Here is a 123020-nt window from a genome sequence, read left to right on the forward strand (position 1 = left end):
CTGCATGGAGGAATGGGCCAAAATACCAGCAACAGTGTGTGAAAACCTTGTGAAGACTTACAGAAAACGTTTGACCTCTGTCATTGCCAACAAAGGGTATATAACAAAGTATTGAGATTAACTTTTGTTATTGACCAAATACTTATTTTCCACCATAATTTGCAAATAAATTCATAAAAAATCCTACAATGTGATTTTCTGGATTTTTTTTCTAATTTTGTCTGTTATAGTTGAAGTGTACCTATGATGAAAATTACAGGCCTCTCATCTTTTAAAGTGGGAGAACTTGCACAATTAGTGGCTGACTAAATACTTTTTTTGCCCCACTGTACATAGTACTTCTCTACATATCATGCAAAAAATTATAATCCAAGTACCACCACCCGTTGCTGTTTATTATTTTTTACTCTTCACTTGGCCCTAATACCCTTCTGTAACATTGCTTCCGTTATAACCATAGATTTTCATGCTTAAAGTTTTGCTGTGTGTACATGTAATGTGTGTGTGTTTGGGACAGTGAATTGACATGTAAATGAAAAAGGGAATGTCTTTGGTCCGACACCTCACATACATGACTAGTAGTAGCATTGTGTTCCTGTAATTCATTGGCTAAAGTAAGGTCTGAAATAGAAATACGACTACAAAGAGACCCCTCAACACCCCTAACACAACTTGTACAGTTTCATATCCATTTTTGTATTTTAATTCATTTATTTTAATAATAATAATTCTACTTTTCATATTTAAAAAAAGTTACAACATGGGTGGTATTCCCATGAGAACGGCATTATTATCTCAAAAATACACACTTGCCAAAGAAGTGCGTGCAGTGCTTCAGGCAGAGAAAGACAGACAAAACATAGCGAGAGTTTGCAACTAAAGAAAATGCCTTAACATCTCATTGTAAATTCAGAAATCACTTTTGGTCAAAAGACTAAGACTGCATTTTTGTTTGTGTGTGTGTGGGGGGGGACAACCACCAAAAGAAAAACAACTGAAAACGATGCTTACAGTTCACTGGAATTACTTCACATATACTGTGTATGAGAAACAATACATTCTATAATTTCAGCGTGACTGGATGATTCTGGATAAAGTGTCAGTAATTGCTGATGACATTGAGAATTTATTCAGATGTTAATACATCCTAGTTTTTTTTTCTCTGCACTATCACAGCTGTTGCTGTTCTCCATAATTACACAGAGACACAAATGGATCAGCTGCAAGATTTGTGCAAGTGAGAAAATCACCGGTATATAGAAACACACGGTATGATCAAGGTGGTGGTCTACATTCAATGCAAATATATTTAGTCCATCCATGTACTTATTATTACTGTGCTCATTTCTGGAACAGCAGGTTTGTGCCCATAAGATGCAGAGGTTTAGAGGACAGAATATAGGTATGAATTTTAAAAAAGTAACTCAACAGCTACCGTTTATATTTACAACCAATAAACTCAAGTTAAATAATCCTCATACAAATCCAAAACACATTTGACATAAAATAAACAAACAAAAACCAAATCTAAGCTGACAACTAGCATCTGACCTGCAGGAGCCCTCTGAATGGAAAGCGATAAAAACAAATATACAGACAACCTCTACAACAACAACAACAACAACAACTCAAATGAAACCATGAGCAGTCCATTCTACCACTAGCTGCATATATATTTCAGTGATTAGTTCTGCGCTCTGTCTTAGTGCAGTGTACTGCCAGGTCTATGTTTTGGGCAGGTTTTAAAAAAAAAGTATATATTAAGAAATGATTTAGTTAGGAGCCATTGGTAAACTTGAATCCTAGAATGTAAAAAATATATATAAATAAAAGAGGGTGTCAAGTGGGATGAGGTTAAATAACGTGGGTGATGGCATAGCCTTTTAGGTTTGCTTTGTTTTCAGATTTTTCCCCTTCAATTTTATTTGACTTCTTCAATATAAAAACAGAGCAGGTTTGCAAAGTGGCTATTACTCATTGGTCTATTAGTATATTGAGTCTTCAGTATAATAAACACATTTGCTTTGAGTTGCTGAGACAACGTTTCAACATCGGGGCACTACAAGGTCACTGTTAAACATCCGTTTCAATTAGTACAGATGGCCTCCGTAATTCCATAACAGATTTGCCTCCTACAACCTTTCAACTCTCCCTTATTAAGTCCGCATCCCCATCTAACTTCACCTATTCGATCTCCCATTACCCTCTCTGTCCCGTTTTCCGCTACCTGTCCTTTCTCCTCCAATCCCCCTCTCGATTGTTCACCTTCAATAACCTCAAACCTGGCCCCCCTGGCTGATGTAATACTCAGCCTCCCGTCTTCTGACGGGTAAGGGTTGCCGTGGAGACTCCGCTCCGCCGGTGTGGGGATGGTGGCGGCCTCGGAGGGAGGTGTGGTTGCTGTGGTGATGGTGGGCGGGGGGAGCCGAAGGGGGGTCGCGGAGGGACGGGGGAACATCGGAGGCTTTGATGGGGATGATCCGGGTGTCCATGACCTCACAATCCACCTGCATCATCATCTCATGGGATTTGTTATATAAACTCTCTGTGGGAGGGCGAGAGAAAGAAAGAGTGCAATGTAAAAAAAGAGAGACACTGACAGGAATATGGGGAGAGGAGAGTGTACAATAGATAGCCTTTATTTGTCTAACTAAATAACAAAAAATGTGTTTGGGGCAGTGCATTGGGGCTATAATTATGCATAATTCTAAACCGCTGATAGTTCCAACTAGATATCAAGAAAAACAAAGTCACCGTTGACAGACATAGCCGGCATCACCAGGGACATTTTGGGCCGTGTGGTCTTGTTGTGGCTGATGGCAGGCAACAGCAGGTGATCCTACAAACAGAAAGTATGTTCAGAAATGTCAGGACATGTTTGTTTTGCATTTTTTCGAATGACACCCATCGTCCGTTTTTATTCACACTCGGTTTCACTTCCCTAGAGGTTTGGCGTCGCTGTTCCGTCTTACCCGTCTGAAGGAGACCACGTAGAAGGTGTCCTCACGCCGGTCGATGGCGTCCATGAAGTCACTGTAGCTGATCTCGGGACCGGCAGGGAACACTTGTATCTGACTGTGAGAGACAGAAGGGAAGTTAGGCCAAGACAAATAGCATTTATTTAAAAATAATAATAATTTAAATGGTCGGACTCATTCCAGCAGTGTTTTTCCTCAGTTGATGCAAATGCCACACATGGTTTAGTATGGTACAAGTGAACATGCAAAAGTCAACGAATCACTTAGAAATTGAAGCATGAACACCCATTGTTGACTACTGGGAAATGTGACCTACGACGGTTACCTCTCGATGGAACGATGGGCCGGTATGGGAAGATATCTGGAGAAGTTTGTCTTCCTTAGCTGTGCTTTCTGTAGAAAAGGGAAGGGAAACAACGATGATGAATGTGTGCACCCAAACAATACCAATGAACACCGACTCGAACAGCTAGGTCGTTCAACACAACATGAGTACTCACCTGCGCATGTGAACTTGAAAAACTAAGAAAATATGATCTGATGCAGAAATACTAAGAAAGTAAATGAAACCCCACCTGCGCGATTTTAGCTTTTTTCACCATCTTTGGCTTCCCTCCAGACTTCTTCCTGTCGATCTGGTGCCTGTGAACCCATCCTCTCAGCTCATCCGCCAGCCTGAAAGAGGACGTGCTACAGTCAAGATGAGTGCACAGATAATGTACTAACAACACATACAGTGGGATCTATGAGGATATTATACCCCGCCCCCCTTTCAACACAGATATACGAGAACACAGGTGCACTGTAAATAGTAGCAATATCATATTTGCATAAATGTGGTGGGTGGGAGAGAAAGAGAGAGAAAGAGAAAAAGAGAGACTCCTGAGTTGCGACCATAGCAGCACCGCTGACCTGAGGGACTCGGAACGGTTGAACTGCCTGCAGTCATTGGAGGTGAAATAGCGGTCGATGTCCTGCAGGACCAAATCCTTCACGTCACTGAACACGTCACTCAGGTTCCTGAAAACAGCCAAACACGTAATGCAGATTGAAACAACAACTTCGAACAGATTCAACATCCTTCTGAAAGCCTAAATCAGCATATCACTACTATTCTATGGAAAACTAGTGCGTTCAAGGGCACAAGTCCTTAAAGGGCCGTAAACATGAAGTAAACACCTAACAGGCAAGTAGTATGTGGACATCGTTCATTTTATGACAGCCTGTTACTTACTTCCAAGATCAGACCAGTATGACTGCATTCTAGATTATTAGACTGCATGAAAATCTTCTGCTCAGCTCAAACACTGTCTTGTTCTCAATGGGCGTTCTACTTGGCCATGTTTGCAAAGCCTCATCAATTAAAACCTTTGGTAGATGCATGATTGGCTGTACGACCCACATGGGCAGCAGTCGCAGATGGCTGTGAAAAGGTCATAATGAACAGGCTCACCATCATGGAAATGCAGAAGGAACTATGAATTGGACTTCATTACCCACCTAAACTGGTATGAATCGGTGGATTCCCTCTCCACTTCTCCTCCCTTCCACCCATCCTCTCCTGCCTCCTCCTCCTCCTCCTCAGGATCCATCCTTTCCTCCACTCTGCTGTGTTCCTGAGCCATCTCAAACTCCAGGAGACGTCTTCCTGCGTGAGGCACCACCTCTTCGTGTAGTCCTGTCTCCAGCTTCCTGTCTGTGATACTGGAGGAAAACATTCTGTCAAAATCAAACATTAAATCATGGAGTTACGCACATGACTCTTTAAAACAAAGGATTTGTTTTGGCCAATTTGCAATTGTTAACACTTAATTGAATGGCAGTGACTATGAACAGTGACTTTTACCTGACAGAGCCGAAACTGAAAGTCATGAACAGTAGCACTGCCATGACGCAGACGGCCCTCTTATTGTTACCAGACTCACTGCCCTGGAACATAGAGAGAGGAGAGTTAAAGCACAGTGTACACAAGCAAGTACAAACACGTATCCTCAATCACATCTTTGAATGTATCTAGTCATTGCTTAAACAGACAAATCTTAACCACATTCTTAAAACTTTCATTTAGAAAGATGAATTGAAAGCAATGCAGTCCATTAGGGAAATCCATCTCTGGCTCAGTAATGTAATCGCCTAACACATTTGCTTAAAGCCGCGATTATGTCACTTTTCGGTCGACCCCGACCAAATTCACATAGAAATGTGAGTTATAGATCTGTCATTCATATAGAAAGCAAGTCTAAGAAATATTAATTTTCACAAAGTCTTCTGCCTCAGTTTGTATGATGGGAATTTGCATATACTCCAGAATGTTATGAAGAGTGATCAGATGAATTACAATTAATTGCAAAGTCTCTCTTTGCCATGCAAATGAACGGAATCCCCGCAAAATGTTTCCACTGCATTTCAGTCCTGCCACAAAAGGACCAGCTGACATGATGTCAGTGATTCTCTCACATAGGTGTGAGTGTTGACGAGGACAGGGCTGGAGATCACTCTGTCATGCTGATTGAGTTCGAATAACAGACTGGAAGCTTCAAAAGGAGGGTGGTGCTTGGAATCATTGTTCTTCCTCTGTCAACCATGTATACCTGCAAGGAAACATGTACCGTCATCATTGCTTTGCACAAAAAGAGCTTCACAGGCAAGGATATGGCTGCCAGTAAGATTGCACCTAAATCAACCATTATCGGATCATCAAGAACTTCAAGGAGAGCAGTTCAAATGCTGTGTAGAAGGCTTCAGGGCGCCCAAGAAAGTCCAGCAAGCGCCAGGACCGTCTCACCAGTACAGAGCTTGCTCAGGATTGGCAGCAGGCAGGTGTGAGTGCATCTGCATGCACAATGAGGTGAAGACTTTTGGAGGATGGCCTGGTGTCAAGAAGGGTAGCAAAGAAGCCACTTCTCTCCAGGAAAAACATCAGGGACAGACGGATATTCTGCAAAAGGTACAGGGGTTGGACTGCTGAGGACTGGGGTAAAGTCATTTTCTCTGATGAATCCCCTTTCCGATTGATTGGGGCATCCGGAAAAAAGCTTGTCCGGAGAAGACAAGGTGAGCGCTACCATCAGTCCTGTGTCATACCAACAGTAAAGCATCCTGAGATCATTTATGTGTGGGGTTGCTTCTCAGCCAAGGGAGTGGGCTCACTCACAATTTTGCCTAAGAACACAGCCATGAATAAAGAATGGTACCAACACATCCTCCGAGAGCAACTTCTCCCAACCATCCAGGAACAGTTTGGTGATGAGCAATGCCTTTTCCAGCATGATGGAGCACCTTGACATTAGGCAAAAGTGATAACTAAGTGATATTGACATTGATATTTTGGGTCCATGGCTAGGAAACTCCCCAGACCTTAATCCCATTGAGAACTTGTGGTCAATCCTCAAGAGGCGCGTGAACAAACAAAAACCCACAAATTCTGACAAATTCCAAGCATTGATTATGCAAGAATGGGCTGCCAACAGTCAGGATGTAGCCCAGAAGTTAATTGACAGCATGCCAGGGTGGATTGCAGAGGTCTTGAAAAAGAAGGGTCAACACTGCAAATATTGACTCTTTGCATCAACTTCATGTAATTGTCAAAAAAAGCCTGACACTTATGAAATGCTTATAATTATGATTCAGTATTCCATAGTAACATCTGACAAAAATATCTAAAGACACTGAAGCAGCAAACTTTGTGGAAATTCATATTTGTGTCATTCTCAAAACTTTTGGCCACGATTGTACACCAGCTTCAAACAGCTGGAAATACAATATGTTTGGTTAAAGGCCTAAAATGAACTTTTTGGTCCACCAGCCACTGTGGCAGGTAGATGGGAAAGAAAAAAATAAAACAGCCACTCAGATTTTTTTTACCGGGCTAAATATTTTCCCTCCATAATTACAGCAAAAAAATTGTCAAATAAAAACAGAATAGATGACCATGATTTGTAATGTTTCTAAAACAATGTATTAGTAAAAAGTAATGTGGTGTATTGCTCCATTTCATTTAAATGTATTCAAAATATCAGAAGATACCATTTTCAGATGCGCCTATGGGGCCACTTGAGTCGTGTCACGTAAGTCTGTGTGTGAGATTTGGGATCTGGCCAGGGCATCTCTTCACTATCAGTTGAAGCAGCAGACTCAAACTAATGTTGAAAAACAACCTAGCTTGTGAACAAAATAAAAAAATAAAAATAGCCAAGAAACACAAAGACAAAGTCTCCGTTTGTAGACTTTAGAGAAATTTAGACCAACTTCTATACACAGCGCCTCCACAAATGAATCAGCACTTCATTCAGAGCGCACAGCTCTCCTGCCAGGCAGTGTTGCTGCGTGAGGTGGGATATAGGATTTGTATTTCTTTGTTTGATTAGCAGCTTTGAAACAAAACAGCAGAAACACTCTGAAAACAGCTACTGTAGCATTTTTCTACAATAAATTGCAACTAGCACGTGCTCATACTTGACTTCTGACAATTTTTTTTATTTGGAAATGTAATGCTCGCACTGTAGAGCCCTGCATATCTTCCCTCCCACTCCACCCTCCCACCCCGTACCTCTTTCCCGACAAGCCTCTCCCTCAGGGCCTGGTTCTCCCTGCGAAGGCGCTCGTTCTCCTGCTGCGCCTCCCTCAGCTGGCCCTCCAGGTTCTGCAGGTACTCTTTCTTCTTCTTGCGTGACTGGCACGCCGACTCCCGGTTCTTGATCATCCTCTGCTGCCTCTTCATCACCTTCATCTGTGACACGGCCGGAGGGGAGAACACATGAAAGTGAATTATGGCAGAAATTGTTAACAGCAGCTGATTGCACAGCGTATGATTCGACAGTGAAGACAGAGTGAAAGAGACTCAATCCTACTCACTGACTGACTGACATGTGACTGACAGACACTCACATCAATGCCATTGCTCCCTGGCAGAGAGGACGCTGGGACTACGGGTTTGCTGGGGAATGGGGCTGTGGGGCTATGGCCGTGAGGCATGATGGGAGAGACAGGCTCCATTTTGACGATGGCTGGAGTGGACCCCAGACAGACAGACTGGGAAAGCACCACTACGGGAGGAAAGGAATGGGACATCACTTAGCTATTACATAACCATGCCATTACATAATAAATTATCTTACCAGACAGACACACTAAAATCCAGAATCCGGGTAGTAAAAAAAAAAAAAAAGACTGATATATAAATAGTTTCTCTCTCTTCTTTTTACCCCCTTTTCCTCCCCAACGGACTCGGGAGGCGAAGGTCGAGTCATGCGTCCTCCGAAACATGACCCGCCAAACTGCGCTTCTTAACACCAACCCGCTTAACCTGGAAGCAAACACTGTTCACCTGACGACCGAGGTCACCCTGCAGGCGCCCAGCCCGCCACAAGGAGTCGCTAGAGCACGATGAGTGAAATAAACAACCCCCGGCCAAACATTCCCCTAACCCGGACAACGCTGGGCCAATTGTGCGCCGCCCTATGGGACTCCCGAACACGGCTGGTTGTGATACAGCCCGGGATCGAACCCGGGTCTTTAGTGACACCTCTCAGACCGCTGCGCACTCGAGAGGCCCCTATAAATAGATTTCTAATCAACAACCGTTGCAGGAATATACATTGACAGGCATTGTGTCGATTTGAGTAAGCCTGGAAAAAGGTAATGTGTGAAAAATGGTCAGTCTGGTCCCAGGACTCACCAGGCCTGCTCTGGTCCATGCTAGGCAGGCTGTGCAGTATGAGGGCCTTGGCTGGACTGGGAGACTGGGGGACGGGGAGAGCCGATAAACACACAGGCCTGGGCTGGATGGGAGGCTTACTGCTCAGGATGGTACTGGCTTTGATGGTTGCCGCAGTGGGGTGGACTGGAGGGAGGGTGTGTAGAGAAAACAATGTGACAGAGAGCATGAACGTGTGAGAGTTAAAACCCCTCCCACGCACTATAAATGTCTAAGTACATTTGCATCAAAAGTACATGAAATACGAAGTCTGCTCTCTTGTGGCTGAAGTCTTTCCTGTGCAGCACGAACACCTACAGTATAGCTGACATCACTGTAGCAACACACACCTGTGGCAAGTGCGTCGATGCCATTGTTGACTGCTGTCTGGTGTTGCTGTGGCTGTGGGAGCAAATGGGACTGTGGCTGGGCCTGTGGCGCGGAGGCCACCGTGACTTCACATGTGCCAAGTGGTGGCGACAGCACATCTCCAAACATATAAGGAGGTGTGGGCGGGTTCTCCCCTTTCACTGTGATCTGAATGGTAGAAAGACAGAGATGTGGAAGACATTAAAACATTTTTTTTAAAGGCTTCACACCTTTGTTGCACATTGGTTAGCTTTGACATATTCTGACTAGGCTAACTAGTTCAGAGACTCTGAGACACAGTCATGCATCAATGTTGCATAAGGGGCCTTTAGTAGTGTGATGTGGAAGTTGATCTCTGTCTGGACTGACCTGTGTGTCTGGGAGTGACGTCAGGGAGCAGTCTGAGGCCAGCGAGGAGGCAGGGGAGGGAGGCTCCGCCTTCACCCGGAACACTGGAACAGCACACACAAATTATTCAAAAAGACACAGTGAATATTTCACATTCAAGGATAAAAAGACACACACACGTAAGCAATAGCCAAAGAGGAACTTACACATGTCCACTGGCAAAGGCTGCGTTATCGTCATTTTATCTTTCAATATGGGACTGTCCCCTTAAGAGTGAGAGGAAGGCAGAGAGACAGCGGGGAGGGAGGGAGCACGGTTATGCAAGTACACTACAACTGACGCTGAGCTACAATGACACCTTATTGATAAATTGAAGTGGTAGTGCATTAGAGAAGTATTGATGTTCACATAATTACATTTCCACTTATAGTTTGAGGTCAAACGGTCCAAATGTCTACTGTACATAACTCCTGCTTTAGCCTAGTACATGTTTGATCTTTAAAATAACATGGAGAAATCCTCAGGCCCATATCATTCATCTTATTATTTTGCTTTGTGGGCCTTCTATAACAGTAATAACATGTCTACTACCACAACTAATACTTTGAAAAGGAAAACCTATTTTTATGCTTACTGACATGTTTTATTCATCTCTGCACCTGTGAGAAGGTTGTCATCCAGGTGTCTCCACGGCGACGTGGGATTGTCGGGATCAAGAGTCAGCACGAGATCGTTGTCAAACTGCGAGGAAGCGAAGCACAGAATTAGGCCATTGTCTGGATTAGTCAGTAGGTCGACAGGGGGCACGCAATCGGTTTTGCCCAACAGACAATCAGCCCCATTATGGACCGGCCCATCTCAGGTTCACTCAAGTTACCTTATTTAACGTTGGCATCACACACTGAACTATCACCACTGCTAGTTAGTGTTTAACGCTGCCTGGCTGATATATACGGATACTGCTCTCATAGAGCAAGAATGAGCAGATTGTCGCACTATTGCACACTATTTTATTTAAACTTTATTTTACCAGGCAGGTCAATTAAGAACAAATTCTTATTTACAATGACGGCCCGGCAACCCTGAATGGACTGAGATGCTTGCATCAGATAGGCTTAGTCTTATGTGGTCCAAATCTTAATTTGAGATACACTTGTGTAACAGACTTAATCACAAATCAAGTCCGTGGGAGATTTGAACCTCTGAATTACCTGTGTTGTTGGATCTCATATGTGGACCATATTGTTAAAGCAGATATGGAGGTAACAGTGGTGGTTACCTCATATTACTAACAAACAAGACATTTCCAATGGTTGATTGTAGGGATGTAGATTGGAATCGGCCCCATGTTGAGTACACAGGGAATGAGGTCTAAATCATTGAAAGAGCGATTAGCGTCGGTCATAGGTTTGGATTAACTTCAATGTGGTGATACAACATGTGCAGTACAGTGGCCAGAAAATAGAGTCAGGGTCTGTGAGCAGAAACTCTCTTTGTCCTTACCGATGTTTCATATTTCGGCCGTCTCGTGTACTCCCCATCCTCTCCCTCCTCCATGCTCTCGCACTGGTACAGACAGGCATCTGGGACAGACCGACAGACCAATTAGTTAGTACTGTAGGAACATAATAATTTACCGACACGCTCAAGTCCAGTTTGCTTGAGTGTCAGTTGCTATAGCGTTCGTAAAGCCTTCACATTGTCCCACAGCGACCTCTCGTCCGCCACGGTTCCCAGTGCCTTATTTGGTTTGACACGGGCTTGAAACACACGACTCTGACCTTTGAGCTAAAACAAGAAGAGGGATCTACTAGTAAATAAATGGTGGTTGTGATCATAAACACAACACCTAAAATAAGCTCCAGGTTTGATGCTTTTATACACCCATTTTAAAGGAAAAACAGGTTTCAGTCACAGGAGTCCAGTTTGGGTCTTCTGGCTTTACAAAGAGGGGGAAATCTAAGCAGTGGAGGGGAAGCTGGCTTAAAATAAATGAGGAGTTCAGCCCTGAGGTGACCCTACTCTGTGCTGAGAATTGTTCCCCATTACTGTTGAATTTCAATTAGCAAAGGGATAGCAAAAGTCTTAGCTACTCATCATAATAGTAAACCCCATTAACTAGAGGGCCAATTTATGAAATCAAATTGTAGTTCAAGCCTACATTATTGTGGGGTGTTTTTTGTCTTGAAAGAACGCTGAAAGAATACTAAGTAGGCTATCCTTTACAACTATAAAACGTTTTCCAAAACTGGTTTTGATTCATACTACAGACCTGTTTAAATTCTGTCTATCATAAAGAGTAAATGTAAAAGTTCAATCAGGTTCAGCAATCACAGGAAGTTAAAGTGCTCACAGTTGACTGATTGCATGAGACAACCAAAGTCTTGAGCATACAAACTTGAGCATACAAAAGCAATGACCAGGGAGTCAGTAAAAGGGGAAGTTATCTAAAATACAGTGCCCTACAATGAAAACCAGAAAGATGCAAATGCTACTGATTTAAGAAAAAGACAGATGCTCAGATATTCCAGACCACCAGATGTCCCATAAAGCTAGCTATGTTTTCAGTCTTTGGGTAGGCTAAGCCCTATGGTTGTTTCACATATTGCATACAGTTGTAATTCAGGTATTTGGGCCTGATGGTATTTTCAGCTAGACTGTATCTTATGGAAAACGAATGCAGAGCGCAAGTTTTTCTCGCACTAATACTAAACTAGCTAAAGCCCCATCTCATCTGTGCATTCACATGTCCGGCTGGCTGTCCAGTGTACAAGTATAACGTTAGCTAGTCGTTGACACAGCCACGAAAGAAACCAAATCACCCCCCAACTGCGTATCATTCTACCACCAACTTTCATATTTGGGAATTTGTTCCCTTTGTCAACCTGTTAAGGGTAGGGTGAGTAAAGGGAATATGCATAATCAATTTCACGCGTTCGTGATCAGCTGAAAGTCGCGTTAGCTAGCCACAGTAGCAGATCATTTTAGATACGTAGCTAGCTAACGCATCCATGCTGCCCAGGTGGTAAACATACATTACAGTAACGTTACCATTTATGTACCTTACCCCAATCTTCGCTTGTCAGAAGGTTATCAGCGAAGAAACGACTATCCAAATCAGATAGTAAATCCGTAGTCATAGCCACACAGCCAAATGCGTTTGTTGGGGGGGGTGTAATCACTGATAAATTATATCAAACAAAAAAGATAAATCCGCGAAAACGATTTTACAGCGAATGATGCTCAATTTGCGATTGGGTCCATCGAAACATTAGATTTTGTATTTATTTTATTTCATAATATCCATTCGGTCCACAGCACCATCTCGCATATGATTACATCCAGACACGGAAACGACATTTCCGGCAAAAGCCCGTCCCATTTTCAATGCAGGATCCAATCAGAGCAACGATTTGTTAGATAGATTTTTCAATCGACCTGTCCAGTAATAGTATTACTATTTACAAAGCGTAAACAGTTGTGGGTGGTCAGAAATCAGATGTTTAAAGGTGATTCCGCCCACTCACGCATCAGAATTTTAAGAGACATTAAAAATATCAAATACTAGACATGTAATTAGGCATTCCTATCAAATGGACTGGTGATAAAAAAAATCAACTGTCAAAGAATAAGGAACATTTTCTTTGCTCAGGTGATGTATGAAAATAAATGAAAATCTAGCTACAACAGCTAGATAGCCTCCCTGAAATAAATTAAATTGTTTAATCACTTTAATTAAGTATCAAATCAAAATCTCATTGTATTCATCAAATGCTAGGCGTAGACTAACAGTGAAACGCTTATACTAACAGTGAAACGCCCTTCCCAACAATGCAGAGCGAGAGAAAATAAGAGAAATAATAGAACATTTATAATACAAGTAATAATACATACACAATGAGTAATGATAACGTGGCTATATACAGGGTGTACCAGTACGGAGTCGATATGCAGGAGTACGAAGTAATTGAGGTAGTTATGTAAAAGTTGACAATGAATGTACAACTATGAATAAAGTGACAGTTGACTAAAAAAAGTTAGTGCACAAAGGGTCAATGCAGATAGCTGATTCAAATAATCAAAGCTTGATGATTAGTTGGTTATTTGAATCAGCTATATAGTGCGAGGGCAAAAACGAAAACGTACACCCAGGTGGGTGTTGTTGTTTGGCGCCCTCCACTGTATGAAGTAGACTAAGTATGTCCAACATGTCTGAACCGTCTCCGGTACGGTATATCTGCACAAAACTAGTATAAAGCATTTATTTCGCTACTACTGTCATCATTCTAATAGCATTGTTTGGAAAGTCACTCTGCAGGGGTCCCACCTGGTTCAAATCTGTACTCACGAGGATGTAATTAAACACTGTCTCAACTTCAAGATAGGCTCAGCCCTATTGTGAGTGGCTTCTTATTTCCCAATCAATCAACAAAAAGAAGGCATTTTTAAATGAGCATGAAATGCAATAAGACACACAGTATATAACAGGTTTATGTGAAAAGACGTGTCAATGTCCTCTCATTGAAGCATAATGAAACATTTTGGATATCCACTATCAAATGTTATCATAATGTTGAGTCTATGGTATGATGCTGCCCATTAGTCACCATAATGTCAATGTCTTAGTCATGACCACACAGACTCACGCAGTCTTGGTCTGGTTTAAACAGGGAACAGAGGAAAAGGGAAGGAGGGGTTACTATCACGTATACAGATTAACTCTGCAGTGTTAAGAGTTTTGGTGAAAGATGTGGAGCTATTTCAAGCCTTTGTTGTTTTTTCTAACTATTCCCCTCACCTCTAGTGCAACAGCTACAGGTACAGGTACAGTGAACATTTAGTTATTTGTTCTTTGCATTGATTGAGTACTACACCGACCACACTTTCTTTCTATCCAAGACAAAATGAACAAAACATAAAAAGAGGAAGTATACACTGGGAAACGTAGTGTATTAGAATAATATTTTATTTCCTATATTGATTTGAGATTCTACTTCATGTACAGTGCCTTCAGAAAGTATTCATACCCTTGACTTAATTCCATATTTGTTGTGCTACCACCTGAATAACAAATTGATTCAATTGTATTTTTCTCACCAGTCTACACACAATACCCAATAATGACAAAGTGAAAACTTTTTTTTATGGAAATGTATAGAAAGTGATATACAGAAATATCTCACTTACATAAATATTTACACCCCTGAGTCAATACTTTGTAGAAGCACTTTTGGCAGCGATCACAGCTGTGTCTTTCTGGGTAAGTCCCTAAGAGCTTTCCACCCCAGGATTGTGCAACATATGCCCATTATTATAAAAAAAATTCTTCAAGCTCTGTCAAATTGGTTGTTGATCATTGCAAGACAACCATTTTCAGGTCTTGCCATATATTTTCAAGTAGATTTAAGTCAAAACCTGGCCACTATTGTCCTGCTGAAAGGTGAATTCATCTCCCAATGTCTAGTGGAAAGCAGACTGAACCAGGTTTTCCTGTAGGATTTTGCCTGTGCTTATCTCCATTCCGTTTCTTTTTTATCCTTACAAGCATACCCATAACAGGATGCAGCCACCACTATCCTTGAAAATATGGAGAGTGGTACTCAGTAATGCATTGTATTGAATTCAGTGGAGGGGAGGACAGCTCATAATAATGTATAGAACAGAGGAAATAAAATAAAATACAATTGTATTAGTCAAATGCGCCGAATACAACAGGTGTAGACCTTACAGTGAAATGCTTACTTTCAAGCCCCTAACCAACAATGCAGTTAAAAAAAATAAGAATAAGAAATAAAAGTAACAAGTAATTAAAGAGCAGCAGTAAAATAACAATAGCGAGACTATATACAGGGGGATACCGGTACAGAGTCAATGTGCAGGGGCACCGGTTAGTCGAGGTAATATGTACATGTAAGTAGAGTTATTAAAGTGACTATGTATAGATGATAACAACAGAGCGTAGCAGCGGTGTAAAAGGAGGGGGGACAATGCAAATAGTCTGGGTAGCCATTTGATTAGATGTTCAGGAGTCTTATGGCTTGGGGGTAGAAGATGTTTAGAAGCCTTTTGGACCTAGACCTGGCGCTCCGGTACCAGGCAGTGATGCAACCAGTCAGCTTGCTCTCGATGGTGCAGCTGTAGAACATTTTGAGGATCTGAGGACCCATGCCAAATCTTTTCAGTCTCCTGAGGGGGAATAGGTGTTGTCGTGCCCTCTTCACGACTGTCTTGGTGTGCTTGGACCATGTTCGTTTTTTGGTGATGTGGACACCAAGGAACTTGAAGCTCTCGACCCACTCCACTACAGCCCTGTCGATGAGAATGGGGGCGTGCTCGGTCCTCTTTTTCCTGTAGTCCACAACCATCTCCTTTGTCTTGATTACGTTGAGGGAGAGGTTGTTGTCCTGGCACCCCACGGCCAAGTCTCTGACCTCCTCCCTATAAGCTGTCTCGTCGTTGTCGGTGATCAGGCTGTTGTTGATACTGTTGTGTCATCTGCAAACTTAATGATGGTGTGCAGTCAGCCTGGTCATGCAGTCATGAGTGAACAGGAAGTACAGGACGGGACTGAGCACGCACCCCTGAGGGGCCCCTGTGTTGAGGATCAGCGTGGCGTATGTGTTGTTACCTACCCTCACCACCTGGGGGCAGCCCGTCAGGAAGTCCAGGATCCGGTTGCAGAGGGAGGTGTTTCCATCCTCAGTTTTCTCCTAACACAGCCATTAAACTCTGTAACTGTTTTAAAGTCACCATTGGCTAATGGGGAAATCCCTAAGCGGTTTCCTTCCTCTTCGGGCAACTGAGATAGGAAGGACACCTGTATCTTTGTAGTGACTGGGTGTATTGATACACCATCCAAAGTGTAATTAATAATCATCAAAGGGATATTTTTTTATCTACCAATAGGTCAAATCAAATGTTATTTTTCACGTGCCGAATACAGTTGAAACAGTTGTAGACCTTACTGTGAAATGCTTACTTACAAGCCCTTAACCAACAATCCAGTTCAAGAAATAGAGTTAAGAAAATATTTACTAAATAAAGTAAAAAATAACACAATAAAATAAGAATAACGTGGCAATATACAGGGGATACCAGTACACAGTCAATGTGCGGGGGTACAGGTTAGTCGAGGTAATTTGTACATGAAGGTAGGGGTAAAGTGACTATGCATAGATAATAAACAGCGAGTAGCAGCAGTGTAAAAACAAGGGGGAGTGTCAATGTAAATAGTCCGGGTGGCCATTTGAGTAATCGTTCAGCAGTCTTATGGCTTGGGGGTAGAACCTGTTAAGGAGCCTTTTGGACCTAGACTTGGCGCTCCGGTACCGCTTGCCTTGTGGTAGCAGAGAGAACAGTCTTTGACTTGGGTGACTGGAGTCTTTGACAGTTTTTTTGGCTTTCCTCTGACACCGCCTAGTATATAGGTCCTGGATGACAGGGCCGTACGCACTACCCTCTGTAGCGCCTTTTGGTCGGATGCCGAGCAGTTGCCATACCAGGCGGTGATGCAACCGGTCAGGATGCTCTCGATGGTGCAGCTGTAGAACTTTTTGAGGATCTGGGGACCCATGCCAAATCTTTTCAGTCTCCTGAGGGGGAAAAGGTGTTGTCGTGCCTGCTTCATGACTGTCTTGGTGTGTTTGGACCATGATAGTTTGTTGGTGATGTGGACACCATGGAGCTTGAAACTTTCGACCCGCTCCACTACAACCCCGTCAACGACTCCAGTCACCCAATCATAGATGCCCTTCTATGTGAGGTATTGGAAAACCTCCCTGGTCTTTGTGGTTGAATCTGTGTTTGAAATGCACTGCTCGGCTGAGGGACCTTACAGATAATTGTATGTGTGGGGTACAGAGATGAGGTAGTCATTCAAAAATCATGTTAAATACTATTATTGCACACAGAGTGAGTCCATGCAACTTATTATGGGACTTGTTAAGCAAATGTAGACTCCTGAACTTATTTAGGCTTGCCATAACAAAGGGGTTGAATATTTATTGACTCAAGACATTTCAGCTTTTAATTTTTAATTTGTTTTTAACATTTCGAAAAACACAATTCCACTTTGACATTATGGGGTTTTGTGTCTAGGCAAGGGACAACAATCTCAATTTAATCTATTTGAAATTCAATCCATTTTGTCAACACCTTGACAGTAACATTTTCCAAACAATAACACCATTAATACTAGTGTTTGTTTGAATGGTTTTGCCTTGAAAAACCCCCCACACGTTAGCTTCCTTAAAGTGGGCTAATTTTATTCCCACTCTAAGGATATGCCATGTTCCCATTAGATAAAGAGGAATAGTGGATCACACAGGAAGCAGGAAAGAAATGGACTCAGGAAGATATGAGTGACACACAGCCTTGCATGCAATGGTAGACAAACAGTTATATTCTTCTACATACAGCCACTGTAGAAGTAGACTGCACTCAGATGATTCCATAGGCTTGGGACAAGTCAGGCTCTCAGAAAACACCCCTGATCCAACACACTACCCCACATTTTTTCTTGGATTAAATTAGCTGTGACACAAAGCAGACATGCTCAGAAGTCTATATCTATATTTCCCACAATATCAGTTTGTCCAGTTTATTCTAGTTAGTGTAAACCTACTTCACACTTGTTATTTCTTCACTCAGTGAGAAGAGTCTCAGTGCCTGAGGAGCATCGCCTGTACCTGGCCTGCAGTGGCACTGTTGACTTACAGTGGCGACACCAGGTCAACAGGATCATAGTCACCAAACAAGGCCAGTCGGTTACTTACACGAACCAACAGAAATATGACCTCCAGCCTGATGGATCTCTGGTTATTAAAGAGCTGGAGCCATCCGACTCTGGGGACTACCACTGCAACGACCAGCTAGTGGCAGACGTGGAGGTACTGAAAGGTATGAATGACAGGTACAGTGTGAAATGTAACACTTGTCTGACCACCACTCTAGAATAACAACAACAACAAAAAAAAATCTATAAATATATTGGTTGCTGTCCTTGATGATGTGAGCTGAAAATGTACCACTGACTGGGCGATGAAGAATGGTTCAACCGATGATCAATTTCAAGTGGTCAACCACCAGTGAAACTGCTCTGTCATTGGAGTGATCTATTTTTAAGAAAATTAGCTGAAACACACTTATTTTTGTGACCAACTTGTGTTATTTATTTGTATAAATTTTTTTTGTGAGGGGTTCAGATCACAGACAGGAATTAATATTCACAAAGTGTATAAATATAAAGAAATGAAAAGTAGTCGAAAACAAATAAAATGAGCATTATTTGTCTTGTCAGTCCCATCTCCCAACTCCCTCCCACTTCTTAGTAGGTGCGACCCATTCCTATTCCCCTATCTCCCTCCCTCCCTCGCTCCCTCCCTTCCTCGCTCATGATGTAGACATACTGTATCTATGCATAAAACAAAACATCATGGGTAACTCATCTTATGTTTGTAAAGTTGTTTGTGGGACCAAGGCACACATGAATAGAATCAGCCTGCATACATCAATATTCTATACAGATATTCAAAATACAATGGATAAGTTCAAACATGATTGCATTACGTTAACTCACAATAAGCTTTTGACCTTATCAACTGCTCTATTGAATGTACTGTCTCTAAGGTTGTTTCCTTGTCGCTGTTCATACGAGCTGTGAGGAGCTCTAGTGAAAGAACATCAAGGAAGTTTTGTACCCATTGAGTTATGCTGAGCTTATGTGGAGGCTTCCATCTGGTCACTAATAGTATTTTGGCCGCAGTCAGTCCAGACAAACACTCGTTTCTGGGGTACTGTGCCTCGAGTCAGTGAAGATTCATCGTTTGAAAATAATAGCAACATTTAATTTTTTCTAATTTTATTTCACCTTCATTTAACCAAGTAGGCAAGTTGAGAACAAGTTCTCATTTACAACAGCAACCTGGCCAATATAAAGCAAAGCAGTGAGACAAAAAACAACACAGGGATAAACAAAAGTACAGCCAATAACACAATAGAAAAATCTATATACAGTGTGTGCAAATGGAATAAGGATGTAAGGCAATAAATAGGCCATAGTAGCGAAGTAATTACAATTGAGCAAATTAACACTGGAGTGATCGATGTGCAGATGATGATGTGCAAGTAGAAATACTGGTGTGCAAAAGAGCAAAAAAAGTAAATAAAAACAATATGGGGATGAGGTAGGTAGTTGGATGGGCTATTTACAGATGGGCTGTGTACAGCTGCAGCGATTGGTAAGATAGCTGATGCTTAAAGTTAGTGAGGGAGATATAAGTCTCCAACTTCAGCGATTTTTGCAATTCGTTCCAGTCATTGGCAGCAGAGAACTATAAGGAAAGGCGGCCAAAGGAGGTGTTGGCTTTGGGGATGACCAGTGAGATATACCTGCTGTAGCGCGTGCTACGGGTCGGTGTTGTTATGGTGACCAGTGAGCTGAGATAAGGCGGAGCTTTACCTAGCAAAGACTTATAGATGACCTGGAGCCAGTGGGTCTGGCGACGAATATGTAACGAGGGCCAGCCAACGAGAGCATACAGGTCGCAGTGGTGGGTGGTATATGGGGCTTTGGTGACAAAACGGATGGCACTGTGATAGACTGCATCCAGTTTGCTGAGTAGAGTGTTGGAGGCTATTTTGTAAATGACATCGCCGAAGTCGAGGATCGGTAGGATAGTCAGTTTTACGAGGGTATGTTTGGCAGCGTGAGTGAAAGAGGCTTTGTTGTGATATAGGAAGCCGATTCTAGATTTAATTTTGGATTGGAGATGCTTAATATGAGTCTGGAAGGAGAGTTTACAGTCTAGCCAGACACCTAGGTATTTGTAGTTGTCCACATATTCTAAGTCAGAACCGTCCAGAGTAGTGATGCTAGTCAGGTGGGCGGGTGCGTGCAGCGATCGGTTGAAGAGCGTGCATTTAGTTTTACTTGCATTTAAGAGCAGTTGGAGGCCATGGAAGGAGAGTTGTATGGCATTGAAGCTCGTTTGGAGGTTAGTTAACACAGTGTCCAAAGAAGGGCCAGATGTATACAGAATGGTGTCGTCTGCGTAGAGGTGGATCAAGGAATCACCCGCAGCAAGAGCGACATCATTGATATATACAGAGAAAAGAGTCGGCCCGAGAATTGAACCCTGTGGTACCCCCATGGAGACTGCCAGTGGTCTGGACAACAGGCCCTCCGATTTGACACACTGAACTCTATATGAGAAGTAGTTGGTGAACCAGGCGAGGCAGTCATTTGAGAAACCTAGGCTGTGTTGTCTGCCGATAAGAATACGTGATTGTCGAAAGCCTTGGCTAGGTCGATGAAGACGGCTGCACAGTACTGTCTTTTATCGATGGCGGTTATGATATCGTTTAGTACCTTGAGCGTGGCTGAGGTGCACCCGTGACCAGCTCGGAAACCAGATTGCACAGCGGAGAAGGTACGGTGGGATTTGAAATGGTCAGTGTTCTGTTTGTTTACGTGGCTTTTGAAGACTTTAGAAAGGCAGAGCAGGATGGATATAGGTCTGTAACAGTTTGGGTCTAGAGTGCCACCCCTTTGAAGAAGGGGATGACCGCGCAGCTTTCCAATCTTTAGGAATCTCAGACGATACGAAAGAGAGGTTGAACAGACTAGTAATAGCGGTTCCAACAATTGTCTAGCCCAGCTGATATGTACGAGTCTAGGTTTTTCAGCTCTTTCAGAACATCTGCTATCTGGATTTGGGTGAAGGAAAAGCTGGGGAGGCTTGGGCAAGTAGCCGTGGGGGGTGCGGAGTGTTTGGCCGGGGTTGGGGTAGCCAGGAGGAAAGCATGGCCAGGTGTAGAGAAATGCTTATTGAAGCTAGCACAGGTAATTATATAACAGCAAGGGCTATACACTGCAACAGGCATAAGACCTAGTCACATGGCAATAGACTAAACAACCTATTGGACTTGTACACATGAAACTCAGGCAAATGTGCTCAAACATTACAGTAATGTTGAAATGTACACATAATATAAATACAATGAGCATGAATGAGTGATATATATAGAACTGAAAATAGCCTAGCACCAAAAATTAAGAATGCTAATAAACGGCTAATCGCTAGCAATCATGCCTAAATGATCATGCATTCCAATACAATATGCTAACGGTAGTGCTAGCGCGAGCCAACAAACCAGCTGAACACATGGTACTTTTACACAAAAGTCCACACAACTTATGTATTTGGCGTGACCTTGACCAATAAAACACTAACAAAAGTGGGGGTCCTCTGAATGGGAGTCTAAGCTGCCGACCGGAACTATCCAGAAGGGATGGCTAGAATCAGCCGACTGAAACTGGCCGTTTTAACAGATATTGTTCTAGACTCTTTTCCAATCTGTATTTTGTTTGTAGTCTTTAAGGTCTGTATTCCATATCGTAACTATTCCCACTGGTTTATGGAGGACTTCTAGTAGTTTTTTATATATAGATTGAATACAAAACCTCCACTTGTGTTCTGGTTACATACAAACTCAGTGAGTGGATGGAAAGGCTCCATAAGTGCGCATAGTGGTTCTTAACGGCAAAGAATGTAAAATACAAATAAATGACGAATCAGTTAAATTATACATATTTTTTAGGTCATGAAAGGATAATAACCCTTCATCATTCATCAAAGCATATAACTTTAAGTTGGGTAAAGCTATACCCCCAAAAACGTTGGGTTTCTGGAGTGTATATATTTGATTTCTGGGCCGTTTCTTTTTCCATATAAAATGTAAGACTGAATTTTGAATCTTATCTCAGTACTAACAAAGTGTGCTAACAATAAATTGAGTCTAGGCAAGACATTCATTTTGACTATCAAAATTCGACCTGATAAAGTTAATGTTAGATTAAACCATCTGTCGAGATCTGCTGTAATTGCAGTTGTGACTTTGTAGTTCTTCTAAACATTTTTAATTGAAACATCAATCCCCAGGTATTTAAAATGGGTCACAATTGGTATCTTCGATTCTATTATCGAGGTTGAACATTGCTTTGTTAAGTGGGAACAGAAACATAGTCTATTTTGTTCATCTAATGAGCATATTACTATCATTGTCAAAGACATTTTCACATCTTGTTACCAATATTTAATACAATAAATATCTTCCCACAGGCAAAAACTTTGCGGTTTCTGCTGGACGAGCCCTATTGCTTCCCTGTATAGTATCTAACAAAGCCAAGTGGAGGTGGTTCTTCAGGAAAGATAGTCATGCGAAACGAGAACCCATCTTGACTCTGTTCAAGAATGGGACCATGAAAAAGGAGAGAAAGGACCCCCAGAAAAGGTTTTCCTGTGATGAAGATGGTTCCCTGCAGATCCTCAATCTGCAGCCAGGGGACTCTGGAGAGTACCTGTGTAATGGAGAAAAGGCAGCCAAAGTAACGGTGTTGACAGGTAGAGCTTTCCAAGTAGCATTTTTTTTCTCCTGTTTTTCCCTTATAGCTACACTGTATCTAGCTACACTGTCCATGTATTTTCCTTTGACAGTATCATAAAGCATTTAATAAAAAGATCAGGCTCAAAAATCCTCTTGAACACTTGCTGGGAAAACCAGTAAGAGGAAGCTTTGGGGAAGCTTCAGAGGCCACTACAATGCCATTCCCTTAACTTAAAACGTCATGCATAACTTTTTTTTTTGCAAACCCAGATCATCTCAACATCCAGAGTACCACTGCTCTTATGCAAACAGGTAACACAAAGCAACACTTTGCAGTTCTTGAAAGTATGAAAATTACACCAAAGTCCAGGGTTTTAACTGTGAGCTGTAAAAGTAAATTCCATGACTAATATTCTTCACCTATTTTCAGATGTTGTTGGGAGAGAGAACTGGGAGACACGCCCTATAAATGGTAGGTTGTCCACGAAAGTTCAGACACAAACCTCGGGAGGCAACGGTCGAGTCATGTGTCCTCTGAAACATGACCCATCAAACCGTGCTTCTTAACACCCGCTCGCTTAACCCGGAAGCCAGCCGCACCAATGTGTCGGGAAGAAACACCGTTCAACTGACGACTGAGGTCAGCCTGCAGGCGCCCACTACAAGGAGTCGCTAGAGCGCGATGAGCCAAGTAAAGCCCCCCCAGCCAAACATTCCCCTAACCCAGATGACGCTGGGCCAATTGTGCTCCGCTCTATGGGACTCCCGATCACACACGGTTGCGATACAGCCTGGGATCGAACCCGAGTCCGTAGTGACACCTCTAGCACTGCGATGCAGTGCCTTAGATCGCTGCACCACTCGGGAGGCCCCTCTATGGACAATTCCTTCGACCTCATGGCGTGGTTTTTGTTCTGACATGCACTGTCAACTGTGGGACCTTATATAGACAGGTAGGGGCCTTTCCAAATCGTGTCGAATCAATTGGATTTACCACAGGTGGACTCCAATCAAGTTGTAGAAACATCTCAAGGGTGATCAATGGAAACAGGACGCACCTGAGCTGAATTTCGAGTCTCTTAGCAAAGGGTCTGAATACTTATGTAAATAATGTATTTCTGTTTCGTATTTTTTATAAATTAGCAAACATTTCGACACCTGTTTTCACTTTGTTATTATGGGGTATTGTGTGTAGATTGCTGCAGATTTTTTTTATTTCATCCATTTTAGAAAAAGGCTGTAAAGTTAACAAAATGTGGAAAAAAGTCAAGCGATCTGAATACTTTCCGAAGGCCCTGAACATTTATGTGTTGTAATATGTCACCCACCCAACTTTGTGTTTACTGTTAGCGACCCTCCATGCTGTGTGCTCGCTTCAGAGGGCATGAACTGGGCTTTCATCCTGTTATCAGGTGACATTTTCACAAATCAAATTGTGCTTCATGTTTTTGTCTATTAGTTGTGACGATAATAGCTGTCATTGGACTATGCCTCGTGGTGCTTCTGGCTGGTCTGCTGTGCAATTTGCTGAAAGGAAGACTGAGAAAAAGAAGAAAGAAATGCAGTACAGGTTTTTAAAAATCCTCTAAATTATATTGTTCTTAATAAATGTTTTTTTTTTTTTACAAATGTGACATACTTACTGTATTCCCTATAGTGACAGGACACAAGCAGGAAGGAACTGAACTCCAGACTAGGTGCTTGTCAAATCTAGGTAAAGAACACTGTCTAATTGTTTGCTGACAGAAAGGTCCATCTAATAGGGTTTGTGTAAAATGTGTAAAACAAGTATTGCTATCATTGAAAACAAGTAATTTTTTAAATATTTTGTGTTATAGGGTCTGATATCACACAAAGTGATGGGGAAGAAGTGAGTACAAATGAATATCACTCATTAAAAACTTTGCTAAAATGTCAATTTAAATATTTGTATGTTTCCGTGTGTGTCTCAGAGCCCTTCTCATGTGGAAGACACTGAGGTTCAGTATGCATCTCTGGGTCGGCAGAACTGGAGGGAAAGATTGAAGGTACATGGAGACCAGAATCACGTCATCTATTCCACTGTGGTCACTGCTAGACCAGCATTCCAGGGTTTGGAGAGAATAACACATTGATTTGACTGATTGACTCCTTTACAAAACAGTTTGTTTTTTACCTCTTTGTATTACAGTACGAGTACATTTTACAAAGGTTGCTCTTTAATCCTGTAATAAATGTATTTGAGTCTTTCAAGATACTATTCTTTTATCCAACTAATTCTATATCCTGTTGGCTTAAAACAATTATATTGAGATTCTTTGGACAAAAAAAACAATTATTACATTACCTTTTTCAACATTTACAGAAACACTCATACATGCACAAATCAAAATACAATCCTATTTCCATCAAGAACAGATATTTAAAGAACAATGTCAGCAGATGCACCATACGCCTGAATGAACGCATTGGGCCACTGTTGCATAGATAACATCTCCCTTAGCCAATCCTGGCACTCCCTAAGGGCCTTACCAGTGTGCTTCATACTGGCATAGTGCAGACTCACTTCCTTATGAAATATATATGTCAGTGTTAGTGATTAAATATTGACTTCATGCCATCCAAACCTCTCAGGCATAGATTTACAGTTAGACAAGTTTTAGTCCTAACGATTCTGACTAACAGAAGTACTTTTACCTTGAGACTTGAATTCCTGTTCACACAGGTGCTACACAAATATGTTGTTGTACCTGAAAGAGGAAACAATTCATAGAGGCAATCGGCAGTTCAAACAATAACAAATGGGTTATCCCACCATTGTTTTAGTAAATAGCTGACCAATGGGGCTGAAGAAATAGAACCACTCTCAAATTCATAGACAGCGCTATTGATGCAAGGACTGACCATCCATGAGATCAAAATGATATCTTTAATCATGTTGTAATGATCTTGGGTGAATAAGCGCGGATATTGACTACAATGTTTTGAGAATATAAAAACAAGATTAGGATTGGGGTTATAATTGGGGTTTTGATCGGGTAAGACAGTTCAACTAAGCTCATGAAGTATTTATAAGTTATATTGTTCAAGAATCAATGGGTATATATAATTACTTGAAGTCAAAAACATTATTTGTAACAACTGCAGATTTGCAAAAGATAAACTTTTATTTTGTAATGTCCCTTTAAGTAAACTATTTACAAGTCTTATGCGTTTACATTCCCTTCTGTTTTTGCTGCTTCCATTCAACCATAACAATAATGGGGATGATCAAGATTTGTTCAACATAGACTGACCAGGTGAAAGCTACTGTGGGAAGCATTGGGGTCAACATGGGCCAGCATCCCAGTGGAATGCTACCGACACCTTGTAGATTCCACGTCTCAAAGAATTGAGGCTGTTCTGAGGGCAAAAGGGGATGCAAGTCATTATTAGGAAGGTGTTCCTAATGTTATGTACAATCAGTGTACTTTTACCATACATCATCTTGTTTATCCAGTCACTGCAACAGAAAGTGAAAGTAAGAATTACAGTTCACAGCACAGTCTATGTATAGGTGAAAGTACAAGAACATACGCCTTCGTGTCGGATCACACACAGGAAGGATTTTTCTGCTCTCTGTGAAGTCTTCTTACCGTAAATGTTTTCGAGATTTCTAACTCTCACCATGCCAAATGTAAATCTCATCTTGGAGGCTCTGTCTGCTGTCTCAGGTTGCAACGTGGAATCAGCCACCGCGGGAACACTTTCACTAACCCCACAGGACTTTGTCAATGTGGTCGCACTAAAGGAGTTCTACGTACAAGAGGGCCTTCTAGAGTTGGAGTACCCAAGTTTGGGGACATTGTCTTTAAAAGGTGCCTTAGCTTTACCTGATGCCCCATCCGCCGCATCCATTCCACAAACCACTGTTTCTGTGAACGTGAATGAGTTCCTTGATTCTCGGTATGACTACGACTTTACAAATGTTAAGGATGGTGAAGCAGTGTTTACTCGGGGAAAGGAGCAGTACGTCCGACCCTGTGGCTGGAACCGCATTGCCCTGAAGGTGTTGAACAAATACAGGGATGGAGATGGATGGTTGGGGACCGGAGACGAGGCCTGGCCAGTGTCCTACCACGGACCTGCTATGGACGGATCCCAGGGCATCATCAGGAATGATGGAGATGGAGATGGTGCTACTGTCGGAAGAGGAGTGTACTCAACACCGGACATTAACGTAGCTGAGAAGTTCTCCAAGAGGTTTACGTCCAAAGTAGATAACAAAACCTACAAGGTGGTGCTACAGAATAGGATCAACCACCAGAAAAGGCAACAGTGTCGGAGAGAGAGTTACTGGCTGGTTTATGTGCCTGAGGGATCATCTCCTGTTCAAGAGAGAGCTATTGTGGAGAACTCCATCCGTCCTTATGGTCTGCTGCTTAAGGAAGTGTTGTAATCAAGGCAGACAATGTTTGATAGATAAGTAAATAGGTTTGCCTTAATCATACTCAGCTAAAGTAACTCAACTAAGTAACAAGGTTCATTTGTTATAGTCATAGGATTAGCATACGATTGCTTGAGATTTTTGCAGTGTGAATGTAGCCTTTAGCTGATAGGCTACTAATATGGATGTGTTCAAAGGTAATACAATGACTTGAAATAAGTGTGCATTGTTTATTTACATTGTACTTTATTTCCAGTGACCCGCCTCATCTAACCACATAGTTTAAACCAGTTGTTTTGGGAAAAGAGTGCTTTCGAAGTACTTATAACTCCAAAATGTTAGTTTGGACAACGCAGAAAAAGACTTCACTATTGAAAAGCTGTTGTCACAGCATCAATACAGCAACAATATACTACCCTGCCACCTAGTGGTACTCTTATGATATTTAATTCCAATTATTGACTTCCAATTTGGATTTTTTTTTAAATGTAATCAATTTTAGAATAAGGATGTAACCTAACAAAATGTGGAAAAAGTCAAGGGGTCTGAATACTTTCCCGGAGGCACTGTATATGAACAATTAGCCTGCTAGTTTGTTGGTGTCTCTTTCAGTAATCTACATGAAGATATGCTTAGTGATTTGAAAATGCATTAATAAATGGTTTATTCACATTAAACTACTGTTTGTTAGTTTAATATATATAATATATGTATAAAACAATGCTTTGTTTTTTTGCATTGATTAAAAAGAAGTGCAAACTTTCCTCTATAAATGTAGCCTTTGTAAATCTAGGGCAACAAGCCAAGGATTTGCAGCAAGCTCACCTGACCGGAAACAGAGTCCAAAGACACAGAGGGCGCCAAACAAGGCCGAGACTGGGGACAACACAGGCCAGGAGTGTCCAACATGACACCACCTCCCTCTCTGCCACTTCTGCGTCTGGAACACAAACCACACCATGGTTACCACACACTGCTGCCCAGCCCAGAGCTTGGAGAGCTGTGGGAGCTGAGCAGAAACAGAAACCTTGAACAGAATTGATGACGAGTAGCCTTTGTACCCTGACAGTCAAACACTGATTATGAAGTGCTTACTCTTGACTTGGCCCCTAATGATAAACAGGAAACAAAACAAACCTAAAAAGCAGACCAAGCTTTGTCCGATATGTAAACCAATATTAGGAGTTGCACCCCAGTTTTAGGAAGTGTATATTCTATTAGTCAGTTTGTCGTTCTGTGCGAGAAAGCAATAGCCTATATTCAAAACAGACTCTGGGACAGTTGTGGGACGATAGATCCTGAATTCATACAACCAGTAGGCCTATTCTACATCCCCAAAAATATCTAAAGCAATAAGGCTCATGCAACAGATCAGAATGCTTAGCTTAAAATGTTGATAAACTATTATTTCTTTGTACTATAAGCACAGCAATACGGACAAGGCAGTAGGCTACTGTGTGAATGTTCGTTCCATAATGCGATTAGCGGGAAAACACCATTATGCAAGCCAGCAAGCCACTACACAACACAACACTAAACAATACATTAACTGCACTAAAACAGTGACAAACAGTTCCCACAAACTGTTAGGGCCTACATAAAGATGTCCCAACAGCAGTACCTTACCACTGCTACACCTGGCTATCAACGAAGCCTTGTCTGGCAGCGAAGCAGTTCATCCAGCCTTTTTTTTAAACATAGCTGATATGGCTGACTTGTTTAAACAAATGTTGTTTCTATTGACAATTGAGATGTACAATCTATGGCATTAGGGAACGACGAGCGGAGAAGAGGCAATCCGTAATTTTGATTTAGACATTAATGAGTGAGCTAGGACGGACGTTGTCAATATAGTTATTTGTTCAGCACTTTTGAAATGTACAGCGACAGATTTCAGAACATGGGCTGTTCTTACAGAATTCTCCCTGTACACCAAGTCAGAACCATAGGATAAATAATGTGGGCATATAAGCAGACAATGAAAGCTCTTACAATATTCGATGATTACATTTCTCTTAAACAGGCTATAGGCTACATGTGCCAAGTCAGAACAATAGGTGAAATTAAGAGGGGAAAGGGGACCAAATTATTAGCATGAGGCACATGGGCGACTAACAGTTTACTACACAACATACACTTAGTATTACTTTTTTAGCTGTAGTATATATATATTTCCCTGGCATATTACATAATTTACGCAGAGGCATACAAGACATTGTTTGACTCACCTTGTTGTGCTGTGCTTACTTCCTTCCAAACCACTCATTGTTGAATTTGTGATTTCCAACTTGTGAAATGTTTATGTCCAATAGCCGATGAGCACCGATACATTTTATCTATAATTTCTCTTCATTATTTCTCTTCATATGACAAGGATTGAAAAGGATTTGCCAGTAGATTGCCGACTTGATTCACGATAATGACTGCTTAGATTTTGAAAGGAGGATGTTGACATGATCAGTCCAATCAAAGCTACTGTACGAATAACAAGATTTGACATAATGTTATTTGTGTCCAATGACCTTGAGCCTTCTTAGATGGGCACTTCTAATGTAACTCCATGGCAGCACCCAAAGGGCTAGAATTTTTGAGGTCTCCCCTTGGACTTCGCGGTGACTTAGTGTCCCCATGAGTGACAGAACACTGAGCCAATCAAGGCTTAACACTCCATATTTTCTGCTGGCTTGCCCCACCACCACAGAAAGCACTGAGCTAGACTGAAACACCTGCATTTTGGAGCTGCCTTACTAAGGAAAACACAAAAGAGACTATGTTTGTATGTGGCTTTATTAACTCAATGATATACATTTTATGCAAAAAATGTGGGGCTCAAAACAGGTGCACCTGCCCTGAATGACGGGTCGCCACTGGGTATATGGTAATTGATTTGTGTAAAATGTGTGCATTCTCCCAACAAGTATTGCTATCATTGAAAACAATAATAAAATAAAAAAAACTATTATACGGTCTGATATCACACAAAGTGATGGGGAAGAGGTGAGTACAAATGAATATCCCTCAATGAAATATTTGTATGTTTCCGTGTGTGTCTCAGAGCCCTTCTCATGTGGAAGACACTGAGGTTCAGTATGCATCTCTGGGTCAGCAGAACTGGAGGGAAAGATCGAAGGTACATGGAGACCAGCATCACGTCATCTATTCCACTGTGGTCACTGCTAGACCAGCATTCCAGGGTTTGGAGAGAATAACACATTGATTTGACTGATTGACTCCTTAACAAAACAGTTAGTTTTTTAACCTCTTTGTATTACAGTACGAGTACATTTTACAAAGGTTGCTCTTTAATCCTATAATAAATGTATTTGAGTCTTTCAAGATACTATTCTTTTATCCAACTAATTCTATATCCTGTTGGCTTAAAACAATTATATTGAGATTCTTTGGATTAAAAAAACTATTATTACATTACCTTTTTCAACATTTACAGAAACACTCATACATGCACAAATCAAAATACAATCCTATTTCCATCAAGAACAGATATTTAAAGAACAATGTCAGCAGATGCACCATACGCCTGAATGAACGCATTGGGCCACTGTTGCATAGATAACATCTCCCTGGGCCAATCCTGGCACTCCCTAAGCATTGGGGCGGGCCTTACCAGTGTGCTTCATACTGGCATCGTGCAGACTCACTTCCTTATGAAATATATATATGTCAGTGTTAGTGATTAAATATTGACTTCATGCCATCCAAACCTCTCAGGCATAGATTTACAGTTAGACAAGTTTTAGTCCTAATGATTCTGACTAACAGAAGTACTTTTACCTTGAGACTTGAATTCCTGTTCACACAGGTGCTACACAAATATGTTGTTGTACCTGAAAGAGGAAACAATTCATAGAGGCAATCGGCAGTTCAAACAATAACAAATGGGTTATCCCGCCATTGTTTTAGTAAATAGCTGACCAATGGGGCTGAAGAAATAGAACCACTCTCAAATTCATAGACAGTGCTATTGATGCAAGGACTGACCATCCATGAGATCAAAATTATATCTTTAATCATGTTGTAATGATCTTGGGTGAATAAGCGCGGCTATTGACTACAATGTTTTGAGAATATAAAAACAAGATTAGGATTGGGATTATAATTGGGGTTTTGATTGGGTAAAACAGTTCAACTAAGCTCATGAAGTTTTTATAAGTTATATTGTTCAAGAATCAATGGGTATATATAATTACTTGAAGTCAAAAACATTTATGTAACAACTGCAGATTTGCAAAAGATAAACTTTTATTTTGTAATGTCCCTTTAAGTAAACTATTTACAAGTCTTATGCGTTTACATTCCCTTCTGTTTTTGCTGCTTCCATTCAACCATAACAATAATGGGGAAGATCAAGATTTGTTCACTATATCTACAACGAGTACACAAAACATTATAACACCTGCTCTTTCCATGCCATAATCTGACCAGGTGAATCCAGGTGAACACTATGAGCCCTTATTGCGGTCACCTGTTAAATCCACTTCAATCAGTGTATATGAAGGGGAAGAGACAGGTTAAAGAAGGACTTCTAAGCCTTGAGACAATTGAGACATGGATTGTGTATGTGTGCCGTTCAGAATGTGAATGGACAGGACAAAATATTTAACTGCCTTTGAACGGGTTATGGCAGTGGGTGCCAGACGCACCGGTTTGTGTCAAGAACTGAGACTCTGCTGGGTGTTTCACGCTCAATAGTTTCCTGTGTGTATCAGGAATAGTCTACCACCCAAAGGACATCTACCAACTTGACACAACTGTGGGAAGCATTGGAGTCAACATGGGCCAGCATCCCAGTGGAAGGCTACCGACACCTTGTAGATTCCACATCCCAACGAATTGAAGCTGTTCTGAGGGCAAAAGGGGATGGAAGTCATTATTAGGAATGTGTTCCTAATGTTATGTACAATCAGTGTACTTTTACCATACACCATCTTGTTTATCCAGTCACTGCAACAGAAAGTGAAAGTAGGAATTACATTTCACAGCACAGTCTATGTATAGGTGAAAGTACAAGAACAGACGCCTTCGTGTCGGATCACACACAGGAAGGATTTTTCTGCTCTCTGTAAAGTCTTCTTACCGTAAATGTTTTCGAGATTTCTAACTCTCACCATGCCAAATGTAAATCTCATCTTGGAGGCTCTGTCTGCTGTCTCAGGTTGCAACGTGGAATCAGCCACCGCGGGAACACTTTCACTAACCCCACAGGACTTTGTCAATGTGGTCGCACTAAAGGAGTTCTACGTACAAGAGGGCCTTCTAGAGTTGGAGTACCCAAGTTTGGGGACATTGTCTTTAAAAGGTGCCTTAGCTTTACCTGATGCCCCATCCGCCGCATCCATTCCACAAACCACTGTTTCTGTGAACGTGAATGAGTTCCTTGATTCTCGGTATGACTACGACTTTACAAATGTTAAGGATGGTGAAGCAGTGTTTACTCGGGGAAAGGAGCAGTACGTCCGACCCTGTGGCTGGAACCGCATTGCCCTGAAGGTGTTGAACAAATACAGGGATGGAGATGGATGGTTGGGGACCGGAGACGAGGCCTGGCCAGTGTCCTACCACGGACCTGCTATGGACGGATCCCAGGGCATCATCAGGAATGATGGAGATGGTGCTACTGTCGGAAGAGGAGTGTACTCAACACCGGACATTAACGTAGCTGAGAAGTTCTCCAAGAGGTTTACGTCCAAAGTAGATAACAAAACCTACAAGGTGGTGCTACAGAATAGGATCAACCCCCAGAAAAGGCAACAGTGTCGGAGAGAGAGTTACTGGCTGGTTTATGTGCCTGAGGGATCATCTCCTGTTCAAGAGAGAGCTATTGTGGAGAACTCCATCCGTCCTTATGGTCTGCTGCTTAAGGAAGTGTTGTAATCAAGGCAGACAATGTTTGATAGATAAGTAAATAGGTTTGCCTTAATCATACTCAGTATGATCAGAAAATGAAGAGATGTAACATCAGATCAATACAATTCTAAATCAACTAAGTAACAAGGTTCATTTGTTATAGTCATAGGATTAGCATACGATTGCTTGAGATTTTTGCAGTGTGAATGTAGCCTTTAGCTGATAGGCTACTAATATGGATGTGTTCAAAGGTAATACAATGACTTGAAATAAGTGTGCATTGTTTATTTACATTGTACTTTATTTCCAGTGACCCGCCTCATCTAACCACATAGTTTAAACCAGTTGTTTTGGGAAAAGAGTGCTTTCGAAGTACTTATAACTCCAAAATGTTAGTTTGGACAACGCAGAAAAAGACTTCACTATTGAAAAGCTGTTGTTACAGCATCAATACAGCAACAATATACTACCCTGCCACCTAGTGGTACTCTCATGATATTTAATTCCAATTATTAACTTCCAATTTGGATTTTTTTAAAATGTAATCAATTTTAGAATAAGGATGTAACCTAACAAAATGTGGAAAAAGTCAAGGGGTCTGAATACTTTCCCGGAGGCACTGTATATGAACAATTAGCCTGCTAGTTTGTTGGTGTCTCTTTCAGTAATCTACATGAAGATGTGCTTAGTGATTTGAAAATGCATTAATAAATGGTTTATTCACATTAAACTACTGTTTGTTAGTTTAATATATATAATATATGTATAAAACAATGCTTTGTTTTTTTGCATTGATTAAAAAGAAGTGCAAACTTTCCTCTATAAATGTAGCCTTTGTAAATCTAGGGCAACAAGCCAAGGATTTGCAGCAAGCTCACCTGACCGGAAACAGAGTCCAAAGACACAGAGGGCGCCAAACAAGGCCGAGACTGGGGACAACATGACACCACCTCCCTCTCTGCCACTTCTGCGTCTGGAACACAAACCACACCATGGTTACCACACACTGCTGACAGGCCCAGAGCTTGGAGAGCTGTGGGAGGAGAGCTGAGCAGAAACAGAAACCTTGAACAGAATTGATGACGATTAGCCTATGTACCCTGACAGTCAACCACTGATTATGAAGAAGTGCTTACTCTTTACCTGGCCCCTAATGATAAACAGGAAACACAACAAACCTAAAAAGCAGACCAAGCATTGTCTGATATGTTAACCAATATTAGGAGTTGCACCCCAGTTTTAGGAAGTGTATATTCTATTGGTCAGTTTGTCGTTCTGTGTGAGAAAGCAATAGCCTATCTTCAAAACAGACTCTGGGACAGTTGTGGGACGATAGATCCTGAATTCATACAACCAGTAGGCCTATGCTACATCCCCAAAAATATCTAAAGCAATAAGGCTCATGCAACAGATCAGAATGCTTAGCTTAAAATGTTGATAAACTATTATTTCTTTGCACTATAACACAGCAATGCGGACAAGGCAGTAGGCTACTGTTTTAAATATTCGTTCCATAATGCGATTAGCGGGTTAACACCATTATGCAAGCCAGCAAAGCCACTACACAACACAACACAACACTAAACAATACATTAACTGCACTATAACAGTGACAAACAGTTCTCACAAACTGTTAGGGCCTACATAAAGCTGTCCCAACAGCAGTACCAACACCTTACCACTTCTACACCTGGCTATCAACGGAGCCTTCTCTGGCAGCAAAACAGCTCATTCAGCCTTTTTTTAAAACATAGCTATTATGGCTGACTTGTTTAAACACATGTGGTTTCTACTGTCAATTGAGATGTACAATCTATGGCATACGGGAACGACGAGCGGAGAAGAGGAAATCCGTAATATCGATTAAGACATTAATGAGTGAGCTAGGACGGACGTTGTCAATATAGTTATTTGTTCAGCACTTTTGAAATGTACAAAGACAGAATTCAGAACATGGGCTGTACTTACAGTATGCTCCCTGTACACCAAATCATAACCATAGGATAAATAATGGGGGCATATAAGCAGACAATGAAAGCTCTACAAATATTCGATGATTACATATTCGATGATTACAGAGACGTTTTATTTCTCTATTTGTTAGGTCAGGGTGTGATGTGGGGTGGGCATTCTATGTTTTGTTTTCTATGTTTCTTTATTTCTATGTTTTGGCCGGGTATGGTTCTCAATCAGGGACAGCTGTCTATCGTTGTCTCTGATTGGGAATCATACTTAGGTAGCCATTTTTCCATCCTTGCAGTATGGGTAGTTACCTTTGTTTGTGGCACTAAAGCCCTGTAAGCTTCACGGTTGTTTCTTCGTTTGTTGGCTTCATTAAAAAAAAAAATGTTTTAAGGAATATGTACGCTCACCACGCTGTGCTTTGGTCCACTTATTCCTTCCAGGAAGACGGCCGGGACACAGACAATGAAAGCTCTTACAATATTCGATTATTACATTTCTCTTAAACAGGCTATAGGCTACATGTGCCAAGTCAGAACAGTAGGTGAAATTAAGAGGGGAAAGGGGACCAAATTATTAGCATGAGGCACATGGGCTACTAACAGTTTACTACACAACATACACTTAGTATTACTTTTTTAGCTGTAGTATATATATATTTCCCTGGCATATTACATCATTTACGCAGAGGCATACAAGACATTTTTGGACTCACCTTGTTGTGCTGTGCTTACTTCCTTCCAAACCACTCATTTTTGAATTTGTGATTTCCAACTTGTGAAATGTTTATGTCCAATAGCCGATGAGCACCGATACGTTTTATCTATAATTTCTCTTCATTATTTCTCTTCATATGACAAGGTTGAAAAGGATTTGCCAGTCGATTGTCGACTTGATTCATGATAATGACTGCTAAGATTTTGAAAGGAGGATGTTGACATGATCAGTCCAATCAAAGCTACTGTACGTATAATGTGATTTGACATAATATTTTCTTTGGTCAATAACCTTGAGCCTCTTTAGATGGGCACTTCTAATGTAACTCCATGGCAGCACCCAAAGGGCTAGAATTTTCGAGGTCTCCCCTTAGACTTCGCGGTGATTTAGTGTCCCCATGAGTGACAGAACACTGAGCCAATCACGGCGAAACACTCCATATTTTTTGCTGGCTTTCCCCGCCACCACAGAAAGCACTGAGCTATGCTGAAACATCTGCATTTTGGAGCTGCCTTACCCAGGAAAACAAAAAAGAGACCATGTTTGTATGCGGCTTTATTAACTCAATGATATATATTTTTGGGCTAAAAAGACTCAAAACAGGTGCACCTGCCCTGAATGACTGCGGTACTTATGGACCTGAGAGAGACCACCACATTTGTTGTGCAAAAGCTGAGCTGCGATTTTGAGACAATGTAGCTTGCAGTGTGTGGCTGGTTGTTTGCTGCGAAGTTCCCCGTCCTTAAAATGAAATTAATCTCTAATTAGTAGGCAGGACTCCCCCTCCAGGTTTCGTTTCTGGTAACTCAGCTGACGCTCCAGAGGCTTGTACTACTTTGCTTGCTGCCACTGCTCCATCACAACTTTCTAGGACACAGCCTACTGGCAGTTTGTTGCAAGTTCGAGGAGTCAACCTACTCAACCTACTTACAATGAAAATGTATGGCATATACCGGTAAGCGACACACATGTATTTATTTTAATTAGCAAATGATTTAAACAGTTCTTAGAGTCAAATGGATATTTTTTTTTTGTATCTGCCCAGATAAAATGCTTGTTTCCTATTGTATTCACTGTGCATCACTAGGCTAAGCGCTCACATCGGGCAACTAATTTAAACGAGTAGATAGATGTACGCATTTCTTGGTGGATGACATCATGTATGGACAAGTTTGTTTACTAAATTAGATGCATGGCGTGCATTAGGAACGCAATATTCTTAAATTTCGTTTTCAGAGAAGGGCACACAGCCAGCCGCTTTAACGAAAGTCAATAGAAACCTAACTGGTTTGGAGAAACGAAACTGATTTATTGCCTTTGACAAAATCTTTATATTTTAAAGCAATAATATCAATTAGTGTCAGATATGCTAGTGATGTTGTTTCAAACTTTTAAATTATTTGAGATCATTTTGCTGTATATGAAAGTAAAACAAATTGTATTATTTTTCTATATTTATGACTTTGGTTTGACAACAGTTTTTACATTTTATTTTTTATTTCACCTTTATTTAACCAGATTAGCTAGTTGAGAACACGTTCTCATTTACAACTGCAACCTGGCCAAGATAAAGCAAAGCAGTGCGACACAAACAACACAGAGTTACTCATGGAATAAACAAGCGTACAGTCAATAACATAATGGAAAAAAGTCTATATAGAGTGTGTGCAAATGGCGTGAGGAGGTAAGGCAATAAATAGGCCATAGTAGCGGAGTAATTACAATTTAGCAAATTAACACTGGAGTGATAGATGAGCAGATGATGATGTGCAAGTAGAAATACTGGTGTGCAAAAGAGCAGAAAAGTAAATAAAACAATATCGGGATGAGGTAGGTAGGTTGGGTGGGCTATTTACAGGTGGGCTATGTACAGCTGCAGCGATCGGTTACCTGCTCAGATAGCTGATGTTTAAAGTTGGTGAGGGAAACAGCAATTCGTTCCAGTCATTGGCAGCAGAACAGGAAGGAAAGGTGGCCAAAGGAGGTGTTGGCTTTGTGGATGACCAGTGAGATATACCTGCTGGAGTGCGTGCTACGGGTGGGTGTTATCAAAATTTTAAAAAATCTAATCAAATCAAATTTTATTTGTCACATACACATGGTTAGCAGATGTTAATGCGAGTGTAGCGAAATGCTTGTGCTTCTAGTTCCAACAATGCAGTAATAACCAACAAGTAATCTAACTAACAATTCCAAAACTACTGTCTTATACACAGTGTAAGGGGATAAAGAATATGTACATAAAGATATATGGATGAGTGATGGTACAGAGCAGCATAGGCAAGATACAGTAGATGGTATCGAGTACAGTATATATATATATGAGTTGAGTATGTAAACAAAGTGGCATAGTTAAAGTGGCTAGTGATACATGTATTACATAAGGATGCAGTAGATGATATAGAGTACAGTATATACGTATACATATGAGATGAATAATGTAGGGTATGTTAACATTATATTAGGTAGCATTGTTTAAAGTGGCTAGTGATATATTTTACATCATTTCCCATCAATTCCCATTATTAAAGTGGCTGGAGTTGAGTCAGTGTGTTGGCAGCAGCCACTCAATGTTAGTGGTGGCTGTTTAACAGTCTGATGGCCTTGAGATAGAAGCTGTTTTTCAGTCTCTCGGTCCCAGCTTTGATGCACCTATACTGACCTCGCCTTCTGGATGATAGCGGGGTGAACAGGCAGTGGCTCGGGTGGTTGTTGTCCTTGATGATCTTTATGGCCTTCCTGTGACATCGGGTGGTGTAGGTGTCCTGGAGGGCAGGTAGTTTGCCCCCGGTGATGCGTTGTGCAGACCTCACTACCCTCTGGAGAGCCTTACGGTTGTGGGCGGAGCAGTTGCCGTACCAGGCGGTGATACAGCCCGCCAGGATGCTCTCAATTGTGCATCTGTAGAAGTTTGTGAGTGCTTTTGGTGACAAGCCACATTTCTTCAGCCTCCTGAGGTTGAAGAGGCGCTGCTGCGCCTTCTTCACGATGCTGTCTGTGTGAGTGGACCAATTCAGTTTGTCTGTGATGTGTATGCCGAGGAACTTAAAACTTGCTACCCTCTCCACTACTGTTCCATCGATGTGGATAGGGGGGTGTTCCCTCTGCTGTTTCCTGAAGTCCACAATCATCTCCTTAGTTTTGTTGACGTTGAGTGTGAGGTTATTTTCCTGACACCACACTCCGAGGGCCCTCACCTCCTCCCTGTAGGCCGTCTCGTCGTTGTTGGTAATCAAGCCTACCACTGTTGTGTCGTCCGCAAACTTGATGATTGAGTTGGAGGCGTGCGTGGCCACGCAGTCGTGGGTGAACAGGGAGTACAGGAGAGGGCTCAGAACGCACCCTTGTGGGGCCCCAGTGTTGAGGATCAGCGGGGTGGAGATGTTGTTGCCTACCCTCACCACCTGGGGGCGGCCCGTCAGGAAGTCCAGTACCCAGTTGCACAGGGCGGGGTCGAGACCCAGGGTCTCGAGCTTGATGACGAGCTTGGAGGGTACTATGGTGTTGAATGCCGAGATGTAGTCGATGAACAGCATTCTCACATAGGTATTCCTCTTGTCCAGATGGGTTAGGACAGTGTGCAGTGTGGTTGAGATTGCATCGTCTGTGGACCTATTTGGGCGGTAAGCAAATTGGAGTGGGTCTAGGGTGTCAGGTAGGGTGTATGGTGATATGGTCCTTGACTAGTCTCTCAAAGCACTTCATGATGACGGAAGTGAGTGCTACGGGGCGGTAGTCGTTTAGCTCAGTTACCTTAGCTTTCTTGGGAACAGGAACAATGGTGGCCCTCTTGAAGCATGTGGGAACAGCAGACTGGTATAGGGATTGATTGAATATGTCCGTAAACACACCGGCCAGCTGGTCTGCGCATGCTCTGAGGGCGCCGCTGGGGATGCCGTTTGGGCCTGCAGCCTTGCGAGGGTTAACACGTTTAAATGTTTTACTCACCTCGGCTGCAGTGAAGGAGAGTCTGCATGTTTTCGATGCAGGCCGTGTCAGTAGCACTGTATTGTCCTCAAAGCGGGCAAAAAAGTTATTTAGTCTGCCTGGGAGCAAGACATCCTGGTCCGTGACTGGGCTGGTTTTCTTCTTGTAGTCCGTGATTGACTGTAGACCCTGCCACATAATGTACCTCTTGTGTCTGAGCCGTTGAATTGAGATTCTACTTTGTCTCTATACTGACGCTTAGCTTGTTTGATAGCCTTGCGGAGGGAATAGCTGCACTGTTTGTATTCGGTCATGTTACCAGTCACCTTGCCCTGATTAAAAGCAGTGGTTCGCGCTTTCAGTTTCACGCGAATGCTGCCATCAATCCACGGTTTCTGGTTAGGGAATGTTTTAATCGTTGCTATGGGAATGACATCTTCAACGCACGTTCTAATGAACTCGCACACCGAATCAGCATATTCGTCAATGTTGTTATCTGACGCAATACGAAACATATCCCAGTCCACGTGATGGAAGCAGTCTTGGAGTGTGGAATCAGCTTGGTCGGACCAGCGTTGGACAGACCTCAGCGTGGGAGCTTCTTGTTTTAGTTTCTGTCTGTAGGCAGGGATGAGAAAAATGGAGTCGTGGTCAGCTTTTCCGAAAGGAGGGCGGGGCAGGGCCTTATATGCGTCGCGGAAGTTAGAATAACAATGATCCAATGTTTTTCCAGCCCTGGTTGCGCAATCGATATGTTGATACAATTTAGGGAGTCTTGTTTTCAGATTAGCCTTGTTAAAATCCCCAGTTACAATGAATGCAGCCTCAGGATGTATGGATTCCAGTTTGCAAAGAGTCAAATAAAGTTTGTTAAGAGCCATCGATGTGTCTGCTTGGGAGGGAATATATACGGCTGTGATTATACTCTAAGAGAATTCTCTTGGTAGATAATGCGGTCGACATTTTATTGTGAGGAATTCTAAATCAGGTGAACAGAATGATTTGAGTTCCTGTATTTTCTGTGATCACACCACGTCTCGTTAGCCATAAGGCATACGCCCCCGCCCCTCTTCTTACCAGAAAGATGTTTGTTTCTGTCGGCGCGATGCGTGGAGAAACCCGCTGGCTGCACTGCCTCCGATAGCGTCTCTCCAGTGAGCCATGTTTCCGTGATCCAGTCTCTGATGTCCCTCTGGAATGCTACCCTTGCTCGGATTTCATCAACCTTGTTGTCAAGAGACTGGACATTGGCGAGAAGAATGCTAGGGAGTGGTGCACGATGTGCCCGTCTCCGGAGTCTGACCAGAAGACCGCCTCGTTTCCCTCTTTTACGGAGTCGTTTTTTTGGGTCGCCGGCTGGGATCCATTCCGTTGTCCTGGTTGAAAGGCAGAACACAGGATCCGCTTCACGAAAATCATATTCTTGGTTGTACTGATGGTGAGTTGACGCTGATCTTATATTCAGTAATTCTTCTCGACTGTATGTAATGAAACCTAAGATGACCTGGGGTACTAATGTAAGAAATAACACGTAAAAAAAAAAAAAAAACTGCATAGGATAACATCTAGGAACACGAAGCGAGGCGGCCATCTCTGTCGGCGCCATGGCAACCAGATCGTGACCAGTGAGCTGAGATAAGGCGGAGCTTTACCTAGCAAAGACTTATAGATGACCTGGAGCCAGTGGGTCTGACGACTATGTAGCGAGGGACATTATGCTTTGCATCAATAGCATATATATATACACACACATATGCTTTCCTCTTATCCTGCTTCTTCTTCCTTTTCTTTTTTTAGACTTTTCATACATCTTCATTGTCTGTGGATTGTCGGCTATGTTGGTGAGTATAAATGAACTCTATCCACAATTAAACTGGATGGTTCAAGCCCTGAATACTGATTGGCTGAAAGCCGTGGTACATCAGAACATATACCATGGGTATGACAACATGTAATTTTACTGCTCTAATTACATTGGTAACCAGTTTATAATAGCAATAAGGCACCTCGGGGTTGGTGGTATATTGCCAATATACCATTTTATTATTTACTTTTTTTAACCTTTATTTAACTAGGCAAGTCAGTTAAGAACAAATTCTTATTTTCAATGATGGCCTAGGAACAGTGGGTTAACTGCCTGTTCAGGGGCAGAATGACAGATTTGTACCTTGTCAGCTTGGGGATTTGAACTTGCAACCTTTCAGTTACTAGTCCAACGCTCTAAACACTAGGCTACCCTGCCGCCCCAATGGCGAAGGGCTGTATTCAGACACTCCGCGTTGCGTCATGCATAAGAACAGCCCTTAGCCGTAGTATATTGGCCATATACCACACCCTGTGTTCATGTTCTAATTGCTTAATTAGAACATGAACATTGGAAAATCATGGATTTGTAGTTTTTTTTGCCAATCATTGGTTCCAACTCTCTCCTACAGCCTCCTCCCCCCTGCATTCCATTCCTGTCTCCATCTCTTGCAAAGTGGGAAGCCAAGCCATCCTTCCCTGCAAGTGGAAGTCCCAGCTAGACAAAATCCCAGTTTGCCATGTCCAGTGGCAGACACCTGATGAGACAGTGTTTGAACAGATGGGGGCGCAACGGTGGCAGGCAACCGAGTTTGAGGGGCGGGTGGAGGTACCTGAGGAAAAGCTGTGGGAGGGAGACTGCTCTCTGATCTTGCATGACGTGCAGTTTGGGGATGTGGGGCTTTACGAGAGCTTCATGGTGGTTGACAGGGCACGTAATAAGAGACGGGTGTTCATCCAGAGTGTCCAGCTCTCAGTCCATGGTAAGGGTAGAACTATCTTTACTACAAGGCGGGGCTATAAGGCCAGGTGAAAGTGATCAGAAGTTAACTTTATGGCTCTGCACCTCATTTAGACCACCTGAAAAGTGCAGAAGTGACCTTTTCAGATTGGTCCAGCATTCCACTTTCCTCACAATCTCTTACCTCATTTCTTCTGTAATTCTCTCCAGACCACACGTCTGAGGAGTCCTTGAGGGTGGGTGAAACCCTGGATCTGAAGCTCCACACTCCCCAGGCCAAGAAAGTGGTCTTCCAGGGGAGGAACAGCACAGAGATGACGGTCCTGTGGATGAGGGGTGAAGAGGAGGTCAACAGTGGTCGTCTTAAGGAGGTCGAAGGGTTTGTGGTCCTCAAAGGGTTGAAGATAGACGACTGTGGGACATATACCGTGTTGGATTCCCACGGACTGCTGGTTAGCACGGTTCATCTTACAGTGGAAGGTAACATACCTGAGCCATGGTGGCAACAGATCGCCCTCTCTGGGTATACTTATGAAGAACTTGGTTAATAATATAAGTAATGTTTGGGGTTTCTAACTACTACATTTTTTCTCCCTTAGCATATCAGGTTGATGAAACTCAAAAATTCCATGAGATCCAGGGCAAACAAGAACCTATCGGTAAGACACAGAGGTTAGAATGCAGTTCATTCAAGATACTTATTGTGCAAGGAAAGAATACCAAATTGATGACACTGCAGAGTGATGGACAGGTCTGAACAAGTTGTTTCAATCTTCTCTCTCCAGGTAAATCAACATATAACAGGTCCTCCTCTCTGTGTATGTTATTTGTCCTGCTGTTCAGTCCCCTGATTCAACATCTCCTCTAGCAACGATCTGCCATGTAAGCAAGGTTTAAACCTATTTGGATGGTTTCCCAGACCGTCTGCAATAAAACAAATTACACCCAAAGCCAGAGTGCTTAGGGTGCTTTCCCCTGTGAAAACAGTGAAATTCAAGAAAAGATAAATAAATAATGCAAAAAAGATGTTGGTTGTTGTCTGGCCAATGTGTTCCCAGGGAATCTAATACAATTATAAAACATAAAGATTGAGCCAGTTTCCAGGACCAGATTAACCCTATTCCTAATGGGCTAAATAGTGAGCTCAATAGAGAATATCCATTGAAACTGCTTTCTAGGCCAGGACTAGACTTAATCTGTGTCAAGAAAATAAAATCCCATTATTCAGTGTGATGCCACTCCCTGCTACTGTCAGTAGTGTAGGTCTATAGCTTACTGGCCATATATTATACAGTTTGGGTCATTCCTTTTCTGTAACAAATTAGACTGTCCTGTCAATTGTCAGTCTCTATATTTAAATACACATTTTAATTTCTGGAAGTTAAGTAGACTTAGTTTTGTTTGTTAATTTTACATCATTAATTGCAGACCTGCCAACCCTGTCCAGCTTTTTAGAGTACCAGACGCGAACGGCAAATTGGAGATTCAAGGGTTTGCTTTCCCCCTGCACGCTCGTGCGCGCACCGTTTGTGTGTCTGATCGCAATTATAGAATTGTACCAAATCAAGTCTTTATTAGGCTGGAATACTTCTTGACAGCATTCCATTTACACATATGGTAAAAGACACTAACAATATATAATTAGAAAGAACGCACAAAGGGCCTTTATTCTTTGAGTTTTTATTTATTTTTACATTCTATAAAACAAATAAGTTGTTTATTTAGGGAGAAAATGTACAGACGTCTTATCCACGATTAAACTCGAATGATAAGAACAAATGTTTGAAGCAGAGCATCAGTCTCAAACATGTTAACCATAATAAAAACGACAAAGCTATGATAGGAAACAGTGGATGAGAACAAATCTTTTGGAGATTAAAATCATTTCCTAGACAGATTTGCCTGGTAGCTAGCAGATTTAGCTTTACGCATCAGGGTAGACTTCTCGTGGCAAACAGTTCCTCTGGCAGTCACTGAAACCTTCTTGACACCGAGGGAGCTTTTTGTGACGTGGATCATAATTACAGTTAGTCTATCAGATTGCGTGATCCTCGTAATGTTACGTGGAAAATAGAACTAATGGGACGCAGAATGAAATGTATATCACACTCGCACAAATGTGGCCGGTTGTTTTTCGTATTTGCATTTCATTTCTTTCACTAGCAAATGTGAGTGAACTGCTGGCACTTTAGAGCCCACTGAATGTCTATCTTATGTTCGCTAACATTAGTTTGAAACAATGAGTGATTCCACAACACACGGAGTCGAAAAGGGATTTGTCAATGTGTTCACGTACAGCTGACAGTCGGCAAAATCAGCATCACAACAAACAGGAGTGGCAGACACGGGATATCTACCTCGAATAATGATGTATTAATCTCCATGCCCGTTGACACAAACGCCGTACATGTCTGTGTTGCAGCTCGACAATCGGGATGTTAGATTTACTCAGCGGATGTATGTAAAAAAATAATAAACCAGGCCCTATTCATTTCTGCCAACTTTTATCTCTGATCTCGTCCGCGCGTACATGGACAGAAAATTGCGTAGTTGGTACGCAAAATGCGGGCATGTTTGCAAGTCTGTTATTGATATGAAAACCTGAGCTCATGTTTAGTTTGGAAGTTCAGAGATTTTGATTATTACGCACTACTCATAATAGTAATATATTATACAATTGAATGAAAATGTGATTGTTGTTCAATTTTATTACAGCAATGTAGTCTTTAATGTATATTAAATAAACCACTGAATGATTTACAGCCTTGTGATTATATTAAACGTAGATTATAACATATTGGAATTACTTCATTTACAGTGCCACTATAGTGTATGTATGTGTGTGTGTGTGTGTATGTATATATATATATATATATATATATATATATATATATATATATATATATATATATATATATATTACATTACTGAACAAAAATATAAATGCAACAATTTCAAAGATATTACTGAGTTACAGTTCATAAGGAAATCAGTCAATTTAAATACATTCATTAGGCCCTCATCTATGGATTTCACATGATTGGGAATACATACATGCATCTGTTGGTCAAAGATACCTTTAAAAAAAATGGTAGGGGCACGGATTAGAAAACCAGTCAGTATCTGGTGTGACCACCATTTGCATCATGCTGCGCTTATCTCCTTCGCATAGTTAATCAGGCTGTTGATTGTGCCCTGTGGAATGTTGTCCCACTCCTCTTCAATGGCTGTGCGAAGTTGCTGGATATTGGCGGGAACTGGAACAAGCTGTCGTATACATCAATCCAGAGCATCCAAAACATGCTCAATGGGTGACATGTCTGGTGAGGATGCTGAGGTTCACTGGCATGACAGTGGACCTCAGGATCTCATCACGGTATCTCTGTGCATTCAAATTGCCATCGATAAAATGCAATTGTGTTCGTTGTCCATAGCTAATGCCTGCCCATACTATAACCCCACAGCCACCATGGGGCACTCTGTTCACAAAGCTGACAACAGCAAACTGCTCACCCACACAACGCCATACAAGCGGTCTGCAGTTGAGGCTCCTTGGACGTTCTGCCAAATTCTCAAAAACAACTTTGGAGGCGGCTTATGGTAGAGAAATTAACATTAAATTCTCTGGCAACAGCTCTGGTGGATATTCCTACAGTCAGTATGCCCATTGCACGCTCCTGCAAAACTTGAGACATCTGTGGCATTGTGTTGTGACAACTGCACATTTTAGTGCAGCCTTTGATTGTCCCATCACAAGGTGCACACACCTGTGTAAGGATCATGCTGTTTATTCAGCTTCTTGGCAAAGGAGAAATACTCACTAACAGGGATACAAGTAAATTTGAGCACAACATTTGAGAAAAAAGCGTTTTGTGCGTATGGTAAATTAATAGATTTTTTTTATTTCAGCTCATGAAACTTGGGACCAACACTTTACATGTAGCGTTTATATTTTTGTTCAGTGTACATGTATGAGAACACAGAACAAGGGCCTGGGAGATACCACTCTTTTCCTTTTCACACTGAACTTCAATGATACCTCTACCTCTTGCTCCTCCCTCTCACAATCATAAGACTGTGGGTGTGACTGTGAATCCAAAGACTGGATTCTACCTGGGAAAGTAATTGATCAGTTATGTGCTAGGGAGAAATGAATACCAGCACCAACTTGAGGGCCTGAGTTGTGCAGCCCTGTCTGGAAAAGACCATCTACTATATTTCTTCTTACAGCCTTTGATTTCTGTGATCTCTCCTGTCAATCCATATAACCACTGAACCTTCCCATATCCCATTTCTGTCTCTTCATCCCCCTATCCCCTCCCTGAAAGAAAAGAACCCAGCACCCATGATAAAAAAGTAGCAGTTTCACACAAGGCCTTACCTATTGACATTGATACAATGTCAAATCACAAACAACAGGATCCCACGTGCAATACGCTGTCCTTAATCAGTGGAGCGATGCCACAAGCAAAGGGATATACTCTTCTACTTGTTTCCAATCAGGCCATGTCTGATTTTGAGCATCTTCATTTAATCCATCACATCCCCAGTCTCTACCCTTGGAAGTGTCCAGTTAGAAGTTGGGCTTGTGTTTCTTGACCTCGACCATGAGGTGGTGCAGGTTGATGAGCTCCGAGCGCACGGCCAGGCTGCGGAAGGTGGGCTGGGACAGCACCTTGTGGAAGCCATGGTAGTACTGGATGAGCTGGGTGAGTGCCCCCTGGAGGATAGGAGGACAGGAGTAGAACATCTCAAGTTGAATGAAAAGCTTCGGAAGGAAAAATGAACTCGTAACAGCCCATGGCTCATAGTTGATACATCTTAAAATAAAAAATATTTATGTCAATTTAAGGGACCCCTTTTGGCTCAAGAGCACCCCTTGAGGCAAAACTTCTGCATACTCTTAACTACATACTGTACATCAATATTCATTGTTTAGATGAAATGCATCTGTTAGAAAAGCATAGAGGAAGGCAGTATCTGAATGATACCAGTGCCGTTCTTGAAGTTGGTGAAGGATCTCATGACATCCTGACTCAGAGCTTCCACAGACTGTTTCCATGTGCTGGAAAACCCCCTGATTAGCTGGGTGATTTGGGCTGAGAGAGAAGAAAGAAAAAGAGGGTTTGAGAAAGGGGGGAGGGGGAGAGGGGGCGAAGAAGAGAACAATATGAGTTTAGGGATGGGAGGTAGGTGAGAGCGGATGCAAGAAGAGAGGGGAAGAAGTGTTTGAAAATGTGTGGGAGAAATGCAAGACAATCGTTAGGGTAAAAAGTCAAACCACGAGAGATGTCACAGGAGAGTAGAAACAAACGGTCCAAACAGTAGCTGTAAATAAAGAACAAGTCAGGACAGGAAGAAAGTAGGAGAAAGAAGGTTACAGTGAAAAAGACAAGGGCACATTCTGAAAACAATTAAATTATCAAAAGGTCTGAATATTTTCTCCCTACTCACCTTCATCATTCTTCAGTCTATCCAGCTGGCCTTTCTCTATCAACGCCTCGCTCGCCTTCACAAACGCTATCATGCCACCAAAGGGGGAGGACAGAATCTCCTCAATAAACTCCTGATGAAAGGAAAAAGAAAGATGGGAATGTTTCATTTGATTAGTAAACCCTGATTATCTGTGAATCTGGCACACATGACAAAACTACATTTCCCAGAATCCCTGTGCATTTTTACCTGGCTCCTGGCCTGGAGGAGCAGCTGGAAGCCCTCAACCTCTTTACTGTCATCGGCTGCCCTCTCCTATGACATAGAGAGGAAAACAGCATGACATCTTCTAATTCTGTATATACAGAAGACTTAGCCTAGCGGTTAAGAGCGTTGGGCCAGTAACCAAAAGGTACCTTGTTCGAATCCCGGCGCCGACTAGGTGAAACATGACAGCACATAACCATAATTGCTCCTGTAAGTCGCTTTGGATAAGAGCGTCTACTAAATGACTTAAATGTAAATAACTGAACAAGGGAGTCATTTCAGGTGGGTAATAAGTTAATCGTTCATGTTTATGTTTTACACTGGTTATTCTCACCATGAGGACATTGAGCATCATGTCGTAGTTGTTGATGAGGAAGATGAGCTGGTCCCTGCGTGAAGGGAATTCTGCAGCCATCTTCAGGACAAAGTTCTCCACTTCAACCTGAAAATACCAGTGGTAGCTATATCAATCACACAAAACACTATTTCAAATGTTCATGCTAATTGTAGGATCCCCACTATTTATACTATTTTACTGTTTTTATTGTTGTTTAGTTGTGCACCTGCAGTTGACCAAGGAGGGTGTGGGTTCGCTCGCTGGTGAATGTCTGGTTAATGCTAACAATGGCAGAAGAGAACTCTGCGTATCTACGTGTGATCTGAAACATGAACACAACTGGTGTCAACAACTGTCTGGTATTATTAGACACTGATACATGAAATACGTCAAAAACGTGTCTGTGTTCATACATAGTGTGGTCTGGTGTCCAACACGCCCAGTTTCTGGGGGTCCGTGTTGCGGATGCTCTGAATGTTCATCTCCAGGATGAGCTCAAACCTGGGCCACAGCAGCTCCAGCACTGCCTCCCAGTACCTGGCACCGCATGGAGAAACAAATACATAATAGACCTATGAAAATGTGCATCAAGGATCGATGCACGAGTTAAGATGTGTTTTCTTTTAACCTCTCTAGGGTATGTGGGACACTACCGTCCCACCTGGCCAACATCCGGTGAAAAAACAGAAATACTCATAATAAAAATTCATAAAGCATACAAGTGTTATACATCGGCTTAAAGATAACCTTCTTGTTAATCCAACCGTTGTGTCAGATTTCAAAAAGGCTTTACGGCAAAAGCATACCATGCGATTATCTGAGGACAGCGCCCAGCACACAAAACATTAAAAAGTTACCAGCCAAGTAGAGAAGTAACAAAAGTCAGAAATAGCAATAAAAGTAATCACTTACCTTTGATCATCTTCATATGGTTGCACTCACAAGACTCCAAGTTACACAATAAATTTTCATTTTGTTCAATAAAGTCCCTCTTTATATCCAAAAACCTCCGTTTTGTTGGCACGTTTTGTTCAGTAATCCATTGGCTCAAAGGCAGTCACAACAGGCAGACGAAAAATCCCAAAAGTATCAGTAAAGTTCTTAGAAACATGTTTTTAGTCATAATAATCTATTATATTTCAACCGGACAATAGCTTCGTCAATATCAAAGAAAAACAAGAAAGGCGCTTTCTCGGTCGCGCACAGAAACAGCTCTGGGACTTACCAGGGTCCACTCACTCAGTGGTCTTACTCCCTCATTTTTGGAATACAAGCCTGAAACCATTTCTAAAGACTGTTGACATCTAGTGGAAGCCATAGAAAGTGCAATCTGAGCCCTAAGTCATTGGATACTGTATAGGCAGTCAATGGATAACTACAAACATTTAAAAAATCCCACTTCCTGGATGGATTTTTCTCAGGTTTTCACCTGCCATATCAGTTATATTATACTCAGACATTATTTTAACAGTTGTGGGAACTTTAGAGTGTTTTTTATCCAAATCCACCAATTATATGCATATCCTAGCTTCTGGGCCTGAGTAACAGGCAGTTTACTTTGGGCACGCTTTTCATCCGGAGGTGAAAATAGTGCCCCCTACCCTAGTGAGGTTGTTTTCTTTGAACAAATCTGTACCAAATACATTGACATGAATATTTGATTTTCATATCAGGAATGACCTCTCATCAACAACATGTTTTCACCCACAGGGCTGCCGCTGACTGGATGTTTTTTGTTTGTCGCACCATTCTCGGCAAACCCTAGATAGACACTGTTGTGCGTGAGAAGCCCAGGAGGGTGTCATGGAGTATTTGCACAGAGATTGTTACTGACTTGTCCAGGGCTGGGATGGCCCTCTTGGTTGTGATGGCTCTGAAACGCAGGATGATGTGGATACACAGAAACACAGCGATGCTGTCGTAGCAATCCGATACATAGGTGGACATTCTCTTCTGCAGGGGAAAGGAGGGAGGGAGGATGGATGGAAGGAAAGGAGGGAGGGAGAGAGAGGTGGGTATAGGCATGATAGAGAAAGAGTCATATCATAATTAGAGACCATCATTTTCCAAAAAGAAGGACTCCACTGTTACCTGCTGGGTTATGCCTTTACCATTTTTTTTTACAGCAATGTATGAGAAGTATTATCGTACCAGGAACAAGCTGAGTGTCTTTCTCATGACGCTGTTGAAGAGGTCCAGCGCAGAGTTTCCAGCCACCATGAAGAAGTCAGACAGGAAGAGGAACTCTCGACAGCCATTGTCCAAGAGGGCGTAGTGCTGACTGCGGAACAGCGTCTCATAGGGATACTGAGAGAGGAGGAAGAAGGTTAGTTGGGTGACTTGATAATCACATGAATGTTAATATTATAACTGCCTCTGTACATTCCTCTGAGATGAGTGTGGTGACAAGGAGGTAGTACAGCTTAACGATATCTACACGTTTACAGTTGGCTTGGTGTCTTGCCTCACAACCGTACACTCTGCATGTTCAAATAGATTTCAAAGTAGTACCTAACGTCTTATAATAAGGTAGGGTAATTTAATTCAAAATGTCTGTTACACTTGTGCGGTAGTATATGGTATAGCTTGGGTGGTCTGATTTAGGTTGTACAACACTGCCAGTGGCCTCACCCTGCAGTCCCCTCTCTGGGCAGTGTGGGGGATAAGGATGGGCCCCTCCAGCTCGGCAGGGCTCAGCACGGCCCCCCGCTGGCCCAGGGTGAAGATGGTGTTCCTGCTCTTCAGGGAGGGCTTGGAGAAGAAACCTTTCTTGGCCGTGTCTTCCACTCCCATCAGGTCATCTTTGTCTGCCACCTCCTCATACTTGTCAACAGAAAGAGACAAAGAAAGATATTACGAGAACAGTATTAAATATGATCTGCTAATTCACTGATTTGATAATCAAACACCGTTGAAATTGTTGTACCATCAAACACAACATAGCCCCCCCCTACTGTAAATTATAGTGACATTTTGAAACAGGATTATTTTCCAGAACAATTTAAAGTAACAACCTGAATTAAGTTATATTGAGCCTATAAACCAAGAGACGTCTTTTTTTACTCCTTTTCTCCTTCAGACTTTGACATTGCTCATTCTGATATTTCTTAATATCTTTATTTTATTTTGGGGGATTTGTGTGTATTGTTAGGAATTGCTGCACTGTTGGAGTTAGAAACATAATCATTTCGCTGCACCTGCAATAACATCTGCAAAATAGGTAGGCACGACCAATAACATTTGTTTTGATTTAGCACCTTGTCATTCACTCACCTGTACTTTGAGCAGCCTGCCGCTGTAGGACTTGAAGTAGCTGTAATAGATCTTACTCATGGTGTCCACGTACACATCCCTGATCTCCTTAGCTACTGTCCTTTCATTTGCCAAGAGGAACTGATAGAAAAAGCTAAAGTACGAAGAAAAAAAGTTTGATTTTTGTAGATACATGATTGTGGTGGTGCTTTTTAGTCTGTTTTACAGTATCCAAACATGTGGATGGTTTTGAAACAAGGAATCAGCCCGTTATTACCTGTACTTAAGGAGAGTGTTCTGGGGGATTTGATAGTTGGTCATGGGCTTTCTGAAGGAATAAATCTTCTGCAGGATAAATTCTCTGATCTTTGTGACAGCCTGTGGAACAAAATAAGACCATTTTATACACAATACCTTTGCTCAATTACCTTCCACACGATTATTCCTCACTTATTTCTCCTTCTCCTATCCCATTCTCTCTCTCTCTTCCTCTGTGTATTTTCACCTTGATTTTGAGGTGGTCCACGATGTCCTGGATGTCAGAGCAGGCCAAAGTCTCCCTGAAGCTGAGCTCTTTGGCAAAATTGATCTTGTTGTTGAGCTCATGGAGCTGCTCAAGGAACTCCTGCTCCGTAACCGGGCTATCCACGATTACCCTGCAGTCGGACAGAATGTCGGGAACAATTATTAGAATACATGCTTCCCCATAGGACCACTTACAACATCATAGAGACTCTGTCAAGTAAATTTCTCATAACAGAAATCAATATGACATGTGCTCCCTAACCTCTTTCTATCCATATCTATCAGATTACAAATCTGCATACAACACAAACACACACGCCCTTACTGGATCATAGCTCCGGGCACCACCAGCTCATCCACCAGTTGGCTGAGGTGGCTGTGTACGGCCTGCCTGTTCTTCAGCCGCACGCTCATGCTGACCGACTGCTGCTGCAGAGTCTGGATCTCACTGCTGATGGACGAGAGGTCACTCTGGAAGCCGCTCAGCATGCCCTCCATTCGCTGAAGAAAGAGAGAGGGGAGGATAGAGAGGGGGGGGGGCGAGAGAGAGGGGAGGAAAGAGATTTATCATTGGCTTCATTGTATATTTTTACATAGAAAATTGTAAAAGCATTCTTTCAGACCCTGCACATGCAAAAATGAGGATCCATTTAGAATGGACTTATGAAGCCACTTGATACTTTTGATTGAGGGCATCATCCACTCACCTCCAGTATGGAGTCACAGGCTGTGATCTGGTTGTGCAGAGAGGCAATGTTCTGGCTTTCCTTGATATCTGACACAAACTTGGTCAAGGATTACCTATCAGGTTGAACTACTGAAGCTATCAGGAATTACCATAAATAATGCACTAATTCTTTCACACAACCATTCAAAACATTAATACATGAATGGATACAGTCTTTGATGGAAGCTTGTTCAATTCGTTGGAGTTCACCTTCCACCTGTTTAGAGTAATGCCTGAGGTCAACACCCTGAAAGAAACAGAGATTCAGATGAAAGGAAGCCATCAGTTGCAGGAATGTAGCCTTATATACAATATATAAAATGAAAACTAACAGGAAATAAAATTTAAACTGTAAATGTGTTGATGTTTAGGGACATGCATAGTGCAGCCATGGTATCATGGTCTTACCGTTTTCAGTGCCTCCTTCACCAAGTCATCTTCCAGATTAGCTTGTATGTGAACTGGGGGGGGGGGGGGGGTAGCTAGTTTAATCCCCATAAAGGTTGGTTCTTACATTTATCCAAAACACTGAACTAATTAGCTAAATTACTATTTGGTTATGAACCAATTTGACCTTATGATAGGACCAATACTTAATTCAAAAGACAATATTGCTGAAGGACTTACTATCCACTTCATCCAAGATGAACTCGTCTGTGGTCAAGTCCAAGTCCCCCAGGGTGAGAGGGGCCATGGCATCTGTGTCAGGCTGCATCTGTTGCAGAATGACAGTAAGTCAACATAGCTTTGGTGTACTATGTAAAAGAAGATATAACAATTAAATTAGTTAGCTAACTGACTCCATTCATGGGAGTAAAGAATTGCAGGTTTTAGACAGGTGCTTTTTATGTTCCCACCTCTGAGGCCTGGCCCCAAAAAAGTATCGGGCTCTGACCTACTCTGATTTGGGGCCAGAGGGGACTTCTGAGGTGTGAGTCACCTTAGCAGGGACCATGCTAGTTGTGGTGCAGGAACAACGCAATCGACCAGAGCTTTTAACTTGCTAACAAGCAATCAGTGACTCTGGCTAGCTAGCCTTGCATCTGATACAAACACAACAATAAGGCAAAACGACAACAAATACTAAAGTTAATCTAAATCATCTGAAATATAGCTAAATCAGAGATGGATAACGGTAGCTAGATTCCATAGCTAGACAGATCAGATGGCCAGGATGTAGGAAGATCAAGCTAGCTGGCTAACTAACGTTAAATTATACTGGTGTTGTCGATGTAAAGAAAACAGAGAGCAGAACACAGAGAGCAACAGAAGTCAGAACATTCAAGTTATCATAAATATATCTGCTATTCCAGAAACATTATCGAACGTCACCTCATCTTGTAAATATGACATGACATTCGCCGTCGAGTTGCCAGCTATGTTTACATCGAACACAGCTATAGTCACTGCTCCCTCCACCATAGCCTGAAAATAATTTTTAAAATTGACACAAACGTAGTGTGCTATTTCCTAATGTCCCCGGGATACCTGAGTAAAAACGATTAGAAAATATCATTTTGAAATCTGTTTAAAATAAATGTATGCATATGTTGAACACAATTACTATACAAATATAGACTGTTTTAAATGTAATTTATATTGTATTAATTTGTATATTGTTTAAAAAGCTATTTAATGTCGGTTCATGTTCCTAGACGAACAAGTTATTCCGACGTAATCACTTCCTCAGGGAACTCGCGAAACGAAGTCAAAAGCCATCGCGAGAGTCTCGGAATTTCCTCTTTGAACGGAACCTGCTTCCAAGATGGTAAGTGCCGAATTGGGTTACCAAAATTATTGTCAATATCTGCATTCATCGTCACTGTTAGGGACATTCTGAAAATAGGACAACTATGATACTATTGCTATCATTGTGTTTGAGAACTTTTATCCTTTATTTATCATATTGAAGTTGCATAGATTGACTCAAATGTTCAGCTAACTCCCTATGCTGAAATACCTATTTCGCGCCGACACTACGCTGCAGGGAAGTACAGCTTTTGTCAATATAGGCTTTGTGTTTTCTTAATAGGTTGTTGTAAACCTCCGTTTCACATACTTTGGGCTGGTGGTTGTTATTATAAGCTATACTGTTTTTAACCGTCCATGGTAAGCTGGTCTCATTGCTGCTAACGTTAACTCGGTAGCATTAGACAACGTCAGTCCTCGTCACTACGGTAGCAAGCTGACCAGGTGGCGACTGATATTTAAATTCAAGATTTTGAAACTAGGTGTTAATTCACGGCCTTAGTTGTGGAAATACAAATTGTTAGTACAGTCACACTGTTTGCTGGCTGGCAAGAAAGGCCACTGCCAGGCCTCATGAGGCAACGATGTAGCTAACTTGCTAACGTTACATAGCTAAGTGAATCGCTATTGACCCTGTTTTGTCTTTTCTCTGCAGTCTCTGGTCATTCCTGAGAAGTTCCAGCACATTCTTCGTGTTCTCAACACGAACATTGATGGTAGGAGGAAGATTGCCTTCGCCATCACAGCCATCAAGGTAGCTATGCTTGTTAAGAATGACTTTCTCAGGGCTATGTAGAGATGACTACACAGTTGGCTAATGTGGGACTAAGACCTACAGTAAAGGTTCATGTATATTTCCTTCACAGGGTGTTGGCAGGCGATATGCCCATGTTGTCCTGAGGAAGGCTGATATCGACCTCAGCAAGAGGGCTGGAGAACTTACTGATGATGAGGTGAGAGGACTGTATGGGGCAGTTGTGGACATATCATTTACCTAAACATGAAAGCTGGATGCATCATAGGCTGTGTTTAGACCGGAAGCCCAACCTTGATGATTTTTTTCAGTGGTCTTTTGACCAATCACATCATATTTTTCAGAGCTGACCTGATTGGTCAAAAGATCGGTTAGCAAACAAAGGTCAGAATTTAACTGCCTGTATAAACTCAGCCAGAGGAGCTGAGGCCGGAATTCAAATAAATCACAGGGTGTTGGATTTTAATCCTGGCCTTACACTCCTTTCATGGATCTCCTTGCGTCACTCAATGAGTCATCTGTGAACTCTGCCTGCATTACATCTGAGTGGATGTATTTGTCCACAGGTTGAGAGGGTGGTAACAATTATGCAGAATCCTCGCCAATACAAAATCCCTGACTGGTTTCTCAACAGACAGAAGGACGTAAAGGATGGCAAGTACAGCCAGGTACGTAACTGCAGCAGACTTGAGATGTCTGACTTCTTTCCAAAATTGGAACTAAACTACTTGAGCTTGTGTTGCCGTCACATTGATATTGGCTAGTTAAAGTAACCCTTTGTCTTCGTGGCGCAGTTAATCCAAATTAAGTCATATTTCTGAAAGCTAAATGTACAATTGTGTCCCAATAATCCAACCGTACAATGATCTTTGTATGTTTATAGGTCCTTGCTAATGGTCTGGACAACAAGCTGAGAGAGGATCTTGAGAGGTTGAAGAAGATAAGGGCTCACCGTGGACTCAGGCACTTCTGGGGGTAAGCGCTTTTCTGATGCAGCTATATTGCATGGCTGTTTTCTGTATTTTAATTACTAAATATTTTATGGGCAAATCCCAATGCTCCGCCAAAGGCCTGTTTCCAGATGCATACTGCTTAGTTCTGGGTTGTTTTGAAGGCACATGAAAACGAGTTTGTTGGCTGAGTTCAATTCCTGTATTTGGACAGTAGTTTCCTAACATTTTGTGCATACTGGACTAAAGCACTTTCACTAGAGAATAGGCTTTGAATATGTTCTATGTAAAAGCTGATCCTAAACTATGCTTAGCTTGATCTCTGTACTGCTGTGTATCAAGGAGACATTTAAGCAACTTATTTTGTAGTCAATTGCAGTAACTCTGTAGCACAAGTTCCTTAAGTGATTGTAAGCATACCAATTATGATATAATGGTCAGCACATTTGTCAACATCTGCTGTCGGTGTGATCAAATAATTTTGTCCTATGACGACTACTAAATTCCATTAGGATGGGATTTGTCTTACATGTTGACATTCTGGATACATTTAATGACTTTTTCCTGCCCCTATTTCAGTCTGCGTGTGCGTGGCCAGCACACGAAGACCACCGGTCGTCGTGGTCGCACTGTTGGTGTGTCCAAGAAGAAGTAAAGTCTCCCTGCTCCCCATGTGTCAATAAATGCACAGTTCATATTTGATTGTTTGCTCATCTCTTCATACTGAGTTGTTTTGGTGCGGTTGTTGCGTAGTCTACTCAGATCAGGGCCTCGAGTTCAGCAGCACTTTAGGCTTTCTTTGCTCCCATGTAGGTAGTTGTAACTTATTGGCCAGAGATTTCACTCACCCGGGCTGCATTCTTTAGGGAAAGGTTGTGGTAATGTCATTAAAGAAATTTGTGACTCCTTATTTTACCATGTCAGATAAATTGACATGTCTCTAAATGTCCCGCAATGTTGTGCCCAAGTCTGAATGGATCTCTTAAGAGGGGACTGAACGAGCACTGTAAACAGACAATTCCAGGATTTGAAAGGGTGTGTACAGCGCCAGCTGTGCCACCAGAGACTCTGGGTTCGCGCCCAGGCTCTGTCGTAACCGGCCGCGACTGGGAGGTCCGTGGGGCGACGCACAATTGGCCTAGCATCCGGGTTAGGGAGGGGACTCCTGTGGCGGGCCGGGCGCAGTGCGCGCTAACCAGGGTTGCCAGGTGCATGGTGTTTCCTCTGACACATTGGTGCGCCTGGCTTCCGGGTTGGATGCGCGCCGTGTTAAGAAGCAGTGCTAAGAAGCAGTGCGGCTTGGTTGGGTTGTGTATCGGACGCGTGACTTTCAACCTTTGTCTCTCCCGAGCCCATACGGGAGTTGTAGCATTGAGACAAGATAGTAGCTACTAAAAACAATTGGATACCTCGAAATTGGGGAGAAACCAGGGTAAACTTTAAAGTGTACTATACCTGTTCATATACATTGTGGTATGATTTTGAAGAATTGGTCATGAGTCCTAGGAGGAGCTCAAGTTCAGTTACTATTAAAATTACAGGTTGCATGTAGAAAAGCGTGCTACACTGTTCACCCTCAACATGCAACCAAGTTTCATTGACTCAATCCTGTGACACCACAGTACCAATGCAATCATTGTGCTGACTTGATCTAAGGCTGAAACATCAAGAGTGATTGCAATATATAAACTGAGTAAAAGTGCTAAGTGTGATATTGCTTTAATTGTACAAAGACAACCCATGCCAGAAGAACAAAGTGCATCAATCAGGTAAGTCTTGATAACTTGAAAGTTATTTAACTAGCCCTATGGTCGTAATATAAGGATACAGTTACTACTTGACATTAAATTTCCATATAGAAAGGTCTTGATGCTATATTGCAGTATTCTTGCATAACAATCCATCCTTCATGACCTCTAGTCATCCCAAGTCTCAAGGTTAATCTTACAATGAAAAATCACACGGTTCTGAAATGTATCAGCCGTTTTGGTGCAATGCCAAGCATCAATACTTAAGGCCGGACTACGTATGTTGTCTGGTGTGTGCCAGTCCAAGTCAACCCTTCTATCAACAATGAATCAGATCTGCTTTGTAGGAATTCTAAACTTTACACTTGTTTGATTTGAAGCTACGGAAAACAGAATGTTGAGCCCGGCAATTTAAGGAATGTTCCCAATGACTACCTTCGAAGCAGCTACACACAGCACACAACTCTTAGTCTCTGACACATGGTCAGAGGGAGTGATAAAGGCTGAAGAGGGGGGGCTCCTCACACCTCTTTGGGTTGTGGGGACTTTGGCTGTGATGGTTGAAGCTGTTGGTCCTTGGTGGGGGCATAGTAGAGCTCCAGAGGCTTTCTGACCTTCCAGTACTTCTCATTTACCAGCTCCAGAGTCAGGGAGCCGTTGAGAGTCTGAGGTAGAACAAAAGAAACGTGAGCCAGAGGTACAAGTCAAAGCAATGGATGCGGATGAAAGTATAATAGGAGATAAAAAGGACAGATGAGGGGTGCATTTAAATTAATTCACTGATAATAGCTCCCACCACCCTGAAAAAAGATGACTGATAAGCTTGTGTACTCACAGAGAACTGGCCCCCTGATGTGGGAATGTAGATGGTGTATTGTTTCTCACTGATATTCTTCAGGCTGGCCCCTTCTGCTGCTGCGTCCCCTCCTTTAGCACCCCCCTCTTTCTCTGTCCCTGCATCTGATTGGCTGTCTCTTTGTCTGTCCTCCAGAGCGATACGTAGAGCCAGGTACTTAGACAGGTGGTCCACTGTTGCATTGGCTGTGGTCTTCACATACCTGAGAGGAATGGGTGTCAATAAAAACCAAAGACCGTTCAAGAATACATTCCGAATTGAAATTTCCATCATTTGAGAAGTGAAACAACACCTCCCCACAGAACCCTCACCTGGTCTGGCTGTAGTCCTGTGTGTTAACCAGCAGGGGATGTGGGCGGAACACCAGCTCAATCTCGGAGCCGGGGCTCTCTTTGTGGCGGCGGACTGGTGGCGCGGGGCTGCCCCCATCCACCTCCGGGACCGACCCGTCCGATTCTCTGGGCCGCTTGGGGTTCCGGGTGTGCCCGGCCTCAGGGGGGGGGTGGCTCGGGGTGAGGAGCACATGGGAGGGAGCGGAATCGTGGGAGAGATGTGACCGTGTGTCTCCGTTGTCCTCGCCACCACTGAAGGTTGTGTTGTCACTCTCCTGCGCTGGTTTGCGCACTCGCTGGGCTCTAGGGGATCATGGGTGAGCAGAGTGCGAGAGGCCATTTTACACTTCCAATACTCAAAGGAGGGACTTTCCCTGACTTGTGCAGTGCTGTTCGTTTGTCTACATACTAGGTCTGACAACTCTCCTGATTCCAAGAATCTTTCCGCTGGGATTTCACCCTACTCCCCATCCCTTCTCATCCTACCTGTGAAGTGCCTGCATGCGTAGCCCCTCCTCGATGCTGGAGCTGAGTATCCGATTGTTGTGCTGTTGGTTGAGTCTCTCCAGCGCCCGGTCCTGGTGGGCCTCGTACTCGTCCCGGCTGGGGTAGATCTTTGAGATGAGGGCGTCGAAGTTGGAGTCACGGCGCAATGAGCGTCTCGACACCAGCTTCTTTCGGCACGTGGGGCATTCCTTGTTCCTGAGGAGAGGAATGAGAGAGAGTTAAAGATAAGCTTTAATTTTATAACCTTTTAATATGGAGGTTCTCTTCAGATTTAAACTGGCGCACACTCCGAGTAGAGAGAATGAAGGGTCATCCTCAAATCGTCACAGCTGTGTGTGTGTCCCTCACCCTGATCGGAGTGCAGTGACGATGCAGTCGGAGCAGAAGCGGTGCAGGCACTCCTTGGTGGTCATGGTGTTCTTCAGCATGTCCAGACAGATGGGGCACATCAGCTCACTGTGGAGGCTCCTGGGGGACACTGCTATCTCTGTGCTGTCCATGATTGCCTCCTACAGGCAGGGAGGGGAATGTGTCAGGCAATACAGGTAACTATGGGTCATCTATGTCCTTCAAGGGTCAGCTTTAACCTGATTGGCCATGGCCTGGTTTCAAGTGCACAAAAAAAGCATCCTTCCTTTCCATGGAAATTTCACAAGTAGGTGAGATCAATGATTCCACTGTTCCTCACACCAATGTTTGTTAACTGAGAAACTATAAAAAGGATCGAACTGTTTTTGTGAATGCAATACAATGCTGTTATATCACTTCTCACCTAGATGCATTTAAGTATTTCCATGTGGAACGTGATTCATTACCTGTGGGCTCCTGTGCAGCTCATACAAGCTCAGCTCCCACGTCTTACTGGGGTTTTGGATGTTGACTGGAGTCACCATTTTCTGTTTTAAAAACCCCTATCTATAGAAACGCATGCAAGATGACGAGAAATGTTACACACATTACATTTAGTTTTAGGTAATTAGGCCTACATAGACTGATGTGAGAAGATCTGTGTATAGGTTAGATTGCAGTCGATTGCATTACAACTGAGCAACCCAGTTTGACAGCTGTTGAGACAAGTCTTTGGGCGCACAGGTGGTAATAGTAATAATTATGCAGTAAAAACACAACAAGGGAAGATGTTTTGGGATAGCTAGCTAGTTGTTCTAAAGACAGTGACATGTCAAAGCAACGCAGTTGCAAACATAGGTACATCTCATTACACTCTCCTTGACATTTCATGCATATTGACGTCTTCCTTTGTTGTATCGTAACTAGCGAACTACTTTTCTAAACTTATTTTTTTTCACAATGATATACATCATTGAGCAAACTGTCAGACTCCGGTAGAATCGTAATGTCACACTATTGTCATGCTATCCGTGTAGCTAGCGTACCAAAAAAAGGTGACTTGCTGTCGAGCTAGTTAGTGGGACTAGCTACCCTAGCTAGTTGCTACTTACCAAGGAATTTGAAGGACAGCTGGCCGGTGTAGCTAGGCTAGCAGCACTAACGTTAGCTAGCTTGCTATGGACTAGATTGTAACGAGAGACTTTCAAGCTCGCACCACTATGACCACCTCTGTGACGGGGTTATTTTCCGTCACGATGTATTTTTGAGGGGGTGATACTATCGCTATATTCCATCCAGAATGACAATCATTAATCAAAGACGACAGGTTTGGAATCTCTCTGTAGCCATCTTTCTCACTTTTCGCCGGATATGTGGAGAAGCAACTTCGATTTCCCTTGCAAATAGCTGTCTGATAGCTACCCCTGGTGGTTATTTGGGATAATGCACGCACAAATACTGTTCCAAAGACCGTTCTCTTGAATGGCACGGTACATGTCTTACCTTTTCCATTCTAAGAAACATTTATACACTTTTAAATAAGTCTGTCTTTCAAATGCACTTGGATATCATGGGGGAGAGCGAGAGAAAGGAAGGGAGATGTCAAGACAGATAGGGCTGACTGATTAGTTAAATGTTTGTCTTTTTGTATCTTTAAATGTTTTTATTTATTTAACTAGGCAAGTCAGTTAAGAACAAATTCTTATTTACAATGACAGCCTACAATGACTGCATTGTTCAGGGGCAGAACAACAGAGTTTTACCTTGTCAGATCGGGATTCAATCCAGCAACCTTTCGGTTACTGGCCCAACACGCTAACCACTAGGCTACCTGCCGCCCCAGGTTGACTGATTGACAGTTATAACACTCATGTAAACTGAATATACATTGTCACAACTGACTTCTCACAAATTATGTCATTATAACCAGTGTTCGTATGTCAAATAATACATAACATTGTTATGAGGCTTTTCTCAGACCTAAAGACTGAAATGCTTTATTCATGTCTATGGTCCTGATACTTCTCTGTGAATAGATTGTCACATGCACCAAATACAGCAGGTGTAGAGTGAAATGGAAACTCTTACTTATCTTAACCAACAATGCAGGTTTTGTTTTCAAAGTAAGTAAGAAAAATGTGCTAAATAAACTAAAGGAAACATAGTAACACATTCAAAATAACAATAAAGAGACATTATACAAGCGTTCCCAGTACCAAATCAATGTGCTGGGGTACGGGGTAGTTGAGGTAATTTATGTAATATGTACATGTAGGTAGGTGTAAAATAACTATGCATAGATAATAAACAGTAGCAACAGTGTGTGTAAAGTGTGAAGGAATATGAATGTGTGTGTGTGGCGTCTTTAAGCATGTGCGAGTGTCAGAGTAGTATGAGTGGGTGTGTGGTTAGAGTCCAGTGAGTACATCCTGTGCAAGAGTCAGTGCAAAAAAATGATAAAATGATAACAATAAGAAAAGGGGGTCAATGCAAATAGTCTGTGTAGCCATTTGATTAACTGTTCAGCAGGCTTATGGCTTGGGGGTATAAGCTGTCATTAAGGAGCCTCCAGTACCGCTTGTCGTGAGATAGCAGGGTGTTTTCTCTTAAGAGAATGTGTTTCTTGTTAAAAGGCTAAATTGCACTAAAGGGAGTAAGCAAAGGCACTATGTGTAATCCTGGGATTTAAGTGTACTTATTGGTATAATTCTATAATGTCCTATAGTTAGTTATCTGTATTTAATTCTATAATGGCCCATAGTAATATTATAGTCCGATAATGGCATGTGTAACAGTATAACTTTAGACTGTCCCCTCGCCCATACCCGGGCGTGAACCAGGGACCCTCTGCACACATCAACATCAGTCACCCACGAAGCATCGTTACCCATCGCTCCACAAAAGCCGCGGCCGTTGCAGAGCAAGGGGAACCACTACTTCAAGGTCTCAGAGCAAGTGATGTCACCGATTGAAACGCTATTTAGCGCGCACCACCGCTAACTAGCTAGCCGTTTCACATACGTTACACATGTAGCAATCTTATAATTGCCTATAGTAATCTGTACTTATTATTTTCTGGAAATAATGTATAGGCGTGCCACCAATATAATTGATCCAAGGAACTAGAGGGGAGGGGAAACCCTGTCTAGAGGAAATAATTTAGATTTGGAAACAATGGTGGAGTAAAGTCAAGGAGATATGGTTATTAGCATAACCTGGAGGGACTATGAAACTTGTATAAGCATGAAACTGTATAAAAGGAGTGGACTGAGTCTGGCAGTTGGTGTACTTATTGGTCGTTGGTGGTGGAATAAGAGGAGGACCAAGGTGCAGCGTGGCATGTGTCCATATTTATTAAATGAACACGAAAATAACAACGAGAACGACCGAAAACAGTTCTGGCTGGTGCAGACACACAACAGAAAACAACCACCCACAAAACACAATAGAAAACAGGCTCCCTAAATATGGTTCTCAATCAGGGACAACGATTGACAGCTGCCTCTGATTGAGAACCATACCAGGCCAAACACGGAAATAGCAAATCATAGAAAAACTAACATGGACAACCCACCCAACTCACGCCCTGACCATATTAAAACAATAGACAAAACAAAGGAACTAAGGTCAGAAGGTGACAGTTGGTCCATGGGCCAGCTCGTCTGGTTACTTTGTAATAAAGTCTATTTGAATTCACAAGTTCCGGTATCTGAGAAATATGATTGAGCAAATATTTCCACGATACAGAGAGAACAGGCTATGACTTGGGTGGCTGGAGTCTTTGACAGTTTTTGGGGCCTTCCTCTGACACTTCCTGGTAAAGAGGTCCTGGGTGGCAGGGAGCTCGGCCCCGGTGATGTACTGGGCCGTATGCTCTACACTCTGTAGCGCCTTGCGTTCAGATGCCAAGCAGTTTCCATACCAAGCTGTGATGCAACCAGCCAGGATGCTCTTGATGGTGCAGCTGTATAACTTTTTGAGGATCTGAGGCCCCATAACAAATCTCTTCAGCCTCCTTAGGGGAATAGGTGTTGTCGTGTCCTCCTCACGACTATGTCTGTGTTTTTGAACCATTATAGGTTCTTAGCGATGTGGACACCAGGGAACATAACATTTCTCCACTATAGCCCCGATAGGAATGGAGGCATGCTCAACCCTCCTTTTCCTGTAGTCCATGATCAGCTCCTTTGTCTTGCTCACGATGAGGGAGAAGTTGTTGTCCTTGCACCACACTGCCAGGTCTCTTTATAGATGCTGCGTTCAAAACTATTGGGAACTCGGAAATCTCTCCTGTGCGAAAAAATGATAGGGATTTGGAATAAACGCAGAAAATAAGGTCTGAGATTAACACAGGTTTAGGAGATCTTACAGGTTTTGTTCTATGAGAAAATAGCAGTCAGTTTGTCACGTGTGCTCCCTCTCCAGCCTCTAGGTCACACTCACTTGGACTCCATCACCTCCTTGATTACCTGCCCTATATAAACTCAGCAACAACAAAAAAATGGCCCCTTTTCAGGACCCTGTCTTTCAAAGGTAATTTGTAAAAATCAAAATAACTTCACAGATCTTCCTTGTAAAGGGTTTTAACACTGTTTGCCCATGCTTGTTCAATGAACCATAAACAATTAATGAACATGCACCTGTGGAACAGTCGTTAAGACACTAACGGCTTACAGACGAAGAGGCCTTTCTACTGATTCTGAAAAACACAAAAAGAAAGATGAACAGGGTCCCTGCTCATCTGTGTGAACGTGCCTTGGGTATGCTGCAAGGAGGCATGAGGACTGCAGATGTGGCCAGGTCAATAAATTAAGACAGTGCTACAGGGAGACAGGACGGACAACTGATCTTCCTCAGTGGCAGACCACGTATAACAAAACCTGCACAGGATCGGTACATCCGAACATCACACCTGCGGGACAAGTACAGGATGGCAACAACAACTGCCCGAGTTACACCAGAAACACACAATCCCTCCATCAGTGCTCAGACTGTCCGCAATTAAATAAAATCAAAGTTTATTTGTCACGTGTGCTGAATACAACCGGTGTAGACCTTACAGTGAAATGCTTACTTACAGGCTCTAACCAATAGTGCAAAAAAGGTATTAGGTGAACAAATGGTACGTAAAGAAATAAAACAATAAAAAGACAGGCTATATACAGTAGCGAGGCTATAAAAGTAGCGAGGCTACATACAGACACCGGTTAGTCAGGCTGATTGAGGTAGTATGTACATGTAGATATGGTTAAAGTGACTATGCATATATGATTAACAGAGTAGCAGTAGCATAAAAGAGGGGTTGGCGGGTGATGGGTGGGACACAATGCAGATAGCCCGGATAGCCACTGTGCGGGAGCACTGGTTGGTCGGCCCAATTGAGGTAGTATGTACATGAATGTATAGTTAAAGTGACTATGCATATATGATAAACAGAGAGTAGCAGCAGTGTAAAAATAGGGGTCAGGGGGGGCACACAATGCAAATAGTCCGGGTAACCATTTGATTACCTGTTCAGGAGTCTTATGGCTTGGGGGTAAAAACTGTTGAGAAGCCTTTTTGTCCTAGATTTGGCACTCCGGTACCGCTTGCCATGCGTTAGTAGAGAGAACAGTCTATGACTGGGGTGGCTGGGGTCTTTGACAATTTTTAGGGCCTTCCTCTGACACCGCCTGATGTAAGGTCCTGGATGGCAGGCAGTTTAGCCCCAGTGATGTACTGGGTCATACGCACTACCCTCTGTAGTGCCTTGCGGTCAGAGGCCGAGCAGTTGCCGTACCAGGCAGTGATGCAACCAGTCAGGATTCTCTCGATGTTGCAGCTGTAGAACCTTTTGAGGATCTCAGGACCCATGCCAAATATTTTTAGTTTCCTGAGGGGGAATAGGCTTTGTCGTGCCCTCTTCACGACTGTCTTGGTGTGTTTGGACCATTCTAGTTTGTTGTTGATGTGGACACCAAGGAACTTGAAGCTCTCAACCTGCTCCACTACAGCCCCGTCGATGAGAATGGGGGCGTGCTCGGTCCTCCTTTTCCTGTAGTCCACAATAATCTCTTTAGTCTTGGTTACGTTGAGGGATAGGTTGTTATTCTGGCACCACGCGGCCAGGTCTCTGACTTCCTCCCTATAGGCTGTCTCGCGGCTTTTGTGGAGCGATGGGTAACGATGCTTCGTGGGTGACTGTTGTTGATGTGTGCAGAGGGTCCCTGGTTCGCACCCGGATATGGGCGAGGGGACGGTCTAAAGTTATACTGTTACACCTGGCCATGCAGTCGTGGGTGAACAGGGAGTACAGGAGGGGACTGAGCACCCTCCCCTGGGAAGCTCCAGTGTTGAGGATCAATGTGGCAGATGTGTTGCTACCTACCCTCACCACCAGTGGGCGGCCCGTCAGGAAGTCCAGGATCCAGTTGCAGAGGGAGGTGTTTAGTCCCAGGATCCTTAGCTTAGTAATTTGCTTTGAGGGTACTATGGCATTGAATGCTGAGCTGTAGTCAATGAATAGCATTCTCACGTAAGTGTTCCTTTTGTCCAGGTGGGAAAGGGCAGTGTGGAGTGCAGTAGAGATTGCATCAACTGTGGATCTGTTTGGTCGGTATGCAAATTGGAGTGGGTCTAGAGTTTATGGGATAATGGTATTGATGTGAGCCATTACCAACCTTTCAAAGCACTTCATGGCTACAGACGTGAGTGCTATAGGTCTGTAGTCTTTGCCTTTGTGTTCTTGGGCACAGGGACTATGGTGGTCTGCTTGAAACATGTTGGTATTATAGACTTAATCAGGAACATGTTGAAAATGTCAGTGAAGACACCTGCCAGTTGGTCAGCACATGCCCGGAACACACCTCCCGTGTGTATGTTGACCTGTTTAAAAGTCTTACTCACGTCGGCTACGGAGAGTGTGATCACACAGTCGCCTGGAACAGCTGATGCTTTCATGCATGCCTCAGTGTTGCTTGCCTCGAAGCGAGCATAGAAGTGATTTAGCTCGTCTGGTAGGCTCGTGTCACTGGGCAGCTCGCGGCTGTGCTTCCCTTTGTAGTCTGTAATAGTTTGCAAGCCCTGCCACATAAGACGACTGTCGGTATGAGTATGATTACGAGTATGATTCAATCTTAGCCCTGTATTGACGCTTTGCCTGTTTGATGGTTCGTCGCAGGGCATAGCAGTATTTCTTGTAAGCTTCCGGGTTAGAGTCCTGCACCTTGAAAGCGGCAGCTCTACCCTTTAGCTCAGGGAAAAAACACATAATAGCACAATTGGTTGGGCGCCCGTAAAACTGCTGCCATTTCTTCCAGCACCATTTTGTGTGAGAGAGGCTGGACTGATGGCTTGTAGGCCCGTTGTAAGGCAGGTCCTCACCAGATATTACCGGCAACAACGTTGCATATGGGCACAAACTCACTGTCGCTGGACCAGACAGGACTGGAAAAAAGTGCTCTTCACTGACGTTGCGGTTTTGTCTCACATGGGGTGATGGTCGGATTCGCGTTTATCGTCGAACGAATGAGTGTTACACCGAGGCCTGTCCTCTGGAACGGGATCGATTTCGAGGTGGAGGGTCCGTCATGGTCTGAGGCGATGTGTCATAGCATCATCGGACTGAGCTTCTTGTCATTGTAGGCAATCTCAACACTGTGCGTTACAGGGAACATATCCTCCTCCCTCATGTGGTACCCTTCCTGCAGGCTAAACCTGACATGACCCTCCAGCATGACAATGCCAGCAGCCATACTGCTCGTTCTGTGCGTGATTTCCTGCAAGACAGGAATGTCAGTGTTCTGCCATGGCCAGCGAAGAGCCCGGATCTCAATCCCATTGAGCATGTCTGGGACCTGTTGGATCAGAGGGTGAGGGCTAGGGCCATTCCCCCCAGAAATGTCCGGGAACTTGCAGGTGCCTTGGTGGAAGAGTGGGGTAGCATCTCACAGCAAGAACTGGCAAATCTGGTGCAGTCCATGAGGAGGAGATGCACTGCAGTACTTAATTCAGCTTGTGGCCACACCAGATAGTGACTGTTATTTTTTATTTTGACCCCCCTCTTTGTTCAGGGACAAATTATTCAATTTATGTTAGTCACATGTCTGTGGAACTTGTTCAGTTTATGTCTCAGTTGTTGAATCTTGTTTTGTTCATACAAATATTTACACATGTTAAGTTTGCTGAAAATAAACGCAGTTGACAGTGAGAGGACGTTTATTTTTTTGCTGTTTGTCACTACCTTTGGTTTCTTCCCCTTCACCTGTTTCATGTCAGTGCGCTGTTCGTGTTTCGTGTTTTGTTAATTTATTAATGACATTTTTCACTCCCTGAACTTGCTTCCCGACTCTCAGCGCACTCGTTACACAGTTAACATGACCTTTATGAATTATGAAGCAGTTGTGTGCTTTTTTGTATTACATAAATGATTCAAAATTCACAAAGTTAGGCTATGTTAGTTAATAAATATAATCTCATAGAACAGAACGTAATATCTCTTAATGCCTGTGTTTACCACATCATTTATTTCCGGCATTTATCCTTACAAAAACGTCATTAATTTTCCCCATAGGCTTTGTCCAACGAACACCATGGCGAAGTTGGTTATTTCTCTCAGGGTGGTCACATGGTGTGTATGGAAACAGCAGCGGTGTTTTTGTGCGTGCAAAACTGGAAACTCGGGATTGGCCGACTTTCGAGTGTTCAAGACAACAGGGAACTCGGGGGAAAACTTGCTACTACTGGGAAAAATCGTTTTGAACGGTCATCCATCTCTGAATTCCAAGTCGGAAACTCGAGCATCTATCTAGAACTCTGACTTTCAGACCTGAATATCACTGTTATCTTGAACGAGGCATATGCTATGCTATCTCAAAAAGTAAGCAGAAACAGAGTAGGGTACAATTTGAACATGGCTATGCTTTGAACCTAATTTAAGTCAATTTTCAGTCATCCATCTGTCACCCTATAGTCCCTTTTCCCTTTGCCAACCGTTTTTGAATATCAACAGTGACATGACTTTACTTTCAATTTCGACCATAACCTTGAATACGTTTGTCCTCCTGGTATTTGGTGACGAAGTATCTTTCTGATTTCCTATTGGGTTCCTACAATTAATAGGGTAAACAGAAGTGCAGTATAAATTGGCCTTGCTGGGACAGAAACACATTTTCACTGGTTGCGTCCTTAGCGGTGCTGAAGTTTGGTGGAACAAATCAGTAATGTAGGCAATTTAAATTGTAATACAGTTTAAATTGGCTACATTTTAAATTGTCTACATTACTGAATTAGATACAAACTGTTCCCGAATTCGGAAAACGTTAATGAAAACCAGACTCATCGACGCCATGAAGACATATTTTATTCTCCTCTTTTGTATTCATGGAGCTTTATCGGGTCAGTGATTTCCACATTATTGTTTAGTATATTTGTATTATTGTTGGATTTTTTTGTAGGATATATACACGTGACTCATAACATTTTAAACACTGATGTTGTATTGTTTCAAATAAAAACATGACAGTTCGTCCGCCGACGGCCTTAGAATAAACAAACAACATGAGTTAGAATAAAATAACAGCATCACTCGATAAAACAAACACAGTATAGTAAAGAAACGTGAATTCCATTATATGTCCAACAATGTGGAGGCATGCTGTCTACTGTGAGATGTTGACTCATATGCTATAATGGCTGTGAAGTGCATGTATCAGTTTCGATCTTAACCTTAAGTATATAGTTTGCCCTGGTGTTTGGTGACGCGCAGTCTGTTCTATGTTACTATAGGCCTGGGATTGGCAACTTTGCTGTGGTCACGAATCAATGGGCTGGACATGGCTAATTGAGTGACTATCAGGGACTGCCATAACAAGAGAACTGTTGATGCACAACCACATTTCGAAATTGCACCTTGTATTCTACTATTCGAACAAGCAAAAGTCATTTGAGACCCCACTGTAATTGATTCCGAGGGCCTTCAAAAGTTGTAAAATGTGTTTTTGTTGTTGTTGATGTTTTAGATTTAATTAGGATTCCCACTAGCCGACGCCAATGGCGACAGCTAGTCTTACTGGGGACCCGACACAACGAAAAAGACATTACAAACAAAATACTTTACAATTTACATCCACACTGCATGTTGTTTTAAATGTATGTGTTACACACATCAGTTACAATAACATGTCAGTACATGCACAGAAAAAGTAGGTAACATGGGTGAAGTTGCTATTTTATTTATTTTTTAAACCAGGTTTGGTATTCACATGCCTTAATGAGATTGGAGTTTCATGCAACCGTGGCTCTGTATAATACTGTATGTTTCCTTGAATTGGTTCTGGACCTGGGGACTGTGAAAAGACCCCTGGTGGGGTGTGTTAGTACTGTGTGAATTAACTATGCAAACCATTTGGAATTTTCAACACATTGCTCCTTATAAAAACAAGAAGTGATGCGTAGTCTTTCCTCAACTCATAGCCAAGCGAGACTGACATGCATGGTATTGATATATTAGCCCTCTGATTACAATGAAGAGCAAAATATGTCGCTCTGTTCTGGGCCAGCTGCAGTTTAACTAGGTCCTTTTCAGCATTTGACCATATATGACTGGACAATAATCAAGATAAGATTGAACTAATGCCTGCAGGACTTGCTTTGTGTAGTGTCTCTTTATTACAGACAGACCTCTCCCCATGTTTACAATCATTGATTTTACACTGAACAAAAATATAACTGCAACAATTTAAAATATTTTACTGAGTTACAGTTCATATAAGGAAATCAGTCACTGGAAAATTCATTAGGCCACAATCTATTGATTTCACATAACTGGGAATGCAGATGGCAGCGTGGATCAGAAAACCAATCAGTATCTGGTGTGACCACCATTTGCCTCATGCAGCACGATAGGCTGTTCATTGTGGCCTGTGGAATCTTGTCCCACTCCTCAATGGCTGTGTAAAGTTGCTGGATATTGGCGGGAACTGGAACAAGCTGCCGTACACGTGGATCCAGAGCATCCCAAAAATGCGCAATGTGTTACATGTCTGGTGAGTATGCAGGACATGGAAGAACTGGGACATTTTCAGCTTCCAGGAATTGTGTGCAGATCCTTGCGGCATGATGCTGTGCATTATCGTAATGGTCGGCGGATGAATGACACGACAGTGTGCCTCAGGATATCGTCACGGTATCGCTGTGTATTCAAATTGCAGTCGATTTATTCCTGCCGATACCATAACCCACCATGGGGCACTCTGTTCCCAACGTTGACATAATCAAACCGTTCGCCCACTCTGCCCGGTACAGTTGAAGCCGAGATTTATCTGTGAAGAGCACAGTTCTCCAGCGTGCCAGTGGCCATCGAAGGTGAGAATTTGCCCGCTGAAGTTGGTTACGACACCGAACTGCAGTTAAGTAAAGACCCTGATGAGGACGACGAGCACGCAGATGAGCTTCCCTGAGACGGTTTCTGACAGTTTGTGCAGAAATTCTTAAGTTATGCAATCCCAGTTTCATCAGCTGTCTGGGTGGCTGGTCTCGGACGATCCGGTAGGTGAAGAAGCATGTGGAGGTCCTGGGCTGGTGTGGTTACACGTGGTCTGCGGTTGTGAGGCCGGTTAGACGTACTACCAAATTCTTTAATGACGTTGTGGTAGAGAAATTAACATTCAATTCTCTGGTAGACATTCCTGTAGTCATCATGCCAATTGCAAGCTCCCTCAACTTGAGACCTCTTTGGGACTGTGTTGTGTGACAACTGGACATTTTAGGTGCCTTTTATTGTCCACAGCACAAGGTGTCATTTGTAATGCTCATGCTGTTTATTCAGCTTCTTGATATGCCACACCTGTCAGGTGGATGGATTATCTGGGCAAAGGAGAAATGCTCACTTGTGCATATGGAACATTTCTGGTACCTTTTTATTTCAGCTCATGAAACATGGGACCATCACTGTACATGTTGGGTTTATATTTTTGTTCAGTGTGTGTATGTATATATGTTTTGACCATGGTGTTACCTTAGAATGTAAGCTGTCAAGTAATTTAGTCTTCTCAACTTGCTAAACAGCCACATCATTCATTACCAGATTCAGCTGAGGTCTAGAACTTAGGCAATGATTTGTACCAAATGCAATTCTCTTAGTTTTAGAGATATTCAGGACTACTGGCCACCCATTCTAAAACTGACAAACTCTTTGTTTAGGGTTGCAGTGACTTCACTAGCTGTGGTTGCTGACGCGTATAGGGTTGAATCCTCAGCATACATCGACACACAGGCTTTGTTTTAATGCCAGTGTCAGGTCCATTGGTAAACAAAATATGAAAAGTGCCAAGAGCACTGCCCTGCGGTACACCAAACGTTACATGTTTAACATTAGAGAAGCTTACATACAAATTAAAAAATATATATGTTCAATTAGATGACTGAATCCACGATATGGCAGAGGTTGAAAAGCCATAACAAGTCTTTTTTTTAAACAGGTTATCGACAATTATATCAAAGGCTGCACTGAAATCTAACAGTACAGCTCCCACAATCTTCTATTATCAATTTCTTTCCACCTGTCATTTGTGTCAGTGCTGTACATGTTGAGTGCCCTTCTTTATAGGTTCTGTATAGTTCCGATCAAATACATGAATAAAATCCTACACCTACAGTAGGATAATAAATATACAGTGCCTTGCGAAAGTATTCGGCCCCCTTGAACTTTGCGACCCTTTGCCACATTTCAGGCTTCAAACATAAAGATATAAAACTGTATTTTTTTGTGAAGAATCAACAACAAGTGGGACACAATCATGAAGTGGAACGACATTTATTGGATATTTCAAACTTCTTTAACAAATCAAAAACTGAAAAATTGGGCGTGCAAAATTATTCAGCCCCCTTAAGTTAATACTTTGTAGTGCCACCTTTTGTTGCGATTACAGCTGTAAGTCGCTTGGGGTATGTCTCTATCAGTTTTGCACATCGAGAGACTGAATTTTTTTCCCATTCCTCCTTGCAAAACAGCTCGAGCTCAGTGAGGTTGGATGGAGAGCATTTGTGAACAGCAGTTTTCAGTTCTTTCCACAGATTCTCGATTGGATTCAGGTCTGGACTTTGACTTGGCCATTCTAACACCTGGATATGTTTATTTTTGAACCATTCCATTGTAGATTTTGCTTTATGTTTTGGATCATTGTCTTGTTGGAAGACAAATCTCCGTCCCAGTCTCAGGTCTTTCGCAGACTCCATCAGGTTTTCTTCCAGAATGGTCCTGTATTTGGCTCCATCCATCTTCCCATCAATTTTAACCATCTTCCCTGTCCCTGCTGAAGAAAAGCAGGCCCAAACCATGATGCTGCCACCACCATGTTTGACAGTGGGGATGGTGTGTTCAGGGTGATGAGCTGTGTTGCTTTTACGCCAAACATAACGTTTTGCATTGTTGCCAAAAAGTTCAATTTTGGTTTCATCTGACCAGAGTGGCCAACTTTAAACAACACTTTTTATGGATAACTTTAAGAAATGGCTTTCTTCTTGCCACTCTTCCATAAAGGCCAGATTTGTGCAATATACGACTGATTGTTGTCCTATGGACAGAGTCTCCCACCTCAGCTGTAGATCTCTGCAGTTCATCCAGAGTGATCATGGGCCTCTTGGCTGCATCTCTGATCAGTCTTCTCCTTGTATGAGCTGAAAGTTTAGAGGGACGGCCAGGTCTTGGTAGATTTGCAGTGGTCTGATACTCCTTCCATTTCAATATTATCGCTTGCACAGTGCTCCTTGGGATGTTTAAAGCTTGGGAAATCTTTTTGTATCCAAATCCGGCTTTAAACTTCTTCACAACAGTATCTCGGACCTGCCTGGTGTGTTCCTTGTTCTTCATGATGCTCTCTGCGCTTTTAACGGACCTCTGAGACTATCACAGTGCAGGTGCATTTATACGGAGACTTGATTACACACAGGTGGATTGTATTTATCATCATTAGTCATTTAGGTCAACATTGGATCATTCAGAGATCCTCACTGAACTTCTGGAGAGAGTTTGCTGCACTGAAAGTAAAGGGGCTGAATAATTTTGCACGCCCAATTTTTCAGTTTTTGATTTGTTAAAGAAGTTTGAAATATCCAATAAATGTCGTTCCACTTCATGATTGTGTCCCACTTGTTGTTGATTCTTCACAAAAAAATACAGTTTAATATCTTTATGTTTGAAGCCTGAAATGTGGCAAAAGATCGCAAAGTTCAAGGGGGTCGAATACTTTCGCAAGGCACTGGTGTATATATACATAACCTCAATAAGTTTGCATGTCATACTTAAGGCAAAGGGGGATACCTAGTCAGTTGTACAACTGAAATGTGTCTTCCTCATTTAAACCAGAGGTACGGGGGGCTGCCATATTCAACATCCACGTCTTCGGCGTATGATGGTACTCCAAAAATACTGTTATTTTTTTTAAATTTGAAGTATTGATTGATTGAGGAAGGGTTAGTAGTGTATGTTAAAGGTGCCATAATATCAATGAAGGTTGGCTAGCGCTGACATTGTTATTGCTTCTCTTAAAGGCGGTCTGCATGCTTCCCATCCTAAAGTTTATGCATATATTATGACGACATCTTGATGTTTTTTGCTTCGGCAAGTGATTTTTCATGCACATTTTTTCACTTGAGAAATACTGCTCCAAACATCTTAGTTGTAAAATTGCTTTATTTAAGATCTCATCAGCAAAATATCAAAATCAACAGATTTCTTGAGTTATCATTGTTTAATTCAGACCATTTTGAGCAAGTGTATAGTGGCTATGGCGTCTCAAGATGGACAATGTACTATTGCCACTTTTTTCCCCCATTTCCTTTTCAAGCAAAGGTCTTTTTAAGGGAGTATGCGAGGCACAGACGTTCACTTAGCCTAGCCGAGAACATGCATATGCACACTCATTAACGTTCCATGTACAGTACCTTAAAGTACCTTCTCTGTTACAGTGAGACATTCCCTGCGCTACTTCTACACAACCTCCTCAGAAATCCCAGCCTTCCCTGAGTTTGTGGACATGGGGATGGTGAATGATCAGGTCATTAGCCACTATGACAGCATCACGAAGAGGAAGGTCCCCAAGCAGAGCTGGATGGAGACGTTTTTTGACCAGCAGTATTGGGATAGCACCACAGAGAACCTGAGAAGTGCAGAGAGCGTTTTCAAAACCAACATTCAGATAGCACAGAAGCGTTTCAATCAAACAGGAGGTGAGCTTCAGAGACCCCAGTCTGTGTGATCGTACTGTGTGACTACATTTTGATATAATTTAAATTACTCCGTGCAGAAGTCGTATGGTTTTGTGTGTTCAATGTGAGTGCTGTGTAAAGAAAGTTAATGTTTGCATGTCAGTGTTTCTAATGTAATCTCTCTCTCTCAGGCATACACATTAGCCAGGACATGTATGGCTGTACATGGGATGATGAGACAGGATTCACAGAAGGGTTTCACCATATTGGATATGATGGACAGGACCTCCTGACATTTGACGTGAAGACGGCGACATGGATTGCCTTAGTCCCGCAGGCTCTCCACTCCAAAATGAAGTGGGAAATGGACCTGTCTGGCATTGAGAGCAAGAAAAGCTACCTCACCCAGGATTGCATTGAGTGGCTGAAGAAGTACCTGGACTATGGGAAGACTACTCTGCAGAGGACAGGTACAGAGACACAGGAGATTATATGAATTTACAGCCAGAAAAGTGATATGATATTGTGTATTTTTATTTACATTTCCGTACTGCACGTCATATTCAAGTTATTTTTATTTATTTTTATCTGTTGCTGTTCCGCTCCCTGTAACTGTTTCTCATCATTATGCCTGTATGTCTCTCTTCCTCCCCCTCTCTATTTTATTCTCTCTCCAGTCCCTCCCTCAGTGTCTCTGCTCCAGAAGACCCCCTCCTCTCCAGTGACCTGCCACGCTACAGGTTTCTACCCCAGTGGAGTCGTGGTGTCCTGGCAGAAAGATGGGCAAGAACAGCATGAAGATGTGGAGAATGGAGAGACTCTCCCAAACGATGATGGAACCTTCCAGAAAAGCACCCACCTCACAGTGACGCCTGAGGAGTGGAAGAACAACAAGTATCAGTGTGTGGTTCAGGTCACTGGTATCAAGGAGGACTTCATCAAGGTTCTGACTGAGTTTGAGATCCAGACCAACTGGGGTAAGAGGGAGAAAGATTTTTTTTTATACACTATACATAACCCTCCTACCAAATATTCCTAATTTAAGTTTACTCACCTGCTCAGGAACACTACCTTTCTGACCACATGTTCTCATTGACCTCCTGAATTTTTAGTGATGTTGCTTAGAGTTCATTTGACATCAAAATGTACTATCTAGCACTGTAGTCTGAATGCTCTGTTCTGATTACAGGTGACCCAACCCCCAACATTATCCCCATCATTGGAGGGGTGGTAGCTCTCCTCCTGGTCGTTGTTGTTGTTGTTGGGGTTGTCATTTGGAAGAAGAAGAGCAAGAAAGGTGTGAGGAGAGAAATACCTCTTTCTATTGTCATATGTAGGATACACTGTCATCTTAGACATTATCAGCTGTGATTTACTTTAGAAGTAGTAGTCATAGTACTGGTTTACAAGTAATAGTATTGTAGATTCTAGTTAGTGATGGTAGAAGTATGTTTGAATTGACCTGTTTAATGTAAATAAAGAGTCACGTTGTCACTCATGTTGTGTGATGTCTGCAGTAGAAATACAGGATTCAGAATAATGTCAAACATGTTCTCTTGTAATATTCCACCAAATCGGAGTCCATAATAACACAACGTTTATCTCTGTTTCAGGCTTTGTTCCAGCCAGCTGTAAGTGGGGACCTTCATGTTGTTCACTATTCTGACAATATCAGACTTTTTGGTTTTGTTTGACTGTATCCATTTTAGAATGTGGTTGTCTCTTTTCCTTGTAGATTGTGATGTGGGTTCAAACTTGGATGTCAATTGTTGTAGCTACTTAGTTAATATGGATGGTTTTATTTACTGTGAACCATGCATTAGGAACTTGGTAATTGACCTGAACTCATTATCTTTCAATCAGTCTCTTTCTAACATTGGTGTTTTATTTCTGTTTTAGCTTCTGACTCTGACTCTGACAACTCTGGGAAAGGTCTCCTGAAGATTTGAGAAACCTCTGCACTTCTGTAACATCAGAGTAAGTCACTTAAGATGTCCTCATATTAATGAGCAAACTAGAGATCCAAACGCTACCACACTGGAACATACTGCTACTGTTTGGAATGTGTTTGTGTGTGTAATCTCTCTCTTCTCATGTGTTTTTAGGAGCTGAAGAGGACCGCAACGGAAATAACAAACGGAAACTTCAGTCTCACACACACATCAGTCTCACACACACACTGAACACAGAATCCATATATAAAACATCTGTAGTCAGAAATATTCTTTGGTAATTTCCTTAGGTTTTACTTTCATTTCATTGATGGTTTGGCTTTTGAAAAGTTGTGCTGTAATTTTGTGGAATTATATAATGTAATATTACAACTGTGTCAGATGTATATTAGAACCAATGGAACACTCGGCCGTACAGGTAAATGTAGTATAAGATACAGTAATTGTGTGATGTTAAAGCTTTGCTCACACTATCTTGTCTAGCTTATAGTTATACAATTTAACAAGGCCTGTCTACGTGTTCCATTTGTACATATTTCACTTGAAGTGGTGGTATTTTTCTTTCTTTTTGGGCGAGTAGGTTCTGTAGAATAAGTTGGTGATGGGTCAAGTTAAACAACAACTTTTTTTGCAAGTGTTTGTGCTTTGTACATTATGGATGCTCTACACATAAAGCAATGATCTACCACATCTTATGCAAGTCACATATTTTGCAAGTGGAGGAGAGATTGACTTCATCACAGCTTTTATTTATGAGAGGTACTGACATGTTGAATGCACCGAGCTGTCTGTCTAAACTACTGGCACACAGCTCGGACACCATGCATACCCCACAAGACTGTCTGTGTGGGTGGACCATTTCAGTTTGTCCGTGATGTGTACGCCGAGGAACTTAAAACTTAGATAAAGTTTATCTAGATAAAAATGTTTTTTTGAACAAGTCATTATTCCAAATTGAGTTTTCTTTATGTGTCACATAACAAACATAACATCATATCACATTTTTGTAACCCTAGAGACTAATAGATCCTATTCAACTTCTAATCCCATTTGAAAATGGCTAAATATGTCTTTTCAATAGAAAATATCATGTTTTTCATTCTTCCTGAGTTGGAATGTCACAGAATTTCCTGATTGTTTTGCGAAATGCAGAGAAACAAAGTGTCAAGATAGTCTCAGGTTATAGAATCCATCTGATAAACAGGCTATGGCCTCTGCTTTGTCCTTCTTACTTCCTGGGGTATGTGCCAAATGCCTGTTTTCTGTTGACAATAACAAAGTCTATGACAGGGTCAGATATTTATTTTACCACCCATTGTTTATGTTAGGATTGTGAGTAGGGTAATCTGATCCAAGATTTGTGATGAGGCAACTTCTTATTTTTATTTTCATTTTCCCCACTAATGGTTAAGGGTAGGGGAAGCTGATCCTATATCTGTACCTAGGGGAAACTTTACCACGGAGCGACAAAGACACCCAAAAGTCATGACTCATCAGGTGATTCCTCTCAAACAGTGGTGAGAAGAGTTAATCTACCTATAGATGACACTGTGATATTGTTGATCCTTCACTGTAGGCCTATTGGACTGATGGTTTGTTGCTTTTATGATTCTTATCAGGGTTTGATTTGGTTATTGATTTAGTTTTTCCGTCAAAAGTACCGGAACACACTGTGGGAGTGGGCAAGAATTCAGGAACACATTTTCATTGGGGAGAGAAAATGAGTGTCCAAAGATGACTTGGTTGGACTTGTAGGCTTGTTACTGTAGTTATGGTCAAAGAGTTTTCAGCTAGTATCCACTGGCTCTGTTCTAGTTCTTTCAGTAGCCTATAGTCTTAGTGAAACAAAAACCCTTCTTAAATGAAAATGTGTCACTGTAATAGGCCTACGTCCCACTCGGCAGTATGGAAATGAAAAAACATCCCCATGTGTCGGCCATCTTATGATTGAGGATAGATAGACACAAGATGGCTGCATACTGAGGCTCTTACATGAAAGGGTGTGGTATTTACCTCAACACTGTTTGACACCACCTTCCTCTGTGTGTGTGTGTGTGTGCGCGCGCTGCTCATGTTTGTCTGTGTGTGTGTGTGCGCGCTGCTCATGTTTCTCTGTGTGTGTGTGCGCACAGTACTTTGATTGCATTTCTATGCTGTATTATTTTGTTGCTGTGTTTTTCAGTGTGATGATATAAAACAATTTAATATCACATGGAGCTAGATCCAACATGATTCACCTCCTTCAATGGGTCACATCCAGTACGCCAAATAAAGCTCTGACCCTAACCTGAGATACATGTAGCTCTATTATGCCATTCTCATATTGATGCATTGTTCCACCTCTTTCACGTCAAAGTGATCCTCCTCCCATGTTATTGATTTGAGTCAAGGCCATTGTCAGAACTAAACTTACAGCATCAAGTTGTTGCAAGACCTTCCTGTATTTAGGCCTACCACAATACACTTGCAGGTTATCTAAACTGGCTTGTCTTAAATTAGAAATACAGTACTTTATTGGCAATTGTCACAACGACACTGATACTGTATGTGTTTTTCCCCCTTTATTCCAATTCATCTGATATATACAAAATAATGACCTTTCAACACAATGTAGTGAATTTCAGTGATGGGGAAACTGCAACTACATGAACCTGACAAAGATCAAGATGGCTTCTCATTCACAAGTCTGGTTATAATACAGGGTCTTTCTAAAAGGTGTAAGGACCTCTCAGTGAGGTGGTGGTCTCTTACTGTATGTTTCTGTTTTAAGACCATGTGTCTATCATAGACTTGGTATAATTACAGTATTACTGTTATAGACCATGTTCTTCTGTTTCAGATCAAATGCAGTTTTCAGATAGTTTGCTTGTCTGCGTGTCTCAATCTTCTGTCTGTCTGTCCGTTCTCATTTGCCCCTGCAACATGTGCTGTGTTTTTATGACGTATTGATACTGAAACCTACAAACTCATATCCGTTCTGGGGTGATGCTGGTTGGGACGCTGCTCTGTTTAAATACATGATCTCAGTGTAACAGAAGGAGGAATAGAACAGAGATGAACAACAGCCTCAAACTCTGGTGCTGATGACCATGAAAATGAATCAGCATACTCTAATGTAGACGTTCAAGGGGCATGCGAGGTAATGACATAGATATTGACATTAATAATAAATAACATTATTGATGTTGGTCATTCAACTGACTTGCCTAGTTAAATAAATAAATAGGCAGCATCTTGAAGAGGATAGGTACTGAGACACATGGGGCCCTATTCAATCAAAACCTATTACTGGTGTGAGGCACAACATCCTCTCACTTCTTCTCTCCCTCCATCAGTGTCTCTGCTCCAGAAGACCCACTCTTCTCCAGTGACCTGCCACGCTACAGGTTTCTACCCCAGTGGAGTCATGGTGTTCTGGCAGAAAGACGGACCAGATCACCATGAAGATGTGGAGTATGGAGAAACTCTCCCTAACGAAGATGGAACCTTCCAGAAAAACACCCACCAGTGGTCAAGTGGAAAAGCAACTATCAATGTGTGGTTCAGTTCACAGGTAGTGTGATTTAAAAGCACAAACACACATATTAATATGCTTCCCATCACATTATGGGATATGTTAAATCTTTTATCTTTATTCTCAGATATACAGGCTCAAATCGGCAGCCCAGCAGGTTTGTAGAAAAACAGCTCCAAAGAACTGTTCTGTAGTAACTGCTGTTACAATGTCAAAAGCACTGACACTACTACTGTTACAATCAAACTAATTCTGGCATATAACCTGTCCTCACCCTTGTATTTTCCTACCTGGTTGTTTAGGCCCATTCAGAGTGATGAATGAAACCAGCTCCTGTGTTTGGAAAGCAGGGGTGTTTTCTATGGATACTGGAGGACTGTATTTCAACTTGAAAGCAGCTAATATTGTGTGGAGAAAGATGGACTGTGGGACTGCTGTAGCTGCAACTTACAGACCTCAGTTTGGAGGGAAGTGGAGGATAGCAACAAGCATGTATTGATTGCTATGGTCAGGATTCTACTCTTGAGAAGTGTACATTAGTCTCACACGGAGATGGTGTCTTTGAGCATAAGCGTAATTATGCTAATGTGATCTGTTCAGGTAAGATTGATATATGTTGTATTAAAGATTGTATCAAACAAAATTAGGATATTTTAGATTTTCATTTAATATTCAATATTCAAATTTTGGGGGGGCTGAAAATACTAGTATCGTCAACAAAACTGAACGTTCTACCGTCTCTTTTTGATCTGATTTTGTCAAGTTTGTGGATGAAGCTGGTTTCTGCTCTGGAAGAGTGGAGCTGAAGTCCAATCAGTCCTGGACGTCAGCGCGTGAAGCTGACTTTGACAGGCAGGATGCAGAGGTAGTCTGTCGGCAGCTTGTCTGTAGCGCCTTGTTGAGAATGTATAAATGAATAGTATGCACTCTTCTTTCTCCAGAGTCTGATGATGTGAGGCTGGTGGGAGGAGGCAGTCGCTGCGTTGGTAGAGTGGAGTGGTCCCAACAGGGAAAGAGGAATATGTAGCCTGTAAAATATGGCTGGAAATTGAAGGATGTCGCTGATTTTTTGGATGTAGACAGCTGGACTGTGGCTCCACTGTTTCAAGACTACTTGGAAAACGCACTGAAGGGTTTGAAGTGTACTGTAATGGACCTGTGTTATGGCTGGGTGCTGCTGGTGGAGAATTCAGGTGCAGGAGAGCAGAGAGTTCTGAACAGCACACTTTATTTGGCAGGAGAGAATAACAGTAGGACGCAACTGCGTCAAAAAACCTCCAACCAAAATAGACAAAAGTGTAAATGCTCCAAAATAGACACAACTATATAAAGTTAACAAAGTAACAATCTTCGTGTAAACAATAAGCACGGAACAAACCAGCGTAACACAAAACAATCCTACACAAAGACATGATGGGGAACAGAGGAATAAATACATATGATGATTGGGGAATGAAAACCAGGTGTGCAGGGAACAAGACAAAACAAATGGATACATGAAAAATGGAGCGGCGATGGCTAGAAAGCCGGTGACATCGACCGCCGAATGCCGCCTGAACAAGGAGAGGAGCCGACTTCGGCGGAAGTTGTGACAACCTGAGCCTGCGCTCAGGGACTGTGGAAGAGGCACAGGGCTAACTTTGGTGACTCCATTAAAGGTGATCTGCTCAGGTAACACTAAAGTTATTATATTCAGCTGATTTATATACAACTTCCTTTACACATCTCACAGTTTAACCTTTATGGCTGCTTTACTGCTCATAAAGATTAACTAATAATAATTCAATAGCAATGCAAAGTATCACACAATGCTTTTGTATTTTCATGTAATTTCAGTCACTATAGGCCCATCACAGATGTTGCCCTGTAAGAGAGGCTGGCAAGCACTGTTACATGCTGATGTTATGGTCATATCTACAGTATATGATGAAATTAGTTAAAGTGGCGATCAGCAGTTGAAACAGTAACAAAGCCACTCCCCGCCCTGTTTCTGTAAAAAAGCAGAGGGATGGGGGTTGGAGAAATGTAACCACTTTCAAATTCATAGACAGAGCTATGGATGCAAGGACTGACCATCCATGATATCAAAATGTTAGTTTGACCATGTTTTGAGGCTATATAGTGTTTGTTTACATTTACATAGCTTTCTACTGTTGGTGACAGCCAACTCCGCCACCTATCTGTACATCAAGGTAAAGACATTAAAATGTGACAAGTAAGGTGAACCAAATGTATATTTTAGAAGGCAAGTCTTGGTTTAATCTCTGAATAAATCAGTTGGATTGTATTGTACCTGTTTTTTTTTTTTTACTGACTCTTGGTACTGTGTTTTCTTAGACCACCAAGAGGCCGAAGTGAGTGGAAGGGGTGAACTTGGAGAAGGTTTCTCTGAAGTCTAGAGCTGTAGTCGGACCAGGAGAGGAGAGAGCAGCCCAGGGTACAGAGTAGGAAGTTGACTGAAAAGTCCAAGTGGGGTCCTTGGGATGTCCAACTCTGATGTTACCCCATTGAAATTGAAAGTTAAAATATTTTAAATGTAGTTGAAATCTAAAACATTTAATGTTGTCAAAGGTTAAGAGTTAAGGGTTAAGGTTAGGGTTATGATTATGGTAAGGTTTAGGGTATCGATGTCCCAAGGTTTCCGGGTGGCACTAATTGAAGTTGACCGTAGAGACGTTGACCTTAGGTCAGTTTTTTGTTTTCCAGATATGATGGGACTGGTGTGGACTTGAGGGGACTTTAATCCCCATCCAATCAAATTAAATGAGTGTTAAGTTTCCATTGGTGTTGCTGTTGTTATGGCTACACTCCTATTGTTGTTGTTGTCATTGCTGCCAGACATAAGAGTTGGCCAGAGCACAGTTAGCATTAGCCTATCTTAGCTGAGACGTGATCAGATGTCAGTGTAGGGCTAGGTTGCCCCGAGGTGCTGCTCTAATATCAACCACCAGCTGTCTCCACTGCTCCCCTCTAAACCCCACTCGACTTGAGGGGTAACTTGTTCTTACCCTGGGTAACTGAGCGCTCAAGATACAATTCAAGATACAATGCAATACCTAAATCCTAATCTTTGTCGGGTTATATCTGTGACAGTTTTTTTGTTGTTTTAAACTCAACTCTTGAGATGGATAACAAAGACAGTTACTTAACATAAAGCGTTGAGTTTCCATTCATATATAGCTACTAATCACTTTGAGGAAACAAAACGGGAAAAGTCAACTAATTTGAACGTTTTTTTATTTAAGTGAAAGACATGATATTACACGTGACATGATAGCTAATAAACATGGACACAGAATTTATTACAGGAATTGTTTGGAACCACTTCCCTGTGCTCACACAACACCTCCACTCCTTCAGCCTGGGTTAGACACACAGATGGCAGCCAATCTCTTCAGTAAATATTAGTAGCTTCATTGACTCCCGCTCAGAGGAAAGAGAAAACCCTAACAAAACGAGTGGTAGAAACGCCACCAGAGGACACATTCTGCCCACAGAGTCCAATCGTGGCTTCAGAGAGCTAAATAACCATGGCGATATTGTCTGAGCAACTGTTTGTGTGTGAAAGTGAGAGTGAGAGGGCATATGTTATATATGTTCCTGTGACTTTTTGCTATTTTGCTATTATTAGCATAAAATTATGTTATTTGCGTGGGTCAGTGCAAATAGTGGATGTGTGGGTGGGTTGTGTGTGTGTGTGTGTTCAGTAGTGCGTGATCAGTGTGTGCACGGAGGTGTGTGCGAGGGAGCTGCGTGAAGGATTAGCCCCAGTGTGTGTCCACCCGTGATTAGCCTGGTCAGTGGGCCTGTTGTGCATTCACCCAGGCCATTAGCATATTAATGCTGCCTCCCTCTTGATCTCTCTGTCTCTCTCTTTTCTCCACCCTCTCTCTTTCTCTTTCCTTTCTATAGCTATTTCCCGAGTCTCGCTCGAACTTCCTCCCTGGCAATTTTTTTCTCAACTTATTTTGTACTTCCCTTTCTCTCTGCGCTCATTTTGGGCCCTTCGTACTTTACACATTTCTCTCTTCCTTGTTCTCTTGTCTTTCCCTCCAAAAATGTCCTATTGCCCTTTTCTTCTCCTTCTTTCTCTTCTGAAATCCCTCCTTCCCTGATAATCCCAGTCTCTCGCCCCAAGCCTCGTCTCTCCCTACAATCTCCAAATCCTTTACAGTGCTTTACTTTTGCTCTCGTTTTCCCTATTATTCCGTAGCCTAACCCCTGAACTTTGCCAAACACAGGCAAATGCAAACACACACACACACACACCCCACTTCATTCATTCAATCTAATTTTCTCTCACTCTCTCCCCTTTCCTGCTAAAAGTGTGCATCTTGTGAGACCTTTTCTGAATAGCTTTGAAAGAAATAGCAACCTAGAAAACAGGGACTGAAGTGCAAACCGGACACATTCAACAGTACTTAACATTATAAATGCTATTCATTTCTCCCTCTAATGACTTCAAGTAGACTCAACCTCTTGTTCTGGCTCTTAACCGCCACCGTGAGCCACGTTTAGAAGCTGGAGAATAGTAGAAGTACAAATATTTTTTAGGAAAAAGCCCAGCGTGGTAAAGGTGACCATTTATACCCACACGTTTGCTTCTGTCCCTTCCATGTCTGCATTACTGGAGATTTCTGGAGGTCAGGGGCGTGATGTCCATCCACAACTCCTGGTTTCAGGGAGGCAGACACAAGAATTGCGTTTGGACAATCAGCTCCGGACCCCCCCTGGGTCAGCACATAGCAGGGATGGATGGGCAGACGTTTGGATAGACAGAGGGCACAGAGAAACGTATAGGGAAATGAAGGCCTCTGAAACCCTAACTCAACCACCCTTTCTGTGTGTTCATGACACAATGATGAACGCAGGGTCACTTTGCAGGGCAGCACCCCAAGGCAGCAGCAATGTGACCCATACAAAAGGGCTCCCCATGGTCACACGGATCAAAGAGACAAAAGCTCCCTATGATAACTTAGTGCAGCCGAGTGTTAACACATGAGCAGCCAAGGTAAGAGCTGGAAACAAAAGTGAGATGTTGAAACAAAAGTAGCCCCCCAAACTGAATTGCTCTATGCCACATTTGTCTTTCTATATGAGCTGTGTCAAAACGAATAATATGGGCTGCTTTCGAAAGGCCTCAGCCATTCATTGAGGCTCCATGTGCTGCTCACAATTGAAGAGCAGCCCCGCACGCCCCACAAAGAGAAATAAAGTATTTCATATCCGTATCTTAAAGTTAACAGTTATTTGTTTGAGTAGATACTATAAAAAGTCATATTTAAAAGTCTAATGAAGACTTGTTTTTCTTTTGAATTCAGAAAATGCCCTTTTACTTGATTACAGAAAAAAAAGTGGTTTGCTTAAAAACGGGTTAAGTTAACCTCTTTTAAATATCAAAAACCAAATCTTGATTCTTACAGTACTTAGTACATTTTTTTCCCACAGAGGATGTTTAGAAGGTTCAATAAAGATTATTTCCCTTCCTGAATATCAGCCACGACTTGAAAATAAAATCTAGTCACCCATTTTTACCCATTCATCTTGAGAAGTTTCTTCAAAGTGGTAGTAATCTGTTGAGCAGCAGTGAAGTTGTTCCACTGTCCCGGACAGGAATCCAACGAGAGTCCAACTGCTGCATCTGGTCTACGACACGGCTCCATGCCACAGATACAACCTCTAGCTCTGAAGTCAACCTTAACTACTGCTCTTATATCATAACAGGTCACTATAGACCACCTCAACCATGGTTGCATACACATTGGCACAACAATTAAAGTGTACCGATGTATTCAAGCTATGTTGAGTACCTTAAAGACAACAAAAAAAGCTACTAGACTTAGTTGAGGCCTAAAAACATTGACACGTTATAACAAATAAAAACACTGCTGCTCAAAGGTGTAGAAATTCATCCTGAAATATTTTTGATCTTCTTCCCTCAGATGTGTTGTTGTTTTAGCTGCGTTGCGTTCAATGTCTGACACACTTGTCCTACTTTAGCATCTTAACTCTTGCCTTCTCTGCTCCTGCATCCTTCTCTCTTGCGTTCTCCGAGCCTTTCTGCCTGTTCCTCCTTCTGTCTTTCAATTTCCTTCACTCCCCCCTCTCTCTCTCTCTCTCTCTCTCTCTCTCTCTCTCTCTCTCTCTCTGTCTCTCTGTCTCTCTCTCTGTCTCTCTCTCTCTCTCTCTTCATTTCATGCAGCACTGGGGTTACCTAAGAGACTGGGCCTCAATGAAGAAAATCTACTTTGGTACAATGAACTGGGCGAGAGGCAGGGGGGGGGGGGGGCCAAGGAGGGGTGGAATGAGAGGGAAAGATAGTGATGCAGATGCGGGACAGAGGGATACAAAATCCAAAATTGAATAAATGGTTGCGCTTGTGTGATTTCGCATCAATGGTCTGTCTTTTGGGGTCACCGTTGGCGCCTCTTGATCAGTCAGTCTGTTGGGCTGAGCTGAAAACGTCTCCCACTTTTGAATCTTATGCTGAACTTCCAACTAACTTCTCCCTGTATAAAAGTGCTAGAAAAAATAAATAGAATATACAACTGTTCTTATAAGACTGGGAGATCTTTTCTTTTTTAATAGTGTTGTTGTTTTCATGTAGGCCTATACGGCTGCGTTCATACAGGCATCCCAATTCTGATCTTCTTGTCATTAATTGGTCTTTTGACCAATCAGATCAGCTCTAAAAGAAGCTATTAGTAGAAAAAAAATCTGAATTGGGATGCCTGTGTAGATGCAGCCTATGAGATGAACCTTTTCAAACATAATTGTACAGATTTGTGAAATATGATGCTTTTGGGAGTATTCGGCAGTTTCAATAGGAGCCATTTTGTTTGTTTGTTTGTTTACTCTTAGTGGGAGGTGAAACGACATTGAGGATCAGACTGCTCTATTAAAGGACAAGTGTGTGTTTTGACAACACAACACCAACATGGTCACAGGCCCATTCAACACAATTCAACACAGTCCCTGTTTAATTTAACACATTTGTCCCCATAATCAACTTAATTGGTCAAGTCAAAAAAAAATATTAGTGATAAGTCATTTTCACAAAATGTCCTGCAAGCACCTTATTGGGTATGTTAATCCTACTATTGTTCTTTCCATTTGTTTTGGAGTAGCATACAAATTCCTATTGCTCCAATCTGTCTCTTTTACATCTCTCCTTAAAGCTACCCTTTGAAGAATGTGAGAAAAACAATAGGACTAATAAAAGTGGTTTAGCTAATAATTATGAAGTTAGCTGATGAAGTTAGTTACCACTCCCACTCCCTGCCATAAATACCAGCTCTGTGAAATAGGATATTTGTGTATCTTGTTCGTGCCTTTTGCGGCTTACTGCGTTGACGACATGCTCTTCTTATTTCTATGAACATTTTCAGCGCACATGTCAGGATAAATCTGAGATTACCATGGTAATGACTTTATTAAATAGCATAACCAGAAGTACCGCAGCGGAATTAATCGAAGGACTGTGGGCGCAGAGTGCAGGGGTGGAGGGAGTGTGTGGGGGGCTTTGGGGTGTGTGTGGGGTACCCCTGGGCAGATTGTCCGCGGCTCGAATGAAGTTATTTCCAGGGCCCTGTCCATCTGTTACCGTGGCAGCAGTGACCGAGGCGTTGCCATGGCGCGGTCCACACAAAAGGGTGTGGCGTGGGAACGAGTCCAAGGGTCAGGAGTTGAGGTTGTCCGGGTCATAGGTCACAGCCAGCTGGACAGCACACAAGAGGAGGTGAGGGTGAGAAAAGAGGGAAGGAACCATTTTGCGCAGGAGCTGGCCAACTGGACACTGCTGGATGTTAACATTGAACTGAGCGGTGAGATAAAAGGTCAAGAGAGAGGGGGGGGGGGGGGGGCACTGTCTGGACTCTATAGGAGGCTCCCTGCATTAGGCCCGATATCCACTGGTATCTAATCATGCATAGCATTTGACAGGCAATTGACTCTGGTCAATGTCCACGCAAATGTGGCTATTGAGAGCCACGGAAGGCTGTGTGTGTGCCATCGCTTTGCCTAGATAAGTGAAACTCAGGGAAAACAATTGGGTATTTGCAAATATTTAATTCCGGTTCCTTTTGAATAAAAAAATCCAATAGGGAAGAATGCGGCCAATGTATCACAATTGTTCAATGTAGCAAAAAGCTATTTCCAACCTAGAAGACATGAACTGTAAAGAACTGGCTTGAACACCAAACCACCACGACTAGACAGCCTGCATCTCCATTCCTCCACAGGCCTTTATATTCATTCATTTCATATCAACTGCTTTTAAATCTGCAGTTCCGTTATCATGCCAATCTAAACATTCAAATGTTCAAAATGTTACAGAACTCAAGTACCAAGTTTGAAACGTTAATTCAGTCAAAACTAACATGGTGAGAAACAGATTGAAAATGCCCCACCGCCCCAATAGCGAAACCCATTCAGCCCTTACGATCCAAACGGCGGGTTATAACTGAATCAGAGGATAACACGTTATGACACACGGATGGGGTGAATAGCTTACAATGTAATTAAAGCTACACCAACACCCCCTAGTCAACAGCACAGCACATAGACCCTAATGGGGGAAGGATGAAAGGCCGTGATCTATGCGCCATGGCCAACAGTAATAGGATTAAAGTCAGCCATGGGAGAACATGGCAGACCAAGTCCAATGCCCCCGTTGGACACGTTTTGTGATTGGCCAGAAACACTGTTCAGAGCAAGAAGATGAGGGACAAAAGCGTTTAACATTGTGCTGTGGCTACAGATATACTAAAAGGGAGAGGGGGGGGGGGGGGGGGGGGGGGCTAAGATATGCGACGGCCAAAATGTAATCCTGAGATTTGACAACTCAATCCCAGATGTATCTTTTTAGCTATGTTCTATCATTTATGGAATAAATAAGGACAACTATTGATGTATCTTTGATGAAATGCCTTAGTGTAGTTTGATGGTTCAATGAACATGATTTGTTATCGATCGATTGTGTCCCAGTCAGATTTCAGTTTCATTATACCATGATGTGAATCTCAAGTCCAATGCTTACCATTTGAACAAGTCAAATATTCAAATGGAGCTTTTCATAATGAGAAAAAAAGGTACGTATTAAAAAATATAAACCCACAGTACAAAATGTTTAATTAAAGTGTAAATAACACATGCATTGATATTAATAGGAGACTAAGTGAACATTTCACCAGAGTGGAAGTTAGGATTCGCACCATGCTGACCTTTGTTCATGCTTGATGCAGCGATGCCATAACCACATGAAATGTGCAACTTCTATTTGCTCTTTTGAGTTTATAGAGCCAAATAAAAGAGGGATGCGTCTCTGGGAAATAGTAAGTTCACTGGGTTCAATCTCTTTAAATCTCTTGCCATGTTGAAGTGACCCAGAGAGCCATTCTGCCCCTCTGTCCTCTCCAACAGTGCAGGCTGGGAGAAGGACCAAAAACGGTCGTTTTACACCAAAGACAGTCACTTCCTGCCAAAATTCACAGGGACAGAGTTCAAAGTGATCAGCACACAAATATATTTTAGGCCTCCATTTTCAGAGCCCATTTAATGTGTCTGTAGCCAGGAGGATCACTGAGTTGGAGTTGAATCTCACCTGTATCTTCTACACAGATTGGACTGATATGACACAGCATTCCAAGAAACTTGCTAGCTGGATGTAGATCACAAAATAGTTTCCAAGGAGTTCCAAAAATGTGTTTCAAGCTCTGTCCTCCCTTCTGGTTTTAGGGAATTCATATTGAATCAAGCCAATTGTAGTCCTCATTGCACATTTATTGTTGTTTGACTGTTGTAACACTTAACTGATCCTCCTTGATATTTCATTCTGAGTAAAAAAAATGAAACGTCCCACTTGGGATGAATCTTTTAACGCATTCATCACATGTACTTTAAATAATATTGTGAAATTAATTTCAAATTGTGAAATTATTCGAAATGTCTTTTATACCATTTTACCTTTCTATGAAACTGAGCACATTGATAGATATTAAGTCAACTTTGAATAAGACCATAATTGAAAGTGTACAGCCTACGGACTGTTTGATATCAGTCTTCATTAGTTATTATTTTTGTTTGCTGTCACGGTTTACCATAAGGTGTAAAAAATTACCTAACTAAATGTGTAACTTGTACTTAAGTAGTTTTCTGGCCAGATACTTTTTCACTGCGAATCTCATAGTGTTTGAAAATCACTGTTTTTAAAATATTTCAACTTTTGATGATGTCATCGAGTAGAACCTTTTTACTTTATAGTATTTTCTATAAAACGTAGAAATGCGCTGTTTTTACATATGTATACACTGCAGATAATGAAAATTAGGTTGAAAAATAGTGGAATTGCCCTTTAAGTATAAAAAAAAAAAATTATTGCAAAATTAGTGCAAAATTATTCAGCCCCTTTACTTTCAGTGCAGCAAACTCTCTCCAGAAGTTCAGTGAGGATCTCTGAATGATCCAATGTTGACCTAAATGACTAATGATGATAAATACATTCCACCTGTGTGTAATCAAGTCTCCGTATAAATGCACCTGCACTGTGATAGTCTCAGAGGTCCGTTAAAAGCGCAGAGAGCATCATGAAGAACAAGGAACACACCAGGCAGGTCCGAGATACTGTTGTGAAGAAGTTTAAAGCCGGATTTGGATACAAAAGATTTCCCAAGCTTTAAACATCCCAAGGAGCACTGTGCAAGCGATAATATTGAAATGGAAGGAGTATCAGACCACTGCAAATCTACCAAGACCTGGCCGTCCCTCTAAACTTTCAGCTCATACAAGGAGAAGACTGATCAGAGATGCAGCCAAGAGGCCCATGATCACTCTGGATGAACTGCAGAGATCTACAGCTGAGGTGGGAGACTCTGTCCATAGGACAACAATCAGTCGTATATTGCACAAATCTGGCCTTTATGGAAGAGTGGCAAGAAGAAAGCCATTTCTTGAAGATATCCATAAAAAGTGTTGTTTAAAGTTTGCCACATGCCACCTGGGAGACACACCAAACATGTGGAAGAAGGTGCTCTGGTCAGATTAAACCAAAATTGAACTTTTTGGCAACAATGCAAAACGTTATGTTTGGCGTAAAAGCAACACAGCTCATCACCCTGAACACACCATCCCCACTGTCAAACATGGTGGTGGCAGCATCATGGTTGGGCCTGCTTTTCTTCAGCAGGGACAGGGAAGATGGTTAAAATTGATGGGAAGATGGATGGAGCCAAATACAGGACCATTCTGGAAGAAAACCTGATGGAGTCTGCAAAAGACCTGAGACTGGGACGGAGATTTGTCTTCCAACAAGACAATGATCCAAAACATAAAGCAAAATCTACAATGGAATGGTTCAAAAATAAACATATCCAGGTGTTAGAATGGCCAAGTCAAAGTCCAGACCTGAATCCAATCGAGAATCTGTGGAAAGAACTGAAAACTGCTGTTCACAAATGCTCTCCATCCAACCTCACTGAGCTCGAGCTGTTTTGCAAGGAGGAATGGGAAAAAATGTCAGTCTCTCGATGTGCAAAACTGATAGAGACATACCCCAAGAGACTTAAGGCTGTAATCGCAGCAAAAGGTGGCGCTACAAAGTATTAACTTAAGGGGGCTGAATAATTTTGCACGCCCAATTTTTCCGTTTTTGATTTGTTAAAAAAGTTTGAAATATCCAATAAATGTCGTTCCACTTCATGATTGTGTCCCACTTGTTGTTGATTCTTCACAAAAAAATACAGTTTTATATCTTTATGTTTGAATCCTGAAATGTGGCAAAGGGTCGCAAAGTTCAAGGGGGCCGAATACTTTCGCAAGGCACTGTATGACTGGGCGGGTCAGATCAGAAGACTGGAGACGTGGCTTAGTAGGGGGATGGCATTCAGGAAGTTATTTTTGGTCACTCGTGAGAGTAAATATCATTACGGTTAATTTGTTCTGTTGTATTGTAATCATAAGTTTAAGTTTCACATGGACACTTTTGAAGCTTTAGAGGCTTGCACAAGTTTATGAGTTCCTGAAGAGTCTATACATGTTCCAAAGTTGGGATCGTTTCCACTTTGTTACAATATTCCAAAACATATTATAATAAATGTATATTAGAACATATAATGTGCAAAAATAATCAAGGAAAATCGAATTGCAGTGTACAAATGTAATAAGTTTAACAGGAATGACATTTACTCTCACAGGTGGCCAAAAACAACTATATGAAAGCTACGCCCCTAATAACTTATGGATTACATTAAGAAAAGACAGCTGCTGGGTCAACCAGCATGAAAGGGAATACAAACTCAATTGATGGTTAAATTAACCCATGTTTAGGTAATCCCAACAACCCAATATGTTGGGTTATTCACGCAACCCAACTGACTGGGTCAAAATAACCCAGTGTGTGATCTGTCCAATATTTACCCAGTGCTTGGTTACCAAATAAACTACATTGGGTTGTTTTTAGCAGGTTGACATTTATTGTCATGACTCTTTTCCTGGAGGCAGAACTCTGGATTTCCCCTTAGATAGATATTGCAAAAATTCATGGAAACAAACATTTGCTATTTTGTCTTAATTTAAGGTTAGGGTTAGGCATTAGAGTTATCTGTGTGGTTAAGGTTAGGGTTAGGTTTAAAAACAGATTGTATGACGTTGTGGCTGTGCCAGCTAGTGACCATACTGCAGAGTTGCCTCCAGAACAAGAATAATGATGAAAAACCCTAATCTGTTTGTTTTTAACCCAGCATTTTTTGAGTGCAGTCCCACACTCCAACATTCAGACATCATTCACAAACAAAGACTTTTGTTTATGAGTGTATCCACCAGTGCATGTCCAGGCCCGTCTGAAGTTTGCCAATGACCATCTGGATGATCCAGAGGAGGAATGGGAGAAGGTCATGTGGTCTGATGAGACAAAAATATAGCTTTTTGGTCTAAACGCCGTGTTTGGAGGAAGAAGAAGGATGAGTACAACCCCAAGTACACCATCCCAACCGTGAAGCATGGAGGTGGAAACATCATTCTTTGGGGATGCTTTTCTGCAAAGGGGACAGGACGACTGCACCGTATTGAGGGGAGGATGGATGGGGCCATGTATCGCGAGATCTTGGCCAACAACCTCCTTCCCTCAGTAAGAGCATTGAAGATGGGTCGTGGCTGGGTCTTCCAGCATGACAACGACCCGAAACACATAGCCAGTGCAACTAAGGAGTGGCTCCGTAAGAAGCATCTCAAGGTCCTGGAGTGGCCTAGCCAGTCTCCAGACCTGAACCCAATAGAACATCTTTGGAGGGAGCTGAAAGTCCGTATTGCCCAGCAACAGCCCCGAAACCTGGGATCTGGGATTTTTTTGCAAATTAATATAAAAAAAACGGAAATATTACATTTACATAAGTATTCAGACCCTTTACTCATGTCACGTTCTGATCTTTATTTTCCTTTGTTTGGTCTTTATTTAGTATGGTCAGGGCGTGAGTTGGGGTGGGCAGTCTATGTTTTGTGTTTCTATGTTTAGGTTTCTGTTTCGGCCTAGTATGGTTCTCAATCAGAGGCAGGTGTCGTTAGTTGTCTCTGGTAGCCTGGGTTTCACTGTTGGTTTGTGGGTGTTTGTTTCCGTGTCTGTGTTTGTCACCACACGGGACTGTTTCGGTTTGGATTTCATTCATGTTCACATTTATTGTTTTGTATGTCTTAGAGTTCAGGTTATGTTTTATAATAAACGATATGGACACTTACCATGCTGCGTTTTGGTCTGATCCCTGCTCTTCAGACGGAGAGGAGGAAATCTGTCGTTACAACTCAGTACTTTGTTGAAGGACCTTTGGCAGCGATTACAGCCTCAAATCTTCTTGGGCATGACGTTACTAGCTTGGCACACCTGTATTTTGGGAGTTTCTCTGATTCTTCTATGAAGATTCTCTCAAGCTCTCTCAGGTTGGATGGGGAGCATTGCTGCACAGCTATTTTCAGGTCTCTCCAGAGATGGTCGATCGGGTTCAAGTCCGACCTCTGGCTGGGCCACTCAAGGACATTCAGAGACTTGTCCCGAAGCCATTCCTGCTCTGTCTTGGCTGTGTGCTTAGGGTCGTTGTCATGTTGGAAGGTGAATCTTCAGAAACACGATACATCTGAGCTCAATTTCGAGTCCCATAGCAAAGGGTCTGAATACTTCTGTAAATAAAGTATTTCAGTTTTTTATTTTGAATACATTTCAAACATTTCTAAAAACCTGTTTTCGCTTTGTCTTTATGGAGTATTGTGTGTAGATTGATGAGGAAAAATGTGTATTTAATACATTTTCAATTAAGGCTGTGACGTAATTTGTTTTGAAAAGGTCAAGGAGTCTGAATACTTTCCGAATGCACTGCACTGCACTTGCACAGCACTTCAAAGAAATCCAGCAAATTATTCCAGCTCTGTTCAAATAAATTAACATTGCTACGGGTTATTCATAAGAAATAGAAAAGCAATGTGATCTGCTGTCACCAGCACAAACCATGTGTCATTTGTGTGTAGGTCTTAACCTTTTACATACCGTGTATGTTTTAAGGTTTCATTTTCCTAAAATCCCACTACTTCTACTATCTGTTGTATGTTGCATTAACACACACTTTCCAAATTAGATTAAACATTTTTTTATTCCGTGAAATCACTGAAAAAGAGCCTCTGAAAATTGTTTGGAGCTGAAAAGCTTCAATTTCAAGACAGAGTCATATCTGGTCCAAAGGGTGACAAAACTGTGAGAAGTGAAAAAAAGCGGTGCATATTATTATGGGCAAGGTCGCAGACAGACAGAGAAAAGGACATTTACCTTGAACTCTGGCTGCTCTTTCTCTAGGGCGGGGTCTACAATTGTGCCAGGGTCTTACAGGGTCAGAAGGGCGGGAGGAACCAGGGACAGAGGCCGTCCTGGGGTCGTGGGGGCTACCCGGAGGTCAGGGGGGCGGGGTGGTTATTGGCAGATTTGAGGGGCAGATGTCTAATCGAATTGTGGAATGTTTAATTGGTCCCCCTGATTTGCATCAATACAATAGGTTTCCCTTCGCGCCTTGGGCTTAGGGGTCAACCGTGTTCCCTTGCATTGAATAAGCATCATCTGAAAAGGTGTGAACTTTATAGAGCAAGCAGACTGCATTGACGGGAATACACAAAATTAAATATACAGTGCCTTCGGAAAGTATTCAGACCCCTTGACTTTTTCCACATTTGTTACGTTAAAGCCTTATTCTAAAATGTATTACATAGTTGTTTTCCCTCATCAATCTAGTTTCCTCATCAATCTACGCAAAATACCCCATAATGTCAAAGCAAAAACAGGTTTTTAGAATGTTTTGCTAATTTATAAAACAAAAAACTGAAATATCACATTTACATAAGTTATTCAGACCTTTTACTCAGTACTTTATTGAAGCACCATTGGCATCGATTACAGCCTAGACTCTTCTTGGGTATGATGCACAGCTGTATTTGCGGAGTTTCTCCCATTATTCTATGCAGATCCTTTCAAGCTCTCTCAGGTTGGATGGGGAGCATTGCTGCACAGCTATTTTCAGGTCTCTCCAGAGATGGTCGATCGGGTTCAAGTCCGGGCTCTGGCTGGGCCACTCAAGGACATTCAGAGACTTGTCCCAAAACCACTCCTGCATTGTCTTGGCTGTGTGCTTAGGGTCATTACCATGTTGGAAGGTGAACCTTCGCCCCAGTCTGAGGTCCTGAGCGCTCAGGAACAGGTTTTCATCAAGGATCTCCCTGTACTTTGCTCCATTAATCTTTGCCTCAAGCCTGAATAGTCTCCCAGTCCCTCCCACTAATAAACATCCACACAGTATGATGCTGCCTCCACCATGCTTCACTGTAGTGATGGTGCCAGGTTTCCTCCAGGTGTGGCATTTGGCATTCAGGACAAAGAGTTCAATCTTGGTTTCATCATATCAGAGAATATTGTTTTTCATGGTCTGAGAGTCTTTAGGTGCGTTTTGGCAAACTCCAAGCGGGCTGTCATGTGCCTTTTACTGAGGAGTGGATTCCGTATGGCCACTCTACCATAAAGATCTGATTGGTGGAGTGCTGCAGAGATGTTTGCGGTTCTCCCATCTCCACGGAACTCTAGAGCTCTGTCAGCGTGACCATCGGGTTCTTGGTTACCTCCCTGACCAAGGCCCTTCTCCCTGGATTGCTCAGTTTGGCCGGGCAGTCAGGTCAGAATTGTTTACATACCCTTCCCCAGATCTGTGCCTCGACACAATCCTGTCTCGGAGCTCTACGGACAATTCCTTCAACCTCATTACTTGGTTTTTGCTCTGACATGCGTTGACTGTGGGTTATATAAACAGGTGTGTACCTTTCCAAGTCATGTCCAATTAATTGAATTTACCACAGGTGGACTTCAATCATGTTGAAGAAACATCTCAAGAATGATCAATGGAATACTTATAAGGTATTTCTGTTTTTTAATTTTTTTAAATACATTTGCAAACATTTCTAAAAACCTGTTTTTCACTTTGTCATTATGGGGTATTGTGTGTAGATTGCTGAGGATTTTAGAAAATGTCATCAATTTTAGAATAAGGCTTTAACGTTAACAAAATGTGGAAAAGTTCAAGGGGTCGGAACACTTTCTGAAGGCACTGTATATGGGGATATACTTCCTATATATGTAATATCTGTCTCTCTTATATTTAATGTGTCTCTATTCTTATATATATTTCCACATTATGAGGTTGGAATAATACTATGAAATTGTAACAATGACTATACTGCCTTTTTAGTGTAAGAACTGCTTGACAAGACCACCTGAAGTGTCACCTAGACCAATAACAGACAGTCCTATTTAAATGATTTCTTGAGAAATGGCTCTTCTTTTTTTTACCATTTTAATTGAAAATAATTACAGTAAGGTACTAAGAAAAAAATTGATATTGATATTTTTTTTAAATGGCTGCAATTGGCCTTTAAATTGTACTGGAGATGGGTCACTCCGCCATTTCGGTGCCTTTTGAGAAGTGTAACTTCACCTAATTTTAACACATTCTGTCATAAAGAGCACATGTTCTACTTCATAAAAAATAAGTGTTCCCTTCTCAAGAGGTTAAATAAAAAAAAGACTATATTAAGTGTCTATTAAGCACCAAATGAAGTAACAGGGTTGACCGTAACAGGTTTGACGATTTCATCTTAAATCAGCCATAAATCACCTTTTGATTGGGGAAATGGAAGCTTGTTGTGTGCAACAGGAAGGGACAATTGAATGCAAGCTTCACAAAAAAAAAATATTGTTAAAAGATTTCTATGGGTAACAGGGTTGACGTGTTAGGATCGACCAGCTCAGTTTCCCAACATAAAACACCAGAAAATTGCCAAAAAGTGTAGAACAAGCTCACCTGCTTTTACACAATGATTTGACTATTAGATGTTCAATGTTTCTCCTGAAAAATATTTTTAAAGGAATAGTTTCATCATATTAAAACGAGAGCTCCTTTCATGTAACAGGGTTGACCTTCAAATGAGGGACAAACATAAATTAATCACTAATCATACTAAATAAATAATAATCTTCAGCATTGACTTTGTCGAAGCAACAAAATATCTAGGGCTTTACAATGAAAACTTGGAGAAATGTGTGGGTTAAGTGGGTTAAAATCTTTCTAGAAGTGACAGAGGGTGCATGGAGGGACATGTCAAAATGATGGATTTGGCACTTTAGCAAATCTTAATTAATATTAAAAATCGGATTTATTTAATTTTCCATGTGGTCTATATTAAAGGGCACTTCATTTAATAAAACAGGCTTTTAAAATGCAATATTGGTGCACAATTTCTACTTGAAATATCAAAGGGACGCAAAAGGGGAATAAGAGTTCAAAGTTCATACCATTCTCAACCAAAGCTCACGCTGATGTTGGCTTCGTAGTTATTATCTGAACCATTCTGACATCGGACCGTTGTCCTCACATCCTCGGAACAGGAGGTTATATTGTCGTCAAGTCTTTATATAGGAAGGGAGAGGAGGGCATGTTTGAAGACTTTTATAGCCCATGTCCCTTCACGGGGGCGGGCCACTGATTGAGCAGAGCCCTAACCTTATGAAAACCCAAATCTCACATTTTAGAAGCTAAAATCACATTTCATCCCATCACGAATAATTCCATATTCAAACATATAAATTGAACAACAATTCCATGTGAATCCGATAACTCTGATGTGTAGACTTGAAAACCCAAATCTCACATTTTAGAAGCTAAAATCATATTTCATCACGAATAATTTCATATTCAAACATATAAATTGAACAACAATTCCATTTGAATCCGATAACTCTTCCACGTGAATCCACAACCGGGAGGCCGGTTACAACAGAGCCTGGAGAGCAGGTAGCAGGTATATCTCACTGGTCACCCCCAAAGCCAATTCTTCCTTCGGCCGCCTCTCCTTCCAGTTCTCTGCTGCCAATGACTGGAACGAACTGAAAAAATCACTAAAGCTGGAGACTCTTACCTCTTACTAGCTTTAAGCACCAGCTGTCAGAGCAGCTCACAGATCACTGCATCTGTACGTAGCTCATCTGTAAATAGCCGTTCCAATCTACCTCATCCCCATAGTGTATGTATTTATTTATCTTGCTCCTTTGCATCCCAGTATCTCTACTTGCACATTCATCTTCTGCACATTCTGCCATTCCAGTGTTTAATTGCTATATTGTACTTACTTCACCACCACGGCCTATTTATTGCCTTATCTCTCTTATCCTACCTCATTTGCACATGCTGTGTATAGATTTTTCTACTGTATTATTGATTGTATGTTTGTTTATTCCATGTGTAACTCTGTGTTGTTGTATGTGTCGAACTGCTTTGCTTTATCTTGGCCAGGTCGCAGTTGCAAATGAGAAAGTGTTCTAAACTAGTCTACCTGGTTAAATAAAGGTGAAATAAAAAATAATATAAATAAAAAATATAATGAATCCTAACTTTATATGAGAAGGGAGAGACTCTTCATCAAATAACAGAAGCATGGAGTAAGTTAATTTATTTTCTCCATCCAATATACGGGTCAGTCAATGTGCACCAATGGTAAACCGCCTGAGTTGGACGCCTTCATCTATCCACCATCTTTGAGTCCGGATGAGAGATTACAAAAACACAAATCTCGCGATATTATGACAGGTACTCTTTATTTACACCAGCGACTGAAATCACGCGAGGTTTCTAATGATTTGACTAAATGCCACGTCTGAGAATGAATAGACACCTTTGAGACCCTTTGCTCTGTTTGGAAGAATTTGTTTGATTAACGATCATCGCTGCATAATTACAGCAGACACGTGAGTGTGTGGCAAGTCGCTTATACTGCAACATTGTTGTCATCACCACAAACGTTAGCCAACCGTTGTTTGCTATTGTACTTAATTTAGCTAATTATCCCGACAACACGTTGCATGCAAGATAAACTGCGACATCTGCATTCTTTTAATCGCATTCACATCCATCTTTGTCGATGTGGCTAGCTGCTAGCCAGACAGTTAGTGGTTAACGTTAGATAACTTGCTAGGTACAACAACAACCGCATCTCTTTCAATCCATCACTTTAAGGGCATCTAGCTACGTTAGTTACTCAGCAAGGCTACTTCCCCATTTAGGACCCTTTCCCTCTTCCTGAGTCAGTCTTTTATACGAGGAGTCAATGGAAAAGTGTAACGTTAGGCCTATTGCCTTAGCAAGAAGGCCATCATGGGAATGCTGTTAGGTGTAACGTTAGCAGATGGGATGTCAATGGAATGCTTGATAATGTGTTATATGATAACTAGCTAGCGTAACCCATCCACTGTAACTTCCCACAATCATGATGAAATTAAGCTGTTGATATAAGAAGCTAGTGTTGCTGTACTAAGGCAGGCAACTGTAACCATAGATGTTCCCTTTGTGTGTCTGTTCTAGGTGAGATGATGGCCCATGGACGTCTGCTAGCGTTAACACTGTTCTCGGGAGCAGTGCTGTTGCTAGCCGCCCAGCTAACTGTTGCTCATAGCCACTCTCATGACCATGGCCATGCACACGACCACCATGGGCATGCACACGACCACCATGGGCATGCACACGACCACGGGGGCGGCGGTTCCGATGGTCACTCCCATGGCAGTCAGAAACTGCACCACAGGGCGAGCAAGTGGAGTGCTGAGGCCAACCTGCCCCCAGCTGAGGAGTCTCACCACGGTCACGCACATGACCATGGACATAAGCACGAGGAGAGTGGACACGGGCACACCCACGGAGGAGAGAGGGTGATAAGGGAGTCAGAAGGAGAGAAGAGGGACATAGTGGAGCTCTGGATGCAGGTATTGTCAGTGGAGACCTTGGAGCCATTCATGAAGGGACATGAATGTGTTATTGTGGATATTTGAAACATGATTTTTGTCCAGGTCCCGTGCTACATCTAGATGTCCATTAGTGGTCAAGGCCTACCTTATATCAAATCATATGCAAAATGTCACATCTTTGTCAGTCGGTATCCCTCCTGTTCATTCAAACAACCTCTTGACTTTCCTACTGAGTCCCAGTGCAAACGCAGGCTGCCTATTACTTTTCTACAAAAAAAAAATCCCTTTGCCAGTGAGTCTGTTGCTAAGTTTTGTCTAGAGTTCTATTGACTCATTTGGTTTTGACAACTGGACCAGACAACCTCACTGCAGTGTACTGGCAATAACTTTCTGTCGATTTTCACTGCAGTCGAAATGCGTCTCTGTTATAAAGTTAACATTTTTATTTGCCATGTTCAAAAGGATTAGGTTTGTTAGACACTATTTTGCCATTATTTAAATGTCCTGGTCAGCACGACTCAACAGGTCAACTATTTAGCTACTGTCAATTGAATTGGACCTGAATTGGAATGTATTTATTTGGCATTCAATTATTGAATGGGTTGGAATGTAAGTACTTTTGTAGACAGGGAATAGCCTTTCCTTATTTGATGAAGTCGATTACATTGGTTTGATACCCTTGGAACTCAAAACAGCCATCCTTATCAAGTGTGGGATTATTTTACTACCCACAAGCACGCCTGCTCACACACTTTAAAAATGGCCTCTTATGACCTCTGTTTTTCTCTCCTATTCTTACCATTAGGCCATCGGTGCCACCCTGCTGATCAGTGCTGCTCCCTTCTTCATCCTCTTCCTGATCCCAGTCCAGTCCAATACAGACCAGCACAAGAACCTCCTGAAGGTGCTGCTGAGCTTTGCCTCTGGTGGCCTGCTGGGAGATGCCTTCCTACACCTCATCCCTCACGCCCTGGGTTAGTGTCAGTATCACACAACTACTTGAAGTGAAGGGAGGGCATTCCACACCTTTTCCCCTACACTATTGTTACGGTAGATTTCTTAATTAAGTGAAAACAATTGATTGCCTATCTAGTTTATTGAATATTTTTGGTATTGATGGAATTAATATTTTTAGGTCTGATTCTGGGATTTAATCTTTACACAGAATAATCAGTGAAGGAAATTCAACCTTTAAACTGAGCCAAAAAATAAATATTTATTGGTTTGTAGTTAAAAGGATGTTGTCATGCCAGTCTGATATCCATTGTAATTCTTTCTTATTATCTCTCGCTTGTTTACACAGTGCCTCACTCTCACCATGGAGACGAGGGACACGGCCACTCACATGACAGTGAAGAATCACAGGATCATGGCCACTCGCATGGTATATCTACATTTACGAACACCATCATATTATCCAGCTGATTCATTACATTTTCTATTTTATTAAACCTTTTATTTAACCAGGAAAAGCCCATTGAGACCCAGAGTCTCTTTTTCAAGGGAGACCTGGCCAAGAAGGCAGCAACCATCAATACATTACAGAATTAAAAAATACGGGGGGTCTGCCCCCATTTTGGCAAACAGCATGTCCCTGACGGTGCTCCTTGTCATACCTGTAGGCGCCGCCCATGGTCACATGATGTCAGTAGGGCTGTGGGTCCTTGGAGGAATTGTGGCCTTCCTGGTGGTGGAAAAATTTGTTCGCTTCCTGAAGGAAGGAAATGGACATGGACACTCCCACGGTAGGTAATCCATTTTAATTGGAGTTTGTAGCACAGGGGAAAAACAAAAGGCCAATTTGAATTGATGCATGTGCTCCTGCAATATAAATTCAACATGAGCTTTTTTTTTTTTTACTATAACTCTCATGCCTTGAAATTATCTCTCTGTGTGTAATGCATTTCTTTCCTCCTGTTGACCACTTAGTGCATTCGGAAGTATTCAGACCCCTTGACTCTTTCCACATTTTGTTATGTTACAGCCTTATTATAAAATGGATTAAATTGTTTTTTACCCCATCAATCTAGACAATACCTATTAATGATAAAAAAAAAATAAAAAACGGAAATATCACATTTACATAAATATCCAGACCATTTACTTTGTTGAAGCACCTTTGGAAGAGATTACAGCGTCAAGTCTTTTTGGGTAAGACGCTACAAGCTTGGCACACCTGTATTTGGGGAGTTTCTCCCATTCTTCTCTGTAGATTCTCTCAAGCTCTGTCAGGTTGGATGGGGAGTGTCGCTGCACAATTATTTGTATGTCTCGCCAGAGATGTTCGATCGGGTTCAAGTCTGGGCTCTGGCTGGGCCACTCAAGGACATTCAGAGACTTGTCCCTAAGCCACTCCTGCATTGCCTTGGCTGTGTGTTTAGGGTCGTTGTCCTGTTGGAAGGGGAATTTCAGTCTGAGGTCCTGAGCGCTCTGGAGCAGGTTTTCATCAAGGAACTTTGCCCCCTTCATCTTTCCCTCGATTCTGACTGGCCACCCAGTCCCTGCCTCTGAAAAACATCCCCACAGCATGATGCTGCCACCCATGCTTCACCGTAGGGATGGTGCCAGGTTTCCTCCAGACATGATGCTTGACATTCAGGGCAAAGAGTTTAATCTTGATTTCATCCGACCAGAGAGTCTTATTTCTCATGGTCAGAGTCTTTTAAGTGCCTTTTGGTATACTCCAAGCGGGCTGTCATGTGCCTTTTACTGAGGAGAGGCTTCCGTCTTGCTATTATACAATTAAAGGCCTGATTGGTGGAGTGCTGCAGAGATGGTTGTCCTTCTGAAAGGTTCTCCCACCTCCAGAGGAACTCTGGAGCTCTGTCATTGACCATCAGGTTCTTGGTCACCTCCCTGACCTAGGCCCTTCTCCCCCTATTGCTCAGTTTGGCCGGGCGGCCAGTGCTAGGAAGAGTCTTGGTGGTTCTAGACTTCTTCCAACGATGGAGGCCACGGTGTTCTTGGGGACCTTCGATGCTGCAAATATTTTTGGGGTACCCTTCCCCAGATCTTTGCCTCGATGCAATCCTGTCTCGGAGCTCTACGGACAATTCCTTTGACCTCATCCCTTGGTTTTTGCTCTGACATGGACTGTCAACTATGGGATCTTACATAGACAGGTGTGTGCCTTTCCAAATCATGTCCAATCAATTGAATTTACCACAGATGGACTCCAAGTTCTAGAAACATGTCAAGGATGATCAATGGAAACAGTATGCACCTGAGCTCAATTTAGAGTCTCCTAGGAAAGGGTCTGAATACTTATGTAAATAAGGTATTTAAAAAATATATAATACATTTGCAAAAAATTTCTAAACCTCTATTCACTTTGTCATTATGGTGTATTGTGTGTAGATTGATGAGGAAAAAATGTAATCAATTTTAGAATAAGTCTAACGTAACAAAATGTGGGAAAAAGTCAAGGGGTCAAGTCAAGGGGTCTGAATTACTTTCCGAATGAACTGGATGCATTGCATGTCTATTGTTATGGAATAGGTTAGGTAGTTAAATGAACATTTCAGTCATTTAACAGATGCTCTTATCCAGAGTGACTTACAGGACCAATTAGGGTTAAGTGCCTTGCACAAGGGCATGTCGACAGATTTTTCATCTTGTCTGCTCAAGGATTAGAACCAGCGACCTTTTGGTTACTGACCCAACGCTCTCAGTTTAGGGCTTATAAGCATAGTTGCACTACTCGAGCCGACTCGTGTGTCAGGATTGAGCAGGCGCTGGAACCTGGTAAAGTGGCTGTCTCTTGGGCACATGTGTACCACACGGTCCACATACTCTGTCCCGTCAGATAAATTCACAGGTTAAATCAGGTTACAGACCACTTAGCTAGACCTAGGACCCCTAGACCTAGGACCCCTAGACCTAGGACCCCTAGACCTAGCTAATGTAGCCACATCTTTAGGCTAGCAGTTAGTTGATTTTGTAACATGACCTCTGGGTCCATTTTGAAATCTGAACATTGATTCATTGAGATTTCCCTCTTGCCGAGAGCTACTGTATGGTCAGGGGATTATATGCCGCTCTTCTAAGCCGTCTTGGTAAATAAGAATTTGTTCTTACCTGACTTGCCTAGTTAAATAAAGGGGGATGGTCAGTACACCAAAGAGTTATGCACATGTATTTTTCTTTGTCTTTTTTCAGCTGCTCCTAAGGCAAAGGAGAGTGACGGGGAGGAAGAAAATAAGGAGGGTGAGAAAGATGGAAAAGAAAGCAAAGATGAGAAGACTCCAAAAGGAGTGGAGGAGAAAACTACAGGTAAGAAGAGTTGACTAATTGCCACTTAATTTCTTAGTGGGCAGTTTGCCTTTACTGAAATTACTTCTTTTTAAAGAGAATATTCACTTTGACAGCATGTAATTTACCAGCCTCAAATCAATCCTGTTTCTCTGTTATTGTGTTTAACTGTTGCGATTATTGTCCATTCTCCCTTCTCAATATTAAGCAGGGAAACCACATTTTGGTGATTTCTGGTACATCAAATTAAATCAAACACAGCATGTTTTTGGACTCATTCAGCAGTTTTTACCAGATTAAGTACAATACCATTTGAAATGAATATAGAAAGTTACATTTATATTCCTAAAACATACATTTCCGGTGGCAAATCATTTTGAGAAATAGCCCCTTGTCAAAACAGTTTTAATGTGTCCAAATCAATAAACAATAGGTAGAAACAGTTCCTGATGTTTTGCAAGCATAAAATGTACTATCTACACACACATGTGCAATAATATTAATCAGATTACTTGTATTTTTTTTATAGGACACCTTATAAACTGCACACACACCAAATTGATAGATCACTCATAATGATTAGGGGGGAAAGCTAGTTGTATTTTCTGTTGAAACTACCACAACTCAATAACCACATTGAAACTGGGGGGGTGTTCCCCAATGCTGGAAGGGGGCCCCCCCCCGAGTGAACGTTTGGGAACCCCTGGGTTAGAGCTACATTTAGAAGTGTTCAAGGCGGTTGCCGACGTGGTAAGTGTAACGCCAGTTTGTTTTGTTAGTCACCTCCTGTTTAAACTAACATGGTTCAAAATCATCTAAATTCTAGAATATCGGCTGGAGATTCAGGGAGGCTGCTGAAACGGGGCAGAAACGAATCAGTTGCTTTGTTATTAAACTTCAACGAATCGTGACCCCCGGCATAGGATGTCATCACTGACAAAGGGTTGGCTGTTGTTTGGGTCTCAAATCAGTGTATTGGTGTGCGGCCATCAACTTTAATACAGAGAGCCACAAAATGTTCTGGGCCATTTGAGCTTTAAAATTAGAAGGCTGTTCTAAGTCCTGCGACTGACAGGCGCGTATCATAAAATCAATGGTGCCAAATTCAATCCATTTAATGCATTCGTGATGACTGTAAATTTGCATATTAATATCACCAATCTGAAGAAAAAAGGATGTATATAATTCCACTATATTGTATGTGGTGAAAATGCAAGCTTGTGTAAGGTGGACATGTTTTGTCCACCATAGGGAAATTAGCGTAATATAACATAAATAAATATGTCAAAGGTAATTCAATATTTTAATATATGATAGTAAATGTAGTACACTCACAACAATGACATATATTTATTTGTGCTTTAACCATGGAGGGAGTTAACAAATGCTCCTAAGCACAATTTAACCAGGCTCTCTAGACTAGAGTCCATAGGTTCTGTGCTGAACGTTTGACGTCCCTATCAATATAGATATCAAGGTATCGGGCTACCTGAACCTGGCTGCTGACTTCACACACAATTTCACTGACGGGTTGGCCATCGGGGCATCGTTCCTGGTGGGCCCAGCAGTAGGCACAGTCACCACTCTCACCATCCTGCTGCACGAGGTGCCCCACGAGATTGGCGACTTTGCCATCCTGGTCCAGTCTGGCTGCACCAAGAAGAAGGTAATGCACAAGCTTCAACTTTTCATAACAATTGATGTTACACGTACTGATGTCGGACAGGAAACGGAAATGTGCTCGACTATGTACTGAAACATGCTCGGTACCAGTTGTCTGTCATGACTACAACACAAAGCCTATTCACACATGGTGGCAGCCGTAAGACTTGTGTGCCTTTTCTGTTTGAACAACCTGCATCAGAAAGTCTCTGTAGGTAGAGATGTCCATTGACAACTTCCTCTTTCCCATCAGGCCATGTGTCTACAGCTCCTGACAGCCTTGGGGGCTCTTGCCGGCACAGCCTGCTCCCTATTGGCTGAGGGGGTGGGCGCGGCCGCCACAGCCTGGATCTTGCCATTCACTGCAGGTGGCTTTGTGTACATCGCCACGGTGACAGTCCTGCCTGAGCTGCTGGTTGGGCGCTCTAGTCTGGGCCAATCGGTGATGGAGATCCTGGCGATGCTGGTTGGAATTTACATGATGGTGCTAATCGCAGAGTACGAGTGAGAGATTGAGTCGTCAATAAGAGAGGGTGGTAAGCGCTTAAGGAGATGGAGGTATTTGGAGAGGGGAGGAGGAGAGACTGAACCAGAGAGATGGATTTATATCATTGTTGTGATTGGAAGGAAAGACTGATGAAGTTTAAAGGAGAGCGGGAGAGAGGTGAGAAGAGACCGACAAAGAGCTTTCACAGGACTGGACTATTTGTTCCAAAGAGGACCTGAATAGGGAGTTGCATTTCAACACCAACCAACTGGAGGATTATGACTAACAAGTTCTGAACTGTACAAAGTCCTCATCAGCAGGACTGTCCCCGTGTCGAAGTCCGATAGGTCATCAATCCGAGACTTAGAAAAGCAAGGCAGATGATTGAGTTGTAGTCCATTATAATTGTACAGTTCATTCCCTTTCCGGTTCACAAAATGGCAACCCAAAACAATGTACTTTTAAGTTGCTGTTTAACCATTGAATCTGTCCATTTAGTTAACTAAAAATCAAGAATGGCCTCTACACACACACATTTGTAATGTTTATTTTACCTTTAATTGTACTGGCAGAGATCACAGATTGAACACAATAGAACTAGACAGTTAAGTGGTTAGGGCATTTTCCAAGATTTTTTAGGATCAGAGTATATTAGCATATAACTGGAACATTCCAATTAAATTAAAAGAGCACTACAGTGTAACGTATAGTCAATTTAACCAGGTCCCCAAATAGCAGCCATCTTGGATACTTGACATCGATGAGGGCAGAAGTGTCCTGAAATGTCATCCGTTTCCTGAATAGGACTTATTGGGAAAGATTAAGCTGTTTTAGATGTCTACATTACACAGCAGTTACTGACCATTTAGCTAGGGAGATATACTTGTTAAAAGGTTTTCATACCTGCATAATGTGGAAGTACAGTAATATGTATTTAGGGTGGGCTATCCATGTGGAAACTTAACCGATTATCCAGAGTGACAGGATTCGGGGGAAGTAGACACTGTCCTTCAAAACCTAATTTCTTCAACCCTACTTCATTGTAATGTCTTGACCAAGTGATGTTTGCCCTTATTTTGAACAACCGAATGATGAACCCTCTTCCATTTTTGTTTAGTGTTTATAAGCCACTGCTGCAGCAAGTTTTGTTGAATTGTAACATTTATTATTTTAGCGGATTCACACATTCTCTTGCGTACTGTACTCAAACCTGCACCGAGTGCGTTTGCTCTCCCTCCGCTCTTGACGAATACAGAAGGCCTTGTCTCATTAAGGCAATCAATGCTGTCGCTGTTATGCGTTTAGAAATAACTCCCTCACCCTGGACCATTCTGTGTGTACAAGACTGCATCTCTGGCCTGATTCCATGCCCCTATCCACAGGACCTGGTTGACTTTCTTGTGGGTCTGAAACCGTATTGCCAATATTGTATAGTAAGCTGCTTTACCTAGGTATCTGTGATACGTATGTTTTCATCGATTGTATACCTTACATCAAAAGTCTTATCGGATGCTTCAGGTAGTCAACATTGGCCTATAGATGGGTGCAATGGCTTGATTTGGACCAAGTAAAGGACTAATGTTAAAGTGGTGGATGGGATATTTGTTAAGCGTGGGGGTGGAGACTGGTGGAATTTTTGTTACTTTGTTATCTTGACTTTTCATTAAACAATTTAAGATTCTCTCACAATGTTTCACACGATCTTTACTGGGCACCTGTTTCTCATTATATAATTGATGCAAGAGAATATGAAAAATACAAGCAATCCAATTCTTGATTAGGCAGTAATCCAATCGAGCACGCAGCCATGCAATCTCCATAGACAAACATTGGCAGTAGAATGTCCTTACTGAAGAGCTCAGTGACTTTCAACATTGCACCGTCATAGGATGCCACCTTTCTAACAAGTCAGTTCATCAAATTCCTGCCCCGCTAGAGCTTCCCCGGCCACACAAGCTCACAGAACGGGATCCCCGAGTGCTGAAGTGGGTAGCGTGTAAAAATCATCATCTCGGTTGCAACACTCACTACCGAGTTACAAGTTGCCTCTGGAAGCAACATCAGCACAATAACTGCTTAGCAGCCGCACACAAGCCTAAGATCACCATGCGCAATGTCGCGTTGGCTGGAGTAATGCTTGCCGCCATTGGACTCTGGAGCAGTGGAAACGTGTTCTCTGGAGTGATGAATCACGCTTCACAATCTCGCAGTTCGACGGGTGGTCCTGGAGGTTTTTTCTAGGCCTGAAAATATTTCAAGTCAGGCCGATAACAGGTTACACTGAAGTTTCTAAACCATACCGAAACTTCTTTGGTACAGTGTCACCATAATATTTTCATTGAGGAAGTGTGATCATAATCATTAGGATGTTTTAGCGGTCCGCAGTAGACTGCCTAAATGCCCCCAGCCTTCAGATGTAAGCCAAACAGCGCTCTTGCACTTGATATGTGTTTTTAGGCTATGGATGAGAAAGTGTCCTTTCCAAACATTTAGCTCAGTTGTATGCTGGCTTGCGATATTAACAGCAAGGGTAGCATTAAATAGGCACAATAGTTTTTACTGATGCATTTGCCAATATTCAATTAATATGCACAAAACACAATAGTCATTTTGAAAAAACAGACCTGTTTGTGCCTCAGGGTTAGATTTTTACAATTAAATTAATGTAAAAAAATATATTTCCCATCCATTAAGTAGAGACTAAAATATATATATATTTTTTTTAGCTTTCAATGTTTTATTTAGTTTATTTTCTAAAGCATTTAATGTCTGGATTTCACTGTTTTTGTCCTCACATCCAGACGTTTAACATTGGATGTATTACACTTCCAAAAGTCTTGATAATTAGAAAATATTTAATGTCTAATATGGCAATAATATACATATTAGATGTGCATAAGCCATTTGTTACTTTTTTTTAAACAAAATACAGTAATCTCTAAGTATTGTGTCATTACCACCACAACAAGCAAGTTACACAAGGTTTTTTCAAAAGTTTGTACTTTGTTAACATGGATATGAATAGTCACAGTGGAACACATGGATGTCATGGAAGGAGATTCAAATTTTGATGCTGTGAAATTATAGAAAAATCAAAGGTAAATATGGCTTGAGAATATATTTTTTTATTGTACGTCATTACCAAATAGGCTATAATTTCATCAAATTATGTTAGGTTTGTTATATTGTTTTAACTATGTGCATTTAGGATACATTGTAGGCTAGCTGTTCAACTGGAGTTCGCATGCTAGAATCCCTGCTATTTATGATCAAATACTGTAAAAATGTAATTTCCACCACATAATGAACTATGATGGTAAGGACAGGGTGTGGTGGTAATGACAAAATATATTAGTTTATAATTTTTTTTACTTGCCTTAATACCCGAAAAGACACAAATTACATGCATGATCATGGTCGGGTTGAAATTGAACACTTATTTGTTAATACAAAATGTAATGGTCTTATTTATGTCAGGATGATTGAGGGATTTTGATGTCTATTTATGTGACTTACTATGGTTATTACTGACTTTAATTATATATGTTTCTATTAGATGCCCTCTAAATCAACCAAGGAGAGGTCAAGGACATATATAAACAAGATCCTATAAGATACTCCTGGTATCTTAAGAAACAAAAAGATACCTCAAAACAAAAGTAAGTGGTGAACTGAAACCCATCTCACAACTTTCCCTGTGAGAAAAAAGGAAAATGGAAAATAAATCAAAGAAACAGAAGATCAACTATCCAGAAAAGAGGTTATGATCAACTATCCAGAAAAGAGGTTATGATCAACTATCCAGAAAAGAGGTTATGATCAACTATCCAGAAAAGAGGTTATGATCAACTATCCAGAAAAGAGGTTATGATCAACTATCCAGAAAAGAGGTTACCTGTCAAGGAACACACCACCACACTCACCTGAAGTCTTCCAGCTACAGAATGATGACCTATTTGTCCCTCAAATTACTCCAAATCTATGTGATTGTTTTGGCCAACAGACCGTGAAAATTCAACAAACAGAGGCAGACAAAGCACAACCTTCCACTTCCACCTGCACAGCACCACAGCAATCTCCTAAAGCACGTATTCCCAAACTGGGGTATGCCATTTTTATTTTTTATTTTTTCCACATTTTCAAACAGTCCATTTATGTTCCAACGGGCCTATACATTTGGGTTAAATCAAATTTTATTTGTCACATACACATGGTTAGCAGATGTTAATGCGAGTGTAGCGAAATGCTTGTGCTTCTAGTTCCGACAATGCAGTAATAACCAACAAGTAATCTAACTAACAATTCCAAAACTACTGTCTTGTACACAGTGTGAGGGGATAAAGAATATGTACATAAGGATATATGAATGAGTGATGGTACAGAGCAGCATAGGCAGATACAGTAGATGGTATCGAGTACAGTATATACATATGAGATGAGTATGTAAACAAAGTGGCATAGTTAAAGTGGCTAGTGATACATGTATTACATAAGGATACAGTCGATGATATAGAGTACAGTATATACGTATGCATATGAGATGAATAATGTAGGGTATGTTAACATTATATTAGGTAGCATTGTTTAAAGTGGCTAGTGATATATTTACATTTCCCATTATTAAAGTGGCTGGAGTTGAGTCAGTGTCAGTGTGTTGGCAGCAGCCACTCAATGTTAGTGGTGGCTATTTAACAGTCTGATAGCCTTGAGATAGAAGCTGTTTTTCAGTCTCTCGGTCCCAGCTTTGATGCACCTGTACTGACCTCGCCTTCTGGATGATAGCGGGGTGAACAGGCAGTGGCTCGGGTGGTTGATGTCCTTGATGATCTTTATGGCCTTCCTGTGACATCGGGTGGTGTAGGTGTCCTGGAGGGCAGGTAGTTTGCCCCCGGTGATGCGTTGTGCAGACCTCACTACCCTCTGGAGAGCCTTACGGTTGAGGGCGGAGCAGTTGCCGTACCAGGCGGTGATACAGCCCGCCAGGATGCTCTCGATTGTGCATCTGTAGAAGTTTGTGAGTGCTTTTGGTGACAAGCCGAATTTCTTCAGCCTCCTGAGGTTGAAGAGGCGCTGCTGCGCCTTCTTCACAATGCTGTCTGTGTGAGTGGACCAATTCAGTTTGTCTGTGATGTGTAAGCCGAGGAACTTAAAACTTGCTACCCTCTCCACTACTGTTCCATCGATGTGGATAGGGGGGTGTTCCCTCTGCTGTTTCCTGAAGTCCACAATCATCTCCTTAGAGTTTTGTTGACGTTGAGTGTGAGGTTATTTTCCTGACACCACACTCCGAGGGCCCTCACCTCCTCCCTGTAGGCCGTCTCGTCGTTGTTGGTAATCAAGCCTACCACTGTTGTGTCGTCCGCAAACTTGATGATTGAGTTGGAGGCGTGCGTGGCCACGCAGTCGTGGGTGAACAGGGAGTACAGGAGAGGGCTCAGAACGCACCCTTGTGGGGCCCCAGTGTTGAGGATCAGCGGGGAGGAGATGTTGTTGCCTACCCTCACCACCTGGGGGCGGCCCGTCAGGAAGTCCAGTACCCAGTTGCACAGGGCGGGGTCGAGACCCAGGGTCTCGAGCTTGATGACGAGCTTGGAGGGTACTATGGTGTTGAATGCCGAGCTGTAGTCGATGAACAGCATTCTCACATAGGTATTCCTCTTGTCCAGATGGGTTAGGGCAGTGTGCAGTGTGGTTGAGATTGCATCGTCTGTGGACCTATTTGGGCGGTAAGCAAATTGGAGTGGGTCTAGGGTGTCAGGTAGGGTGGAGGTGATATGGTCCTGGACTAGTCTCTCAAAGCACTTCATGATGACGGAAGTGAGTGGGTTAGGTTGTACTATGAGCTGGCTGAGTGTAAATACATGGCTCTGAGTGTAAACACCTTTTCACTAGAATCTTTGTGTTAAAATGACCGTCAGTGCGAAATAGCTAGAAAGCTTTTGTATTTCCACTTGGCTGCACCTACGGTAATGAGAACAATAAATCAAGTGCAATACCTGCGTCGACCAGGGACGAGCAGCAAAACACCGGAAAAATTCTAGCTTACCGGAACGTTACAAGAAGAACAGGAATGGTTACCTCATCCGGTCATGTGACATTTGTTTGAAGATTTTTCGCCTCCACCAGATGACGACCGTGGACAGATAACAGATAGGTCGCCAGTTCGTCGCTTGTTGTCAGAAATACAGCATGCATACACATTTGTTTTGTGTGTTAAAGTGTTTGGTTTAAAAAACGTGTTAAACCAGTAAGGAAGGTTACATAACTAAGAGGAATAAAGAAAGTTGCATACACAACATAGAATGTGTGCACACATGTCATAGAACCACATGAAAAAGAAAGTGACAGACTAATAATGCATTGTTGGTAAATGGTGACTGACTGATCTGCAAGTAATAATTTTAAGACATTTTAAACTGGAAAAAGAAAGTCACGGTCTTAACAATCGGGAACCAGTGTGTCCAGTGCGCGGGCTCGCTATAGGTGAGCCCACAACGGTTTGGCGCAACGTGGCCCATCCTGCTCTCCTGAATCGGCATCAGGACCTGTCCTGGATGGTCGCCCACGAGATCCTCCCGGTCAGGGCCGTTATGCACTCACGGGGCATGGCGAGGACATCCGCGTGCCCCCGACCAGGCTGCGGCCAAGAAGAGTCGGTGAGGCACATGCTCTGGGAGTGCAGAGCCGCCAGGGACCTGTGGAAGGAAGCAGGCCCCCTGATCACCTCGTGTCTGCCAGCAGGGGAGGACCTAACACCTCAGCTCGTGCTGTATGGGGTGGGCCGAAGGTCCATTCCATCGAAGGCCTTCACCAAGCTCTGGCCCACCCTCACGTGCCTGAAGGAAGCACTGTGGTCCTCCCGTAACCTGCTGGTAGCGAAAAACGTAGAGACCACCCCCCAGGCAGTGGCCATGGTAGCCACGGAAGCCCTGGGGTGGTACGGAAGGAAGGGGGCCTCGACCCCAGGAGAAGGGTCCCCCACAACACCCTAGGTCCCGGCGGCCACGGCCTGACAACGCTGCGGGGAGGGATCTCCTCTGGGCCCCGAAGGACGGGACGATGATCTATTCAGAAGAGCAGGATGAGGTGAGCTTGATAAAGACTCACCCCGCTCCTGTACAAGGGACCGAAGACAGCCTTTTAACAAAGTGGCTTTTTAACATGTTTTTCATGTCTTAAAAATGTTTTACCTTTGTTAGATCATTAGTACACATTTTAAATGGCTTTTACAGATTTGATGTTTTTACAAGGAAAGTACTTTTATTCATTTCATGGTTGTTTTCATTGGTTTTAACAACATGTACTTTTTAACAAATTTAAATGTAACTTTCAAATGCTGTGTTTTATGCTTTGTTGCCGTTTTTATGTGTATAAATGAGGTAAAAAATGTATGAGCTGTTTTTAAAGGAATTGTGTCAATAAAACTTTTCCAAAAGAAAAAAATGTATTTGTTATGCGAAGGGATTTGTAGATCAGTCAGTCTGCGTGTGGAGGAGGATGAAGACTAGTTACGTGCAGGACATAGTAAAACATACGCTATCATTGACATGTAGCTTTTCTCATAGACGGGAGGTTACTATGTGAAGCAATGTGTTTAGATTGGTAGTTGTCTCTTTATGTTTCTTTTGAGATGGTATGGCCTCCGAGGACACCCAAGACCAACTGGATGAGGCTATTAAAAAGGCAGACCGGCTTGCTGAGGAGCTCAACCAAGAGAAGGACCCACAAACCCAACTGGACGAGGCCATTAACGAGGCAAAAAGGCTGGCTGAGGAGCTCAACCCAGAACGGGTAATGTAACAAGTCATACATTACCGGTAATGTAACCCCTATAGCTCCCATACGTGCACAAATATTCCCAACACAACCCCAGCACCACAGCGTTATGATTTATCATTGCTTTTTGTTTGTCAAAGTAGACCCCACATGGCACAAATGTGAATTTAAACGTAGACTCTGTGATATGAACTGAACACGGGCAACAATGATATTGCCCATTGAGCATGAGGCACAAGGGTGCACTTGTTAGCATCCCTGTGAACTTCTACACATGTTAGCTGTGTGAATGAGCCAGAGCTTGGGTCTACTGCAGGTGCCTTTCCTCAGCTGACAAATCACTTCACCTTATGTGAAAATAAAATTCTTGCTTGTGCTCCATATGTGCACAAGCAAGCCATGCATATTTAACGAAAGGAGAGTCAGAACTCCAGCAAATCTTTTGAATTAAAAACCTTTTTATCACAATTTTTTTCAGCTCCAAGGGCCAATACATCAAGAGCCAGACTAGTGCAAAAAAAAATTGGGCCGGTCACTGAGGAGGAAGAATCGGGTATTGATGAGCGATTTAATATATTCATCTATAAGATTCCTTGATATTCAGTGGTTTGTAATTCATTTATTGTATTTTTATTAAAGCTGTAATCGGTAGTTGAAACAATAACAAAGCACACTCCCCTCCCCAGTTTTGGTTAAAAGCTGAGTGATGAGGTTGGCGAAATTTAACCACTTTCAATTTATAGACAGAGCTATGGATGCAATAACTTACCATCAATGTTATTCTTTTTTATAACATTTTAACCATGTTTTAAGGCTATACAGTGTTTTTTTTTACATTTACTTTGTCTGCAAACATTGACTAAAACAAGCTTATAGTTTGGGTTCTGATGGGGTACGACAGTTGAATTAAACTCATGAGGCATTAATAAGTTATAATCTTCTAGAATCAATGGGTATATATCATTAATAGAAGTCCAAAAATGGCTTTATCAACTTCTTTAACTTTAAGTCTAATCTTTTTTTGCAGATTTTATTTTAGAGACAAGGACCAGTGGATTGGAATCCACTCCAGTTTTAAACATTGATGAAGAAATAGGTATGTTTAAATTGTTTCACTTTCAAAATTGGGGTCATCTTGGTGTTACTGACTTATACGGCACTACATCTTTATTTTGACAGTGATGCAATATTTTTAAATGTGGCTCTAGTCTCCAGAATTTTGAATTTGAGATCAAATGTTTGATATGAGGTTACAGTACAGAATGTCACCTTGTATTTTATTTTATGATTTACCGTTTAGAAATGAAAGCACTTTGTATGTCTAGTGCCCCCCCTTGAGGATGTCAAGTATTTGGACACATATCACTTAGTGGTTTAAAGTTGGGTCCCATATTCCTTGCACACAATGATCTTCTATTCTTCCTTACAATAAAAGTGACTACAAAATTACACAAATTATTCACCATTCAGTTCCTATTGGGCACAATATAATCTGAAACACAACCAAAACAAGCTGTAAATGTATCCAACAAGTTTGTAGATTCACAAGCTTTAATACATACATAAAATGTGTCTAAATACTTATGACACCGTTGTCATGAAGTTGCCCTCTTTGGTTACAGCAAGCCCCATCCCCCTCTCCCTGTCTCCTACACCCAGGCTGCTGTGATCAGAGAGAGGTTGTAAATTCCTGGAGGAGATTATCTCGTCATGGCCACAGTATAGAGAGAGAGTAGAGTTTTCATAGAAGAGAACAAAGTAATTTCTTCCACCTCACAGAACTTGAGGTCCGAACAACATTTATGTTCCGGAGAAGGTATAAAAGATCGGTGAAGAATCCAGCTACGAACTGGTCCGTTTGGTACAATTTTGTGAAACTCATGGGAGACAATACGGCCACATTACCATAACGCTGTTTATATAATAGCCTCAGATATGAGGTTTACATCTAATTGTTGTATAAGATGAATGAGTGAGGATGATACTTTTTGTAAAATTGTGTAATGTGATTTTGGACTGTTTTAATGAAGGGAACTCCAATTCCCTAAATAGTTTCACTTAGTCCTTGGCACGCCCCCAGGGGCACATGACCTGGCGTCATGAGAAAGCTTTTTCTGCTCTCCTGAATAAAACCCCCACTTTGAGAATTTTTCAACAGACCATGTTGCTCTCAATTACGAGAGGACAAAGGTTGCAGACCAGCTTACCTCGATAACGAGAGGGCCAAGGTTTGAGACCAGACTGCTGAATCTTTTAACCATCCCACGTGGTTAAACTCTTAGACTATCGATACCGACAGAATAAGAACAAGTCTTTGATATTTTAGAAAAGGCTGTTGCGCAGCAACTCACTGCCTTCCTGAAGACAAACAATGTATACAAAATGCTTCAGTCTGGTTTTAGACCCCATCATAGCACTGAGACTGCACTTGTGAAGGTGGTAAATGACCTTTTAATGGCATCAGCCCGAGGCTCTGCATCTGTCCTCGTGCTCCTAGACCTTAGTGCTGCTTTTGATACCATCGATCACCACATTCTTTTGGAGAGATTGGAAACCCAAATTGGTCTACACGGACAAGTGCTGGCCTGGTTTAGATCTTATCTGTCCGAAAGATATCAGTTTGTCTCTGAATGGTTTGTCCTCTGACAAATCAACTGTAAATTTCGGTGTTCCTCAAGGTTCCATTTTAGGACCACTGTTTTCACTATATATTTTACCTCTTGGGGATGTCATTCGAAAACATAATGTTAACTTTCACTGCTATGCGGATGACACACAGCTGTACATTTCAATGAAACATGGTGAAGCCCCAAAATTGCCCTCGCTAGAAGCATGTGTTTCAGACATAAGGAAGTGGATGGATGCAAACGTTCTACTTTTAAACTCGGACAAAACAGAGATGCTTGTTCTAGGTCCCAAGAAGCAAAGAGATCTTCTGTTGAATCTGACAATCAATCTTTATGGTTGTACAGTCGTCTCAAATAAAACTGTGAAGGACCTCTGCGTTACTCTGGACCCTGATCTCTCTTTTGAAGAACATATCAAGACTGTTTCAAGGACAGCTTTTTTCCCATCTACGTAACATTGCAAAAATCAGAAACTTTCTGTCCAAAAATGATGCAGAAAAATTAATCCATGCTTTTGTCACTTCTAGGTTACACTACTGCAATGCTCTACTTTCCGGCTACCCGGATAAAGCACTAAATAAACTTCAGTTAGTGCTAAATACGGCTGCTAGAATCCTGACTAGAACCAAAAAATGTGACCATATTACTCCAGTGCTAGCCTCCCTACACTGGCTTCCTGTCAAGGCAAGGGCTGATTTCAAGGTTTTACTGCTAACCTACAAAGCATTACATGGGCTTGCTCCTACCTATCTCTCTGATTTGGTCCTGCCGTACATACCTACAGGTACGCTACGGTCACAAGACGCAGGCCTCCTAATTGTCCCTAGAATTTCTAAGCAAACAGCTGGAGGCAGGGCTTTCTCCTATAGAGCTCCATTTGTATGGAATGGTCTGCCTACCCATGTGAGAGACGCAAACTCGGTCTCAACCTTTAGGTCTTTATTGAAGACTCATCTCTTCAGTGGATCATATGATTGAGTGTAGTCTGGCCCAGGAGTGGGAAGGTGAACGGAAAGGCTCTGGAGCAACGAGCCGCCCTTGCTGTCTCTGCCTAGCCGGTTCCCCTCTTTCCACTAGGATTCTCTGCCTCTAACCATATTACAGGGGCTGAGTCACTGGCTTACTAGGGCTCTTTCATACCGTCCCTAGGATGGGTGTGTCACTTGAGTGGGTTGAGTCACTGATGTGATCTTCCTGTCTGGGTTGGCGCCCCCCCTTGGGTTGTGCCGTGGCGGAGATCTTTGTGGGCTATACTCGGCCTTGTCTCAGGATGGTAAGTTGGTGGTTGAAGATATCCCTCTAGTGGTGTGGGGGATGTGCTTTGGCAAAGTGGGTGGGGTTATATCCTTCCTGTTTGGCACTGTCTGGGGGTGTCATCGGATGGGGCCACAGTGTCTCCTGTCTCAGCCTCCAGTATTTACGCTGCAGTAGTTTATGTGTCGGGGGGCTAGGGTCAGTTTGTTATCTGGAGTACTTCTCCTGTCCTATCCGGTGTCCTGTGTGAATTTAAGTATGCTCTCTCTAATTATCTCTTTCTTTCTTCCTCTCTCTCGGAGGACCTGAGCCCTAGGACCATGCCTCAGGACTACCTGACATGATGACTCCTTGCTGTCCCCAGTCCACCTGGCCGTGCTGCTGCTCCAGTTTCAACTGTTCTGCCTGTGATTATTATTATTTGACCATGCTGGTCATTTATGACCATTTGAACATCTTGGCCATGTTCTGTTATAATCTCCACCCGGCACAGCCAGAAGAGGACTGGCCACCCCACTTCTCCACCCACTGGCCACAGCCTGGTTCCTCTCTAGGTTTCTTCCTAAGCGTTGGCCTTTCTAGGGAGTTTTTCCTAGCCACCGTGCTTCTACAACTGCATTGCTTGCTGTTTGGGGTTTTAGGCTGGGTTTCTGTACAGCACTTTGAGATATCAGCTGATGTACGAAGGGCTATATAAATAAATTTGATTTGATTTGAATGAATGTCACTCTGAACTATCCACGACAGAGAGGGCGGACAAACTCTCCAACTTTTCAACAGAGACCCTGACAACACTGAGTATAAATATATATATATATATATTGATTGCAATTGTTCCCGAATGAGTGAGCATTCATGTGCAAAGGATTAGCATTTCAATTGTTATAATTATCAACTGTGTGTTGTCTTATCTCAGTCGACCCCCACTTCCCTAAACCGCCATGCCGGTTTAGCCCACTAGGGCACATTCCCCTATCATTTCTTGTAACCATATCTACTGTTTGTTTATGCATTTCTGTGAATTACTTAGTTAGTAAATAAATGATTTAAGACAATTGATGGATGACTCATAGTGAAGACTGGGTTCGTGCAGATAACCAACCATTTACGACGTTTGGAATGAGACTAACGTGAGGTAAAGAAGAATTAATTAACCAGAAGACTATTGATCAGATATGAAAATATCTGAAAAGTAATATTAGGAAAATTATAACTTTGTAATCTGAATGTTTTCCTTGGTGCCCCGACTTCCTAATTAATTACAGTTACATGTTTAATCGCGTAATAATAATTACAGAGTCATTTGATAAAGATTAATCTTCAGTTTAATGATGCAAAAGACATGACACCGTCAAATGGTGGGGCTAGTTGCGAGTTTCATTAGTCATGTACAGGATACTGATGGCAACACCATCCAACAAAATGCCTACTTGCAGGTTGCTTCTCAACAATGCAATTCAAAATGCTGGAGTGTAGAGACAAATTCAACATTTTAGCATCACTGTCCACATACTTCTGTTGGGGAGTATAATAACACAATCCTGGCAGAGCTTTTTCTTGCACAATTCCTTTAATATGAAGCAATCTGCCATTCTACATTATGGAATTAGTCTTAGTTGAATTCATTCAAATCCACTAGTGGAATGTTTACACAGTGTCTTTCCTTTTGCAACCACTGTCTGTAATTGTGGAAGCTGGAAGCATTTGCCTTTGAGGAGAGTTTACTCTGTAGTCAAAATACACTGAGTATACAAAATATTCCTAATATTGAGTTGCACTCCCTTTTGCCCTGAGAACAGCCTCAATTCATCAGGGCATGGACTCTACAAGGTGTCGAAAGCGTTCCACGGGGATGCTGGCCCATTTTGACACATGCTTCCCACAGTTCTGTCAAGTTGGCTGGATGTCCTTTGGGTTGGGGACCATTCATGATATACACGGGAAACTGTTGATCGTGAAAAACCCAGCAGCGTTGCAGTTCTTGACACAAACCGATGGACCTGGCACCTACTACCATACCCTGTTCAAAAACACTTAAATATTTTGTCTTGCCCAGTCACCCTCTGAATGGCACATACACAATCTATGTCTCAATTGTCTCAAGGCTTAAACATCCTCGTTTAACCTGTCTCCTCCCCTTCATCTACACTGAAGTGGATTTAACAGGTGACATCAATAAGTGATCATAGATTTTCACCTGGTCAGTTTGTCAGGGAAAGAGAATGTTTTGTACTTAGTGTGCTTTTGCTGTTTTAATAAAGAACGTTCAGAATTTCTATTTGACTATGGGATCAAGTTCTATTGTTTGATATTCCAATTTAGACTTTAGTCAATATTTTGGTCTGTCCTGTAATTTAATTTACTGTAGAATCAAAGCTGAGGTTTTTGGCTTGTCACACCATAGATTGTGCAGAGATATATTTGCTGTCACCTACTTACAGCCCTATCTGCGTTTTAATAGATTAATTATATAATATTAATTAAATCCTATTCCCATTTTTGTGTTTTCAAAAAAGCAATAGTTAATCGAGAAATTGACATCCTCCTAGCTGACTTAGTAGACCCTGAGTGTGCAAATCCTGCTGTGCCTGGTGCATCACACAGTTGGAGTGTGAGGAAGGAACTCTCACAGGATAGGTGGAGGGAGTCCAGGCCTGAGATGGTAGATTCTCTGCTGGCTGCAGAGCATGCTTCTCAGAAGATCTGTCAGTCATTCAATGTGAAAAGGGCTATTCTGCGATGCTGAGACTGTCTGCCGAAACAGCTTTACTGTGAAGACTGTGATGTCTCTACACATGCAAAGTTCCCCCTGCACAACAGAGAGTCCATGATCGAGGGGTTCTACACGCCCCTTCCTCCAACTACAGCCGTATCTCGCCACAGTGATGGCAAATATGCACTTCGTGTGTTTTTTTTTTGTTTTTTTGCGGCTGAATGTATTATATCAAAGTTAAAATGTATTCTTGTTTATTGTTGTATATAAATATTGTCCCTAGATTTGTTTCTTACCATTGGACGTACCAGAGGTGATATGTGGTTGACTGACAAGCACCATCCATGTTGGCTCCGGGAAACATATAATCCTCGTAGGAATAAATGGTATGTGCAATATCTACAAGAACCAAACAGTGATGTAGCAATGCAATGTAAAACAACATTAGTTCAGACCTACATTTTTCCCTCAAGGTCGCTACAATGTCACAGTGCCTGTGCTGACCTGCACAACCAGCAAACTTGGCAGATCTGATAAAGAATGGGTACTGGCCTGCCACTGTCAACTGTGACACCATATGCCAGGTAGATCTGTTCAGCTATTTTGAGGAGCTGAAAGTGTCAGCCCCAGGAATGTCCCGTCTGGCGTTTATGTGGATTATGGAGCAGTGAGCTGATTTCTTTGTCAGGGTAACAATAAATGATACTCAGCTTTACCAATGTAAGACTTCAGGTTAAAAATATGTTAAAGTTATGTTACACAAAGCGTTGTAACAAAATGTATTTCCTGTACTACAACTAGGTTAAAACTGCAGGTCTCTTGCTACAGTGTGTGTTAGCCTCCTGCACCACTGTCCTACCATGCCCCTTATCTGTGCCCCTCTTGCATCCAATATATCCTGCTCTTTACAACATAAGTACTCATCCTACTTTGCATTGGCTTTCACCTGCTTTGCTGTCAACACTATACTCGTGCCCTGCTTTAACTCAAATCCAGTCAGCCATAGTGAATTATAGTACGTTTTGTTTATAGTATTGTTGTAAGTTCTTTCATATATTTTCTATGTGTATTTTTCCCTTACCAGAATGGAATGAT

The 123020-nt window shown here is 42.1% G+C and overlaps 10 protein-coding genes and 1 long non-coding RNA gene across 17 annotated transcripts; 8 read left to right on the plus strand and 3 right to left on the minus strand.

Moving 5' to 3' along the window:
* Positions 1–203: 203 nt before the first annotated feature.
* LOC139391791 (cyclic AMP-dependent transcription factor ATF-6 beta-like) lies at positions 204–12757 on the minus strand. Of its 2 annotated transcripts, none has more exons than XM_071139339.1 (17): positions 12458–12757; positions 10894–10973; positions 10029–10131; positions 9597–9656; positions 9412–9494; positions 9024–9210; positions 8656–8820; positions 7866–8023; positions 7528–7707; positions 4825–4907; positions 4479–4682; positions 3891–3998; positions 3554–3653; positions 3304–3371; positions 2973–3075; positions 2755–2839; positions 204–2545 (listed from the first exon to the last, which is right to left on the minus strand). In XM_071139339.1, exons 1-17 carry the CDS (start codon positions 12528–12530, stop codon positions 2277–2279), a joined length of 2109 nt encoding a protein of 702 aa, XP_070995440.1. In that variant the 5' UTR covers positions 12531–12757; the 3' UTR covers positions 204–2276. The 2 variants fall into 2 exon arrangements, with proteins under 2 accessions (XP_070995440.1, XP_070995441.1); XM_071139340.1 differs by having other exon boundaries at positions 10050–10131; positions 12458–12754.
* LOC139391792 (CXADR-like membrane protein) lies at positions 12655–25008 on the plus strand. 4 transcript variants are annotated; one of them, XM_071139342.1, is made up of 9 exons: positions 12655–14214; positions 18040–18288; positions 22512–22793; positions 23047–23088; positions 23207–23248; positions 24236–24346; positions 24434–24490; positions 24615–24646; positions 24729–25008. In XM_071139342.1, exons 1-9 carry the CDS (start codon positions 14139–14141, stop codon positions 24888–24890), a joined length of 1053 nt encoding a protein of 350 aa, XP_070995443.1. In that variant the 5' UTR covers positions 12655–14138; the 3' UTR covers positions 24891–25008. The 4 variants fall into 4 exon arrangements, with proteins under 4 accessions (XP_070995443.1, XP_070995445.1, XP_070995444.1 ...); XM_071139344.1 differs by having other exon boundaries at positions 24236–24340; XM_071139343.1 differs by having other exon boundaries at positions 12655–14208.
* Positions 25009–26272: 1264 nt separating this feature from the next.
* LOC139391793 (uncharacterized) lies at positions 26273–27858 on the plus strand. Its single transcript, XM_071139346.1, has one exon. The coding sequence runs from the start codon at positions 26396–26398 to the stop codon at positions 27191–27193; it is 798 nt and encodes a 265-aa protein (XP_070995447.1). The 5' UTR covers positions 26273–26395; the 3' UTR covers positions 27194–27858.
* Positions 27859–32205: 4347 nt separating this feature from the next.
* LOC139391588 (uncharacterized) lies at positions 32206–33776 on the plus strand. Its single transcript, XM_071138964.1, has one exon. The coding sequence runs from the start codon at positions 32282–32284 to the stop codon at positions 33071–33073; it is 792 nt and encodes a 263-aa protein (XP_070995065.1). The 5' UTR covers positions 32206–32281; the 3' UTR covers positions 33074–33776.
* A 2417-nt stretch (positions 33777–36193) lies between these two features.
* Positions 36194–45176, plus strand: LOC139391589 (uncharacterized). 2 transcript variants are annotated; one of them, XM_071138965.1, is made up of 6 exons: positions 36194–36680; positions 41450–41493; positions 42088–42438; positions 42627–42896; positions 43016–43075; positions 43202–45176. In XM_071138965.1, the coding sequence occupies exons 1-6, from the start codon at positions 36658–36660 to the stop codon at positions 43282–43284; spliced, it is 831 nt and encodes a 276-aa protein (XP_070995066.1). In that variant the 5' UTR covers positions 36194–36657; the 3' UTR covers positions 43285–45176. The 2 variants fall into 2 exon arrangements, with proteins under 2 accessions (XP_070995066.1, XP_070995067.1); XM_071138966.1 differs by having other exon boundaries at positions 36560–36665.
* Positions 45177–46351: 1175 nt separating this feature from the next.
* LOC139391718 (vacuolar protein sorting-associated protein 52 homolog) lies at positions 46352–54379 on the minus strand. The gene is made up of 19 exons (XM_071139208.1): positions 54290–54379; positions 53585–53672; positions 53366–53418; positions 53129–53204; positions 52938–53005; positions 52556–52731; positions 52211–52361; positions 51983–52083; positions 51727–51859; positions 51085–51276; positions 50605–50760; positions 50288–50406; positions 48867–48990; positions 48680–48775; positions 48451–48558; positions 48099–48164; positions 47871–47982; positions 47397–47515; positions 46352–47136 (listed from the first exon to the last, which is right to left on the minus strand). The coding sequence occupies exons 1-19, from the start codon at positions 54377–54379 to the stop codon at positions 46990–46992; spliced, it is 2175 nt and encodes a 724-aa protein (XP_070995309.1). The 3' UTR covers positions 46352–46989.
* Positions 54380–54638: 259 nt separating this feature from the next.
* On the plus strand, positions 54639–57107 carry LOC139391720 (small ribosomal subunit protein uS13). Its single transcript, XM_071139210.1, has 6 exons — positions 54639–54725; positions 55362–55460; positions 55573–55659; positions 56027–56128; positions 56344–56435; positions 56990–57107. The coding sequence occupies exons 1-6, from the start codon at positions 54723–54725 to the stop codon at positions 57063–57065; spliced, it is 459 nt and encodes a 152-aa protein (XP_070995311.1). The 5' UTR covers positions 54639–54722; the 3' UTR covers positions 57066–57107.
* A 1008-nt stretch (positions 57108–58115) lies between these two features.
* On the minus strand, positions 58116–61558 carry LOC139391719 (E3 ubiquitin-protein ligase RING2-A-like). Its single transcript, XM_071139209.1, has 7 exons — positions 61314–61558; positions 60669–60768; positions 60202–60362; positions 59833–60048; positions 59326–59649; positions 58994–59216; positions 58116–58823 (listed from the first exon to the last, which is right to left on the minus strand). Exons 2-7 carry the CDS (start codon positions 60744–60746, stop codon positions 58680–58682), a joined length of 1146 nt encoding a protein of 381 aa, XP_070995310.1. The 5' UTR covers positions 60747–60768; positions 61314–61558; the 3' UTR covers positions 58116–58679.
* A 7274-nt stretch (positions 61559–68832) lies between these two features.
* LOC139391638 (class I histocompatibility antigen, F10 alpha chain-like) lies at positions 68833–78279 on the plus strand. Of its 2 annotated transcripts, XR_011629586.1 has the most exons (9): positions 69334–69576; positions 75148–75408; positions 75579–75857; positions 76065–76364; positions 76577–76684; positions 77001–77018; positions 77287–77364; positions 77493–77608; positions 77646–78279. XR_011629586.1 is itself a non-coding variant. In XM_071139026.1 (8 exons), exons 1-7 carry the CDS (start codon positions 69504–69506, stop codon positions 77334–77336), a joined length of 1089 nt encoding a protein of 362 aa, XP_070995127.1. In that variant the 5' UTR covers positions 68833–69503; the 3' UTR covers positions 77337–77364; positions 77493–78279. The 2 variants fall into 2 exon arrangements, 1 of the variants encoding a protein (XP_070995127.1); XM_071139026.1 differs by having other exon boundaries at positions 68833–69576; positions 77493–78279.
* A 2853-nt stretch (positions 78280–81132) lies between these two features.
* On the plus strand, positions 81133–85413 carry LOC139391639 (uncharacterized). The gene is made up of 2 exons (XR_011629587.1): positions 81133–82524; positions 83191–85413. It is a non-coding gene; the product is annotated as an uncharacterized lncRNA (long non-coding RNA).
* Positions 85414–100006: 14593 nt separating this feature from the next.
* Positions 100007–109241, plus strand: LOC139391989 (zinc transporter Slc39a7-like). Its single transcript, XM_071139602.1, has 8 exons — positions 100007–100162; positions 100776–101173; positions 101961–102129; positions 102459–102539; positions 102778–102900; positions 105314–105427; positions 106876–107072; positions 107322–109241. The coding sequence occupies exons 2-8, from the start codon at positions 100781–100783 to the stop codon at positions 107574–107576; spliced, it is 1332 nt and encodes a 443-aa protein (XP_070995703.1). The 5' UTR covers positions 100007–100162; positions 100776–100780; the 3' UTR covers positions 107577–109241.
* The last annotated feature ends 13779 nt before the right edge of the window (positions 109242–123020 follow it).

The sequence above is a fragment of the Oncorhynchus clarkii genome, chromosome 32, assembly GCF_045791955.1.
Source record: "Oncorhynchus clarkii lewisi isolate Uvic-CL-2024 chromosome 32, UVic_Ocla_1.0, whole genome shotgun sequence".
Lineage (NCBI taxonomy): Eukaryota > Metazoa > Chordata > Actinopteri > Salmoniformes > Salmonidae > Oncorhynchus > Oncorhynchus clarkii.

What these genes read in the sequence shown, in the direction of transcription:
- LOC139391793 (XM_071139346.1), top strand. Translation starts at nt 26,396, where the DNA reads ATGTTTTCGAGATTTCTAACTCTCACCATGCCAAATGTAAATCTCATC.
- LOC139391720 (XM_071139210.1), top strand. An exon ending in TCGCCATCACAGCCATCAAG is followed by an intron (nt 55,461 to 55,572) that starts GTAGCTATGCTT and finishes TTTCCTTCACAG; the next exon opens with GGTGTTGGCAGGCGATATGC. An exon ending in GGACTCAGGCACTTCTGGGG is followed by an intron (nt 56,436 to 56,989) that starts GTAAGCGCTTTT and finishes CCCCTATTTCAG; the next exon opens with TCTGCGTGTGCGTGGCCAGC.
- LOC139391791 (XM_071139339.1), bottom strand. Translation starts at nt 12,530, where the DNA reads ATGACTACGGATTTACTATCTGATTTGGATAGTCGTTTCTTCGCTGAT. An exon ending in CGTCACTCCCAGACACACAG is followed by an intron (nt 9,211 to 9,411) that starts GTCAGTCCAGAC and finishes TCTACCATTCAG; the next exon opens with ATCACAGTGAAAGGGGAGAA. An exon ending in GCCCATCGTTCCATCGAGAG is followed by an intron (nt 3,076 to 3,303) that starts GTAACCGTCGTA and finishes TGTCTCTCACAG; the next exon opens with TCAGATACAAGTGTTCCCTG.
- LOC139391792 (XM_071139342.1), top strand. Translation starts at nt 14,139, where the DNA reads ATGTGGAGCTATTTCAAGCCTTTGTTGTTTTTTCTAACTATTCCCCTC. An exon ending in AGACGTGGAGGTACTGAAAG is followed by an intron (nt 18,289 to 22,511) that starts GTATGAATGACA and finishes ATCTTCCCACAG; the next exon opens with GCAAAAACTTTGCGGTTTCT. An exon ending in TAGGTGCTTGTCAAATCTAG is followed by an intron (nt 24,491 to 24,614) that starts GTAAAGAACACT and finishes TTTGTGTTATAG; the next exon opens with GGTCTGATATCACACAAAGT.
- LOC139391989 (XM_071139602.1), top strand. Translation starts at nt 100,781, where the DNA reads ATGATGGCCCATGGACGTCTGCTAGCGTTAACACTGTTCTCGGGAGCA. An exon ending in TGGACATGGACACTCCCACG is followed by an intron (nt 102,901 to 105,313) that starts GTAGGTAATCCA and finishes GTCTTTTTTCAG; the next exon opens with CTGCTCCTAAGGCAAAGGAG. An exon ending in CTGGCTGCACCAAGAAGAAG is followed by an intron (nt 107,073 to 107,321) that starts GTAATGCACAAG and finishes CTTTCCCATCAG; the next exon opens with GCCATGTGTCTACAGCTCCT.
- LOC139391638 (XM_071139026.1), top strand. Translation starts at nt 69,504, where the DNA reads ATGAAAACCAGACTCATCGACGCCATGAAGACATATTTTATTCTCCTC. An exon ending in GACTACTCTGCAGAGGACAG is followed by an intron (nt 75,858 to 76,064) that starts GTACAGAGACAC and finishes TTCTCTCTCCAG; the next exon opens with TCCCTCCCTCAGTGTCTCTG. An exon ending in TGAGATCCAGACCAACTGGG is followed by an intron (nt 76,365 to 76,576) that starts GTAAGAGGGAGA and finishes TTCTGATTACAG; the next exon opens with GTGACCCAACCCCCAACATT.
- LOC139391588 (XM_071138964.1), top strand. Translation starts at nt 32,282, where the DNA reads ATGTTTTCGAGATTTCTAACTCTCACCATGCCAAATGTAAATCTCATC.
- LOC139391718 (XM_071139208.1), bottom strand. Translation starts at nt 54,379, where the DNA reads ATGGTGGAGGGAGCAGTGACTATAGCTGTGTTCGATGTAAACATAGCT. An exon ending in AACACTCTCCTTAAGTACAG is followed by an intron (nt 51,860 to 51,982) that starts GTAATAACGGGC and finishes TTCGTACTTTAG; the next exon opens with CTTTTTCTATCAGTTCCTCT. An exon ending in AGACACTCAGCTTGTTCCTG is followed by an intron (nt 50,407 to 50,604) that starts GTACGATAATAC and finishes TTTCCCCTGCAG; the next exon opens with AAGAGAATGTCCACCTATGT.
- LOC139391719 (XM_071139209.1), bottom strand. Translation starts at nt 60,746, where the DNA reads ATGGTGACTCCAGTCAACATCCAAAACCCCAGTAAGACGTGGGAGCTG. An exon ending in AGCTGCACAGGAGCCCACAG is followed by an intron (nt 60,363 to 60,668) that starts GTAATGAATCAC and finishes CCCTGCCTGTAG; the next exon opens with GAGGCAATCATGGACAGCAC. An exon ending in CGCATGCAGGCACTTCACAG is followed by an intron (nt 59,650 to 59,832) that starts GTAGGATGAGAA and finishes ATGATCCCCTAG; the next exon opens with AGCCCAGCGAGTGCGCAAAC.
- LOC139391589 (XM_071138965.1), top strand. Translation starts at nt 36,658, where the DNA reads ATGAAAATGTATGGCATATACCG. An exon ending in AAAATGTATGGCATATACCG is followed by an intron (nt 36,681 to 41,449) that starts GTAAGCGACACA and finishes TTCTTTTTTTAG; the next exon opens with ACTTTTCATACATCTTCATT. An exon ending in TGTCCAGCTCTCAGTCCATG is followed by an intron (nt 42,439 to 42,626) that starts GTAAGGGTAGAA and finishes AATTCTCTCCAG; the next exon opens with ACCACACGTCTGAGGAGTCC.